The 136,580-nt window shown below is 55.2% G+C and overlaps 8 protein-coding genes and 2 long non-coding RNA genes across 24 annotated transcripts in view; 4 read left to right on the top strand and 6 right to left on the bottom strand.

The window, feature by feature from the left end:
* FAM227A (family with sequence similarity 227 member A) overlaps positions 1-9,353 on the bottom strand; it is a 32,113-nt gene extending 22,760 nt beyond the window's left edge. Inside the window, exons 1-7 of the mRNA XM_045587416.1 lie at positions 9,123-9,353; positions 8,506-8,567; positions 7,322-7,404; positions 6,315-6,384; positions 5,767-5,843; positions 3,510-3,656; positions 664-765 (exon numbers count right to left, since the gene is read on the bottom strand). Coding sequence (XP_045443372.1) covers positions 664-765; positions 3,510-3,656; positions 5,767-5,843; positions 6,315-6,384; positions 7,322-7,404; positions 8,506-8,567; positions 9,123-9,259 — 678 coding nt within the window. The 5' untranslated portion in view covers positions 9,260-9,353. The remainder of the gene's footprint in view (positions 1-663; positions 766-3,509; positions 3,657-5,766; positions 5,844-6,314; positions 6,385-7,321; positions 7,405-8,505; positions 8,568-9,122) is intronic.
* Positions 9,354-13,824: 4,471 nt separating this feature from the next.
* CBY1 (chibby family member 1, beta catenin antagonist) lies at positions 13,825-20,286 on the top strand. 10 transcript variants are annotated; one of them, XM_045587484.1, is made up of 7 exons: positions 13,825-13,915; positions 14,861-14,975; positions 16,653-16,761; positions 17,530-17,635; positions 17,731-17,849; positions 19,627-19,723; positions 20,017-20,286. In XM_045587484.1, exons 3-6 carry the CDS (start codon positions 16,684-16,686, stop codon positions 19,705-19,707), a joined length of 384 nt encoding a protein of 127 aa, XP_045443440.1. In that variant the 5' UTR covers positions 13,825-13,915; positions 14,861-14,975; positions 16,653-16,683; the 3' UTR covers positions 19,708-19,723; positions 20,017-20,286. The 10 variants fall into 10 exon arrangements, with proteins under 10 accessions (XP_045443440.1, XP_045443444.1, XP_045443443.1 ...); XM_045587487.1 differs by having other exon boundaries at positions 13,851-13,915; positions 14,858-14,963; XM_036457404.2 differs by having other exon boundaries at positions 13,851-13,915; positions 14,858-14,975; positions 16,600-16,761.
* Positions 20,287-23,752: 3,466 nt separating this feature from the next.
* On the top strand, positions 23,753-25,673 carry TOMM22 (translocase of outer mitochondrial membrane 22). The gene is made up of 4 exons (XM_036457403.2): positions 23,753-23,913; positions 24,176-24,294; positions 24,728-24,845; positions 25,033-25,673. Exons 1-4 carry the CDS (start codon positions 23,797-23,799, stop codon positions 25,105-25,107), a joined length of 429 nt encoding a protein of 142 aa, XP_036313296.1. The 5' UTR covers positions 23,753-23,796; the 3' UTR covers positions 25,108-25,673.
* Positions 25,674-25,882: 209 nt separating this feature from the next.
* On the bottom strand, positions 25,883-39,335 carry JOSD1 (Josephin domain containing 1). 2 transcript variants are annotated; one of them, XM_045587482.1, is made up of 5 exons: positions 39,203-39,335; positions 38,055-38,887; positions 28,785-28,913; positions 28,480-28,674; positions 25,883-27,908 (listed from the first exon to the last, which is right to left on the bottom strand). In XM_045587482.1, exons 2-5 carry the CDS (start codon positions 38,237-38,239, stop codon positions 27,809-27,811), a joined length of 609 nt encoding a protein of 202 aa, XP_045443438.1. In that variant the 5' UTR covers positions 38,240-38,887; positions 39,203-39,335; the 3' UTR covers positions 25,883-27,808. The 2 variants fall into 2 exon arrangements, with proteins under 2 accessions (XP_045443438.1, XP_036313295.1); XM_036457402.2 differs by lacking the exon at positions 39,203-39,335 and having other exon boundaries at positions 38,055-39,154.
* LOC123653111 lies at positions 31,636-35,755 on the bottom strand. The gene is made up of 2 exons (XR_006742740.1): positions 34,727-35,755; positions 31,636-34,493 (listed from the first exon to the last, which is right to left on the bottom strand). It is a non-coding gene; the product is annotated as an uncharacterized LOC123653111 (long non-coding RNA).
* A 3,134-nt stretch (positions 39,336-42,469) lies between the features above and the next one.
* Positions 42,470-66,279, top strand: GTPBP1 (GTP binding protein 1). 2 transcript variants are annotated; one of them, XM_036457398.2, is made up of 12 exons: positions 42,470-43,510; positions 47,137-47,248; positions 53,199-53,379; positions 53,879-54,227; positions 57,579-57,702; positions 58,782-58,896; positions 60,483-60,627; positions 60,745-60,927; positions 61,619-61,754; positions 62,278-62,456; positions 63,014-63,214; positions 63,933-66,279. In XM_036457398.2, the coding sequence occupies exons 1-12, from the start codon at positions 43,319-43,321 to the stop codon at positions 64,023-64,025; spliced, it is 2,010 nt and encodes a 669-aa protein (XP_036313291.1). In that variant the 5' UTR covers positions 42,470-43,318; the 3' UTR covers positions 64,026-66,279. The 2 variants fall into 2 exon arrangements, with proteins under 2 accessions (XP_036313291.1, XP_036313292.1); XM_036457399.2 differs by lacking the exon at positions 42,470-43,510 and adding an exon at positions 43,585-44,145.
* A 986-nt stretch (positions 66,280-67,265) lies between these two features.
* On the bottom strand, positions 67,266-84,054 carry SUN2 (Sad1 and UNC84 domain containing 2). 4 transcript variants are annotated; one of them, XM_036457395.2, is made up of 18 exons: positions 83,845-84,054; positions 80,962-81,117; positions 79,142-79,323; positions 78,704-78,841; positions 78,081-78,176; positions 77,633-77,726; positions 76,985-77,055; positions 75,957-76,084; positions 73,456-73,710; positions 72,995-73,072; positions 72,566-72,609; positions 71,890-72,055; positions 71,395-71,616; positions 71,049-71,133; positions 70,558-70,673; positions 70,294-70,461; positions 69,880-69,972; positions 67,266-68,675 (listed from the first exon to the last, which is right to left on the bottom strand). In XM_036457395.2, exons 2-18 carry the CDS (start codon positions 81,081-81,083, stop codon positions 68,562-68,564), a joined length of 2,172 nt encoding a protein of 723 aa, XP_036313288.1. In that variant the 5' UTR covers positions 81,084-81,117; positions 83,845-84,054; the 3' UTR covers positions 67,266-68,561. The 4 variants fall into 4 exon arrangements, with proteins under 4 accessions (XP_036313288.1, XP_045443437.1, XP_036313289.1 ...); XM_045587481.1 differs by having other exon boundaries at positions 80,962-81,167; positions 83,845-83,952; XM_036457396.2 differs by lacking the exon at positions 83,845-84,054 and having other exon boundaries at positions 73,456-73,713; positions 75,972-76,084; positions 80,962-81,163.
* On the top strand, positions 71,109-72,094 carry LOC123653112. Its single transcript, XR_006742741.1, has 2 exons — positions 71,109-71,224; positions 71,374-72,094. It is a non-coding gene; the product is annotated as an uncharacterized LOC123653112 (long non-coding RNA).
* An 8,517-nt stretch (positions 84,055-92,571) lies between the features above and the next one.
* Positions 92,572-102,349, bottom strand: DNAL4 (dynein axonemal light chain 4). The gene is made up of 4 exons (XM_036457407.2): positions 102,230-102,349; positions 95,882-96,079; positions 94,944-95,027; positions 92,572-93,627 (listed from the first exon to the last, which is right to left on the bottom strand). Exons 2-4 carry the CDS (start codon positions 95,948-95,950, stop codon positions 93,463-93,465), a joined length of 318 nt encoding a protein of 105 aa, XP_036313300.1. The 5' UTR covers positions 95,951-96,079; positions 102,230-102,349; the 3' UTR covers positions 92,572-93,462.
* Positions 102,350-115,167: 12,818 nt separating this feature from the next.
* Positions 115,168-131,822, bottom strand: NPTXR (neuronal pentraxin receptor; the record flags this gene model as incomplete). The annotated part of the gene is made up of 5 exons (XM_045587415.1): positions 115,168-118,113; positions 118,430-118,609; positions 120,408-120,655; positions 121,711-121,936; positions 131,052-131,822. Coding segments are annotated over 5 exons (1,650 nt in total), but the record flags the coding sequence as incomplete, so codon positions are not given.
* Positions 131,823-136,580: the final 4,758 nt, after the last annotated feature.

Genomic DNA, 136,580 nt, shown 5'->3' with positions numbered 1-136,580 from the left:
GCAGTGCATGGGTGAGGAGGGGAGGGGAGGATGGGCTGCAGAGGCAGTGCATGGTTGAGGAGAGGAGGGGAGGGGAGGATGGGCTGCAGAGGCAGTGCATGGGTGAGGAGGGGAGGGGAGGGTGAGGAGGGCTGTATAGGCAGTTGCATGGGTGAGGAGGGGAGGAGAGGGAGGGGCCTGCAGAGGCCCCCAGTGCATGGGTGAGGAGGGGAGGAAAGGGGAGGGGCTGCAGACGGCAGTGCATGGGTGAGGAGGGAGGGAGGAGATGGGCTGCAGAGGCCAGTTGCATGGGTGAGGAGGGGAGGAGAGGGGAGGGGGCTGCAGAGGCAGTGCATGGGTGAGAAGGGGAGGGGAGGATGGGCTGCAGAGGCAGTGCATGGGTGAGGAGGGGAGGAGAGGGGAGGGGGCTGCAGAGGCAATGCATGGGTGAGAAGGGGAGGGGAGGGAAAGATGGGCTGCAGAGGCAGTGCATGGGTGAGGAGGGGAGGGGAAGGGAGGATGGGCTGCAGAGGCAGTGCATGGGTGAGGAGGGGAGGGGAGGGGAGGGAAGGATGGGCTGCAGAGGGCGTGGAACCAGAGGGCGTGGCCCACGCAGAAGGGGCAGGGTCGGTGCCAGGGGAAGAGGCCCAGGGCAGGGAGAGCAGCCCACCCGTTCGCACGGACCTGATACCTCTCATGAAAGATCCACCAGAAGCTGTCCAGCCAGATGGCCCGTATAGGAGGGGAAGAAAGGAACGTCTCTAAGTCTTTAAGCGAACAGAAGAACTTGAAAAGAAACAAAATTCACATTATTACTGTTGCTGCTGTTTTTAATTCACCGGGAGCCACAGCCAGATTCACAATCATCTCCACTCACAGCCTTCCTTCCTCTTGGTCCCACGCCTGTTATAATCCCAGCGTTTCCACCTGTCATTTGTGGAGTCAACTTAAAAAATAACCAACACCCACTTTGTAGTGAATGGTGACTATGTGCCTTGCCATGTGACTGTTGACTGTTTCACATGGGGGAGCGGGGGTGGGGAGAGCGGGGTGGGGGGGAGCGCGGGGTGGGGGGAGCACGGGATAGGGGGAGAGTGGGGTGGGGGGAGTACAGGGAGAGAGCAGGGTGGGGAGTGGGGGAAGAGCGGGGTGGGGGAGAGCGGGGTGGGGGGGGAGAGTGGGGTGGGGGGAGTACAGGGGGAGAGCAGGGTGGGGGAGAGTGGGGTGGGGGAGAGGGGTGGGGGGGAGAGGGAGAGTGGGGGAAGAGCGGGGTTGGGGGAGAGGGGTGGGGGGAGAGGGGGAGTGGGGGAGAGTGGGGTTGGGGGAGAGGGGTGGGGGGGAGAGGGGGAGTGGGGGAGAGCGGGGTGGGGGGAGACCGGGGTGGGGGGGAGAGCGGGGTGTGGGAGCGCCGGGTGGGGGGGAGCGTGGGTTGGGGGGGAGAGTGGGGGGGGGGGAGTACAGGGGGAGAGCAGGGTGGGGGAGAGTGGGGTGGGGGAGAGGGGTGGGGGGGAGAGGGGGAGTGGGGGAAGAGCGGAGTGGGGGGAGAGCAGGTGGGGGAGTGAGGGGTGGGGGAAGAGGGGGAGTGTGGGGAGAGCGGGGTGGGGGGAGAGCAGGGTGGGGGGGAGAGCGGGGTGGGGGGGCGCCGGGTGGGGGGGAGCGTGGGGTGGGGGGGAGAGTGGGGTGGGGGGAGTACAGGGGGAGAGCAGGGTGGGGGAGAGGGGTGGGGGGAGAGTGGGGTGGGGGGAGTACAGGGGGAGAGTGGGGTGGGGGAGAGGGGGGGGAGAGGGGGGGTGGGGGAAGAGCGGGGTGGGGGAGAGCAGGTGGGGGAGAGGGTTGAGAAGGAAGTGAAAGAGGGATGGCCCCTGAGCAGGACGGAAGAGGGTCCTTTTCCAAAGGGAAGGAACCTACTTTCCTTCAGTTCCTGGAAAGCAGCAATTGGCGTCAGTAAAAGGCTAAAGCACTCCAGGAGACGCAGCGTAAGGAAACTTTCTCACAAGACCTCACAAATGGGACACTGAGTCGCGCAGAGTCATTGCCTCGGGCCACGCATGCAGGACATAGCACGGGGGAACACGCTGGCTGTGCCTGACAAGGGTGAGCAGGCACATGGGCTGGAAAGACACAGAGGAATAGTGGATCCAGGCACCACACAATCATTTCAATCCCAGGAAGGAAAAGGAAGAAGGAAAGCACTACAGTCTCAACACTCAGCAGACACTGGATCCATGCACGGCTCCACCGGATTTCCCGTGTGCTCATGTACCAGCGCATCTGGAGAATCTCCACGCTGGCATGCTTGCCCACCAACACGGGATGGCCCGGTGAGAGACTCTTCGTAAACATCCGTTGCAATGGCTGAGGATGATATATATGCCAAAAATGGCTGTACTGTAACACTGCTGATCATTAAGCTTCCTAAGAACATTGGTGATAAAACTGCCGTTGTTTTAGAATGTGTGACTGAGAGCTTGTATACACATCCTCATTGAAACCCACACAGACGCTTTCAGCTGGGGACCGCTGCTCTCCCTGCTTCACACAGACCCTGGAGCCCAGGGAGCCTCCGAGCCGCCAGAGGTCCCGTCTCCCACTGCTGCTGCCAAAACGACAGCGTGCACCCCTTTCCCACCTTCCTGGGAGCTCAGGATGCTCCCTCCGAGGGCTGCCGCTCCACATCCCCCCCGAGGGCAGCGGGGACCGGGCGCCACACCCTGGGTGACCCCCGCCCTGGCTCAGTGACCAGCAAACACCACCTTCGCGCTGGGCAGGGACTGACCAGACAGATCAGCACTTTTAGGAAGTCTGGATGCAACCACAGAGGAAGGAGGCGGAGGTAACCAGAGACCCAGGAGGAGAGCAGACAACAGGGAGGACTCAGGACAAAGAGAAGAGAGGGAAGGACACCGGGGGAGAGGGAGAGAGGGAAAGGGGAGCAGGGTGCAGCTGAAGCACGCGTAGTGACGGATGACCAGGCAGGAGCTGCGTGGGGACTGCAGTGGTGCCGTGTGAAGGGCAATGAGGCCGTTTTCCGGGCTCCCTCCCTGCCCACACCTCCTCTAACTCTCCCCTCCTGAGGGCCAGCCCTCCGGCTCACACGTGTGGGGTTCTGGGCCGCAGCCACCCCTCCTCCCTCCCCGCTCGGAGCCCAGGGCGGCTGCTCTCCAGGTGGGAGCTCACCCCACGGTTTAACTAGTGTCCAAGAAAAGAAGAAACTGAGTTTAGGATACCCAGTGTGGCACTGACGGCAGTTTTTAAAGGTGTGTCTGAGGGTGCGGCTCAGGGTTTTGCTGATGGAATACGTGGTCACAGCGATCCGATCCGGAGACCAGCGCTCCGCAGGCAGAACGGGTTCTGGAGGGAACGCGGGCTCGGGGTCTAACCTCAGCTGTCACTTTGGACCACGTGGCCCTCGGTGACCTGCTCCATGCCCTGACTGTTCCGGGTGCGCCTGGGACAGCTGCCCGCTGCGGGTGTGTGTGTGTGTGTGTGTGGCACAGCCGGCCGAGGCTGGCGGCACAGGAGCCGCTTACCCTGCCAGTTAAGAGGCTCCTCTCGGAGCGAACCACGTTGCCCACCATTTCGCAGAAGTCCACCCCGTTCGGGAGCTCGTTCGGCATGGAGTCGTCAAACTGGGGGTACTGGTAGAGCTCGGCCAGCAGATTCTTGTCTGCCGTTCTCTGCGGCAGAAGACAGAATGTGGAAATGGGTGCATCATTTCGACGGTTTAAGACAACAGGGTGTCTTCCCCTTTCTGTCATCAAGACAATAAGACCACCTTACAGGGCGTGATCCTGGCACCTCCCACCACACACTCATGCACACCATCTCTATGTTCCCTTTTGGGCTTGGAGCACACGTAAACAAATGTGTTATGAAACTTCATTTACCCCCCCCACACACACACTTTTATGTCCTGCTCTATCCATTTAACATTAGATTGTTCACATTGCTATGCTCTTTACATTTCTCACCTATAATAATATATCCTATTAATAAGATGGGCTATAATTAAGCTAATTACTTCCAATTAATGCTACTGCATACACACACACACACACACACATATATATTTATTTATTTATTTATTTATTTATTTATTTATTTAATATATTTCTTATTGATGTCAGAGGGAAAGGTAGCGGGGGAGAGAGAGCTAGAAACATCAACGATGGGGAGAAGCATTGATTGGCTGCTTCTTGCACACCCCACACTGGGGATGGAGCCCGCAACCTGGGCCTGTGCCCTGACCGGGAATCGAATGTGATCTCCCGGTTCACAGGTTGATGCTCAACCACTGAGCCATGCTAGGCGAGAGCCATTATATCTTTTAAATTAGTAATAACTTGGAACATATAGCTTCCCCCTTCTTTGGGTTATTTATTTAGTATGACTTTCTCAAAATGGCGATATTAGGTCAAATGACTATCCTTATGGTTCTTAATATACACCATTAAACGGATTTTTAGAATAAAAATAAAACTATAAAAATGTAAAAATACAGAAAAGTTGAAAGGGTAAACTAATTACCATCACTTGGCCCTAGCCAGGTAGCTCAGTGGGTAGAGAATTGTCCTGATATGCGAAGGTTGCAGGTTCAATCCCCCGTTAGGGCACATACAAGAAGCAACCAATGAATGCATAAATAAGTGAAACAACAAATCAATGTTTCTCTCTCTCTCTCTAAATCAATCAATAAAAAAATTGTTTTAAATTACCATTGCCCAGAGGCACCTACTGGAAATATTTGGAGGGACTGAATTGCTTTCTAACTGGACTATGGCTGAACTCAGTGACTAAATGCACTGACTGTGAGCCGGACGACCTGGGCTCAGACGTCGGCTCCACCATTCAGCAGCTGTGCTACCTTGGGCCAGACATTTAATTCTGCTCGGCCACCATCGTGGTTATAGGACAGTTTCCATGCTGTCTCTCGACGCTGGACTTTATGCTATGTGGGCATTTCCTAGACCAGTGGTGGTCAAACCGCGGCTTGCGAGCTACATGTGGTTCTTTGGCCCCTTGAGTGTGGCTCTTTCACAAAATACCACGTTCAGGCGTGCACATACCATGCAATTGAAACTTCGTGGCTCATGCGCAAAAGTCTGTTTTCGGCTTGGGCGAGTCTATTTTGAAGTGGCGTTAGAACACTCAAGGGGCCAAAGAGCTGCATGTTGCTCGCGAGCCATGGTTTGCCGACCACTGTCCTAGGCTAAAAGGTGAACAGAGGATAACAATGCTGCCTTGTTCCTATTCTCCAGCATCTGAAGAGTTTGAATACCTATGACCTGAGTAGTTTAAAGCGCAAGCTTAGGAGATCTTAACTGGGGTGGCTGCTGGAGCGGGTGGCGTCTGGCCGTGGGTCCCAGGATCTGAGCAGGAAGTGGGGCTCTGCCATAAGCTCTGTGTGATGGTGGACAGGCCCTCTCACTACTGGATCCCAGCTTCTCGGGCGTCTGCAGGGACTGATGGAGCAGCCCTGCTGTGTGACCGCCCCTTGGAGCTAATGTGTGGGCTGAATCTGGACTCAGTTTCCGGGAGCAAACATCTACATTCCAAGAGTAAGCAGACAAATGCCTCTGGAACGCCCCCCATTCTGCTCTCTCCAGAGTGTTGTGAGAAATTCTAGCATCTTTAAAATACCCTGAGATCCTCAATAAAGGGATTCATTCTCCTGCACCATCACCATCCTCATGCCAATTATTCCATCCGCCCCCCGGTCCCCCTCCCAGGAATAAAATCAATTTCGTGCCTAGCAGAAACCAGTTACACACACCCAGGACCCCTTACCCTTTTCATAGAGGTGGCTCTGACATTCCTGATTGCTGAGCCACTGCAAACCTCTGGGGATTTTCTTTGACTCCTGTCTGCAGAAGAATGGAAGAGAGAAACGAGATGTGAGAAACCGCAGGGTCTGTCCCCCGCTGGCCTGTAATTATAACGGGGACTTTTTCATTCAGCCTGAACTGCCTGGTGACACTCACCAGTTTTACTATCGAGCTGCTGACTTATTAAGCCCTCCTTCCCCCCAAGCCTGTTCCTCATCTATAAAATACAGTCAGTAATGCCAACCTCACTGGTCGGGGCATTACGAAGATTTAGCAGGGAAATATTATATGTGTGCAACCGCCTGGTGCAGTGTGGCACGCAGTAAGTGGGTGGTCTCTGAGTGGTATTGTTCTTCCCTCCTTTGTTGCCCAATGCCAAGAAGCCAGATTTAAAGACTCCTTCAGAAGATTACAAAAATACCCTCATCTGAAACTCTGGATTCCTGCTGGATGCATTTCAGATACGACAAAACCAGACCCCACAAAAACACTAAGAGAAAGGAATTTTGCCTCTGTCTTCTGAGCTGCGGTGGCTTTTCTCTTTTAAAGCCTTCTTCTCCAACTCATGTCTCTCAAATGCCTTCAAAAACCAAAGAGAAATGGGGCATTAGAGAGCGGTGCAAATCTTGGCGCAGGGCGAGGGTCAGGGGCCAGGCCATTTAGCCATGGGCGTGCAAAAGGCCCGGACAAAATCTGTGACAGCCTTTGCTGTCTCCCCAGGTTGTACGGTCTTGGTGGCCACTGGCCTCCTCCTCATGTCACCACTAATGAGAGGATTCAGGTTCCTCAGTCACAGCCACGCGCCCCTGGGCGAGCGGTTGTGCACGTGAGGACAGGGATAAGCGAGAACTCCATACTTGCAGCTCAATTCTGCTGTGAACCTGAAACTGCTCTAAAAAATAGAGTTCATTAATTAAAAAATATAGCCCTAGGTGGTTTGGCTCCATGGATAGAGCGTCGGCCTACAGACTAAAGGGTCCTGGGTTTGATTCCGGTCAAGGCACGTGCCTGGGTTGCGGCTAAATCCCCAGTAGGGGGCGTGCAGGAGGCAGCCAATCAATGATTCTCTCTCATCATTGATGTTTCTATCTCTCTCTCCCTCTCCCTTCCTCTCTGCAATCAATATCTATCTATCTATCTATAAAAAGATGTAATATGCAAATTAGGTCAGGACTCCGTAATGGGTCATGACCAGACAGGAGGAGGTTGTGTGCACAGGTGAGGCCTGGAGTGGAGACAGAGACTGAGATGGGGGGGGGGGGGGGGCAGCCCCAACCGGTGCAGCAGCTTGGGCGGCCCCAGAGCCGATACAGGCAGGGGGGCCAGGGGCCTCTGCCAGTCAGGCACGGGTCCCAGCCCCCCACAGGGTGCCTCCTATCGCAATTTCAATCGCACGCTGGGCCTTGTGTATATATATCTGAGGCCCCCCTTGGGCAAACGTGCTCTCAAATAAATGGAGGGCTCTCCAGAGCCGTCCCTCCCGGAAGCCTGGCCTCAGCCCCAGGCCCATAGCTCACCAGGATGTTGTCCAGGGGTTTGGGGATCAGGTCCACTTCAGCAATCCGTTCGTTCACCTGGTGGATGGAGCCCACGAGGCACGCTGGGAGGAGGGTCCGCTAAGGAAAGGGGTGGCAGTGACACACAGACAGGATGGGCCGGCGGCCTGGACACGGGCTCACGCCCTCTCTGTGCTGTCTCTCCACTGAATTACCTTCTTTCCAAACATTCAACACGCCTTCTGTCTGGTGTTAAATTAACTGGTTTGTAAATGGTAAGTGATAATTCTATTCTAAATACCTTGGAAAGTATGGAAAGAATAATCCATGATGTTATCACCTTAACAACTCATTAGGATTTAGGGAGATCTTCCAGGATTTTTCACATGCCGCCTTCAGCACATAACTATAACCTCAGTGTATGTCTATTTGACTACTCTGACTTCTCTTCCACTCACTAACATGATAGTTTTTCCATAAAGCAAAATAAATATTTGTAATATTTTAAACAGCATTATACGAATCCACGTAGAGGATGCACCTTACTACACTTAACTGTTCCTTGGTTATTGGATAATTAAATGATCACTTTTTGCAATTATAAGTCGTTGCAAATTATACACATAGGCAGGCAAAGCTCTGTTTCCATATTTTGGATTACTCCTTTAAGGGAGATTTTAGGTTGCAGACGACTGGATCGCAGTGTATCTCAACCTTGTTTACCGCTGTTGAAATCTCTGCTCAGTTCAGTGGCCCATCTTGTTACCCTCGCACTGTCTGAATTTCTGTCTGTCTAAGCTTCAACTGGCCTCAGACACATCCTCTGTAAAAGCCCCCTAATCCTTCCACTCCTCTCGCACCTTCACAAAGAGCAAGGCCCACGCTCTCTCTCATTACCTTCAAGTGTCCTCACAGATCGGAGGGTACTTGGCAAAGGAAGGTGCCAACGAGGGGCATACCCCATTGGGCGGTTAGGCTGCGGTGAGTGTGGGATGAAGAAGAAAGAGGGGTTAGAAATAGGGTTAGAAGTGGCCCGTGGAAGCCAGACCCTGAAACAGGCCCTGCGGGCTCATGGGGGCTCCTCCTGAGGAGGCTGAGAGGCTGCAGAGAAGGGGCGCAGCCGGGTGAGTGCAGCGGGGCCGGCAGCAGCAGGACTTGAAGGGGAATGAGCTCCGTGTGAGAGGAAGGGACCTGCAGTCACTTACAGCCTGAGAGGGCCATGTGCTGGACGAACTCCAGCTCCCCCAGAGACGGTTTCTGTGGGTCCCTGGGGTACAGTTCAGGGGGAAGTGAGATGAGGATCAACGAAGGCGGGACCGGAGAAGGGAGATGCCAGTGGGGCCTGCACAGTGCCAGCAGGGCCACCTCTGAGCCCAGGGAAAAGGGCTGGCAGGTGAGCAGAGGGGAGGCCAGGGGAGGCCAACGGGAGTAAAATAATGTTTTAACTTGTCTGAGGCTAGAGGGCTAGACAATGACTTTTTAGTTGCTCCCTATAACTGTCGTGTTTTGGAAGATAAAAGGGAAAGGAGGAAGCAATAGGGCTGTGGGGGGAGCTTTTTTCTCTTCTTCCTGATTCTTTCAACAAATATTTCTAGGATTCTTCCTTTTGGGCTCTTTCTGATTATCTCAGTAAAACAAATTCAAGTCAAATAATCCTTACCAGTCTCAAACTGTTTTAGAGGATTGGAAGAGTGTAAGTACTGGAAAAAGGAATGACTTTATAAGGAACGAGCTGACAAGTAACAGGTGCTGTAAACTCGGCTCAGGTGGCACCCGGGGGGCAGGTGTACCAGTATTAGGTCTCGACTGTAAACAGCACCACCGAAGGATACAGGGCACATAGTCTGCCAGATTCCTCCTCGCGGCACACTGCTTCGCACCGTATGCCGGGCCTTCGTCCACGGGCACCATTGGCAAGGCGGTGGCGTTGACGACATTCATATTCTTGAAATAAGCCATTGTCCAGTTTTTTGCACACTGACAAATGGTGAGTTCCCACTGCTAACAGCCTCTTGTTCCTCACTCTGATCTTTTCCTCTGTTCAGCCAGCCTCCTGGAATCACAAGCAGCACAGAAATGTCTTAGAAAACAAGGGTGCTCATCGGGCAGGCAGGGCTGATGGGATAAAGGCTTTTGTCTGAGAAGCCCATTGACAAGTGAGGATTTCAAGGCATGCCCACCCCCCAGCCCCACTGAAAATTGTTGTTGGCCCTTGAACAATATGGGGATGAGGTAAGGGTACCCCCATGAAGTCAAAAATCAACACGTATCTTTAGACTCCTGAAGTTGACTATTGGACAGCCTACTGTTGACTGGAAGCCTTAACACTAGCATACACAGTCAGTTATATTTTTATATACTGTACTCTCACAACCAGTAAGCTGGAGAAAACATTATTTAAAAAATCATTAGGAAAAGAAGGCAATCGCGTTTCCGAATTAGAAATAAAATCAAATCTTTCTTGCCTCTCCGAGCCTCCGTGGAGTCTGAGCTGCGGGTGAGGTTCCTATGGCCCCTTTCAGCTCTCCGATGCTGAGTCTATGATTCCAGTGCATCTCCTCAGTCTGAGGCCCTCCTCCACCCAAGGCTCTGCTCCTTCTCAAAAACTGGCCCCATCACTACCCCTCCTCCTGGATATAAAACGCTGGGGCCCAGTTGCCCTCCTGGGTCCTTGCTTTTTGTTCATCACTACAATCTGTGGGTGCTCCACGGCCAGAGCCTGGTGGTAGAAGCCTGGTTTGCATACTAATAAAGATGTAGTATGCAAATGGTTCTTACTCCGTGAAGCGTAACAACTGACCACGTAAGGACCAGGTCACAGATCAGCAGGAGGGTGGGGCAGTGAGCTACAAGCAGGTTGGGGAGAGCTACAGGAGGGGGCAGGGCAGCAAGCTATGGGGTGGGGGTTGGAGGCCGGCAGGGAGCTACTGGTGCATGCATTCGTGTGCAGGGCCACTAGTAATGAAATAAAAGATCTGCCCTCAAGAAGCTCATACATAATGGGAGGAGAGAGAAAGGTAGAGTTTGGTGGAAAACTCAACCAAGGTGCCCTTCCACCACAGTCTCCTCTCCTCTCCTTCCGTTCATGCCCTCCGCTCAGCACGCTTCTCCCCAGCGCTGTGTCCTATGTGCCTGCCCCACTGAACCACTTCCTGGTCCCACAATGCTATGCTTTGTGCCTTTACGCCTTTACACGTGCTGTTCCCTCTATTCAAAGCTCAGCCCAGGTGATACATCTTTTGGAAAACCATCTCTCCTTTTAACCTTTGCTATTGAGGTATTACATATGACCCCCTTCTCCCCCTTGACCCTATCCAGCTTGTGTCCCCACCCCCAGCCCCAGGCCTTCATCGCTCTGTTGGAAAGCCTTCTTCAATTACTCCAGGCAATTAGTACCACCTGCCTCCCTGAAGCCCAGTACTCTTACAGCACTTAATATACTGAATGGGAATCATTTGCTTCTACAGCTTTCTCCATTAGGCAAATTGCTCCGTAGAGATTATGTTCACTAGATATTTGTTTCCATTTTATTCTCACTCACCATACTTCTTTCTAGGCCAAAGAGGCGCTGCATTTTGGGCTATCCCAAGCCAATTGGATTCTAGGAAGCGCTGACGCAGGCCCTCCCTCCTGCTCCTAGCCTTCAGTGAAGCAGGCCAGGGGAGGGCAGGGAGGCAGCAGGTGCACTGCAGGGCTTCTCACTTTCCTCCTGCCCACGCCCCAGCATGGCTAGCAAACTACAACGTGTTCTCTGGCAAGCAGGCGTGGGGTGACCTTGTCACAAAGCCTCTTGCTTCAGTTTAACATTATTCCTCCTCCTGCCTATGGGAAAGCTGAATATTATGCTTTCTGATAGAAATGTTTAAAATACATACTCTGTTCCCTTCTGAATTTTCATCAGACCATTTTAGGATAAGTATTCTCTGAAACATGGTACGTTTTTATTGTCAGTGCTAAAGGAGGGGAAAAGGACGGGGAGGGAACTAACGGAATTGAATAACTACCCTGTGCCCAGCACCATGCTCTGTCCTGGGGGTAGATGAGCAGAAGAGTGAGAAACAGCCTGCCCTCGTGGAGCATGTGATCTGGCAGCCGAGACTGGACTGAGACTGCTTCAAGTCAACATGCTTTGCCCTGGCCGAGTGGCTCAGTTGGTTGGAGTGTCGTCCCGTGCACCGAAATGTTGTGGGATCAATTCCCAGTCAGAACTTGTGCATCCATGTTTCACTCTCACATCGATGCTTCTCTCTCTCCCTCTCCCTTCCTCTCTCTAAAACTCAATAAAAGCATGTCCTCAGGTGAGGATTAAATAATAACAATAATAAAGTTAACATATTCTAACTTAAGCAGGCTGGCTTTTGTTCATTCAGTGACTAGTTACTGAGAGCCAGCAGTACATTCCTACTGGGGACAGGATGGTGAGCTAGTCAGACCTGATCTCTGCCCTAATGGAGCTTATGTCTAATCAAACAATTATCCTATATAATAAAAGGGTAAGATGCGCCGAAGCCGGTTTGGCTCAGTGGTAGAGTGTCGGTCTGCGGACTGAAAGGTCCCAGGTTCGATTCTGGTCAAGGGCATGTACCTTGGTTGCGGGCACATCCCCAGTAGGGGGTGTGCAAGAGGCAGCTGGTCAATGTTTCTCTCTCATCGACGTTTCTGGCTCTCTATCTCTCTCCCTTCCTCTCTGTGAAAAATCAATAAAATATATTAAAAAAAAAAAAAATAAAAGGGTAAGATGCAAATTGACCCTAACTATGGAACAACGGGGAATGATTGGTCACTATGACATGCACTGACCACCAGGGGGCAGACGCTCAATGCAGGAGCTGACACCTGGTGACCAGTGCGCTTCCACAGGGGGAGTGCAGCTCAGACAGAAGTTGGCTCATGGCTGGCCAGCACAGAGGACCAGGCCTAAACCGTCACTCAGGCATCCCCTGAGGGCTCCTGGACTGCGAGAGGGTGCAGGCCAGGCTGAAGGGACGCCCCTTCCTCCGAGTGCACACATTTTCATGCACCGGGCCTCTAGTATTAAGTAGCTGAGAATGATAACTCTGACCACTTCTTTGAAGGGAGGTTCACAGAGCTATGAGATGACATAATAGTGGACACTGACCTAGTCAATACGGCCAAGTGGGAAACTCCCTCTAAGGCGACTCTGCTAGGGGTTCTCAACCTGCTGTAGAGCCTAAGACCATCGGAAAACACAGATATTTACATTACGACTCATTAACAGTAGCAAAATTACAGTTATGAAGTAGCATCGAAAATAATTTTATGTTTGGGGGTCACCACAACATGAGGAGCTGCACTAAAGGATCACAGCATTAGGAATGTTGAGAACCACTAAACAGAGGGGAGCGAGAGGAGAAATGTAGGAAAAGGCCAGACCTGGGTGTCACGGTAGCCACTAACCACATGTGACAAGTCATCCCTTGGAATGGGGTTAATGGGGGTGAAGAACTAAACTTTTTATTTTAACTTTAAAATGAAGCAGCATAAATCTGAATATGTTCATTCTATGTAAAAATGAGAATATTTGAGGCATTTGGAGTTAAATATCATTCAAATTGACATCACCTGATTTTGTTGTTGTTGTTGTTATTTACTTTTTAAAATATGGCTACCAGAGCATTCTAAATGACAGATGTGGCCCACGTTATGTTTCCGGGCAGTGTGGGGCTAGACGGTGCAGACTGTTCTAGGACAATGGGTGAGGGGTAGTTGGAAGGAAATTAATTGGAGCCGGAGACCCATGGTCCTGCCGGTGCACCTGCTAGGCACCCAGTAAACATCCCCTGAGTGTCTTTATTTACCTAATCTCACACTGTTAGGACTTGGGGGGTCCAGAGTTGGTTCTCGAGTAGCTCTCTGCCCCTTGCTCACAGGGAGACCCTGAAGCGCCCCGGAGCCTCAGTCTCCCCGCTCGCAGACACCGATGAGACTGGGTGTGGGGAGACGGCGGGGGTTACCTCTTCCGTCCGTCCGTCCGTCCGTCTCACCGGAAGACCCTGGCGGAATCCCACGGCCCCGGGGCAGGTTTGGTCCCGGGTCCCTCCAGGGACCCTGCGAGGCTCTGGGGGAGACAGGCGACCCGCGTGGCCCCCACATCGACCAGGAAGAGTGCCCTTTGCTTGGTGGTCTTGCGGGGAGGAGGGCAAACAGACGGAGGCCCATTTTGCTACTGTGAGTCCGGGGGTTCTCCGGGCAACGCCGGGCGCAGCCACCGCGTCCCCCTCCCCACACAATGGAACTCTCGCGAGCGGCCGCCTGACGCGGTTGCCATGGGGACGGCCCCGCGGCCTGAGGAGACCCGACCAACGGAACCGGGGGGAGGCGAGCGCAGTGCCCGTCCTGTCCTCTGTCGGGGGAACCTGTAAGTGACTCCAGGAGACCGACCCTTTGGGAATCCCTATGTCACGGCGATGGCAGCGCTCTTGCGCTTCTGGTCCTTCTCGAAGGTTCGTGTAGTGGGCCGCGCCGCGCCGCGCACCCCCCTATGCTCTCGGTGGTAGCGCCCGGGGCGGGGCCGCGCACGCGCAGACCGGCGGTGGCCGCGGGGCGGCGGGTGGTGCGGGCGCTGGTTTGGAACTCGCGCCGGCGACGGGTCAGGTACGTCTCCGGCCCGGGGTCTCCCGGGGCCTGGGGCCGGGCGTTCCCCGGGGGACCGGGGGTGCGGCCAGCTGGAGCCGGCGGCGGGCAACGGACGGATTCACCCCGGGTGGTCACCGCTCCTCCAAGTGCGGTTCCTTGATTGTAAATTGGAATCGTGATTATTCTTTATATATATGTAAAGAATATGTGTATGTGTGTATTTACGTTTAAATATATAATATATTTAAATTTATTTTTATATATAATTTTAAATATGTAATCTATATTTAAATTTATTTCAGAGAGAGGAAGGGAGAGGGAGGGCAACAGAGGTAGAAGTATTCCCGCAGCCCGGGCCTGAGCCCTGACCGGGAATCGAAGGGTGACGTCCTGGTTCACGGGTCAACGCTCAACCACTGAGCCACCCCGGCCGCGTGTGACCACTCCCTTTAGGGGGCCGTAAGGGGTGAAGGGCGAGCAAGGGACGTTGTTCTCTGCCTTCAGTTGGATCCACCAGCCCCGGGGGCCTTGTCCCTGTGGGGCTTGTACCTACCGGGGAGACCGGATCCCTTGGAGGATCGATGGAAGCCAGAGACCCGCCTTCCCGTTAGACTAAAATAAGGTAACGGCCTTTGTGGCCCATTGCGAACGGTGCCGCACTGCACGGCCATGGTGGTGATGTCACCAGCGCAGAGGCACAGGCCGCCTTTGGAAGCCCAGTTCCTCACCTCCCCACCGTGTGATGGGCAAGCTCCTTAGCGGCTTCTGTGCATCAGGTCCAGCATCGGGCCCAGCCGCAGTGGAGCCGCAGGAAGTAATAGTAGTTAGTTTTTGTTACGGTGCCCTTTTCTTTTTTGAGTTAAAATCTTTCTGGATATTCCAGTTTCATTCTTGCTTTGCCCTCTACAGACATAAAATTGCCTTCCCTCTTTCACCCGTTTTTTTTTTCTTTTCCTGGAGCAGAAGCCATGCCAGGGCCTTCCGCGGTGTTTTGGGTGACGTGGAAGCACAGCTGAAAACGCCCTCAGCATCTTGGCCCCCACTGCTGTCCGTCCATCACCAAGCTGTTAGCGTTCTGGTTTGTCCAAGTCCTTACGCGCTGTGCCCAGGCCCAAGGGCCTTCATTCCATAGCTTGTGTGTCTACTGCTTTTGTTTCTCATCACAAACACACACCTACCAGTAAAACTCGCATGAGCACACACCCTGAAATACCTTTATTTTTATTTATTTATAAAACATATATACATATACTCTGTTTTGTATATTGTAAAATGTCCAAAGAAACTTTTACCATTAATTTTAATGATATTAATTTATCCATCGCTGAAAATAGCAGTTTTTCTACATGTTTTCATAACATGTCTTGCTAACTGTGATGGATTTATATTGTGCCCTATTTATTTATGTATTTATTTATTTATTTGGTTAATCCTCACCCGTGGATATTTTTACATTGATTTTTAGAGAGAGTGGAAGGGAGGAGGAGAGACAGAGAGAAGCATCAATATGAGAGAGGCACATGGATTGGTTGCCTTCCGCACATTCCCCAACCAGGTACCTTTGACCGGAATCGAACCCGGGACCCTTCAGTCTGTGGGCTGATGCTCTATCCACTGCTCTATCCACTCAGCTAGGGCTGAGTTATTTTTTAATGATAATTGACATAAAACTTTGTTTCAAATAGTCTTGAAGTTCCCTTCTTTTTAGGTCAGCTTCTTGTCAGCTGGGATTCTCTCATGATGTGGTGAAGGCCTCAGACCTAGGACTCGGGCAGGGAAGCTCTGCATCTTTCTTTTGCTCCCTTGTGCTTTCACTGTCGTTATCACCTGCCTGCAGTTTCTGGAATATTTTTAAGCTAGTTATGTGTTAGGAGTTAAGACTGGGTAATGTATGAGGAGTAATGAACCTTGGCCCTGTCTCATACAGTATACAAAATTAATTCCGGATGACCACAGTCCTAAGTGGGGAAGTTAAACAATAAAAATTAACCTATGAAAATGTCATTTTTGGAATAGGCAGGTTTTCTTAAATAGAACACCAACACTAATCATTTTTAAAAATATATATTTTATTTATTTTTACAGAGAGGAAGGGAGAGGGCTAGAGAGAGAAACATCAATCAGATGCCTCCTGCACAATCCCTACTGGGGATGTGCCTGCAACCAAGGTACATGGCCTTGACTGGAATCAAACCCGGGACCCTTCAGTCCACAGGCCAACGCTCTATCCACTGAGCCAAACCGGTTAGGGCTGTGGTGGACAAACTCATTAATCAACAAATCCAAATATCAATAGTACAACGATTGAAATTTCTTTTGAGAGTCAAATTTTTTAAACTTAAAAACGCCACTTCTTCCAAATAGACTCGCCCAGGCCATGGTATTTTGTGGAAGAGCCACACTCAAGGCGCCAAAGAGCCACATGTGGCTCGCGAGCTGCAGTTTGCCGAACACAGACATAACCTATAGAGCCACACACAGCTGTGTTCAGGATCTAGCTCCAGCTGAGGACCTTAGTCTTCCTAAACCTGATCTGTCAAATGGGGATAATGGGGGAGCCAAGCAATGGATTGTGAGACTTGAGATACTGCACACAAAGGGGTTAGCATACTGGCTGCCTGGCACAGAGCGAGCAGGCCACCGTGGGAGCCGTTGCCAGGATTGTGAAGAGCCACATCAGATGTGTGTTTTCCTGGTTTTAGGACAGGGACATAGTCACTGGCCCAACCGTCTGTCCCCCTGACTGTCCCGACAGGGAGCAGTGACCCCTCCTCCTCAGCCCGAGGATGCCTCTCTTCGGGAGCACGTTCAGTCCGAAGAAGACACCCCCCCGGAAGTCAGCCTCGCTCTCCAATCTGCACAACGTGAGCGTCCGCCGGGGCCCACCCCGCCTGGGGCCGCGACAGGGGGGTCAGGTCTCTTCTCTGGAGGCACGCGAGCAGGAGAGCGTCCTTTTCATTCATATGCTAACGCCTGCTTGCTCTGGGACCTAGCAAGCAGTCAACCTCACTATGACTTCTGGCTCGAAATACTGTCCTGTTTGACTTCACTTTAGTCTAAGGTGACCAGGCGTCCTGCTTTTGGCGGGACAGTCCCGATTTTTAACAATTTGTCCCGCGTCCCTCGACGTTTTAAAAAAGTCCCGATTTTTGGAAAGACCAAAAGCGGGACGTCCAGTCACCTGACTTTAGTCCCAAGACGTGGCCAGAATCGAGATCCTTCTCAAAGGACGGTGTTTGCCCCATTAATGGCGTTCTGAAGGATATGGCACAGCCCCAGAGGCAGTTTCTCAGCTCCTCAGGGCAGAGCTGGGCACATTCCTCTCTGAATGCCCAGGACTGGCTCTGATGCGGGGCGGGTGCCCAGTGAGTTGTAGAAACATCAGAAAAATCCATGAAAAATACATAAATAGCTTTTTTTTTTTTTTTTGAAAACATCTGGTGTATAAAGTAGTATGTTTCTTAGAATTAGAATTGTTTGCACCTTCCTTGGTTTTCTGATTTTAAAAGTATTAAATGTGCTGGGTAACGACTAGAGGAAAGTAGCGAGTTATTGGGGTCCTGCGGTTAGGAGAGGGCCGGGCCTGGAGCCAGTGCCAGGCCTCCTGGCGCCAGCATGCAGTCTCCCCACAGCTGGACCGGTCCACCCGCGAAGTGGAGCTGGGCCTTGACTACGGAACCCCCACGATGAACCTGGCGGGGCAGAGCCTGAAGTTTGAGAACGGCCACTGGGTAGCAGGTGGGCCGATTTCTGCCGTTTTTCCAACAAGATGATGGAAGGACCCCCGTCCCTCCCTCCCCCGCCCCTGTAACTGCCGGTTCTGTCTCCCCCAGAGGCCGGGCTGAGTGGCGGGGTGGACCAGAGGGAGGCCCAGCGCCTCCGCAGGCGGAACCAGCAGCTGGAGGAGGAGAACAACCTCCTGCAGGTGAAGGTGGAGGTCCTGCTGGACATGGTGAGGACGGCGACAGGGGGCGGGCCCTGCCGAGCTTTCCTGTGGGGGAGGCTCCGCCCGCGTCAGCGCATCCAGCTCGTGCCTCTGAGTGCCCGTCCGCCAGGAACGTGGCGTTGAATCCAAAGATACAAAGCAGATCAGGCACAGCCCCCCCTTCACGCACTCACAGGCCGGGGACAATGGCACAAAGCCAGTGCCGGGTGGTGAGGCCACAGTGAGAGTCTGAACGGGCTGTGTCAGCCGTGACGGGGAGACTGTCCGCACAGAAGGGACATAGAGCTGAATGTGGAGCAGGAAGGAGGGCTGCGCTGGGCGAAGGCAGGCCGGAAGGCCGTCTGCTCTGGGACGGGATGTCCTGTGCCACAGGCGTTCCTCAGTGCCTGGCGTTTCCTGTGGCTGTTAGAACCCAGCCCCAGGGGCCGAGAGGCGCCTGTGAAGGTTGAGAGGCAGGAGAGTGTACTCTGCAATGGTTAGAGCATGCGCTCTGGAGCTCCACTCCCCAGCTCCTCGCCCAGCTCCACGCTGCTCCACGCAGCTCGTGTGTCTCCCTGATGTGCGGGAAGAGCTTCGTGACTTTGGCAGTAAAATGGACTGAGGGCGGGCTGCACCTTGTGAAGTTAATAAACAAGTAAAGCCCTGGGGGCCTCAGTGGATGCTCAGGGAGGCAGCTCCTCCATAGCAAGCTGACCTTCAGAGGCTGTATCTCTGTTCCTGTCGGGAACATAAATTACTGAAAGATCCTGATGAGGACAGTGGCATTCTTCTTCTTTTCTTTTTTTTTAAAATATATTTTATTGATTTTAGAGAGGAAGGGAGAGGGAGAGGGAGAGACAGAAACATCAATATTGAGAGAGGATCATTGATCGGCTGGCTCCTGCATGCCTCCCATATGCCTGGGTTGAGGGATCAAGCCCTCAACCCAGGCATATGCCCTTGGCCGGAATCGAACCTGGGACCCTTCAGTCTACAGGTAGACGCTCTATCCATTGAGCCAAACCAGCCAGGGTGGGAAGTGGCATTCTTTTTTAAGCACCCCCACCCCCCATCATTATGGGAGCTGCAGCTCAGAAGCAGTCAATCCTTTAGCTTAGAACACATGTGTCAAGCACAAGGCCCGCGGGCCAAATCCGTCCCGCCAGGCTTTGCAATGTGGCCCACACCGTGCTGTCATCACTGCACTCCGCTGCGTTTCCATCACAATGACAGTTTATGACTGTTCAGTAAACCATTCGGCCCGCGATTTAGGCTGGATTTTAGATTTTGGCCCCTTCTCTGATTGAGTTCGACACCCCTAGCTTAGAACTACCAGTATTGGCCTTCTTCTCCTCTTTTTATTTTTTTCAAATTATAAGAGCAGGTTTCTTTAGAAATTTACGGAGGTAGAAACGAGCGGGCTGGGCTGTGGAGGCCCAGGAAACAAGTGCCAGGAGCAAAGGAAGGGCCCGGGAGCCTGGAGGAGAGCCGGGCCGAGGCAGCGCTCCGGAGGCGGGAGGGCTGCGGGAGGGCCGTGCTCCCAGCCTTCCGTTTCCCGGAGGCCTGCTGTCCTTCCCAAGGTCAATGCCATGCAATCCCAGCGACCAAATGCGCTGAGTGGATTGTGAAAGCTCTTCAGTGCCTGAGGTGGTTACATTCTGCCCAGTTACAAAGGGCTCCTTCCCGGATGCTGGCAGGCGTGGCAGAGAAATGCCAGGAGCCTTGACCGGTGCGCCGGGCTGGCCTTGCAAACCGGAAGGGGGCGCAGAATGCCCTCCTTTATAACAGCCCGCTTCCCTTCCAGTTCTCCGAGACCACGGCCGAGTTCCAGATAATGAAGAAGGAACTGGAAGAGCTGAAGAGTGTCAACCGGAGAAGGAAATGAAGACCTCACGACGCTGGTTAGCAGAAGAGGGAGAACTGGACTGATCAGAGGAGTGGCATACAGCTGAGGGTTTTTTAAGCTAACATAGTAGGTTAGGCCCTGGGAGAGTTCCACAAATGGGGCCCAGGGCCCTGGCACCCTTGAGTTGGCAATAGAAGGGGGATGGCATCCTGGAGGAACCAGGATTCCAGGCCAGGGCAGTAAATAGCAATGTCCTCTGGCGGCTCAGCACCGGGGGCCAGGCTGCGAGCAGAGCCTCTGCAGTCTGGTGCTCGCCAGTCACTTAACGTGTAAATGCGCTTGTCCCAGGTTCGCTCTCATTGGACGGACTCTTGGAGAAGCAGCTGGAATTCATCTGAGCCGAGCCTCCCCTCCCGTTGGTGTTCGGGCCTGGCCCCAGTTCTGAAGAGCCCTGCCTTCTGCCCTCAGGCCGCTCTCTCTGTGCGTTAGAGTGTTTCTCCCCAGATCCACACCCTCTGGCTTCAGTCTCAGCAGCAATCACCAGTCTTCTATGCAACACTATATTTTTGTGCGACTTTCTTGTTTATACTACTCCCCCTTGTTTTTCAATAAAGATTTGAAAAATAAAAACAGTGTACTTCGTAAAAATATATTTTATTGTCCAGACAGTATGGCTTAGTGATTGAGCGTTGATCCAGAAACCAAGAGGGACGAGTTTCGATTCCTGGTCAGGGCACAAGCCCGGGTTTCAGGCTCGATCCCCAGGGGGGGCGTGCAGGGGGCAGCGATTGATGATGTTTCTCTCATCAGTGTTTCTATCTCTCTCTCCCTCTCCCTTTCTCTAATCAGCAATAGAAAAAGCAAAATATATTTTTATTGATTTCACAGAGAGAAGGGAGAGAGAAACATCATTGAGAGAATCATTAGTTGACTGCCTCTTGTATGCCTACTACTGGAGACTGATCTTGAAACTCGGACATGGGAATTGAACTCTGACCTCCTGGTTCATGGCTCAATGATCAACACTGTTTCTTTTCTTTTTTCTTTTTTAAAAAAAATATTGATTTTTTAAAATATATTTTATTGATTTTTTACTGTGAGGAAGAGAGGGGGATAGAGTTAAAAACATCGATGAGAGAGAATCATCGATCAACTGCCTTTTGCACACCCCCCACTGGGGATGTGCCCGCAACCAAGGTACATGCCCCCGACCGGAATCGAACCCGGGACCTTTCAGTCCGCAGGCCGACGCTCTATGTATTGAGCCAAACCGGTCCTGGCTCAACACTGTTTCTTTCAATTAAATGTTCTTACATGATCTCCGTGACCAGAGTGAAAAAAGCATCAATTCCTGAAGAAGTGGAACCTGGAGTCTGAGCTGTTGTTCCATCCAGAGAGAGTGTCCAGGTGGTGGGAAGCATCCAGCTGCTGGGGCACTGGCAGAGGCTGACCTGGGACAAACTCCCTGCCCCACCTCCCTGCTCTCCCCTGGGGAGTTGCGACTATCCTGGTTCTGGCCGGGACCAAGGAGCTGGGTGGGGCTGGATTCTTAGAGGGGGAGTTTTGTGCCCGAGGCTGAGCTGAGCTGAGCTGCTCTGGCTGGAGAAAGGGGCCAGCCAGCCAAAGGGATTCAGCTCCCAACGAGGGAGGGCACTGAGGGTGGGGACGGCACCCAGGGATGACCACTGTGGGCAGCAGGTACATGCATGGCGGGGGCTTGGGCCCTTGGGCACTCTCTCTTTTCCTCCTCACTTAGTCCTGTGGTGCACAGACTAGCAGCATGCCTGTTCGCAGACAAGGAACCAAACCCCAGGAGTTTCAGAAACTTAGGTTCTTAGACTCCCAGCCACAGCGGAAGAGGGGCGAGGTGGGGGTGCCCAGTCCATGGGGAATGGGTGGAAGCCCAGCCCATAGGATACAAACCTCCAGGTGCCGGCAATGGGGCGACTGAGTGTGCTGATTCCTGGGCCACTCTGGTTAGCAAACATTGGAAGAGCACCCTGGATGCCAGGTACCTGTTTACTATTCTCACAAGAATTCATCAATCGTATCATCCCCTGCTTTTAGCTGAAGACAGCGTTCCAGAGGGTGACAGCTGGAAGGGATAGAGCCGGGACCAGAGCAGGTTTGGGTGTCACAATGGTGTGGGTCCCCAGCTCACCACCACGGCACCTGACCAGTGGGAGCCAGAATGTGGGACAATTCTACAGGGAAGAAGGACTTGTGAGTGACAGAAGAAGCAAGCCGTGAGTGAGTTTGAACAGAGGAATGCTGTGTTCAACTGGGTTTTATTTTATTTCTTAAAATATATTGATTTTTTACAGAGAGGAAGGGAGAGGGAAAGAGAGTTGGCAACATCAATGAGAGAGAAACATCAATCAGCTGCCTCCTGCATACCTCCTACTGGGGATGTGCCTGCAACCAAGGTACATGCCCTTGACTGGAATCGAATCCGGGACCCTTCAGTCCGCAGGCCGATGCTCTATCCACTGAGCCAAACCCGTCTCAGCTCCCCTCCTTTCACACCTTTAAAAAAAGTATTTTTAGGTATGACTAGGATTTTAGTTAAAAATTTTATTATGGCCTTAGCCAGTTTGGCTCAGTGGATAGAGCGTAGGCCTTCGGACTCAAGGGTCCCAGGTTCGATTCTGGTCAAGGGCATGTATCTTGGTTGCGGGCACATTCCTGGTAGAGTGTGTGCAGGATGCAGCTGATTGGTGTTTCTCTCTCATCGATGTTTCTGACTCTATTCTTCTCCCTTCCTCTCTGTAAAAAATGAATAAAATATATATATTTTTAAAAGAGCCCGTTAAAGAATCAGAAGCCATCATCACTGGGTTCCTAGGCTGCCCTTGCATCGATGTAGATCAAACATGTCAAACTCGAGGCCAGGCAGGGCCAAACGTTTGACATGCTTGATGTACAATAGATACTTAAAAACATAAAAAGGTTAACATGCAAAAAATGTAATTCACAGGTGTATACAGCCTGATGAATTATCCCAAATGAACACACCCATGTAACACCACCCAGGGCAAGGACTTCACTAGCAGCTCCCCAAAAGTTACTCTCCCGCCCCTCCCAACCCTCCTCCTCAGAGGGATCACTATCCTTCTCACCACTGATAGGGTTTGCCTGTTTTTGAACTTTACGTAACAGAATCATACAGTAGGCACCCTTCGTGACATGAAAACTTCTTGTACTCGGAGCTGCCCAGACCATAGATGAGTGAAACTGAGGGCCGGCTCTGGAGGAAGTGCAAGCTCTCCTGCTCCGGAATGGCTCAGTGCAGATAAGGATTTGGATGGTGCAGTTCTGAGATTCTCCCATTCCACAGTCAGTTGGCTGATAATGTAGATCAAATTATCCTTGTATGTAATAACTGTGGGGCACATTATAAAAACGCATTTTTCATCTATCATATAGGCAAAATATTAAAATACGGTTAATACCTAATTCTGGGGAGCATGTGGGGAAAAGGACACTTCATTCACTATGTGGAAGTATATACTTTGAAGGGCAATGAGCTAATACCTAGCAGAATTTTAAATGCCATACTTTGTTGTAACAAATCCACTTCCAGAAATCTATCTTCCAAAGATACAGTAACCCGGTACTGTGCCTCACTTTCTTTAATTCAAAGATAGGGAAAACGGTACCTCAACACACACACAGTGCCCGCTCCTTAAGCGTTAGCTCTTGCCTGTGTTTTAGTATACTGGGTCTGTTTATTTGATATTTTCCCAAAAGACCAATTAACCTTCAAATCTCTAACTTATTCCTACCAAACAGCACACCGCTCAGATAAATGAAACTAGATTGGTGTTTCTCTAAGGGCGATCCCTACGCAGCTTGTCAAAGTGCAGGTTTCTGGGCCCACGCGGAACCCTCTGCACAGAATTCCCGCGGAAGAAGCCAGACTGGAGCAAACTCCCCTGTTTATTTCCCTGGACTCGCAGCCGCGTCCGTCTTGGCTGAAGGCGGATAACGACCGCCAGCCAGAAGGTGTCGCTGTCCCCCGCCCTTCTGATCCCAGCTCCCGGAAGGGCAGCTCTATGCACTGCGCTACTCTCGCCTCCTCCCTTCCGGTTCCGGTGTCCCTCTCTTCTTCCCTCCCCGCCTACAGCCATGGCCGCCGTGGTCGCCGCCCCCGGTCCAGGTGCTCCCCTGCCCCCGGACGAATTGCTTCCGAAAGGTGAAGCGGAGAAGACGGAGGAGGAGCTGGAGGAGGATGACGACGACGAGGTACCGGGGCCCAGCGGGGCGAGGCGGGGAGCGGGGGTCCGAACGGGAGCGTCCCGCCCGGGGGTGTGGGCTCCGCGTGCTGCGGGATCAGGGCATTGGCGCGCCGTGGAGCCTGGAGAGGTCGGAGCGGAGGTGTGTTCTCGGAGGCGGAGTTAGGGGTCCCGCCGGCCCCGAGTGCCCTAGCTCCTTGGGTGGTGAGCGTGCCCCGGCGCGCGGGGACCTGCCGCTGCTGCATCCAAGACCCCGGCCTCCTCCACCACAGCCAGATGAGACCCTGTCGGAGAGACTCTGGGGTCTGACGGAGATGTTTCCCGAGAGGATCCGGTCCGCGGCCGGAGCCACTTTTGATCTCTCCCTCTTTGTGGCTCAAAAAATGTACAGGTAAGGGACAAGGGCAAAGACACGGGGGTGTGCCTGGGGTGCCGTGAATGCACGCGGGCCTTGGGAGGGTCCTACCTGGTTTGGAAGTTAGCCTGTCACCTAGATCGTTGAATGACCTTGAACTTCTGGTACCTTAGCCTTAGTCTCAATTTCCTTGTCTATAAATGGGGATTCTTGTTGGGTAGGATCCTTGTTAGACTCATTTCAGATTGTGTGAGATAATTAAGGTATCCGTATCTTTGTAAGAACTCAGTAGAAAGTTAAAATTGCTGCCACTAGATACACAGCTACCAGAACTGTTCCTCCTGCTTCTGGAAGAAGAGTTGGGTAGTGTGTTTCTAAAAAACATGGCATCGGTGGCATGAGGAATTTGGTTCCTCCTTGGTGCAGCTGTCTGGTTTTGCCTCCCATCATGCTCACAATCCTTTTGTAGGTTTTCCAGGGCAGCCTTGTGGATTGGGACAACTTCCTTCATGATCCTGGTTCTTCCTGTTGTCTTTGAGACTGAGAAGTTGCAAATGGAGCAACAGCAGCAACTGCAGCAGCGGCAGGTGAGCTGACACCTGCGTAGACCAGCAGTTAATGTGTGGGTAGCGCTTGGGATCTGGCCCAGGCCTTTTAGGCACTTGACTGCATTCAGCATTGTTTTTGTTGACCTTGTCTCCCCCCTATTAGACAGGATGAAAAATGAGATGCCCAGCTCTGTGTGGTGACTTACATCTTTCCTTTCTGTTCCAGATACTCCTAGGGCCTAACACGGGGCTGTCAGGAGGAATGCCAGGGGCTCTCCCTTCACTACCTGGAAAGATCTAGGTTGTTACCAGAAGTTTGAAAATTCAATACTGTTTGAACTGCTGATTTTTTTTTTTTATTTTTTTTTTGCACCAAAACAATTTGGTTGGGAAAATTTCCCCGTCACTGTCTCATGGAGACTCCCAACTTGCAACTGTGCCCTCCAAGCTTTCCTGACTTCGCTCCTCACTCTGCCACCAGAGTGCACTGAAGCAGATGGTCACTCCCAACTCCGGCCACCCGCCTCTCACTGAATTACTCCTCACCAGGTCTCAGTGTGATTGTGGAATATGAACTGATGCCACTGGGAAGGATGTATCGCTGACCATTGACGACGGTTTGGTTTTGTCATGCACACTATATGAAATACAGATGCATTACTGCTGCGGTGTAAAAGCAGCCACTGTGAAGTTCTGTGTATGTTGGAAAAGAGGGAGGATTTTTAACCACAGGATGGGTGCTGTGGAGGGCAGAGCAGCAGCTCACTCCTCTGCACATTTTGGCCATTAGACCTGTGTCTAAAAGAGAGAAAAAAAGTCAGTGCTCACTTTTGTAATTAAATATTTAAAATGATTCCATGATTCCAACCAAGTGTCAAGCCTGTGTTAGTGGATATGCACCTCAAACTCAGACCATGTTAGGACAATGACATGAACTGCCCCAAACCATAACATCTCTGTAAAAGATGAATTGTGATTTTAGTGAATTCCTTCTAAAGCAGCATCATACTCCTTTACCTTTTCCCCTCCTTTATGTACATAATTACAGAATTTAGGCAGACATGAGATTTATGTACGGAGTTTTCCATTTTTAATATTTGGTTAAACAAAATACATCTTTTGTAAACAAACCCAGCACAAGGCCAACAAAATTGGGGGGAAGGGAGGGTAAAAGCAAGAAAAACAAAATGCCTAGGGTCACCCCTTACGGGCATCAGGGTCAGGCCCGCTCCCTTCCTTAAAGGAAATAGGGCTTTTGCCCTTAGGCATCAGCGTGGGCCCCTGTTCCTAAGCACCAGAATTGGATATGAACAGAGACCAGCCCTGAAATGTTTAAGCGTCTTTGCATATCCCATTGGCTCATGGACTAGTGCATGGGGACTCCTTTGAAGTGCCATTTGCACAGGCCCCAGCCCACTGGAGAGGTTTCCTCTTCTCAGGAAATGGCTTACTATCACTGACAGTGCCAATGGATCCAAGCTCCTGCTTGTGACAATCGGCAAGGCTGGCTGTAACTTCTGGCTGGTGGTGGTTGGAATGTCATTGTGCAGGGATACAGAGCTGTCTGTGGAGCCAAGCAAGTCTGATGTAGAAAATGGTGCAAGAGTTTGCAGTCAGTTGCTCAGACAGTAATGCATTAGCCACTTGGTGGCCTGTTACTCAGCATAAAAAACGGCCTTGTTGGATTGAAGATAAATGCAGAAAAAGTGCTGGTGTAAACATGCACTCCAGTCACAGTGGGGAGAAAGCCTCGGCTTCATCCTGTTTAACTTGCTCAGGTTTGACATGCAAGCCCCAGGCTGGCTGCTGCTGGAGAGAAGTCTGGCTAGTGGAGCAGCTCTGGGCCTGCCAAGACCACTGATCTGGAAGGCCTCGATGGCATCCCTGCCTGCCCACCTGCCTTGAGGCAATTACAGCCACTTTGGAGACCAGCAGCGCTTCCCCTCCTCCTTTGTTTCCCAAAGTTAGAAAAGTGGCCTACAGCTATTTAAAGAGGTAGGGGCGGATCAATCCTTAGTTGATTTGTAAAGGAAGCTAGAGAAAGATGAGAGGCCCAAGTCCTCTAACATAATACACATAACCACTAATCCGAGGCCTCTGCTCACTAGTGACTCCCAGCCCAGGACTTCCATCCCAGCTGTTCTCTTCACAATACTTGCCTCACCCGGCTGTCTTCAACTGTGGAATTGGATGTCGAAGGCAGGCTCATTTTTTCCTGAGTTGGTCAGAGTGGGCCAACAGGGAAAACTGCCCTTTTGCTTATCCTGTGCCCAGAGCCTCCAAACTTAACAAAATGGCAGGGACTGCTGGAGTGAGGCGGGCAGGTTGCCCAGGCAGCCTGGTTGGCCATATCCTCTTAGGTATCTAGCTCACCCTGTCATGCTAGAATGTTGCAGGATTCAGCCACTCGGTGTGAAATATTAGAGAACTTTTCTATAAAACTGTAAGGATAGCCACAAACCATCCTTAAAAAGAGGGCAAGGGATGGCCTTGAGGGTTGCAGATGGCATGATGTAGTGCTGCTGGGGTTTTCGAGATGGTTTCCTGAGAGGCCTTTTGCTCTGGGTCCTTCAAACCAGTCACACCAGCTCTGCGTGTCCTGTGTCTTCAGACCCACTAGTTGCCAGGAAAAGGGAAATGGAGGCAGCATCTCCAGGTAAGTCAGAGCAGCAGTGAACTCCAGCAGAGCCTCTGTCAAGTCCTCAGAGGAAAGGGGAAAAAATAGCTACGAACTGCCCCCCACCCCCCTTTTTCCTTGTCTCTTCAAATAAAACAAGGTCTCTATTGCTTGTCCTAAGCACAGAGTTCCTACCTTCCTTTCCCAGGAATGAGTAACGCTGGTTGGTTCTTGTAACATTTCACACCTCTGGCCTATTGCACAGTCAGATCTGAGGGGAAAAACCCGATGAGATGTTTGGGAAGTGGCAAGGGCGGACCCACTGTATAGGCCTCAGCACATGGAGGATTCAGGGGGCCGAGGTGAGGGAAGGCTGGCAGAACTGTCACATATCAGCCCTCCAACTCTGACGGGCCTCCACCTCTTCTGGTACTACCAGCAGGAGTTCACAGTTCTTTCCTCGCAAATGATGTTTTAGAAATTTCCTATGGGGGAAAATATAAGAGAATGAGATGCTGTTAAAATGGCAAAGTCTTGGGGCCATATATTCACCAGTAACGTCATTAATTTATACCCTTGGCAATCCTAAAAAAAAACAACTGTAATGATCTGCTCTTGGAGGGTTCCACTTTTGGTTACCCCTCAATGTGTCTAGTTAAGATTTCCAATTTGAATTTCTGCTGATATTGCCTAAATAGCTAGTTCTGTGACAAACAGAGCCAGCCAAAAGAACTCTAAAGCAAAAGACTTACAATTGTGAAAAGAAAAAAAAAACTATTCTTTGAGAAGTTTAGACCTCTCTGCCCTGAACTGGCAGCCACACTGCCAAGTTGTCTAAGTGTAGTTGAAGTTACAAGGCCAGTCCTCCAGACCAGAAGGTCAGCATCCCAGGAGCTGGAGCTCCTGGACTATCAAAGACTCGGGTCTTTCAGATCTGAGACCTTATGATTCTAAGTGAGGCAGGAAGTCCAAGAAGCTAGGAATTTAATTTCCTTTGTCAAAGAGCCAAAGGTGAGCTTGTGGGAGCCCACCCAGCACATCAGCCATCACAGGCACCTGAGCTCGCTCTCGCCTCCAATCCACTCGGGCATCTTCAGTTTGGAGTCAAGGTTGTAGTAGGCACCGCCCACCTCTCGAACACAGATCCAGTGCTGCCTTTTGAGAGGCAACTTCAGTGGACCCCAGCTCAGGCTGGAGGGCAGATTCATGATGAAGCCCATGACGTTAGTGAGAGCAATGGCACTGACATCCCTGCAGAAGAGAAACGGTGTCAGGTTCCCTGGCTATCACACAACTGGTCACCTACCTCCCCACTCACTCCCTGTTGCCAGTTCTCATCAGTCAAGCCTGGTTCAGATTACCTGCGTTTGTCCCACCAAACAGCTTCATAGCCTTTGGTCTGAAGTGCTGCCATAATGACGTTCACATCATAGTTCCCATTTCCCAGCATGCTCTTCTTGTGGGGGGTGACCATGGTGTTTGGAGACAACCTACAGATGTGAAAGAAGGACTGAGACTTGTTGATCTGCCTAATGCCTCCTGAGCCTGCACTCCCAGAGAGCACTTTTGGCCACTGCCCTCAAAAGTTTGTTTACCCCATTCAAGTAAACCAAGCTTTCAACCAGGTATTCTATAGTCTGGGCTCTTACTGTCCAGGGGTTATTTCTTTTTTAATGCAAAACAATAATTCAGGACTGGCTGGTGTGGCTCAGTGGTTGAATGTCAATCTATGAACCATTGGATTTCTGATCAGGACACATACCCGGGTTGCGGGTTCCTAGTGGAGGGCATGCAGGAGGCAGCCAAGCAATGATTCTCTATCATCACTGATGTTTCTCTTCCCTCAACCCCTACATTCAACAAAAATATATAGAAAATTAAATAATAATAATTCAGTAGTGATGGAGCCTATTTGCCCATCATTTAAAAAGTGTGTCTACAATGAAGTCAATGGACACAAAGAATGTTCCATGAAGAAGTCTCATTTATCCCCAGCCTACCCATTTCTGCCAGCTTTTTTTCTTGCTGACTTCTCTGCCCTGATACAAACCTTTTTTTTAAAACAATGGAAAATAGTATATGATATTTTCATTTCCATGGGCAGTATTTGTTATTCTTGTTTTTTTACATTTAAATGCTTTCCATTTAAAGCTTACACACTTGGTAATCATTAATCATTTAACACTCAAAGGCCTACAGGAGCCCAGACAGGTAACACAAATGTATGAATTGAGGCCAGGTATAAAGCAATAAAATGTAGTAAGGCCTAAATGAAACTGCAATGTATGACCCACGTAAAGCATTCCAAATATACACATGCATGTGTAAAATACTTAAGAATTTTTAAAAATTAAAAACATATGCCAAGACCAGTTTGGCTCAATGGATAGAGTGTTGGCTTGGGGACTGAAAGGTCCCGGGTTCGATTCCGGTCAAGGGCATGTATCTTGGTTGCGGGCATATCCCCAGTAAGGGGGTATGCAAGAGGCAGCTGATCAATGACTCTCTCTCATCGATGTTTCTAACTATCTCTCTCCCTTCCTCTCTGTACAAAATCAATAAAATATATTTAAAAAAAAAATTAAAGACATAGCCGAAACCGGTTTGGCTCAATAGCTACAGCGTCGGTCTGCAGACTGATATCGATAGATCCCAGGTTTGATTCCAGTCAAGGGCATGTACATTGGTTGCGGGCACATCCCCAGTAGGAGGCGTGCAGGAGGAGCTGGTTGATGTCTCTCTCTCATCATCGATGTTTCTAGCTCTCTATCCCTCTCCCTTCCTCTCTGTAAAAAATCAATAAAATATATATTTTTTTAAAAAATTAAAACAAAGACTCAATTGAAAGGAATTTTTGTGCAAAAACAAAACTGCAGTCTGGTTTGCTCACCAGCTGAAAGGCATTTCTGGCCAGGCAGGCCCTTAGCCCTCCTTCGCCTCAAGGCAAGGTCAGTTCTGAGGGCATTTCCAGTCCTATTACTTGGCTTCACAGGCCTGTCAGGCCAGGGCCAAGGAAAGGCCATCTAGAAGGAAAGGGCAGCACGTGTGGAGGAAGGGGGCTGTCACCCTGGCCAGTGGTGCTCAGTGCTTAAGAGCGCCAGCCCAAATAGTCTTGGGTTCGATTCCTGGTCAAGGGCACATACGTGGGTTGCAGGTTCGATTCCCGGGCTATCAGGATGAGTGCTGGAGGCAAACAAACAATATGTCTCTCTCACACTGATGTTTCTCCTCTTTCTTTCTCTCTCTTCCCCATTCCCCTCCCTTCCTCCCACTCTCTCTATAAATCAAGGGGAAAAATTTCCTCAGGTAAGGATTAACAACAACAACAAAAAAGTAAAAAAGCAGAGATGTCTAGGCGCCACTAAATACCATCTCCAAAAGAGAATGGAGACTTTTAAGTCAATTTTAAAAAGTTAAGAATAACCTTATAAAAAGTAAAAAACTTGATGAACAAAAATAGATTCAGAGACATAGAAGCATGGAACAGATCATCTAACCTCAGAGAGAAGCAGAGGAGGGAAAGAGATCAGTCAAAGGGCTTGTATGCATGCATATGAGCATAACCCATGGATACAGACAGTAGGAGGGTGAGGGCATGGGCTGGGGTGGGAATGGTCGGGAAGAGGTCAATGGGGGGGAAAGGAGACATATGTAATACTTTAAACAATAAAGAATTTAATTTTTTTTTTTTTTAAAAGTAAAACACTTCTCTATACACAGCCAACATACCAGGTCATTTTTTCAATATAAAACATTCCTACCACTGCTTACATCCCCTAATGGCTCCCCAAACACAATTGACACTACCTCCTCTGGCCTGCAAGGCCCTGGGGTCCTGCTGACCTCATCGCCCCTCTTAGCACACAGACCTTCTCTGCTACTTGAACACACAAGCTTTCTCGCTGAGGGCCTTTGCACTCAATGGCTGCCACTGTCTGGAATACTCTTCCCCTAGACCGTCACTTGATCTGCCCATTATTTGGGTCTTAAAGGCCTTTTCTGACAGTCCATCCTTCGGTTTTTCCCAGTCACTTCCTCTTATATACACCTGCTTTAATTACAGCCCTTGTTATTACTGGACATGCCTTCTGATTTGTCTGTTTTCCCACACTAAAATGACGGCAGGGGGGCAGTGGCCTTCTCCATCCTGTGAATACATCACCAGGGCCCAAAGGGTGCCTAGCACCTGACTGGTGCTTAAGGAGTGTTGTCGAAAAGCTCTCTGTATTTATTGGTATCTCTTTCCCTGAAAATAGCAGTGGATCCTTAAAATGAAAAGAGCTTATGTGCTTGTCTCCAGAACTGTTAAGAGTACCTGAAGATATTAAATTCCACTCTGTAACCAAAATTTGTTTTCTCTGTAATAACTACCATTTATTGGAAACTTCTGTGCCAAGCCCATGACATGCTTTCATATGTATCTAATTTAATCCTCACAATAAGCCCATGAGGCTATGAATTATTTACATTTTATAGGCTTAGAAAACTAAGGTTTGAATGACTAATCCCTGATCTTTCAAGTATGAACGAGGATTCAAACTCAGATTTGTTGGAATCCAGTGTTGTTGTTGTTTTTTTTTAATGTCTTTATTAATTTCAGAGAGAGGAAGGGCAAGGAGAGATAGAAACATCAATTATGACAATCTTCAATTGGCTGCCTCCTACATGCCTCACACTGGGGACTGAGCCCGCAACCTGGACATGTGCCCCAACTAGTAATTGAACCATGACCTCCTGGTTCAAAGGTCGGTGCTTACCCCTGAGCCACACTAGCTGGGCAGTTGTGCCTGTCTTACAGCAAGAACCCAAGACAGAATGGTGGTGGCGGCAGGCTGATAAGAGGAAAGGCCAGCTGAGCCCCTGGGCCTGGGCTTGAAATGCAGCTTAATAGGACAAAGGCTCTCAGTGGGCTCTTGGGCACTTGGATTAAATGCAAAAGCAAATGAAAAAAGCCTCGCTCAAGACAGACCCAGTTCCTTCCCCTTCACCAGTTTTTCAACAGCATCTCATTCTTTCAGTGAACTCTCTAGCCAGTGGATGCAGGAAGATTTTGACAAAGAAACTGGTGAGTCTTCCTCCTCTCTCACCACCTAAGTCCCTACCTACCAGGCTCAAACCTCAGAGCTGAGCTTTCCCAAGTGTATTCCCAGAGGATCACAGAAAACATTCAATACAATGGCTGCATGAAACAAGAAAACAGGTTTCCTGCAGGTCTTCTTGGAAACCCTAAAATGCTAGTATTCACCTTGAGCCTTGAGGAGACAGGGTTTATCTTTCATTTCCCAAATATGTCTGAGCACTCAAGCGTTATTTCTGGCCTCTCCTCTTTCATCCTGCTTTCTGTGCCAAGTCAAATCCTAAAGCTTCTTCAGGCTCATCCTCACATCCTCTCTCCTCCACGGAATCCTTCCTGGCTCCTTTGTAATAGAAAAAGAAGGGAGATTGGGAGGAACTTCCAGGCAGCATGCATGCTTATTGTGAGATTTAATCTCCATGCCTCTTAGCTTGTCTGTGAAAATGGGAATGAATCCTATCTTAAAGGACTATTGAAGAAGGCCATTTTATTCCTACATGTCCAAACAAATAGTAAATTCCTGAAGGAAAGGAAATTGCTCTTTTACTCTTATCCCTCACAGGTAGGCACTGGCAATTTGAGTAAACATGTGTTGATCAAACGGGTCAATACAGGAAATGCTGAGGATGGCTTCCACCTCATTCCCAGAGTGGTTATTTGAACAAGTGGGGTCTACCCAGTGTATCTAGGACACTAGCACTTGCTTTTATGTTAATAATAGTGCCCATTGTGTTAGCTACCTTTATAAGCTTTATCGCTTAATCCTTCCAACAATCTTGAGATAGAGATTAATCCCATTGTGTAAATAAGGAAACTACATACATACAAAGAGGTTACAGTGATTTTCCCAGTCATCTATAGCTAGTGAGGGGCAGAGCTAGGATTCAACTTCCTAACTCTGAACAGAACTAAGACTTCACTAAACAGCCTCCTCGATATTTCCATACACTGGCCCCACTGAATTCCGTAAGATCCTGTTCTGTTTCAATGGACTGTTTTCTTAGGACTCCCTGGCAAATTCTTGTTCAGGACTGACTCTTAATTTCATTAAAATTTCTGAACCACAAAGCAGGTTTCTCACTGTTGTCACAGACAAAAGGTTGTGGATTTGAAGTGATCTACACGTGAGAAGACAGGCTCTAATCCAGGTCTCACACCTCAGAGAAATTCCAGATCCTCTCATGGTTGCCACTGTGTCTGGCATGCTGATGAGTTCAGATTTTAAAGAAAAGTAGATGTGGAGACATTCATCCATATCCTTTTTCTCCCATAATTGTTATTTTCCTTTTTATCAGGTCTGAAGAGATGTGACATTAGAAAATAGGGCTTCCTGATGTCTTTAAATTATTAAGTGTAAAATATAAATCACAGAAGTACTTTGTATGTAGTAGAATTTGGCTATGATGAAGACGGTGATGATGTCTGGCCCTTGGATGAGATAATTCAAATCTCTAGAGGTTAACACTTAACATCTTTTCTCAATTTACAACCACCATATCTTTACTTTTTTTTTTTTCTTTTTTTTTTTACCTCCCACATGCACCCCAACTTTGGTGTATGAGACAAAGCTCCAACCAACTGAGCCACAGCGGTCAGGGCACAACCACAAAACCTTTAAATGTGGCTCCTTCCTATTAAATGGCTCAGGGACCATTTAATAGGAGGGCAGCAGGTCTTCCCCTCTATAGTAGAGATCTTTGCTCACCAATATCCACAATCTTTGTCCCTTCCAAGTGCATTAGATTTTTTCCCTAGTACCAAGCTAATTTTCATCTGTTTAGATTTTAGCATCTATTTTGAGAGGAAACACTTAGCTTCAAGAACATTTGATCACTGAAAAATTGAGATGAATTTAGTGAAAATGTTTGAGACCTGAGGATTTTTAAAATAACCTTTCAAAGCTGCTGCCGCATCATTTCACTCCCAAGTCCTTTCTTTTCAAAGCATAGATGTGCATGATAAACTGTGAGATCAAATGTCCACATGAACACTATTTCTTTTTTCTTTTTTTAATATATTTTTTATTGATTTTTTACAGAGAGGAAGAGAGAGAGATAGAGAGCTAGAAACGTCGATGAGAGAGAAACATCGACCAGCTGCCTCCAGCACACCCCCTACAGGGGATGTGCCCGCAACCAAGGTACATGCCCCTTACCGGAATCGAACCCGGGACCTTTCAGTCCGCAGGCCGACGCTCCACCACTGAGCCAAACCGGTTTCGGCATGAACACTATTTCTATCTTTTCTCTAATTTCACATGTTGAAAACCTTTTCGTGTCTTTTTACTATCACTACAGACATTACCACTATCTCCAAATCATGGACCCGGCCTGCCACAACTCTGACTCCTCTCTTCCTCATCCCCATTTGGCTACCAAGTCATTAGCTTAGTTCTTTCTAAGTTCCGACTCATTTTTATTCCAAACATGAGTCATCTCACAGGCACAACTGTACTGAAACTCCACCCTGCTTTTGTATTTCTCCTTTAGCGGCTAAACTCAACTGCTAGGATGAACTTCCTTCTCAACAAATGGCATTCACATTAATATTTTTTTCTCATTTCTACTATTCATTAGTCACATCTTCAAAAAAGCAAAGAACTTTAGATCTGGGAATTTAAAATTATTTAGTTAAATCTGTCAACTTTACTGTTTTTTTCTGTTAGGTCCCAAATAGATCATCTTTTCCTTTTACATTGTTCTAAATTCCATGCTTCTAAGTTTACTTGAGTCTGTTCTCAAGACTGGCCAAGGTGTATCACCGAGATGTACTCTCAGTGGCTGAGTCCTTTTCAGCTTGTTTTCTCTATAGTGTCCGGTAGTGCCTGGCACTGCACACAGCCAGTAAATGTTTGTTTAAAAAATTCCATTTTTTCTCTTTCACCTCTTCTCCTTTGCTATTTCCTCGGGTCCTTTTCATGCTTTTTGTTTGTTTCTATTCACCCACACAGAATCTTTCCACACAAAATAGTCTATACTATACTAAAGAATTCTTGGAGTGGGGACAAAGTATTCTCTTTGTGTACTGATTTAAGGTGGATCTTTACACTATGCTGCTAGGGAATTGGGGAGTGTAGTACAACTTGCTGAAGCTTTAAAGCCAGGAATAGAACTCTGGTTCCATGTTAATGTTTAGCAAGTATTTAACATTCTTTCGCTCAGGGAAAACACAGCTAAAAGAGCCTCACTATTATTTAGTTTACAATCATAGTCCAGATCTTCAGACTGAGACCCAACTTACTAGCAGAGTGAACAGATACTGATGTCTTTGTATGTAGTAGAATTTGGCTATGATGAAGACATAATTATGATGACATAATTGTTATGACGTGCCTTTCCAATACTTAGGGAGCAACAGAGCAGTTAGGAGGCCCTGGAGTTACAAAGCTTGGGTCCACATCCTGCCATTAATAGCTCTGGGCCACGATTTTACATGAAAAAATGGGAAATAACAGAATCTATTTTTTAAAATCAATGTGAGGAATGACTTAACATGAGGAAACAGTGTGAGTGCTCAGCTGTGTTAGAGATTGTCATCATTTCAGATTGGGGCCAAACTTATAGAGGTGGAAAACTTCTGAATGAATCTTGACTGTTGAAATTTACTAGTGAGTGGAACTGGGCAAATTTAACTGAATCCTTGGATCACTATAAGAAGGTTGCTGCAAGATTGCTACATATTGACCTAGCTGGTTTGGCTCAGTTGATAGGGGGGGGACTGGAGGGGCCCAGGTTCTATTGCAGTCAAGGCTATGTACCTTGGTTGCATGCCGGATCACCGGCCCTGATTGGGGTGCATGTGGGAGGCAGTTAATCCATGTATCTTTCTCACATTGATGGTTCTCCTCTCTCCCTCCCTTCCATTCTAAAATAAATCATGATGAGGATTAACAAACAAAACAGATTGCCACATATTTCCAGGTATTGTACAAAGCACACTCAACTACTCACTGTGAGTCCTTTCCTTCTCCCTAGACTTAGGTTAGGTCTAGAAAATAATTCACAAACATCCAATTTTAAAAAATATGAATGGCTGGTGAAAAGGAAACAGCGTAATGGACTGGCCTCCTTTCTACTCCTTTCAGTTATATGACTTGATGATCTGAGACAGATTATCTATCTGCCAGCGCCCAATTCCTGAAGAGAATTAATTCTGCTTGCCAGGTAATGGCCTTAATGCAAATGACGCATGTGCACAGCTAAGGCATAACTACAGTTATTACTGGCAGAGAAAAACAATTACTCTCATTATAATTTTGTTAACACCCTGGGATTAACATTCCTTTAAGAGAGCTCTATGGTTCTTTCGGGGGAAAAAGTCTACACCTATGAACTTTCACCCCAAAATACATTGCTTCCACCTGCAATACAGGCCCTCATGGCGCAATAATTTTATCTGAGTAAAGGGAGAAGAGTCTTCTGAAACTGCCAATATGCACTGCTTCAAGAATTCCTCAGCTTGATCTGACTGAGAACTGAGTAGGCCTTAACACTTTGTAGCTGGAGGAATCAGACGGGCTCACTGCTTGACCTGGTGACCTGAGACATGTTATTTCACCTGACAGGGCCCCATTTCCTGAAAAACCCTTTGATAAAAGAATTTTAGAACATCAAAGCAGAGAGAGAGAAACTGAACTTCTATCAACCTGTCAGGCAGCATCTGGCAAAGTGGATAAGAAAGGATATCTAGAATGAAGTAAAAAAGGGAGGGGATCAAGAGTTGCTACTTAGAAGCTATTTGGAGGATTTACCTGACCTTTCTGCCTTTCTCCATCAGTAAAACAGAAACAGTAGTCCACTATTGGGAGGGCAGCACAAAATATATGGAAAGCACAAAGGCTAGCACAAGGTCTCAAAGAAAGGCTGAGCATGGTGTAAACACCTTTAAAAATATATATTTTTTATTTATTTACAAGAGGGAGACAGAGGCATCAATGAGAGAAAATCATTCATGGGTTGCCTCCTGCATGTCCCCCCCTGGGGATCGAGCCTGCAACCCAGGCGTGTGCCCTGACCAGGAATCGAACGGACCTCCTAGTTCATAGTTCTGTGCTCAGCCACTGAGCCACGCCAGTGGGACTGTGTAGACTCCTCTCTATAGAACCCACAGCATACCATCTCTGATGGCAGGTGGCCGAGTAGTACTTATCCTGTCCCCTTCTAGACCGTCAAGTCCTTAGGGGCAGGGCTGGAGAGGCGTTACAGCACAATGCCAACAGCACAGGCACAAACCTGAATTCAAACTTGGCTCCATCTCTTGTTGCGTTTGTTAGCTGGGCGAATCACTGAACTTCTCTGAGCCCTGTCTTTATCTATAACGTGGAAATAACAACATGCTTCCCATGATATTGCTGATGCTCTCAGCACTGTGCCTAGCCCCTAAGTGTCCAATAAAAAGGAGGGATTATCTTTGCAATTCTGTGTCCCTTATTCCTGGTAACAGTATCCAGCTGACAATACTTGTGGGTTTGAAGGTGAATGGAAAAGAGACATCGCTCCCCCCAGAAATTCAGACATAGCAAGAAGCACCCAGAAACTAAGAAGCACGGGTCCCCTACCTCTGGAAAATCTCCTGCAGCGTTTCCCGGGTGAAGGCGCCGCTGTCCTGGAAGACGTTGTTGAGGGCGTGCAGGGCACAGAGCTCCCTGCGCTGCTTCTCGTGGTAGATCTGGGGGGGTGCCGCCTGGGGCAGCTCCAAGGATTCCGACTTGGCCTTGTCTCCTCTCCATGGCACGCAACTCATGTTTTTCGTTTTGGGTTCCGGAGAGGGCCAGGAACACCCCGCCCTCCCTTCCCGAGGAAGGAGGCGAGCTGCGGGGTCTCTGCAGGATTCCTGAGGTCCACCTTATTTCCCGGTGTCCATGATTTATGCTTTGTCACCGGGGAGAAAGATTGGAATCAAAAGGAAAAACAATCCATCTCTTCTCAATAGAAAAATAACTTTCGAATTAGTGTTTTTCACCACTAATGTCAAAGTGCAGAATTTTTTAAAAAAAGAATCATAGAAAAACCCAAGACCTTGTTCCCTTTTCCCTCCCTCTCTACCCTCCCCCCACCCCTCGGGGAAAAACAAAAACAAAAACCCACGATTTTCTTGCTGTGTTTTTCTTTGTAAAAGCCAACCAGGCCTCAATGCAGGAAGACTGAACGGAACCGGTCACATCGCTCCTTTTCCTCCATTTCTTTCGAACCGCGACGCCACTGACCCAGGAGACAAGGCCTCGGTGGTGTATCAAACGCAGAATCCGGGCGGCTAGCGAGGGCCGGCCGGCGGCGGGCGGCGGGCGGCGCTGGGGCCTCGGCGGCGCCTCTCCATCCCCTCGGGCGCGGTGGGTCCCCGCGGGGCGCGGCTCCCTGGGAAAGCGCGGACTCCCCCCTTCTCGCCGCGGCCCTGCGGGGGAGACAGCCCGGTCAGAGCCGGCGGCCAGGCGGGCCCCGCAGGGCGAGGACCGGGCTGGCCAGGAAGCGGCGCGGCGGGTCCGGCCCCGGCCCCAGCCCGAGGGAAGGTCCGGAGCTGGGACGGGCCGAGCCGCGAGGGGCGGAGCCGAACAATTCTCCTCACCCTCGGGGGCCCACCCGTCTCGCCGCCGCCCCCACCCAAACCTCCCCGCCGGTCACGTGAGTGCAAGTCGAGGGGCCCTCCCCGCACCCCCCTAACCCCGGCCCTCGCCGCCCACTCGCGTCCGCGCCGCGAGGCACCCCTCACCGTGGCAGGCCGCCCCCGGGAACTGCGGGCCGCCACCTGGGCCCCGCTCCGAGAGCGCGCGCACCTGAGCCCGACGTCAGCGGCCACGCCCAGCGCGTGCCCCGGAAACGCCCTCCAGGGCCGCCCGGCCCCGCCCCGAGGCTGCGTCACGTCTGACGTCAGTCTGACGTCAGCGGTGCCGGCGGTGGGGTCCGCGGCAGCCGCGCGCTGGCCGACCCGGCTCCAGTGGCTTTGGGAGACCTGGTCCCTGAGCGGAGCTGGTGCGGCGTTTCTCCGCTCCGGTCCCCGCCGGGCGGGGCGGTTGCGGGAGTCCCGCCTCGGCCCCCGCCGCTGCCAGGCCCGTCCCTCACCCGGGCGTCGGCGCCGTCCCCGGGCGGTGACCCGGCCTGTGGGCGCACTTGGCGGTCCTCCCCGCCCGCCCCTCTGGCCGGGCCCGGTTGGCTGAGGCGGAGCGCTTCCGCCCGCCGGGCCCAGCGAGTCCCGCGGTGACCGTTTTGTGTTAGTGCAGCGAGCTGCTCACTGGTGATTTCCAAGCACCTAACGGCACGGTCGGGCCAGATTCTCCCCGCTCCCCGGAGTGAGGAATCCGATCTCAGGTCCTGGGTGTCCTGTGGGGTTCCCTGCACACAGCCCACTGTCTCTCGTCCTCCCGGCCGCTGCCTCGGAGCTTTCCTCGGGGTTTTCTTAAGGTCTGTCTAAGGCTAAGCACATTGTGTGCCGGAAGGGTAAACTCAGTCCCGCGCGGATTTCCCCCCCTTTGGCTGCCTCGAGGGCGTGTGGAAGGCATCACCAAATATTCACTATCCACCTTAGCTGCCCTCCTTTTGGATTTTTGTTCAGAAAAGTGGGAAAACAATAAGGCTGACGCTCGATCCCCGGTTTGGCTCAGGGGATCGAGCGTCAACCTGCGGACTGAAGGGTCCCAGGTTCGATCCCCGTCACCTTCCTTGTATCTTGGTTGCGGGCACATCCCTAGTGTGTGTGTGTGTGTGTGTGTGTGTGTGTGTGTGTGTGAGGGGGGGGGAAAGGGAGAGGGTAAGGGTGCGGGAGGCAGCTGATCGATGTTTCTCTTTCATGGGTATTTCTAACTCTTTCCCTTCCTCTCTGAAAAACCAATAAAATATATTTTTTGGGGGGGAAAAGATCACGCTTACAATTCCGTCACTTCTTCAACCCTGTTTCAACAGCACTCAACACTATTACACTCAACGGAGTTATCACTTAACACGTTTGAGGACCCACTATGCGGTTGGAGTCCTCCAGATAACTTTTGGATTACCTAAGTTTTTGTAATTTGTAAGCCTGCTAAGAGTTACAGATACATTTACATAAGATTAGTTATTGAGGCTTGCATGCATTGTTCTAGGTACTTCACAAATATAAATTTACTTACTGGTAACTTCTGTGAGGTATTTTTTTAGATGAGAGAACCAACGCTCAGGTTAATTAACTTGCTCTAGGTCACATAGCTAGTAAGGAGCCCAGGCTCTAACCTGTTTTTAGAAAAAGGATGTAAGATGGGTAGGGAATTCCCTGTATAAAATGTGACTTAAGATTTCTCTATTCAAGAAGCGCCTACTCGCCGAGACCGGTTTGGCTCAATGGATAGAGTGTTGGCTTGGGGACTGAAAGGTCCCGGGTTCGATTCCGGTCAAGGGCATGTACCTTGGTTGCGGGCATATCCCCAGTAGGGGGTGTGCAAGAGGCGGCTGATGGATGACTCTCTCTCATCAATGTTTCTAGCTCTCTAACTCTCCCTTCCTCTCTGTACAAAATCAATAAAATATATTTTAAAAAATTAAAAAAAGAAGCGCCTACTCTGCGAATAGGACAGAGCCCTATGATGAGAAGAGCATGCTTTAAAAAAAAAGTTTCCATTGATTTCAGAAAGAGGAAGGGAGAAGGGGAGAGAGGTAGGAAACATCAATGATGAGAATCATTGATTTTGATCGGCTGCCTCCTGTTCGCCCCCTACTGAGGATCAGCTACTGGGGATCAACCCGAAACTCATGCCTGTATCCTGACCGGGAACCCAAGGGTGACCTCTTGGTTCATGGGTTGGCGCCCAACCATTGAGCCACACCTGCTGGGTAAGAGCATGATTTTTAGTATCCCATCCTGTGTCAGCACATTCTGAACTTGAACTCCTTCTGGACAAGCCAGTTTATTAGTAAAATATTAAATATCAACTATTCTAAAGTACAGTGCCTTGATAGTTTGCTTTTCTGACAAATCAAGGTTTTATTTGTAACTATCTCATAGAGAAATACATGGGACAGTGGTGAGCAGCTTAGCCAACCACAAAGGAAAAACACATTCGAAGAACTAGTACCAAGACATTTGGAGTTGGTGACTTCTTGCCCAGGGTTCCCAGCTGTGTTTGTACACTGAAGACTTGAAAACAGGAACAAAACGAGGTTGCCGCTTTCCTTACCAAAACGGAAAGCCAGCCTTTGGTTCACTAAATCCTGTGTTCCAAACCCCGAAGCTTGGACGGCTGCTTTCTTGCTTGCTCCCTGGGACCATGGGCCTAATCCCTAATTTCCTCAAACTTTTCAGACTTTTGAAACAGGAATTCAATATACTAAAACTTGGTTGATGGTGTTTTGGATTGGGACTTTCCACAAGTGGTGATACTGAAAAAAATAATCCATAGGAAACTACCTTAAACAGACCCTAGCTAGATCTCAGGTCCACAGTTCATAAATGTGGTGACGCCGAAACGGGTTTGGCTCAGTGGACAGAGCGTCAGCCAGCGGACTGAAGGGTCCCGGTTTGATTCCATTCCGGTCAAGGGAATGTACCTTGGTTGCAGGCACATCCCCAGTAGGGGGCGTGCAAGAGGCAGCTGATCATTGACTCTCATAGATGTTTCTATCTCCCTTCCTCTCTGTAAAAAAAGTCAATAAAATATATAAAAAATAAAAATAAATAAATGTCGTGGGATGTGTTTAAGAACAAAAGTTCAACCGAGTAAATTTGAAAGTCTAATTGGCTTTATTAAATGATTCAGGAACTGGCAGTAGCAGCTCATCTAGCAAATAGAAGGAAGCCCCACGTAGTTGTACAAAACAGAAGGTTCTTATAGGCAGGAGGGTGGGCCAAGGAAGTTGAAAGAATGGGTTGTTTCAGACTAGGTCACCTTGCTTTGGGGGAAGGCAGAGGGATCTTTTCAGGCAGCTTACCTCACAAGTGATCAGGAAATTGCAGACTGATTGATTTAAAATTTCACTCCTCGGGAGAGAATAAAACTGCATACTGCGTCTTGGTGCAGCTTACCACAGTGGCTCCGTTTTGGGTCTATTTCTTTTTAACAGGAGCTTCTGGCTTCTGTTAAGCTTGCTGCCTCTTTTTTGGTCGTGTAATTGCTCTCTCCGCAGAGACAGTGAATGGAGAATTCTCCCTAAGGTCAGCGTTTCATTAAATGTCTTGCCTTGCTCTGGCTGCTATAGTATTCCAGGCATCGATCCAATCCTACCATCAAAATTGCCTGGAGATTGCCACCAGATGGGACCGAGCTCTCCCAGGGACTGCCCTGAGCCACTGAGTTGAGTGGGACGCGCCTTGTGCAGTTTACAATCTCCGTGGGCGGTGGCCCAAGGCGCGGGACCTATCCGGTGACCGGATTGGGCCTTGCCCCTGTCCATCATCCGAAGGCTCTGGCGCCGACTGTTTGAGCACCGCCTCTGGAAACGAGGGGCGGGAAGATAGGTGAAGGTAAACGGTGTGTGTGTGTATTTTTCTCCTCATTGGATGGCTTCTGTGTCAGTCATTACTCTCCCCTGCTCCCATTGGCGGGAAGGCTCCAGGCTGGTAGCGTGGACACAGTGCTGCCCCGCCCAAGTGGCGATCCGAGCGCGTGACGTCTCAGATATTTGTTGTTGGGGCTAGGGCCTCATTAATTATTCACGAGGTACTTGAAAGCGCGGCAGCGATTGGTGGCTAAGAAGCCTGGCCGATTGTTTCTGAGCTAGCGATAGGTGTCGCCCTCCACGCGGCCGAAAGAGCTGCGCATAAATTACCCCGAAGAGGCGTGGGGCGGGGCCGCGCATAGATTAGGCAAATGACAGGGGGAGGGCCGGGAGGCCGGGTACGAATTAGCCTAAGTTATTAAAGATGGCGGCGGAGCGGAGTCGCTCCCCGATGGACTCGCCGGTCCCGGCCTCTATGTTCGCCCCGGAGCCCAGCTCCCCGGGGGCGGCCAGGGCCGCGGCGGCGGCCGCCCGGCTCCACGACGGCTACGACTCGGACTGCAGCGAGGACGGCGAGGCGCTCAACGGCGAGCCGGAGCTGGACCTCACCAACAAGGTAGGCCCGGGCGCCGGCAGCCGCGCTAAATGGGACCAGGTGCCCGGGGACCCGGAGGTGGGCCGAGCCGTTTCCCGGGCGACTGCGGGGGCGGGAGCGGGAGGGGCCGAGCCCGCCCACCTGCCGGTGCGGACGGCGCCGGGGGTTCCCGGGCGATGGGCGGCCCCGGGCGGCCCCCCGCCGCCGTCCGTCTCCCGGCGGCTCCGACCCGGCCTCCCGCCGTCCGCCTCCCGGGGAGATCGCAGCCCCTCGGCTGCGCCACGTGGAACTTGGGTGCCCGACACCGGCTGCGCCCCGCACGGTGCCACCTCCTCCGATGCCGAGAGGGGCCCTCTGGGCTGTCCGCGGCAGCCGGGCGCCGGCGGGGCTTGGGCAGGTTGAGTGGAGGCGCGGGAGGACCAGGTCCGAAGCGGGGCGGGGAGGCGTCTCTTCCTGGCGTCGGGAAAGGAAACAGAAAGTAGTCGCTCGTCCGGGGAGAAGGATGGCTGAGCTATGTCTGCTTTGCAAATCCACCCCAAACCAAATTGAAAGCTGGACCTGACCTGTAATCTCGCCATCCTGGGAGTGGAACCACAACTTGTATGAATGCAACAATGAAGGACGTTTCAAATCGTGTCCTCTGAGCTCTTGAGAAGGTGGACAGGAGGGAAGGTCTGACCTTCTGCTTGGCATCGTGGGGGGTGAAAATGAAGTATAAGATGTGACTGTGTTTTGAAGACGCTGAAGAGGAAGAATGCTAACTTGGGAGCCAGACAGGATTGGGTTCTGGTAAAAAAAAAAAAAAAAAAAAAAAAAAAAAAAAAAAAAAAAAAAAGGAAAAGAAAAGAAAAGAAACAGGCCCACGGTGGGATCACTTGCTCCCTAGACAGTAAAACAAAACTTAATTGCGGTTTCAGCCCCTCCTAGGTGTGGAATATGGGGCTGGAGATTGCTAGATTTCCTCCTGGACACTAGACAGGTAACCTGCATAGGAGCCCCCTGCCACCCTTCTCCACCAGCATTAGTCAGCTGGCCTGAAACAGTCTTTTCTTTAAAGTTATTTTTCTAATAACTTTATATATACATATAATTGTATGTGCCCAGGCATGAATAGCTCTGGCCACCAACACAGGCACCAAGCTAGGATGAACTAACTTTGTCCCTGACAGATATAAGAGCAACACCCGTGTCTCCTTGCCCATTGCCAGGGGGTCTAACAACTCTCTATCTGGCTCAGTTTCCTGTAAGAATTTCCCACTTTTACTACTCAGAGCGGGTCTCTCTCTCTCTTTTTTTTTTTTTTTTTTTTTTTTTTTAATATATTTTATTGATTTTTTACAGAGAGGAAGGGAGAGAGCTAGAGAGCTAGAACCGTAGATGAGAGAGAAACATTGACCAGCTGCCTCTTGTACACCCCCTACTGGGGATGTGCCGCAACCAAGGTACATGCCCTTGACCAGAAATCGAACCTGGGACCTTTCAGTCTGCAGACGGATGCTCTCCCGCTGAGCCAAACCAGTTTCGGCTCAGAGTGGGTCTCTTTATTTGCCAAGTGGGATGCTGCACAATTCATGCATCACTAACAAAGCCAATTAGATCTTTAAGTTTATTTGGTTGAATTTTGTTTTTAACAGATTCTTTTCCTGCCTTGCCACTTCCAAAGGCTCTGTGACCTTAGGAAAGTTTCGCTTCTCAGTTCTTTGGCTACATGATCTTTTACATACAGATGGTTGCAAAAATGAGAGATGCATATAAGACACCTAGTACAGTGCCTAATACACAACTGTTCAGTAAATGAAGTGAACTGAAGAGCTGATCATCCCCTATGCAGTTTAACAGCAGCGGATGGAAGATAGAACACCAACACCAATAAGTTCTGCACTTGCTATAATCCTACCTGTTGCTGGAAAATTGCAATAAAGATTTTTGTGACCTTACACAGCCTTTGGGGGCAAAATTGCATGAAACTTGGCCCATACTGGAGAAAACTTGCCCCTGCAACCTCAGCAACCAAGTTTCAATTGCTCTTTCTCTTTTTTTTTTTTTAAATATATATATTTTATTGATTTTGTACAGAGAGGAAGGGAGAGAGAGAGAGAGTTAGAAACATCGATGAGAGTCATCGATCAGCTGCCTCTTGCACACCCCCTACTGGGGATATGCCCTCAACCAAGGTACGTGCCCTTGACCGGAATCGAACCTGGGTCCCTTCAGTCCCCAAGCCGAAGCTCTATCCATTGAGCCAAACCGGTTTCGGCTGCTCTTTCTCTGTTGAGTGACAGCTGAGTTCTTAGAAGCTAGGGGTCGTATCTGGTGCCTCTAATGCCATAGGAGGATGGCCATGCTGGGAGAGAGGGAAGGTCTGGGATATGGGGGAGGCAATGAGACAAGATGCAAAAGACCCAGGCAGCACTCAGGCCACAGGTACAAGCTCGGATGAGTCAACTGGAGAGTTGTGAGAGAGGTGCTTGACTCAGGCAGACCAGCTGGATGTCAGTTCACGGTCAAGTTGCTGAAGAAACCTGAAAACAGTGGGAAATTGCAGGGCAGTGTTGCAAAGAGAGTAATACCTTCGTTTCCTGACCAACTTCTTTAATGTTCCAGAATAGCGAAGTGGTTCTTCATCAATAGCGGGGGAAGGCCACCTCATTATCTTAAAGTTGAGAAACTGTACGTATATAAGTATTGGTGATATTGAAAAGAAAAATGACCATGTAGAGAGAGAAAAGGAATGGGTTGATAGATTGAGTCTTGAGGAAAAGATTAGAAGCTGTAAGTTCTGCACTTGCTATAATTATATGTGGAGATCTAAGGCTTTGAAAGTTTCCCAAGTGAGAAATAATTAGTGGCTAGTTTCATCCAAGAAGGTTTTTGTTTTTTTTGTTTTTTTGAATGATTGTGAAGAAAACTATACTTACCATTCACTGAGCTTTGGACTGATGCTTACATGTTACATGTGGTGTGGCCTAAAGGTGCAGGTGGTATTATCTACATTTTGTAAATTGAAAAAAAATGAGACTGAGAGAGATTAAGCTCTTTGTCCAAGGTCACCCAAGAATGCTAGAGAATGGCTATTGTTAAATGACCTCTCCAAATAAGTGGTTGATACTTTTAATGTTATTGTCACAGATTTAGAAAATGATCGTGCTAATGCCCATCTTAGTGGTAATGGTGTTTTGTTGAAGAAATAAAAAACAAGATAGCCAAGGAAAAATGGAACAGAATTCTTTTGTTATTATGGCAACCACTGGTCTAGGGTGGAGGGCATGGAGGTATAGAGAGCTTTGTCCTTTGAGCTGCAAGCTGTAGCTGGAAGACCTGGGCACGTGGGTGTGCAGCATTGCTCATCAATTTCTACCCACAGAGTCAGATTCTCAGTCACTGTTAGTCCCTCCCCTCCTGGTAAGCAGCTGGAGGCAGGCTGCTCACACCCTCCTCTCTGTGGTGTGTTTCAGAGTAGTCATTTTAGTACATTATAAAACTCAACACATATGAGGCCTTAGGCTCAAAGGCCATGTACGGATGGCAGAGGGCGCGAGGGGGCTGGGTAGCTATTTTAGATTAGGGCGTCGTGGGGTCCAGTCAGGGCTTTGGCTGTGGTGCTCTTCTAGGAAGTGTGGTCCTAAGGCTGTTGGTTTCTTTTCTAGCTGGTTCTAGTGAGCCCTACATCAGAGCAGTATGACAGCCTACTTCGGCAGATGTGGGAGAGGATGGACGAGGGATGCGGAGAGACCATATATGTCATTGGGCAGGGATCAGGTGAGCATAGTTTTCCTTTCACTTTACTTTTTAAACATTATTTAGAGCACATTTCCCATCCTTTACCCATTTTCTTGATCAGTGTCTGCAGAACTGTTTGGGAGGATAGAAAAGTATGTGATAATGTTAATTCCCACTTTTTTGGTCATAATATGCTTGACTTGAAAGATTCACTTTCCAAGCGGTTTTACAGATGCTTCTTTTCTGCCTCCATTTGCATAAAGGGGAACGAAGCACAAAGCAAGGGAACTCCTGCCCCAGGTATAGAGCAAGCCACGGGCCTAGAACTCAGTCTTCCCGGCAGCCCACTTTACAGAGCCCACTGCTACTTACTGTCTGCTTAGCAGGGAACTTAGGGGATCCTTCTTGATATCAGCAAGGAGGAGACAATGGAATTCTTCTCTTTAGCAAGGCTGTCTTGCCCCACACCACACTGATCACTCAGTCCTGCACGCTGACCACGCGGTGTGGATAGTTGTGCTAACAGAAGCCCCCTCTTCTCCCTGGGAGTTCCCATCAGACGTGTAGACTCTGTAGCATTCTGGAAGGAACTGGTCATTGTACTCCAGCCTGCTTATTTCACTGTTATGGGGCTGTTGCAGAGGAGGGCAGCTTCCATAACAGAATCCCACTTATGTCTTGGGTATTCCGTCCCCGTCCCCAGTCATTTCTCCTTTATCCTTTCAACAACAAGGCCTACTGCCTTCATCTTCATTATGACACCATGCTGGAATGACAGCTGGGCTTCTGATGAGTATGAACTTAGCCTGTACCAGAACTTGTCTGTCATCTTTGCCGGCAGCCTCAGTGGGGCTGGGTGCATCATTAAAGGAACAGCTCTCTTTGTGAATGTAGGCTTTGTAAAGGCAGATAATAATTCTTTTGTTGACTGAGTTTAAGATGGAGAAGATCTCAATATCCTTCTTTATTTGGCAAATACCTATTAAGTATCTTCTGAAGGCTTGATACTGTTGCAAAGTAGTTTTGGATACTGAAATCTGGTCCCTGTCCCAAGGAGGAAAGATAGCATACATACAAATGACCTCAGTAGAGAACAGTACTATTTGGAAATGCTCAAAAGTGACACAAAGAAGAAGGGCTTGATCTCCAGTTACTGCTGTGCCTTCCTTTGAAATGTTTTTCTTATCTGTCCTTTCCTTTCCATCTTTGCTGCCACCGCTTGGTTTTGGCCTTATCACCCTTTGCATGTCAAGAAAGGGAGGGGGTTGGTTAGCGTTGTCAAGTGCTAGAGAGATGGCCAAGGAGAGCTGGGTTCAGGAAAAGCCACTCGTTTGGTGATCATTGCTCGTTTGAAACCTTTGTGTCAGGCACACAGTAGGTCTTCTCTGATAGGATGGACCATCAGAGACCACTTCACGCTTGTAGAACTGAAGAAACCACATCCAGATCAATTTTGACAAGTGGGGGGACTGTTCTTTGAAGACCCTCCTCTGCCCCCAGTTCTTTAATGTGGACTCTTAGTGAATTTTCCCATAACCTGGCGGCTGACAACTAATTAACCCGTTCATGACAAAGCATACGATGTCAGACATTCATTAACACATCTACACACCCAGGCATTATCTTTGCATCTATCAACTGGGTGTTATTAGATCCACAGTGACTCCTTCCTGCTGGAATCATGTCGAGGTCATAACTAGTTAAACAAGCTGAACATCAAACAGAGGACGAAGCCAGATGGGAGGCCCAGGGGTCAGCTCCAGCACCTGCTCCCTGTGTGTGCCTGGCGCCTCACCTCTGTATCACATCCTTTGCCTGTAAAACGAGGACAATGACATCCTTCCGCACCCTCCTCAGAGAAATTCTGTGTGAATAACTTAGGCATGAAACTTTCTGCCCTGTAAGTATACATTCCTCCTGTAAGATTGAGCTTACACAAGGGGGCAGCCTGGCCCCGTAGTTAGTTCAGGGTCTGGAGTCTGGCAGGTCTGAATTTGCCTACTGGCTCCAACTTATCTTAAAAAGGGGAGAGAGTAGTGTCATGGTGAAGGTTACCACTTGGCACATAGTAAGCATTATATAAATGTTAGCTACTATTAATAGTTGCAGTAATAATTTTTTAAGGGTTCTAGGTCTTAGTTGATTTACCATGAGATTGCTTTCAAAAAGAATCTTGTTATTTTTTAATATATTTTGTTGATTTTTTACAGAGAGGAAGGGAGAGGGATAGAGAGAAACATCGATGAGAAACATCCATCAGCTGCCTCCTGCACACCCCCTACTGGGGATTGAGCATACAACCAAAGTACATGCCCTTTGTACTGGAATCGAACCCGGGACCCTTTAGTCCGCAGGCTGAGGCTCTATTTATTAGAGCCAGACTAGTTAGGGCAGAATCTTGTTAATTTGTCAGATATGAAGTTACAACTTCCTAAGAGCCAGGAACTGTATTAAAAGTCCAGGGAACAAAGGAAGCGTATTTTAAGTCTTGGTGGAGAGTCAGGAAAAGCTTCAGAGAGGCTGTGACCCTTGAACTGGTTGTAAAGGATGGTAGGGGTTTTCTGGGTAAAGGAAGGCAGAGTGAGTGAGCGGAGGACGCCACGGGCACAGAGGCAGAGGCTGTGGCCATTGTGGAGGATATGGTGGGCCAGTGGGGATCCAGAACGTAGGAGCGTAGCCTGTGAGGTTGGGAGTGCCAGTTAGGAGGATCCTTGAATGCCATACCAAAGGGTTTAGGCTTTTACCCTGAAAGTTCGGAGAACCTTCGCATCACGTTGAGCAGGAGAGCGCATGTAGAAAAGGTAAGTCAGGTGGCAGGACTGAGGCCTCATTGAGGGTCAGGTGTGGGAGGACAGTGCCCTTTGGTAATTGGACCGCTGCGGCTTTTCTCCTTGGCCTTTGTCTCCACTTCTACCGAGTGAGGAGAAGGGGGATAGGACGGGGACCCTCTCTGAGCTCGGGATGGACACGGCGGTATTGGTCATCGCCGCCAGGTGTGGAGCAGCACTTACTTGAAAGCATTGCTTTTTGTTGTGTCAGAATCAATGGCCAGAATTTGGGGATCTGGCAAGAATGGCAGGATTAGCAGGCCTTGTCCAAGGAACACTTCCAGCAAGTTCTCTGGCCCAGATGCCCAGAGCTCAGTTGGCCGTACATTTGGAAACTCCTCAGCATTATAACATTTTTATAATGCTTACTATGTGCCAACTCCTCAGTTCATCTGGTTTGCGTTTACAAACTCTGAGAACTTTACGTAGGAAAGGTGTCCCACATGGGGGGTCAGGGGATGTCTGAGTTTGACTTCTTCCCTGGAGTCGCTTATGGAGTGAGGGAAGACGTGCATCCAGAGCACCATTCCACAGGCTGGGTGTGTGGGAAAGGCCATAGAGAGCAGACAGGTAGGAGATGTGCTGGGTTTTGTAGGATGGGAAACACATGAGCGAAGGTGCGGAGCTGGAGAAGTGCAGGGACGTGGGGAGGGGATGGGACAGGACTGAGGAGGGGGTGGAGGCTTCTAAGGAACTGAAGCTGAACCTGCGGGGCCTGGGAAGCCGTTCCCAGCTTCGACTAGGGCGTGACAACATGAGAGCTTCTTTGTCTAGAGCCGTGGTCTGCAAACTGCGGCTCGCGAAACCCATGTCGCTCTTTGGCCCCTTGAGTGTGGCTCTTCCACAAAATAGCACGACCTGGCTGAGTCTATTCTGAAGAAGTGGCGTTAGAAGAAGTTTAAGTTTAAAAAATTAAGCTCAAAAGAAATTCCAATCGTTGTCCTGTTGATATTTGGCTCTGTGGACTAATTAGTTTGCCGACCACTGGCCTGGGAGCATGGACTTGTGTCTCTGCAGGATGGGTTGGAGGAACAGAGACTGGATTTGCTAAGACCAGTGAGGGGTCTGTTGTGGTGACTGAGGTAGAATCAGGGCCTGAACCAGACTGTGGTGTTGGGTTGGCCAAAGAGAGGAGCAGGGACAAAGACAGAAGCGCAGGCATAAAGCTAGAATCAGTGGACGGGAGCGGAGCATTCAGCTTGGGCGGCTGGGAGGAGGTGCTGTCTTCAGGAATAGGGATGGCGAAGGCAAGAGGAGGGACTGGCCTGGCATTAGAGGATCCCTCGCCAGCGGAAAAGGCTCGAGGTCTGGAGCAGAAGCCTTGAACTCACCCAGCCCTCCAGCTCTGCCAGCTGAGTCTGCTCTGGCTGACCCCGCTGTTACAGGGGGGAGGAGTGCCCTCCATGGCTGCAGTGAGGGCCAGAGTGGTTCATTAATGGTGTTCGTTTTTTGCTGTTGTTTAAAGGGGAAGGGCTGGCGTTGTTGAGATTAGACATCAGGCTTCCAAGAGTCATCCTACAATTGGGAATTCATTCTAGAGTCCTGGGAAGAGGACAGTGCTAGAAATGAAAGTGTTTAGTACTTGTTTTTATTTTTTGTAGGTTTTTAAATGACAGTTGAAGCCATAGTGTGAGATAGTCAAGGGGAATGCCCAGAGGATAGAGAGGAGGACCACCGCCTGACTACTGGAAAGCCTGGCATTTGAGGACAGGAGCCGGAAGAGCCACAGAGTAGACAGAGAAAGGAGCCAGAGAGGGGAGTGGGGTCAGGAGAGTTCATGCGACCGGCAAGCAGGGTGGAGGGAGGCGAGCAGTGCCAAATCCTGTTGTGGTTGAGAAAGGGGCATCGGATGTGGGTTAGACAGGCATCAAGGACTTGAAAACTAGTTTCTTCCAGAGTTATAAGCTTCAGGGTAGGATGGTGATAGTCAGCAAGTCTCAATTACTCTTTTGAGATGCTCAGTGTAAAAGGAGGAATAGAGGAGATGGTTGCTTAAGAGATAAGCAGGGGAAGTGAGGATGGGTTTCCTTTTCCTAATTTAGGAAAGACTGAGCTTGTCCATAGGGGAGAAGTAGGAGGAAGAGGAAGAGAGGGTGAGAGAGGTGCGTCAAGGTGCTGGGAGGCAGTAAAAGAGATTAGGCCCATGCTGGTGGATTAGAGAGGCTGGAGGAGTGATTGTGGAGATGATGACATCAAGTGGAAGCACTGATGGGAGTTGTCATAAATAAACTCTCAATAAATGATTGGTTAATTGGTTCCTCCCTTCCTCATCCTGAGCTCAGACTCATCTTTCCATCCGCTTGCTGGACATTTCACTGGAGCTACCTCAGTCAAATTCTATTTCCAAAGTCATTCTCAAGTTCTCCCCCATTTCCGTTTGTCTCTGTCCTCATTATCGCTTGCGGGATTATGAGAATGGCTTCCTAACGGGGCTCCCCGCTCCGGTCTCACTTGTCGGTGTGCACTTTTTACCGCTGCCCGAGATCTTTCTAACGGCCGTGGTCAGGTCATGTCGCTCCCCGGCCCGGACACCCGGGGCTTCCCATTGCCCGGTGCACAGTGTGTTTGCTGCTAACGTCCGTCTGCGTCACCGCTTCCACCTCTTCCGTGGTCTCCTGCCACTTGACATCCCGCTCCCAGCACACCGAGCTGCTGCTGGCCCCCAGTGTGCTGACCTGCCATGCTCCATGCTTAGCCCTGCCGGGCCGCCTCTCCTCCTCTCTCTGCAAGCCCATTCTCACACTCGGAGGCCCAGCAGCCTGCACCGCTGCCTCCGCTTCCCAGGCAGTGCTAGTTCTCAAACTTCCCATTCTCTTTGTACAGTCCTCTAGTATAACATTCACGTTGTATTGCCATTCATTAATTTCCTGTCTCTCCCACTGGGCTGTGAGCTCGCTAAGGGCACCTGTATTCCCAGGACTCGGCATGAGGCTTCGCATCAAACCCAGGCAGAGTCTCAGTGATTAGTGTGGAATGAATCAATAAGTGTCCTGCTTAATGGGCAGGCTGTGGCACTATTATCGATTAACTCTGCGTGTGCCCACGTTTTTTAAAAGTGTCAGCTGGAGAGAGCCATGTCCTCTGGTGCCCAGGGTGGGGCCGTGGTTAGGGCTGGACTGTGTGGCTTGTGGGAACTCTGATGCCTGGGCTCTTGTCACCAGATGGGACTGAGTACGGGCTGAGTGAAGCCGACATGGAGGCCTCCTACGCCACCGTGAAAAGCATGGCCGAACAGATAGAGGCCGACGTCATCCTCCTGCGGGAGCGGCAGGAAGCCGGGGGCCGTGTGCGGGATTACCTGGTCCGGAAGCGAGTGGGAGACAATGACTTCCTGGAGGTCAGGTGAGGAGGCCGAGGGCCCTCAGCACGAGCTGATTGAGCCTCTGACTCCTAGCTGTCCGCTTCACCCCTCCCCTCTGCTCGGGGGCAGAGTGTCCAGAGACACCATAGACCTTTCGCTCTTTCTGCACCTCCCATCCCTAATACTTCCACTCGGGAAGGGTGAGAGAGAGGCCAGCCATTCCTTCTGTGGGCTGTGAGTCTAGAAACCGGGGAATGGAGGGGGCATTTTGTGCCTCTCTCGGCTCTGGGCCCCTCTCCGGCCGCTTTGGGGAAGATAGGGGTTGTTAGGGGAGAAAGCCACTGTGGTGAGCGCCCAGCTCCTCCTGGAGAACCCTTCCAGCCCCTGGAGAATGCCTCCAGCACACTCCCCTGGCTCACCCAGGAGGAGGAGGAGCAGTGAGCGAGAGGCTCCGGGGCAAGCCTGTCTGCAGACTCCGTTGGGGTTTCTCTTCACTCACCCAGCACCTCTCACGTGGATGTATGGTTCCTGTCCTCGCAGGGTAGCCGTGGTGGGCAACGTGGACGCTGGCAAAAGCACGCTTCTGGGGGTCCTGACACACGGGGAGCTGGACAATGGCCGCGGCTTTGCCCGCCAGAAACTCTTCCGCCACAAACACGAGATCGAATCCGGCCGCACCAGCAGTGTGGGCAACGACATCCTGGGCTTCGACAGCGAAGGCAACGTGGTGAACAAGCCTGACAGCCACGGTGGCAGCCTGGAGTGGACGAAGATTTGTGAGAAATCCACCAAGGTGATCACCTTCATTGACTTGGCCGGCCACGAGAAATACCTGAAGACCACAGTGTTCGGCATGACGGGCCACTTGCCCGACTTCTGCATGCTCATGGTGAGTGCGGCCTCGGCAGGCCTCCGCGGCCGTGGAGGACGGGCTCTGTGCACAGGTTTGAAATTGTCCTGAGGCTGAAGCCCGTGGGTTTGGGGCTTTGACACTGGGGAAGGGTGATAGTTTTGCCAAGGTCCTCTGAGCTCTACGGTCATCTCCAAGGGTGTAACTTGGTTTTCCAGGTGAGGCTCAGAAGGGATCCCCTAAGGAAAAACCAGGGTATTTGCAGAGCCCTCATTTTTTGGAGAGACACAAGCTCCTAGGAGCTTACTTACTACCTTCAGAAATGGTTTCTTCTGGGGACTTCGAGGAGTGGTGCCAGGTGGAACCCTCGGGGAGGGGAGCCCAAACAGCAGTCCTGAGGCCCCTGAGAGGCGGCCCCCTCCGGAGCCTGGGATGAGCGCACTGGTTGAGAGGTGCTGCGTGCCTGGCCCCATGCCGCCTGCAGGTGCAGCAGTGAACGGGCCGGCCGGGCTCCGGAGAGCTCACAGCCCGGCAGGAGTAGATTTGTGAGCAGCTCGTTTGAACTGGAAAGGAAAGGGAGAGAGGCCGGTGTTGGATCATGTGCTAAACTTGTATTTGATCTTCCTGGCTGGACAGTGGGATTCTGTGAGGCCCACCACTTTGGTGGCAGCTTCCCAGCTTTCACAGACAGAACAGTGAGCACGTTTTCCTCCGGCAAGTCCTCGAAGCCCTTCCCCACATCCCGGTCCCCCCGGCTGCTCACATTAATAAGTGCGGAAACACAGGCATCTGTTCAGAGTGAACGCACCAAGTTGTCCCGCAAACACAGGGTCCCAGGCGGAGCCTCCCCAGGCTGGAGAGCAGAGAGAGGCGGAGCGTCTGGGTGAACACTGTGGGCTCTGCCCCGGCTTCCTGGGATTGCAGTGGGACCTCACTTCCGGTACCTGTGATCGTCGCAGGGGGCATTATCAGCCTGGACTGGGCTACGGAAACATGCTCTCTAAGGGGGTCAATGGAGGGTCCTTAGGGCATATGGGGGTGGTATTAAGAAAGGCATAGCCCTGGCCGGTGTGGCTCAGTGGAGAGAACGTCAGCCTGTGGACTGAAGGGCCTCGGGTTCGATCCCGGTCAGGGGCACATGCCCAGGTTTCGGGCTTGATCCCCAGTGTGGGACATGCATGAGGTAGCCGTTCAATGGTTCTCTCTTATCACTGATGTTTCCATCTCTCCCTCTCTCTTCCTCTCTGAAATCAATAAAAATGTATTTTTTAAATAAAGAAAGGTATATGCCGGAACTGGTTTGGCTCAGTGGATAGAGCATCGGCCTGTGGACTGAAAGGCCCCGGGTTGGATTCGGTCAAGGGCATGTACCTTGGTTGTGGGCATATCCCCAGTGGGGCGTGCACAGGAGGAAGCTGATGGATGTTTCTCTCTCATCGATGTTTCTAACTCTCTATTTCTCTATCCCTCTCCCTTCCTCTCTGTAAAAAATCAATAAAATATATTGAAAAAAGAAAGAAAGGTATAGACATAAGTGAGTTTAAAATGAGCACTTTTCTAAATAAACTACAGTGAGAAAGGCCAATTTTTGGAAACATCTTCACCCATATGAAATGTTAAATATTATCTGACTTTTGGGCCAGATATAAATATTAAAATTTTCTGTAGAGAATAATGAAATATTTTATTATTATTCTATGGCAGTCTGTTTCCAGAAGAGTAGGGGGATCGTCAAAGCAACAGAGCTCTCTCTTTCCCAGGTTGGGCAGGACTAAAGCAGGTCTGGGTTGAACGGGAAAGGTTGGAGGGAATAGGAAAAATTGGGAGGGAAAATGGCAGTGTCTTGTAGGTGAGAGCACAGGTATGGGACATCTGTGTCATTGGGCTCATCTGTGAACTGGCATGATCAAATCTCATGACAGCCGGGATCGGTTTGGCTCAGTGGATAGAGCGTCGGCCTGCAGACTGAAAGGTCCCGGGTTCGATTCCGGTCAAGAGCATGTACCTTGGTTGTGGGCACATCTCCAGTAGGGGGTGTGCAAGAGGCAGCTGGTCGGTGTTTCTCATCGATGTTTCTAACTCTCTATTTCTCTATCCCTCTCTCTTCCTCTCTGTCAAAAATCAATAAAATATATTAAAAAAACAACAACAACATATCTTAGAGATTATCCCACATTGGTAGGTAAGTTTCCTCTTTTTTGGTACGGCCGGCCCACTTGTGCCTGTGCCCTAATTCATTTAACCAGCCTCTGTGGTGATGTTTAAACACCTTTATTATGGAAAGGAGTAGTGACAGTAATAATAGCAGCCATTGCTTGAGCACCTGACTCATGCTAGTTGTGTGCTGGACCTCTGACATGTTAGGACATTTAAACTTGAAGTGACCCCCTACAGTGGATGTTATCCCCCCAATTTATAGATGGGGACACTGAGAGCCAGGGCTGTTAAACGCAGTTCACTTTGATGACCCTAGACCAGGGGTCTGCAACCTTTAAGACATAAAGAGCCACTTGGACCCGTTTCCGAAGGAAAAAAAAAACCCGGGAGCCGCAAAACCATTGCGACATTTAAAACAAATATTACACTGCATATATTGTTTCTTACCTTAATGCTGTATACCGGATCGTGCAGTTAGCTGTCAATCTGAAGAAAAAAAGGACTTTTTCACTTAACAATGTAAAATATATTTTTGCAAATTAATAGCTAATTAAAATATTTAATTTACCTGGTTAATGGGATTTTTGCTCCTGAACCTCAGTGCACAGTGTCAGCACGTCAGGGCTGTAAGACGTTACCTTCATTTTCACACGGGCTTGCCAGTTGTTGGAGCCGCGGTAAAGCTTCAAAGAGCCGCATGTGGCTCTGGAGCCGGAGGTTGCCGACACCTGCCCTAGACTGTTGTTTTCCCAGATTGTCTGGGCTTGTCTTTTTTTTTTTTTTTTTTTTAATAAAGCTTTATTGTTGAAAGTATTACATATGTCCCCCTTTCTCCTCCTGTTGACTTCCTCCAGCCTGCCCTTGACCCCAGGCTTCACCACCCTATTATCTGTGTCCATGGGTTATGCCTATATGCATACCAGGTCTTTGATTATTTCCCACCCTCCCTCACCTTCACTCAGATTCCGCACTCTGTGAACTTGTCTTTTATTGTTCCCAGGTCTCCTCAGGTTTTGATAGCCCACAATGTTGAATCGGGTTAAAGCAATCTGTGCCGAGCCCAGCTTTCATCTGTAGCCGTTTAGTTCCTGGCCTGAGACTTGTGCCCTGTGTCCAATTCTGATGCCGCCTCAGAGATGGGAGCGTTCTCCCGTCAGCGGTCGTTAAGTCTCTGTGCCACCAGCAGCAACCTCTGTCTCCCTTGCCCTGATAGTTCTTTCTGTGTTGGGGCAGGTGGGCAGCAATGCTGGCATCGTGGGGATGACCAAGGAGCACCTGGGCTTGGCATTGGCACTCAATGTGCCTGTGTTTGTGGTGGTCACCAAGATTGATATGTGTCCTGCCAACATCTTGCAAGGTAAGTGAAGCCTCCAGCGAGCAGCAGTCCCTGTGTTTGGGGCTGCCACCCCTGTGGCTCCGTGGTGCCTGCTCCCAGGGCTCCCGCCCTGAGCCTTCAGCTTCCTTACTTTGTGCTCAGACCTCGCCCGAGCTTCCCATCAGCCCAGAACCTTCTGCCTTCTCCCTGCTCAGCTCTTGGTCTGAGCATAGCCTGGATTATCCCCTGCACTTTCTTCTTTCTGGTTCCAAATGCAGGATTCTTGAGGCTTCTAATCTGGCACCTCCTTTCAGATGGCCTCAGACAGAAGGGGTTGGGTTTTACCATGTAAGCTGGAGGTATGTGGCAACATTGCGGCAGAGGGTTTGGTAATGTTGTTGTTTGCTTTTTTAATATGTTTTCATTGATTTCTTTTACAAAGAGAGGAAGGGAGAGGGGTAGAGAGATAGAAACATCAATGAGAGAGAAACATCATAGATCGGCTGTCTCCTGCACGCCCACTACTGAGGATTGAGCCTGAAGCCCGGGCATGTGCCTTGACCAAAAATCAAACTGGTAACCTTTGGTTCAGGGTTGACGCTACACCACTGAGCCACGCCGGCCAGGCTGATAATGTTTTAGCACCAAAGGCTTCAAAACAGGTGCAGGATGAGGCCTTGGTGCATTTCTCCCTTCTTGCTGCAGGTGGGAGGAGAGAACGAGAGCGGTCCTTTGGGAGGGCCCACAGGGACCTCTGCAGGTGTCTGAATGGCCTAGAGATCTCTTCCCCAGGAAGCAGAGCATTCTGAGAACGTTGTCCCTATGGACGCCCCACCACCCTCGCCTTCCCCCATCACTGACAGGATGCGGGTCTTCTAGAGATGAAGGAAAGCCAGTGGGCTTCAGACTCGTAACCTCCGCGGACAGGCCCATCATGTTCTGTTTCTACTCTAGCAGGACGCATCCACCCAAAGTTTGGGTCCTCCCTTTTGCTTCTCCAGGCATTGTGGCGTTTAACGTTCTGTCTCCTGCTGGCAGTATGATGAGTGGACCTGTCTTGCCCTAAAAGCCTGGCCAAAGGAAGCCTGTGTCCCCTAATTCTGTTCCTTCCACCCTTTAAGAAACCCTGAAGCTGCTACAGCGCCTGCTGAAGTCGCCAGGCTGCCGGAAGATCCCTGTGCTGGTGCAGAGCAAGGATGATGTGATCGTCACCGCCTCCAACTTCAGCTCTGAGAGGTAATGGGCGGAGAGCACTCCCTCGGGGCGGCACAGGCGGGTGAAGTGGACTCCCGTGGTCTCAGCACAAGGTCTCCCAGGCTGGCAGGCGCCTCAGAGTCTGAGGAGCTAGCCTCGCTGAGGTGGGAATCCCAGCTGAGTCCTCAGAGTCCTTGTCTGTGAGATGGAATGATGTTCCCTCTCCATAGGGCTCTCGTAACTGTTGGAAATGGCTTTTGGAAAGCACTTAGCACTGTGCCTGGCCCGTGTGTAATAGAAAACTGCCGTTTTTATAACTTATTCTATGTTTTTATACTGTTGTTTCTCAAAAACTCTCCAATCACAAGTCATTTTAGGCCTTTGCTCATTAACAGATCCTGTGATTCTATAAATACATTTGGATGTGTGTTGTGTGCCAGGTTCACACCTTAGCATTGAGGTTTCAGGGTTGACTCGGGCACTAGCCTTGTCTTCAAGGTGGTCAGCTCCTTGGTCAGAGATACTCCTTGAACTTTGTCAGCTCTGTTCCTTCTCCCAGAGTCTTGGGGCTGCTTAGAGCCATCTGCCTTCTGGCTTGGCTCTGCCCTGACAGTGTCTTCAGTACCACCGTTTGACCAGCAGAGGGAGTTCATTTCAGTTGCCTCCATTTTATAATATCTTATTTAAATTGTGTGTGTGTGTGTGTGTGTGTGTGTGTGTGTGTTTAGAAAGAGGTAGGAAGGGAGAGGGAAAGAGAGAAACATCGATGTGAGAGTGAAACATTGACTGCCTCCTGCACATTCCCTATCCGGTATCGAGCCCGCAACTTGGGTATGTGCCCTGACTGGAAATCAAACCTACAACCTTTGGTGCACAGGACGATGCCCAACCAACTGAGCCACACCAGCCAGGGCAGCTGCCCCCATTTTACAATAATTCACTGAGTTTTTCTGGTGCCTGTTCTGTGCAGGCACTAGTCTAGGAGCTATGGGGATATATAATTCCTGATCTCCAGGAGTTTGAGGCCACTGAGATAAATGACCGCAAGTCAGACATAGTTACATGTAACAGGAACACAAAAGTTCAAGCGCTGAGAGGAGTGGAGTGCCCATCTGGGAAGGTTCCTGGAAGAAGCAGGGCTGAGGCGTGCCCTGAAGGATGAAAGGATTTGGTAGTTGGATCAGAGGGAAGCAATTGAGGCAGGAGGATCAGAGTGGAAAAATATAAGGGAGCATAAAAGAATCAGGCTTTTTGAAGAAAGTAAGTCCTCCGGTCTGGCAGGAATATAGGAATTTAAGAGAAATAAACCTGCAGAATGCTGCGAGGAGGGATGCCGGCTGTTTTCTCTGTAATGGGAAGAGGATTGAGGGTTTTAAGCAAGCATGCGTGCACTTTAGGAAGAAGCAGTGTGAGTGCCTGCAGTAGGGCAGTGGTAGAGGGACGGAGAGGAGGGGCCAGATTTTAGAGACAAAACTGATCAGAGGAGAAGGCCTTAGAGTCGGGCCAGAGGGGAAGAACTGGGGGAGGTGGATGAGGGGTAGTGGGCCTCCAGGAGCCCTCCCGCTGCAAAATCCTGTCAGGCAGGCTGGCCTCCTAAGCGCCTGTCTTTCTATTCACCCTCCACGTAGGATGTGCCCAATATTCCAGATTTCCAACGTTACGGGCGAGAACCTGGATCTGCTGAAGATGTTCCTCAACCTCCTCTCCCCCCGCACCAGCTACCGGGAGGAGGAGCCGGCCGAGTTTCAGATCGATGACACGTACTCCGTGCCGGTGCGTGCTCTGGAGGAGCAGGGGCAGGCTGGCGGGCACCCCCCGGGGCGTTGGGTTGGGTGGGTGGTGGAAGGGGCTGAGTGGGGATAGACTCACTGGGCCAGGTCTTCTCTGCAGGGTGTGGGGACAGTGGTGTCAGGGACAACACTCAGGGGCCTGATCAAGCTGAACGACACGCTGCTGCTGGGCCCGGATCCTCTGGGTAACTTCCTGTCCATCGCTGTGAAATCCATCCATCGCAAGCGCATGCCCGTCAAGGAGGTGCGCGGGGGCCAGACGGCCTCCTTCGCGCTGAAGAAGGTGAGTGTCGGTAACGCTCTGACTCCCCTCAGAGCCCGTGTTTTACGAGGCCCGGAGCTGTCTCCGGTCCTCATGGCTGCTCTGCCAGCCAGGCTTACTGACCTCCCCTCCAGAGGAGGCACGGGGCTCAGCCAGCCTGAGCGCCATGCCCAGGAGTGCGCAGGCGTACGTGCTGGAGCTGGGACCTGAGCCAGGCTGCTGCCTCCTGAGCTCGTTTCTCCCTCCAGCGCCTGAGCAGGGTGTCCTGAGCTCAGTGGTGAGGTCAGGCAGGCATCTCCCTGCTGTGTTGAGGGCCATTGGGGTCCATGCCAGCTCCTCTTCCCATTCCGCCTCCTGTCCCCAGGAATGGGGTGAGTGCGAGCTCTAGGTCACCGACCTCCGCCAACCAAATGAGCCAGCGACATGGGCTGTCTCTACCCCCACAGTCATGGCATACTCGCCCTGTTCCTCCACCCATTGCTTACCTGCCTTTTCTCTCATCACCCACTTCACTCTTACCCGTCCTTGACAGCCCACTGAGATGCCGCTTCCTGCATGACCCTGAGTAGCTAAAACCTCCTGGAAGGCCATGGCCCAGGCAGTGAGGGCCAGGCCGAGTGGGCGGCCTCATTCCCGGAAGGCCAGCTAGTCCTTGGGGCCAGGGCTGCAGCCGAAGGCACAGGTGCCTGAGCTCTGGGCTCCTCTCTTGCAGATTAAGCGCTCATCCATCCGGAAGGGCATGGTGATGGTTTCCCCGCGTTTGAATCCCCAAGCATCCTGGGAGTTTGAGGCCGAGATCCTCGTCCTCCACCACCCCACCACCATCAGCCCGCGCTACCAGGCCATGGGTAGGTGTCTAAAGGGGTGCCAGCCCAGGAGCCCCCCACTCTAGCTCTCTTTACAAAGTGCTCCAGTGACCCAAACACAAAAGTTTCAACTCCATCCAAGGTCTCCTTCCTGCTTAGTGTCGCTCCCTTTTCCGCCACGGCTGCAGCGTTAATTCAGTCCTGCAGACAAACTGAGTGCCGGCTGTGTGCCGCTCGGTGTCCGCCGAATACTTCTGTGTCAGGTGTTGCCAGGTGCTGGGGACAAAGGCCAGATAGGCAAGGGCCCTGCCCTCAGGAAGCCAGCAGGTTAGGGGCACATGCAAACATGGTGCCCTGTGTTCAGGAGCCAGGACCGTGGGCCCGGAGGCTGGTGGGGTCTAACTGGAGGAAAAGGCAGGTGAGTTCGAGGCGATCAGATCTCAGTGCAGCCTCCGCTCACTCGGCTCCCCTAGGCCTGCCCAGGCTTAGCCGGCCGCTGCTCAAGCACATCTCATGCTTTCACTCTGCTCCCCTGCCCCGAGGCTAACGGTGGCTCCCTTGACAGTGCACTGTGGGAGCATCAGGCAGACGGCCACCATTCTGAGCATGGACAAGGACTGCCTGCGCACTGGGGACAAGGCCACGGTGCACTTCCGCTTCATCAAGACCCCCGAGTACCTGCACATAGACCAGCGGCTGGTGTTCCGGGAAGGCCGCACCAAGGCTGTGGGCACCATCACCAAGGTATGGCTGGCCATCTCAGCTGCCCCGCAGACGCCAGGGTCACTGGCCCGCCAGCACAGCAGGTGCTTCTGGAGAGGCCTGGCGGGGTTTCCTGACCGGCTGGGGCCTGGGCCCTTCCTGCCTCGGGAGAGCCGGACCAGGGCATTCCCGGGGACAGCCACGCTGCAGAGGCTTCCGGCTGCTGGGACAGTCACTGCTGGGCCTGAGGTTAAAACCTGCCCAGACTCTGGTTCCAGGGACCACAAGGTCCTAGGGCTGCAGATGCAGTTGATGTTCTGAGGAGTCTTAGCCTGAATGGGAGCCCGGAGTCCAGCTTACCGGCTCTGGCAGACAGGGCCTGTCTGGGAGCTGGGCTGAGTGGGCGGGCTGAGGATCCCTGGCTGCAGGAAGAGCAGCCAGAGCAGGGGATCAGATGGAGCTCTGGACGGGAGAGAACACCTGGGCGCCCAGGACCAGCCAGGCTGGGAGTGAGCAGTCCCTGAGGGCAGGGGAGCCGGCCACTGAGCTGTTGGCACCGCCTGCAGCTCTAGCCTCACCCTCACCCCTGGCTCCTGCAGCTCCTGCAGACCACCAACAACTCCCCGATGAACTCCAAGCCTCAGCAGATTAAGATGCAGTCAACGAAAAAAGGCCCCCTGACCAAACGAGAAGACGGGGCCCCCCCTGGAGGGCTGCCCGCAGGGGTGCCTCCCCCGGGAGACGAAGCGGGCTCTCTGGGGGCCGCGCAGTCCGCCGCGTCCAGCAGTCTCCAGCCAACGGTGAGCATGCCTCCCCGCCGTCCGGGCCCTGACCACCCGGGGGTGCAGGCAGGGCGATGGGTGCGGCTGTCAGAGGGTGACGTGTGAGCCCGCAGCCTCTGCCTGCTGCCACGTCTGTGCAGCCCCAGGCGCGGGTGCTTTCTGAGCATGCGCTGTCTGCCTCTGAAGGCGCCGTTTTTTCAAACTTGGAGCTGGGGCCTACATAGAAGCAATTTATGGTCCTGATGGGCACTTGAGAGTTTCCCACATTTCCGAGTCCCCTTTCCTAGTAAGGATAGTACTTATGTGTGAAGGTGAGGGTGCCGTGTCCAGACGGTTTGAAAATCTCTGCCTTATAGACTCTCCTGTCCCCTCCCCCAATATGACACCTCCTGAGGGGCCGGTGGCTTGGCCGTGTGTCATTGTGGCTGTCACTCAGCATCCCCTGCCAGCTCTCTCCTGGTTCTTCCCTTTCAGAGTCTCTCCAGCCGCCCGCCTCTGGGAAGGAAGCTTTGCTGCACCTGTTCTTCCTGTTCTCCCCTAGCTTTCCTCTGCTCTGTCATTCCTTTCTCTTCCCACCTATCAGTGGGGGCAGGTGTGGTTCCTGCTTTCTGTGTGCTTCTCTGAGCGCTCATACCCTTGCCACATGACCCACCTGCCTGTCACCTGCTGCCCCTGCTCCTGTGCTGCCCTCCCCGCTCCCAGGGGCCGCTGCTCCTCACGCTCCTCTCTCTTCCAGCTCAAGCCCAGCAGCGGGGGCCGGCGGCGCGGGGGCCAGCGTCACAAGGTGAAGACCCAGGGGGCCTGCATGACTCCTGCCAGTGGCTGCTGAATTTCTCCTCCCGCCAAGGATTCTCATGCTCCGGCCACCTCCATCCGACGGGCCAGACCGCCCACCCTCCCAGGCCGCAGCCGGAGCTCAGCATTCCCCGCCCTGATTCCTGGGGCTCTAACTTATAGGCCGAGGACGACGGCAGCTTCCGGAGCACTACCATCTCCTGCCACCCGCCCGCCTTCTTCCTCACTCAGTTTTTGTACATCGGGGCCCTCAGTTTGTATTCTTTTTATTCTCTCTCGTACTTGTGTGCGTGTGCGTGTGCGTGTGTGTGTGTGTGTGTGCGCAGGAATATGGCCACTCGGGGCCCTGGCAGTCTGTCTTCTCTTCCTTTCCTCCTCCATGGCTGGCCCGGCCTCCAGGAGCTGTCCGTCTGCGTGTGCGTCTCTGTGAGAACTTAGGGGCTGCAGGAGCTGCGGGCCCCTCCCAGCGCTGCTGTGCACCCGGAGCCTCCTGGGGCGGGCCTCGGCGGGGCTGCAGGTGTAGTGCTGCTGCTCCGGCTCGGGGGCCCCCTCCTGGGCCTCGGGGCTTTTGGCAGGATCAACAGCACTGGCTTCCTCTTTTCCCTCCCTCTTTCTCCTTAAGCCCCGAACAGGAATGCCAAAAGCTCTTACATTGTGACCTGTACATGGTGGAGGGGAGAGGCGATTGGATTGTGGGGCCCTCCCTGCCCTTCACTCCAGCCCATGCCACTGGCCCAGAGAAGCTGGTGGCTTTCCTTCCCGGCGACAGTCCTGTTTGCCTGGCTGCTCAGGGCAACTCCTGCTCTGCGGCTCTGCCGAGCCTCCGGCCGCCTCCTGCGTGGACCGTGAATGTTACTGGGTCTTGGGGCACTGCTGGCCTGGACGGGTGTCACCGGCTCAGTGTCATGCTCATAGCACTTCTTTTTGGTGGGGGTGAGGGGTTCCTCTGAGCCAGGCTGGGGTGGAACCCCTCCTTCCCGCCGTAACTCCGCCACGTCACCCCAGCATGGCTGCTGCGGCACAACAGGGAATGGCCCGAACCCAGGTCTGGAGGCCCGCACAGAGCAGGAGGCCCTCAAGGATCACTGCCTGGAGCGGGGTGGGTGTCAGGCCCCAGAGGCAGCGTGGGCCCTGACCCAGCCTCCCCAGCTGTGGCCTGGAGCCCTCCGTTAGGGTGGGCTATTGGGCAGAGGTGTGCTTTCTCTGGCCGGGGCAGACACCCAGCTGGCTGGGTCCTCCTTCAGCCTGCCTCCCTCTTGTCCCCAACCCTCCTGTCCTGCTCCCAGACTGCTGGTCCCCTCACTCTCCTCCCAGCTGATTCTAGTTACCACCAGCCCACGGCCACCCAGTGACCAGACCAGCACACACACAAAAGCTTGTCCATGATGACGGAGGAGCTGCCACCGGGAGCACTGGCGCTCTGCCTGCCCAGCCCGGTCCTAGAGAACGGGGCAGGGTGGGGGACGCTTCCGGGGGGCAGGCGTGGCCTCCCCACCCTCGCTCACCCCCCAGCTCTGACACGGGACACGTTCAGCTTCTCTGAACAGGGTGCCTCCACGGCGAGAGGCGAACGCCTCCGGGTGTCAGAATTGTGCCCAGCGCGCTGCTTAGATCCAGGCTGGGGCACAGGCTCGAGAGAGGTGGCATCGACGTGGCTGTGGTGTGGCTGGGGCTGTGCCAGATGTGTCCTCGCTCTGTGGACAGGGAGGTGGCATTCGTGCCGTTTTGGTTGGGGCCACTGAAGCTCAGCAGGGCAGTGCCAACGACAGGCGGGATGTTCCCACCCTGGCCCTCGGCCCAGCCGTTTCAGCTGCGCCCGCCGGCCCCGCCTGCTCCTTTGTCTCCTGGCTGTGTCCCTCTTGCTTTTTGGCTCATTCTGCTGACGGGCTGCCGCCCACGGAACCCTTCGTAATCAGAGGGCTCCAGTGCTGAGCGCCCTGCTCTGTGCCCACGGCGGGTGCTGTGGAGCTGGTATTCCCGGGCCTGGCCATGGTAGCCCTCCGAGCAGGGGGTGCCTCGTTTGTTTGAACTCTTGGGCCCTGTGAGCATAACCACTGGATGTTCGGAAGCTGTGGCCGCCGCCTGGCCTCTGTCCTCTGTCCTCGGATGCTCAGGAGGCTGTGTGATCTGTGGCCCGCCTGCTAGCAGGGCCGACCGACCGAGCGCAGCGTTTCACTGTCCTCCACGGGGACCACCCGAGTTCCCTGTGGCTCAGCCTACCAACTCCGTTTGGAACAAACACCAGCCCTTTTGTAGTTGACGAATAAAGTTGTTAATCTGGTCATCTCTGTGTGCAGTAGGGTTGGTGGCGTCTTAATTCTGTCACAGGACTGTGACGTGGGCGGGGAGCGCACGTTTGTTGGGGCTAAGGGATGTACCGCAGGGGAGCTGGTGAGTTTGCCGGGAGGGGCCAGTGCAGACTGGCAGAGGGTATGTGCCTGGCCCAAGGGCAAGAGCAGAAGCCCCAAGCCCTGTGACTGGTAAGTTCAGGAACTCATGGCTATTGCTCAGGGACGTCTCCTCTTGGAAAATGGTGCTAGTTGCAGAGCAAGTGCTGAGTGGAATGGGGGACAAGCCTTGTGTAGGACTAGCCCTTTCCTGGGACCCGAAGCTGAGGGTTCTGATCTGGCCCAGGATCTCGGGGCTGGATTTGCACTCCACCAGGCACCTCTGTTGCACTTCCCCCCCGGCCCCTCCCTACTGGCCTGTTCCTGCCTTCATTTTCTCAGCTGTGTGGGGACTGGCCCTGCCCAGGTGTCATGGTCAACAAGGCCTGTGCTGGAGGGTCCAGTGGGGGACCCCCCGGGGCCCTCTGAGCAGCTCATTGGAGACGCTGGCTCGGGAAGTGTTTAGGAGAAGGGCCAGGACCTGAGCTGGCAGCTTCTGGCTCTTCAGGATGCCCACTTCCGTGGCCCAGCCCAGCCCAGGGTCAAGGGGCAGATGCCTAACTCTGTGGAGGAGGGTCGCAGTCTGCAGGCAGCCGTGGCCATTAGTTAGGTAACTAATACGGCCCTAGGAGGTGCTTCCTAATATGGTGTCAGGGCGGTTCATAAAGCCGCCCTACTTTCTCCTGCCAATCTGAGTCCAGAGCCATCGGGGCAGGGCCTGCTCAGCCCCACCTCCCACCTCAGCTGGGTTTTAGCCGAGAGGCCTGGCTTTGAGGCATTGTTTAGGCCAATAATTCACACTCGTTTTCCCCAAAAGAGATCCCCTGTGCGATGGCCAGTTAAAACCATGTATTCTCCCTTTCCCCCAAAACACAAAAGAGCAAGTATTCCGTTAGTCCTGGGCATAATTTATTTTTGCATAGGTATAAATTAGAATCCGGAGATAAAAAAGTAAGAACCCAACAGTGCAGCATTTGTGACAGAAGAGCTGGGCAGAGGAGTGCAGGGCCAGGGCTGGAGCACAGGACACCTGGGCCCCCCAGAGGGCGCCTGCCTGCATGGCAGCCCCTCTCCGCATCCGGGTTATTCCACGGCCCACCGAACGGGGCCAGGAATCAGGCCCTTAGCTTTTCAGTTAAAAAAAAAAGACCTTGAAAAGTTCACGTAGTAACAGCAGGGCCAGCCTAGTCCAAAACCCTGCCTCCCGCCCCTGCCCTCCCCCAGCCCCACCCCCATAGAAAAAGCCGGAAAGGAAGCGACTGAGCAAGAGCTGGAAGAGCCCTGAGAGGGTGCTGGGGGGGGGGGGGGGCGTGCCCAGGGGCCTGATTGAGATGGGGCACAGGTCAGACGGTCCTCCCACCATGAAACCTGAATATCACCACCATCACTGGGCCACCAGGGGGCCTGGGAGTCCTCTGCCTGCACCTTCTAGCCAACCCAGACGCACAGCCTGCACCCTGGAGGACAGGCAGGCCCCATCCCAGCATCGGACGAGCAGAAACAACTAGTGTCCCCAGCAGAGGGGGCCCTACAGGGCTGGCCTGGGCCCTCTGAAGCTCACAGGAGCAGGCCTGGGGTACAGAAGCCCCACGGCCCACCTCACGCCAGGACAGACAGTGCATAGCAGCCCTTGGAGGATGTGGGCCAAGCTCCCCTGGGCCGATGGAACTGGCTTCTGAGAGCCCAGCCGCCCACTCCCAGGAGCTCCCTGCCCACAGCCCGTCCCAACCTGAACCTCGAGCACCCTCCGCCCCTGGGGCCGCAGTCCCCTGCCCCAGCCCTCGCTGTGCCCCGTGGCTCCGGCATTGCATCGTCACACACCACTACCTCCCAACGGAGCTTCCTGGGTGCCAGCCCCTCCGCCGTGGGCAAGGGGCGGTCAGTCAGGTCTTGCCCACGGCTGCTGGACATGTCCACTCGTCACCGCTCCTGCCTCTGAGTCCCACATGCTACGTATATACACCTTCCCAGGAGGGGACCAGACCCCAGTGCCTGGCGTGAGAACGAAAGGTGGAAAGACGCTGGAGCCAGCTGAGCCTCCAGAGCTGCCCGCTGCTGGAGGGGCCAGGGGCTCCGCTCCTGGGAGTCAGTGCGCTGGTCAAGCATGTGGGAAGTGCAGGGCGCTGCTCCCCGATCGCAGAGGGGGGCGCGGCTGGCCTCCCCGCTGGCGCAGTGCAGGGAGCCTAGTGGGCGGGCTCCCCGTGCACCCTGAAGCGGTAGATGCAGGTGTACTCCGGGTGGCCCCAGTTAGTCAGGATCCGCAGCTCCACCACCTGGTACGTGGCCATTTTGGGGTCCTGGGTGGAGAAGGAGGAGGTTCAGAGTGTGAGAGAGCCCTCAGCCCTCACTGGCAGCAGGCGGGCGAGGAGGTGCCCCTCTCGGGCCAGGCCCCTGCCTGGGGCCTCTGAGCGACCTGGACTCCACAGCCCCTGCCTGTCCCAGACCCTGCAGGAGTGTCCAGCGGGGGGGCCTAGGGGTTCAGGGCTCCAGAGTCCTCCCGGGACCACCCACCGGGGCCTCAGAATGGCCTTGTGGCTGAGCACCGGCCAGTTCACCCCGCACTGACAGCCACAGGGGCCTGGTCACGGCAGCACGGCCTGCACGGAGTCTGCTGCTCTGTGCTGATGTTGGAAAAGAATCTCTTTTCTTTGAATTAAGCAGAATTCCTTTTCTTCCTCCAGCTGCCATCAGGCCTCTGTCCTCTGTGCTCAAAGAGCCAGTTTATGAGGAGCTTCTGATGCTTCAGCAGTGTCCCTGCTCTTCCTCATCCCTCTGGCTCCTGTCCTCCGCCCGCTCCTAAGGCCCACTCTGCACACACCCTGAGAACCCGGCCCTCCCATGGCTTCGTGATGGCCTGGAGCTCACAGCTCCATCTGTGTCAGGCCCACGGACAGCCCCAAGGACTGGGAGAGGTGCCTCAAACTCGGTGGCCAGCCTGCCCCGTCTGCATTAGCCTCCCGCTGCCCTCTCCACCTCCCCCTTCCCTGTGTGTCCGCACCTCTGCGTCCTCCGGGTGAGCACCCATCGCCAATTCTGGCATGCTCTCCTACCGCCACTTCGGCCGCCTCCCTGTCTCCAGGCTGGTCCCCCTGGACGCCCCACGCTCACGGCCATGGCGAGATGATGCTGCACATCATACTGCCACCTCTCTGCCTAACACAGCACCGCCCGCCCCCTCCACCCCACTCTGAGGGCTGGAATTCTCCGGCCTCTTCCTGCCACTGGCCCTTCACCTCACACCCGCCCTCACATTACTGGACTCCAATCCTCACCCCTGGGGGAGGCTGCAGGGTTCTGGGCCCCAACAGCCCCAAGGAATCAACCTCCTGGGGAGCCTGGGGCTCTGCATTCTGGGAAGTCACTGAGACAGCGGTCCTGTTCCCTGCCTTGGGCTGTGGGAGGCGGGCGCTGTGGTTCCCTGTCTGAACCCCGGGCCCTGGCACAGGGTGGTGGGCAGGGAAGGGAGTATGCCCCCTCCACGGGCACCACAGAACCCTGTACCTGAAAGTAAAATGTCTGGATGGGCTCCCCATCCTGGTTGTAGGTGAACTGGCCAAGCAGCGTCCCCTCCTGCTGCAGGTCTTCTTCAAACCCCTGCAGAGAGCACAGCATGAGGGAGGAGCCTGCTCTTGGACACGCGCCCTGGCAGCCGAGAGCAGTGCCCCTCTCTGTGCCCCCGTCCCCTCCCGCAGGGGGTCTGAGCAGTGGGAACAGGGCTGCGGAGGGGTCTGGGTCAGACAAGCCGCTTTGCCCCTGGGGCCTCTCTTTTCCTCCGTAGCCTAGACAACTGGGATCCAAGTCCCATTCCCACCCTGGCACCATCTCTTCCAGATCTGCGCCCGCCCCCCAACTCTATCCTCAGCAGAGACCCCAGGCCCCCCCGCAGCTCTCCTCGGGCCGCACGGGGACACTCACGAAGACAGCGAAGTCCTTGGGGGCACTGGAGATGGTGCTGTTGGGTGACAAGGACTTGGGCACGTGCTCTAGGGTGACAGCCGTGGGGCGGATGCGGGCAGACAGGCGGATCACGGCAAAGCCCTGGGGCCCCTGGAAGGCCCAGCAGTTGCCTGGGTGCACATCTGGCTGGAAGGGAAGAGCCGGGTCAGGGCAGGGCTGGCTGACCTGGGGTGGGCAGTTGCCCAGCTGCACAGGACCCTGCTGTCCCCGCCTGGTGCCCACCTGGAGGATGACGCGGGGCGACTGGGAGTGGTACCACAGGGGGATGCCGAAGAGGCTGAGGAGGGCCGTCTTGGTCTCGTAGGTCTCGGAACACCGGGTGCTGATCACACTGGCCCCTGGCCCAGGAGAGAGAGAGGTGTGGGCGCTGGGGGCCTGCCTGGGAGCAGGGGAGGGAGACCAGACGACAGCTCAGCAGCCAGGACCCCGGCTGAGAGGGCTGAGGCAGCCCGAGGGGCACCACCACTGCCCACGTCCTCTCTGAGGATGGAGGGCAGAGGCCCGGGCCCAGGGACAGTCCGTAACCCAACCCAGACCACAGGGCAGTGTCCACAGCCTCGTCCCAGCCCAGGAGCGCCCGGCCTTTGGGGAGTTCTGGTTGATCTGGTTGGGCGACTTTGAGAAGCCCTGCTGGCCTAGCACAGGGCGGCTCCCGCAGGTGCCAGAGGCCGGCGCGGCGCGGGGCCAGGCTGGGCTGCGGGCGGAGCGCGCACCTCCGGACTCCAGCGCGTAGTCCACCATCCCGATGCGGTCCTCGCTGTAGCGCTTCAGGGCCTGCTCCACGATGCCGTGCACCTCCTGCAACAGGCGCCAGAGCGGGGGTGGCGGGGGCCGCCTCGGCCGCCCTCGGACCCCCCTGCCGGCCCTTCTGTGCTTGCCCCGCCCTGGCGTCCGGCCACCCAGGCATAGTCCACCCTCCGGGACCCGCCCCACAGCAGCCACCGCGCCCCCTGCAGGGTCCGCTCCAGGGGCTGGCAGTGGGGGCCATGCAGGTCTGTGGCTCCGGGGAGGAAAGCCGTGTGTCTGTGCCAGTGGGAGTCCCGGGGCGTAATCTCTCACCTCCTCTGTCACCCCGATCACGCCTTCCTTCTGCAGCCTCAGCCCCAGGCTGGCCACCGCCTCCTTCGCCGACTTGCCCTGCATCTCGGCCACGTGATTGAGGATCTTGCCCTCCAGCTCCTGCAGCCGAGCCTGCATCTCCTCTCGCTGAAGGATGCCCGTGCGGGCCGCCCCACCTTGGAGCAGGAACTGACTGATCCAGGCAGGGAACTGGGACTCCACCTGGGGACCGAGAAGAGGTCTCACTCTGGGCTGCCGGCAGGCAGAGCTGGCTGGGGAGGGAAGCAGGGAAGGGGTGCGGGCCTGTGAGGGAGGGCCAGCATGTGCCTGCTCGGGCCACACAGATGAGAGAGCTAGTAATGGCCCATCCCCGTCCCCCAGTACAGGAAGACAGCATCTGGGTCAGGGCCAGGGCCAGGGATGTGGGACTGAGGCTGCAGGCACAGGACAGATGGCCTCAGCGGCGGTGTTCCGGGGCCCGGGCGTCGGACTCACGTCGTCCCGCACGGCCTGGAGCTGCTGCGGCAGGAGGCCCACTTGGTCGGCCACTGCGTTCTGCTTCCGGGCCAGGGCTGCCAGCTCCTGGCGCAGGCCCGCCAGCTGGCCCTCCAGCCGGCCCAGCTCCTTCACGGAGTTCTCCCGAAAGGACTCCTGGGTCATCCTGGGCCCAGAGAGAGGAGAGAGAGCCTGGGATGCTGGGGAGCAAGAGGACCCCTCACCGGCTCCTGATGTGTGCGTGCCCACGCACCAGGCGACGCAGGGCCTGCCCGTGGGGCTCCTGGCTGAGAGCTCAGCGCCCGGTTTGCCTGACCAGGGAGCTCACTCCTTCCCCGCTCCCTCTCTCAGCTCAGATCGTTCTCTCGGCCTCTGCCGCTCGCTCCCCGTGAGCAGATGCCCGGGGCAGGGGAGGCAGCGCGGGAGGGTGTGCAGAGATGATGTGTCTACGTGAACCCGGCAATCCCACCTCCTGCAGGGCCCACCCCAGCCTGCACTGCCCCTCAGGCACAGGCCTAAAAGCACGTGGTCTGAGCTGGCCGTCAGCCTTCCCGCTCTGTTTACAACACAGTCAGAACTCAGCTCTGAGGCACTGCTCCCCAGTCCTGCCTGGGGGGAGGGGGGCAGGCAGAGGGCAGGGGGAGGGGCAGGCCCAGGCCAGAAGCAGGCCCATTACCTGTGCCACTCGGCCTTCAGCTGCTGGAGCCGGTCCTCAGACTCCTGTGCAGGCACAAGGGAGAAACGCGAGCCGTGTCAGATGGTAGCAATTGTCTCTCCCTAACCGCTCCCTCCCGGAGTCTCCCAGCTGCTCCAGCAAATGTCACTCTGCCTCCGGGTCAAGGTCCCGTGCGAGTCTCCCCGTATCTGGAGGCTCATACACCTCGCATTCGTTCAGCATGTGGACCCAGCCCCACGGCCAGCTGACTGTGCCCCTTCCTGTCCCCGCGGCTCCCAGTGTCCCGGCGAGCATTCCAGCCAGAAGTCAGGAGTCTCCTCCCGTCCCCTCTCCGCCCCCCCCCCCCCCCATGTCTCAGCAGGCCCTCCGGGCGGCCTGGGTGCCCCCCTCGCCCTAGTCAGGGGTGGAGTTGGATGAGGCCAGGCCCACCTGGGAGGCGCGGACCACCTTCCGGAAGAGGTCCTCGGCGTCCTGCTGGTGCTCCGCTCGCAGGGAGGCCAGCTCCTCCTGTGGGCACGGGGCGGGGGGGTCTCAGGGGGCTGCGCTCAGAGGGCCCCCAGCCCCCAGCCCCCAGGGAGTGGGGTGACCACAATCCAATCCTGGCCTCTGTGCTGGCACCTCAGCTCCCCGCCTCTGCCACAGGGCCTCCCTGGAGCGGGACGCCGCCCTTGATCTTCACCGCACACCCACCCCCGGGTGCCAGGCCCTGTAATCTATGGGCTGCCGGGGAGCAGGGGCGTGGGAGAAGAGGGGAGAGCGTCCATGTGAAAGAGGAGAAAACTCAGCTTGCCTCTCCACGTCAGGGTGTGCAGGGTCGCCCCCCACCCGCACGCCCACGGTGTCACGCCCATGTGGCCCCAGCTCCAGCCGAGACCGCAGCTCCTCCGCACCTGGATCCGGGCGGCAGTGTCCCTGCGGAAGTCCTCCTTCAGGGCGGCCTCCCGGCGGCTCACCAGCCCCTCCAGGAGCACCAGCGTGTCCTCCTGGCTCAGGCCGCGGCCGCCGCCCTCGCCCGCCGCCCCTTGCCGCAGCTCCAGGCGCTCCAGGCGCACGGCCTCCTTCTGCCACGCCGAGGAGAACTCGGCGGCCAGGGCCTCCAGGCGCCGCTCCAGGGAGTGCACCCGGGACAGGATGCGCTGCTCCGCCTGCCAGAGGGAAGGGCAGAGGTGAGAGGCCACAGCTGTGGCCCTGGAGGAGCGGGAGGAGTCTCAGTCCGCCCAGACGTGAACACCTGCTGGGCCCCAGGCTCTCAGGCCCCACAGGTGGCGGTTCCTGCAGCTGCCAAATGGGTTTGCTGGGTGCGGTGACTCCGAAGCACAGGGTACGGGACACACAGCGGCTGGAGGGGTCTGATCCCCAAGGAGGGGTGCATGTGGGACAGGAGATGGGGACACAGTGCCCTCCCCAGAGGGTCCGAATGGATGGCCACTGGGGCTGGGTGAACCCCCCACTCCTCTCGGGGTGCACGTGTGCCAGAGAGCGTGGGGCTCAGAGGCTCAGCTGACTGTCAGTAGCTCCCACTTCTCCCATCAGTAACTGCGGCTAAGAGACCACGCCTTCTGAAAAGGCTCTCTCTTTCCTCTTGAACTGGATGCCCCACAGAGAAGGCAGAACACAGGTCATCTGGACGCGGGGGTGGCATTTGATAGCGTGCCATGAAATTTGAGAGCCTTGTTCGCTTCACCACGAAAATCTTTGCCAAGAGAAAGCGTAACACACAGCCTGTTGACTACCAAACGGCAAGGCCGCTGGGTACAGAGGTCAAGTCTGATTTTCAAAAATTCCGTTTCTTGGCATGACTCAAAAAGCAAGCAAACAGTAAGAAGTCATGCTCGTAACCTCTGCCCCTCCACTGTGCCCGCACCACCCCTTCCCAAACGAGGCAGCTATTTTTATTAGTGTCTTTATGCAAATGTAACTTTTTCTTTTCTTTCTTTTTTTTTTTTTTTAATAAAAAAAGGTGGTCCTGAAATTGAATCGTATTTAATGTGTTTACTAATGATTAAAAAAGGAAGTCTTATAAGTGCCAGAATGTCATCAAATTAAATTCAGCAAGATACAAGCAAAGTTAAATAACTATAATAGTTTTAATTTTTCTTTGTGGCCCTCAGGACCTGTGCACACACAGTCTGGTTACTTGTGCACTTCACTCACACACACACACACACACACACACACACACACACACACACGTGTGCGTGCGCGCGTGGACTGCAGGCTCTTTGAGGTACAGCCTGGGCCTGTCTCCTCTGCGCCTGGCAGGTGCACCTGTGGGCGTGGCCTGGCAGGCGTCCCCATGGGGAGGCGGAGCCTGGCTCCTGCTTGAAGCTAGGCTGGCTCTGCGGTTTGTTGAGGCCATGGAACGTGGAGGGTGCCAGTTCCAGCCACGCCTCAGAGGGCCTGGCCTGATTCTGCTCCTGGGAACCTTGCGTGGCTGCTGTGAGAACAACTGGGCCGGCCTGTTGGACAACAAAGTGGGGAGCCCAGCCCGCCCGCTGACCGCGGCCGGCTGCAGGCACACGGGAGCCCAGCCCAGGCAGCCTGGCCTTGCTTGGACCGGAAGGGCCAGCTAGCGGACCCTCAGGCTCATACCAGTCTTACCCGTGCCCTTTAAGGCTCTAATTTCACAGGTGGTTTGTCTGTGCTGACTGATAGCTGACCGTGATATTACCTTATTCATAGACGTGCTCAGTGAATACAGGATGGGGCAAAAGTAGGTTTACAGTGGTGAGTACACGAAACACAGAATTTATTTTTGTATTACTTATTAATTACTGTATTATTATTATTATTATTATTATTAAAACATATTTTATCGATTTCTTAAGAGAGGAAGGGAGAGCCATAGAGAATTAGAAACATCGATGAGAGAGAAACATCGATCAGCTGCCTCCTGCACACCCCCTACTAGGGATGTGCCCCCAACCAAGGTACATGCCCTTGACAGGAATCGAACCTGGGACCCTTCAGTCCGCACGCCGATGCTCTATCCACTGAGCCAAACCCGTTAGGGCTATTGTACTATTTTCATAGGAACAACTGTGAACCTACTTTTGCCCCCCCCTGTACTTGTGAAACGGCGGGGAAAGGAATATGGCGATAAGACGGCTTGTCTGATTCCGCTTCCTGTGCTTAGGATGGTGGGGACGGGGGGGCAGTTCTGAGTCAGAGCAGACTGCCCCCCAGCAGGTCCACTCCGAATGGTAGAGAAAGTGCCCGGGGGATGGGCACTGTCCCAGCGAGGGTGGCACCCCTCTCAGGCACAGGCGGGCCAGTCTAAGCGCAGGGAAACCTGCGGCAAACAGCGCAGGACCTTACTGAGTAGGAACATTCTAGTTTCTCTCTTAAAGACTCCACTCCAGAGCGGGAGCCTGTGCGCTCGGACACTCACCTGGAAATGCGGGGAGGAGTCTCTGGGCTCCCACACCTCATGCTGCTGGCCGCTGCCCCTCGCTGCCCACCAGGAAACCAGGGTGGGGTGGACTGTGTGCAGGCCGTAGGGGTAGAAGTTCCAGGCACCTGGACACAGGGCAGAGACTGGTTACCTGGCGGGGCCGTGAGCACGAAGGCGCACACGCTGAGGGCTCCCGCCTACTGGGTATCGGCTACCCGGCCCTCCTGTGCGTAGCTGGTCTTATCCTCGCGAGCCATACTGGCTGCGGAGTCTCCATCCAGCAGATGCCACACTTGTCACTCATCGGCCAGAGCAGATGGACCGGGAAGCAGGTGACCACGGGGCTTTGAGTCGGGCCCTCTGCACACGCCCCTACGCTCTGCACCGCCAGCAGGCTCCCGGGCCCGCCCCCGCCCTTCGGCCTGGCACCGCGCATCTCCTGGGGCCGGGCCAGGAAGACGTCACCAGCTCCGCAGGCGAGGGAGAAGCGCGGAGTACGCGGAGCTACTCCTGGGAGAGGGCCCTGAACGGACGCTGCGCAGCTACACCGGGTGCCGGTATTTTAAGGCGATGCCGTTCCAGGGGGAGAGGAACCGGAAATGAAAAGGAAATGCAGTGCCGGGAAAGGGTTCTGCCTTGGTGCTGGAAAAAGAAGTACAAGGCGGACAGATGCTCCACCTATAAAACCAGCCCTTTAAAAGCACTAAGCATGATCCTTGATTACAGATTGGCACAGTCATTAAAATTGAGTCCGGGGGCCATGGAGGCAACTGGTGGAATTGTGGAACCCATGTGAAACTGTCCATTGAAAAGTTGACACGAGTGTGTGTGTCCATGACAGACTGGGACAACCCCAGGATCACAGGCACCTGGGCTGTCCGGCCCACTCGTCCTGCCTCCTTTTCTGGTCGGTGGTCACCGTCCCTCTGGTTTCAGTTCCGCTCAGCGTGCCCCGCCCACGCAGCCCTGCGCTGCCCCCTGGCAGCTCCCTTCCCCCCGTATCCTGTGGCCGCGGCTCAGCTCACCGTAGGTCAGGCCGGTCAGCAGCAGCAGCAGCAGGAGGAACCACAGGAACGGCTTCAGGGATGAGAAGCGCCTGGACCGGGGGCGGGGGTGGGTGGGCAGGGAAGGCGGGCACGTCAGAGGCGCAGGCCCCTCGGTCCCCCGGGCGTCCGGGGAGATCGGTTTCTGAGTGCTAACGTAACGGGGACAATGACGGCCTTGAACTTTACTGACGCTATTAAAAACAAGTAGTGGAGTCTTAAAAAACCCCCACTAGAATGTTCATATACAGAGGTCCTCTCTGCAAGCAAACAGAAAAAAGTAGGGCATTTTCTTTTTAGAAAAATGGGAGCAACATTTTCTTTTTAGAAAAATGGGAGCACTTCTCTCAGTGCCATGAGTCCATCCTCGGCCCCCCTTCTCCGCATAGCTGGCCCCACTCCGACCAGGATACGGCCAGAGCCACCCTGCCCTCCGGCCTCTGCCTCTTCCTCTGCCGAAAGGCTCGCAGGAGCCCGCAGCTCAGGCAGCCCCGAGGCCGGGGCGTGGGGTCCGGGCCGCCCGGAGGAGGGAATGCACTGCGGGCTGGAGCCCAGGCCCCGCCTGCAGGCAGGCCCGGGGCCTGAGACTCGGCCGGATGGTCTGGCTCGCCCTCCGGGGAGTCCGCTCACCTGGTTAGAACGAAGACGTCGAGGAGGGAGGCGGCCGTCGTCAGGCGGTACCAGGTGGTGCCCACCCACCAGTACAGGAGCCCGAAGAGCCGGCCTGGAAGAGGGACCCGCAGGCCTCAGTGCCGCCCGGAGGGGCGGGGCCTGCAGAGCACCCCTCCCGCCCCCTGTGGTTATCCCAGCCTCCTCGCCGCACCCGGCCAGGCACTCTCTCCTACCCTCTGGCCACCAGCCCCTCTCACCACCCCTCCCCCACCGCCCCACCAGTGCCCTGCCACAGCCGCTCCCGCCCTTCCCCCGCCAGGATGCTCCCATGGCTCTTGGCCCTGGGATCGTTCTAGAATGAGCTTCCCGATGGTCCCACAGCCCCTCTGTGCGGGCTGGACCCCAGCGGAGAGAGGGGGCTGCTGCAGGGAACGGAGACCAGCGTGCACAGACCTCCGGCACCCACCTGGGAAGGTGACCACCGTCCAGAAGAAGGAGCCTGCCCGGGAGGCCGCGCCCCGCAGCCGCAAGCCCGCGCCCTGCTGGGCCGCCTCCGAGTACCCTGCAGGAGGGAGCGGCTCAGTCTCCTCTCTCAGGAGAGCCTGGCACGGGCACTGCCCGCCCGGTCTTCTCCTGGGACGGTGCCCTGGGACCCGCACCATTCCCCACACTCCCCGTGCCACACCGGCTGGCACCGCGGCCGGGACGCGCCTGCTGGCAGAGCTTTCCACGGGTTTCTGACTCTTTACTTCCCCTGAGCTCCCTGCCTGCACCCCTCCCCTCCCCCTCTGCTCAGAACCAGACTCAGGCGTCAGGCACCCCCTCAGCCTGAAGCCTGTGTGAAACGCTTGCTGGAAGTGAGCAAACAATGGCGTTGACCTTGACCGTAGGCCTAGTGGGGCAGGGACGGACGGCCCATGGTGCCGAGGGACGCCCCAGGCTGGGGTTCAGGGTGCCACAGGCGCAGGAGGGACGCCATTGGATCTGCGGAGGCGCCTGTCCAACACCAGGCTCCCCAAGCTGTCAGGGAGCCCGGCGGGCGGTGCCAGAACCCGCTGGAGCGTCTGTCCGGGGCTGAGGGGCACCTACCTACGTAGTCATCCTCGGAGGAGTAGCCGGAGGAGGACCCCGGGAAGTCCTCGGAGAGCTTGGCCCCCACCAGCCCGTTGATCTTGCTGCTCTCGGTGTCCCCTGTGCCTCTCCTCCTCCGCGCCCGCAGGTCCTCGCCTGAGGAGGGACGAAGGCGGGTTCTCCCGGGCTCAGAGATGCCAAGGAGGAGGGAACTGGGGGGTGGGGGGAGCCCCTGGTGGACTCTGTCGTGGCCCCTCCCGGAGGGTGAGCTGGGCCAGCCCCCCTGTCTCCAGAGGGGGCTCGGAGTGGCCACATGGCCACTTCACCATCTGCAGGGACCTGGGAGGTGACACCTGGGAGCCCCCCTGGCCCCGCAGGCTCAGGAGCCCGGGTGAGGGAGCCGCACCGGGGGCCGGGTTTGCAGAGGAGGCAGAGCCCAGGAGAAGGTCCACTCACTCCAATAGGGGTCAGCGTGCAGCTGGTCCTCGAGGACGGAGCTCCTGGCCAGCGAGGTGGCCCGCGGGCTGTAGTAGGACTCCCTGACCACGGACTCGCTGTAGTAGCTGTGAGTGTCCGAGGGGCCCAGCTGGGGCCCCGGGGAGAGGCGCTTCGTGCTGCTGGACTTCCTCTTCGCCGTCCTGCGGGGCCGGCGGGAGGGAGGGGAGGTGAGCGGGTCGGGAAGCACAGGAAGCCAGGCTCTGCACTCCCGCTGAGTGGGTGGCCTTGTTGCTAGGCAACTAACAGCCCGGGGCACAGGTAGCTCCTCTGCTCCCATTATCTCCCCGTCTCAGCGGGCAGATGGTCAGGGGGATGAGTGGAGATTCCAATCTGGGTCTCTAACTTCAAAGCCAGGCTTCTCTCCCGCTTCCTAATGGCCAGTAATTTGTACAGCCCACTGAAGCCCACGGCCCAGGAGCCTGTCTGCGAGGGGCAGGGGAGGGGCACCGCCTCGCTCATCTCGGAGGCGGGGCTGGCGCTCCCGGCCGCCGGGAGACACACAGTGCGGCCCGGGGCCGTGACGGAGGCCTGCCCCCCGCGGCAGACGGGGTGCCTGTGGGCCCAGCCAGCGGTGCGGGTTTCCGGCCTGGCTTCTCGAAGCTGCCTCTCCCCACTTCCTGTTCCCTGAGCACAAGGCACAGCCTGGCTCCCAGCAGAGGGAAGTGGTACTCACCCTGGCTCCTCAGAGGAGGGGGTGTGCCCTGCACTTATCTCCACCCGTGAAGGCAGGACAGAGAGAGGCCGGGCCGGGATGCCCAGCCCGCTGCTCTGGCCGCAGCACGATCCCCGGGGCGGGGTGGGGTGAGGGTGGGGGCGGGGTGGGGTGGGGGTGGGGGTGAGGGTAAGGGTGGGGGTGGGGGTGGGGGTGGGGTGGGGGTGGGGTGGGGGTGGGGGTGGGGGTGGGGGTGAGGGTGAGGGTGAGGGTGAGGGTAAGGGTGAGGGTGAGGGTGAGGGTGAGGGTGAGGGTGAGGGTGGGGGTGAGGGTGAGGGTGGGGGTGGGGGTGGGGTGGGGGTGAGGGTGGGGTGAGGTTGGGGGTGGGGGTGGGGGTGGGGTGAGGGTGGGGGTGGGGGTGGGGGTGGGGTGAGGGTGGGGGTGAGGGTGAGGGTGAGGGTGAGGTGAGGGTGGGGGTGGGAGTAAGGGTGAGGGTGGGGGTGGGGGTGGGGGTGGGGTGAGGGTGGGGGTGAGGGTGAGGGTAAGGGTGGGGGTGAGGGCGGGGGTGGGAGTGAGGGTGAGGGTGGGGGTGGGGTGAGGGTGGGGGTGGGGTGAGGGTGGGGGGGGGGGTGGGGGTGAGGGTGGGGGTGGGGGTGGGGGTGGGGTGAGGGTGGGGGTGAGGGTGAGGGTGAGGGTGGGGGTGAGGGCGGGGGTGGGAGTGAGGGTGAGGGTGGGGGTGGGGGTGAGGGTTGAGGGTGGGGGTGGGGTGAGGGTGGGGCTGAGGGTAAGGGTGAGGGTGAGGGTAAGGGTGGGGGTAAGGGTGGGGTGACAGTGGCGGTGGGAGTGAGGGTGAGTTTGGGGGTGGGGTGAGGGTAAGGGTGAGGGTGAGGGTAAGGTTGGGGGTGAGGGCGGGGGTGGGAGTGAGGGAGGGGGTGGGGGTGGGGGTTGAGGGTGGGGGTGGGGTGAGGGTGGGGCTGAGGGTAAGGGTGAGGGTGAGGGTAAGGGTGGGGGTAAGGGTGGGGGTAAGGGTGGGGTGACAGTGGCGGTGGGAGTGAGGGTGAGGGTGGGGGTGGGGGTGAGGGTAAGGGTGGGGGTGGGGGTAAGGATGGGGGTGGCAATCCCCTACCGGAAAGGACTGTCCTTGAACAGGGTGCTCTGGCTCCCCGCCACTGAGCTCCCGCCACTGCTGCTGCCGCCGTCATCGTCTGCCTGGGAGTAGCGGGTGAGGCGCTGGCTTCGACGGGACATGGCGAGGCGGGATGGGGACCTTCCCCTGAAGAGTCTTGGAGAGAAAGGCTGGCAGGTGAGGCTTGGGGCCCTGGGAGACCCTACCTGGCGGGGGAGAGACCAGGCATTTTTTCGTTCAGCACAGCCTGCGATGAGGGAGACACCCCGCCCCGGCTGCAGCCCGCACCTGCCAGGCTTGTTAGTTTTCGGTTTATCTGTCACTGAGCTCCGTGAGAGGCAGGACTGGCCTTCCGCAGCCCTGCATGTGGCACGTGAGGCACACACACAGGAGATGCTGAAGGAGGCCTGGCTCACTGCCGCCCGCACAGCCCCGCCAGCCGGGCCGCTCCCCAGAGCAGGCTCCACGCTCATCCCAGCCGTTTCCCAGGGGAACACGCTCTCCTTTTCTTCCTGCAGCTCCCCTCAGAGACCAGGGCCCCGGCCAAACAGTGACACCGGGCCCCTCCCCCTGGCCCAGCCCCTGCAACTCTGTCCCCTTGGCTAGCTGCTATTCCGCCGCATCAGCACATCTCGCTGTCATGGTGATGATAACACACTTAGTAAATGCCTCCTAGGTACCTGGCTCCTACAAGCCAGGCAGGCATCGTTAGTCCAGCAGACAGCGGAGGAGCCTGGGACCCGGCTGATGGGTGACCTGCCCACAGCACCAGCCCCTCAGTGACTGAGCCGGGGTGTAGCTCGGATCTGACATGTGACAGCGCTGGCTCTTCCCACCCACCGTGAAGTGACAGGTTGTTTCAGGAGCGTGTGGCGTGGCCCCAGCTAGCGCCCCCGCGGCCTCAGATATGCTCAGAACGGGCTGCAGAGAAAGTTGTTACACAACAGACATTTGCTAACAAACTAACGAAAAGGGCAGTGGAGCAGAGTGTGGGAACACGGGGCGGAAGCCAAGGCTGGAACCGATGAGGCCGAGGAGGTGGGGGGCGGGGAGGCCTGGCAAAAGGTGCTGTGCTGTGCTGCGCCGGCCTGTCTGGCTCAGTGGAAAGAGTGTTGGCCTGCAGACTGGAGGGTCCCGGGTTCCATCCCGGTCACAGGCATGTACCTCGGATGCAGGCTCTGGCCCTGGATGGAGCATGTGTGAAGGCAGCCCTTTGATGTGCCCTCTCACAAGGATGTTTCTGTCTCTCTCCCTTGCACTCTCACTGAGAACCAATGGAAAAGTATCCTCAGGTGAGGATTAACAGCAAGACAAAAAAAGAACAAGTGTGGGCTCTTCTTTAAAAAAACAAAAACAAACAAAAAAACCCACGGGCAGTCCTGCCACGGGAGGACTAAGAAGCTCCAGAAACCCACATTCAGAATCTCCGTCCACACACCTCTGCCAGCCACGTCAGTCACGGGACCTCAGCCCACTCAGAGGTCCTGGTCCCTGACACCTGCTATCGCTTCTGAGACATTTAAATGACTAGTTCTCTCTAACACATCCCCACTCAGGCTACGGAAACCAGAAGGTCTGGTTCGTCCAGCTGGCGGGTTCTAGAAAGTTCTCTTCTGAAGAACAAGCAGCCTCACGTCTGGGTCTCACTGGCGTCTCCTGGGGCGGGACGCTCACCTGACATCTCCCTCTGGCTCCAGCCGGGCTTGGTAAAGGGCTGGTGGCAGTAGCCGAAGCCGGAAGTGGGCCTGGGTTCTGGTCTCTATTCCTCGCCTTATATGGTAACTCTCTCCCCTCCTGCCCTCCCCACCTGGGGCTCCAGCTGCCCACACCGCCCCCCCCCCACGCCCGCCCCGCTGCGTGGAGGCCTCCGCCAAGGGGCAGAAACAAAGCCATGTGTTTACACAGCACTGGGCGGCCGGGCATACATATTCATACGGCCGCGGACAGGAGGGGGCAGCTGAGAGCTGTCAGCCCTGCGGCCTCCCCAGGGCCCGGTCGCTCTGGGGCACGCTGGGAACACAAAACAGCTTGCAACGGAGTGTGGGTTTCACAAGAGGAAAAAGGTCAAGGTTTCCTCCTCCAAAACAGAACAGCAGATTAGCTTCTAGAAGCTCAGGTCTTTTGCATAGGAGAGTAGACAACGCCCCCGACACACACACACACACACACACACACACACACACAGGATCAGGCATCCCTCCCCACTTCTGAGCTGGGCCACATCCTCTTCTCAGTGCCACCTTCCCCAGTGCCCATCACAAACTTCAGGACACTGTCTACTCAGGGTCCAGCCTGGACGCAGATCCTAGGTGCTTCTGGGGCCATTCCACTCGGGGCCCAGCCCGCCAGTCTCCTCCCGGGCCTGAGCCGCTCCGGTGCCAGCTCCCCGCCCTCCCCGCCCCGGCGGCGGCGGCGACGTTCACCGACCACAGCCGCCCGCCCCCCGCTTGTTTGGGTCCTTTTAGAACTCCGGCCCGGAGTTGTGAAAGGCGGCGGCAGGGCACTGCCTGTCCCTGGACGCGGCCCGCCTGGCACGGGGACATGGGCACTCTCCTCCCCGGAGGGAGGTCCTGCCCCGGGAAGTCCCGCCTGGGGACATCCGCCGGGGGGACCGGCGGGCGGCGGCCCGGGGCGGGGGCCGGGCGTGAGTCAGGGCGCCGCCGGCCGGGCACCGCGGCCGCTCCCGGCCGGCCCAGGGGCGGGCCCGGGCGGGGCTGGAGCCGGGCCCAGCGGCCGGAGAAGCAGGCCGGCAGCCGGCCATGGCCGGAGCGGCCCAGGCATGACCGGGGCCAGGCGGGGCCCGGCGCCGCGGGAGGCGGACAGGGCCGGCCACCCCCTCCCCGCCCCTCGCGGCTGCTCGCCGGGGCCGGCGGCCGGTGTTACCTGCGGTTCCGCGGGGCCGGGGTGCGAGGCCCGCGCTGCCCCCGGCGCGCCCCTCGGCGCCGGGATCGGGAGGCTCTGGGTGCGGGCCGGGCGCAGGGGGCGGCGGCGGGCGCGGGGCGGCAGCGGGAGCGGCGGACAATGCGGCCCGCGCACAACTGCGCCGCGCGAGTGGGGCCGGGCGGCGCGCGCGTGGCCGAGTGTGTATGTGTGCGCCTGTCTGTCAGCCCTGACAGGCCGCCGCCCATTGGCCAGGCCCCGCCCCCGCCCCGCCCCCCGCCGCCCATTGGGCGGTTTGAACACAAAGGCCCCGGCCGGCTCCGCCCGCCGCGTGGGCCCCGCGGGCCGGGCGCGCCCGGGGAGGAGGCCGCGCGTGGGAGACGCGGGCCGAGGGCGACGTCTGGGCGCCGGGGACTCAGCGGCCGGCGGGGCGGGGGCGGGGGCGGTCGGCTGGGTCTCGCTGTCACTTGACTCCGGTCCAGGGGGTCACACAGCCGGGGGCGCCCTCGCGCGCCGCGCACCTCGCGTGGCCTCCGGGCCGCGGCCTCCCAGCGCCCCCGGCTGACTCGATGAGGCGGGAATGCCGGCAGATTGCAGGCCTGGGTGGTGGGCACATCTGTCCGGGAGGATGGCCGAGGGGGGCCACCCACGTAGTGAGTAGCGAGCTCCCCTTGAACTCTCCATGAACTATCCACGGCGCCTGCGTAATTGTGTCCTAGCCTTTGGACACCCATTTTACAGATAAGGAAACCGGCTCCTAGAGGCCTTAAGTGATTTGCTTCAAGTCACACATTGAGATTAGAAGGTTCTCTTCACATCCAAGCCCGCGTTTCCCATTGTAGGTGGATTTGGGGGTTCAGACATGGCAGGGGGCTCTGCCGTTGCCCAATCTGTCCCCAGGGCCCCCCCAGTCCCCCTGCGGAAGCCTCTCTCCGCTGTGAGGAGGGAGCTGGTGCTCGGAGGCAGGCTGTCCGAGAGGAGCGGGGATGGATGCCAACTAGGCAAAGGCTGCCTGCCCTCACCCGCCGGCCCGGGGGTCCTGTGCCCTGGGTCCCCACAGACCCAGCCGGGAGGAGTGGCTTCCTCTGCAAGCTCTTTAGCGGAAGGCAGAACAGGCTGTCACTATTTCACTTTGAAGTGCCAAGAGGAAGAGGCGAGAGATGACAAAATCTCAGAGACAGGACAGGAAGGAAGTACTCCATAGGGCACTGAGGACATTTGAATCTGATTGTGTACAAAAACTGACCCTCTGCCCGCCCTTGGCCTCTCACCTGTACTGAGGGCATCTTGAAGACAATGGTGCTGCCAGTGCTGTTGCTGGGTTAGATGGGGAGCTCCCTGAGGCCAAGGGCGAGCTCTGTCGGACCCAGCACAGCGCCCGGCTGGAGTCTGAGTTCCTGCGGGAAGTCAGATTCAGGGGCAGCGAACGGGGAGGGGCAGGGCTCTCCCTTGACCATCTCCTCGCCAGGGCGCTTCACTCCCCTCCTGTCCTAGCCGATCCCGGTGGAGTCTCCAGATCCACCATCTCCCTTGCAGAGCCTTCGTCCCCTCCCCCAGCGTCCTGGCACAACGACCTCCCTGCCAGGACGTGCTGGTTTGTGAAGCGGGAGGCCATGTGCCTTCCACTGGTCCAGGCCAGGCCGTGGCCACAGTCCGGGGGGAGGCAGGCCCTCGCACACTGCGGCCTCCAGGCGCCTTTAGTAGGTGAATAATGGGCCCCGAAGACGCGAAGACGTGAGGTCCCACTCCCTGGAACCTGTGAACATTGCCAACACTGGGGAAGTCTTGGCAGATTCAATTAGACCAAGAATTTTGAGCGCACACACTATCCTGGATTACCAGGGCGGGCCCTCCGTGCAATCAGTGTCCTTTTAGAAGAGAGGCAGAGGAGGAGAGGGCAGTGGGGCCACGACAGAGAGATGGAGAATGTGGTCACAGACCAGGAATGCTGGCAGCCACCAGGGGCTGGGAGAGAGCGATGGATGCTCCCCTGGAGCCTCCAGAGGGAGCGCGGCCCTGCGACAGCTTGGTTTCCGCCCAGATCTCTGCCCAGTGGCTTTGATGTTGGACGCCCGGCCGTCTGGACGGGGAGAAAGTTTCTGCCCCTGTACGTCACCAAGCATGTGGAAGTTCGCCACAGCAGCTATTGGGAAGGAAAAGGAGCTGGGAGATGCTTGTGTAAGGCTCCCATGATACACAGGCCCCTCCCTCGGTCCTGGCTGTCCTCACCGACACCCGTCTCCCACCTCTCTTCTCTCCACCCCCCTGCCCCCCCCCCTCCCACATCTCCCTGCCATCTGCTCGCTCAGCCTCTCTGCCCTCCCCGTTCCCCTCTGCCTGGCTGCCATTCCTTTGGCTGGTCCTCCCCCAGCCCCGATCTACTCCTCCTTCCATCACGGTCCTCCCCTGAACAGTGGCCGGTGGGGTGGGGCTTTGCCCGCCAGAGCAGGGTCGTGGTGCTGACAGAGCAGCCACTGCAGGGGGCCACGTGATGATCTCCTTCATGGCCAGACACGTTTGCCTTAGTGGCCCCTTCCTTCACAAACATGTTTTCATGACCACGTTGGTAGGAGGTGGCTGGAGTCTAGGCTTCATCCATGGTAATTACTCATTATCAGGGTATTTAATGTTCCTTCTGAGTTTAAAAGAAAAGCAGATGAAAACATTTCGGTGTGCCCCAAAGCACCCCGGCCCCAGGCGCCATGTCTGCTCTGTTCGCAGGGCGGGTGGCCGGCCCTCCCTCTGCTCCCAGTCCCGGTCAGTGTGGCTGTGTGGCCACGAGGAGGACGGGCATCTGCTGCCCTGGCTCCAGGCTGGGCAGCACCTGCTCTGAGCCGGGCTGGCACCCACCTCTGAGCCTTTCCTCCTTTGGACGGTGAGAGTGCCCCCAGCCGTCCTGTCATCCGCAGGGATGGCCGCATGGCCCTGGGCCTGTCAGAGGGCATGGGGGGGGGGGGATGGTCTGTCCTGGGCTCCTAGTCAAGCCAGGTGTCTCCTCTGTGCTTCTAGAGACCGGGGCGTCCCCCTGGCACCCCCACATGGTGGTCTGTGTACCTGCCTGCCTCCCCCATGGGCCCGGATATGTGGGCCAGGGACTGGTCCGAGGGGGTCCTCAGTGCCTGTGTCAAGTGCCCACACCAGTGGGGACACCGCCAGCTCCTGCAGCCAAGGCCACCGCCACGCCTTCCTCCCGGCCACCGGGCGTCTGCGTCTGTCATTAGACCATCACAGCTGAGAATCCTCATTGGGGGCCGGGGGCAGGGACTTAATGCCAAGCTTCCTGGCTGAGGAGCAGGTTTGGCAGCTGTGGAGAGGCAGTAATCTCGGGGATCCCCCCCCCCCAACCTCGGGCTGTTTCTCTGCCTCTGTGCGATGTGCTGTGGGCCCCGCCCAGCTGGCAAAGCTCTTTCATCTTCAGCTCTCACTCAGCATCTCTGCCCTTCCCAGTTCTTGGAGGAAGTCCAGTCCCCGGAGCGGCAGGCGCTGGTCCAGGGACAGACGGTGCACACCCTTAGGCAGGCTCTCAGGTGCCTGTGCCTCCGTCATCTCTGCCCCACACACCCACCTCAGGGCCGCGCCACAGGCATCAGCGAACGGCCTGACCAGCTGGGTCTTCAACGGCCCATCCTCGTGGCCTGGAACCCGTCCCCGTTTCTCTCTCGGCTGCTGACAGGCTAAGAAGGTTCCAGGATGAGCTCCAATGTCCAAGGCAGAAGGAATGGCTCCCGCATTGTGTCCCCATGTCCTGAGCGCCCTCTATCCACACACACTCTACCCCTGCCCAGCCTCAACTTCCCCGCCTGTGCAATGGGACAGCAATACAGCCCTCCCTGGCTGCCGGGGCTGTAGACAGATGAGGTGGGCTGGGAGCTCTCCGGGGCCTGGGGAAGGTGCGGCACAGGACGGGTCAGTGTTGGTGTGGCCGCATGCTTTTCCCATGCAGGGCAAAGGCGAGGGGCCTCCTCACTCAGCACCAGCTCTCAGCACTGCAGCCTCACGGGAAGAGTGTTCCAGCGTGAGTCACTCAGCGCCATCCCAGCGAAGGTGCAGGAGTGTAGGGGGGAGTCCGGGAGACAGGCCTCGGTGGCACACCCCTGGGGCGGGCAGGACTTCCTTGGCTAAATGTGCTCATTGGCTCAGCTCCGCCCCACCAGCCAGGGAGCCCTCCCTGAGCGCCTCTGAGGGCATCGGCTCCAGCAGGGCCTGCCTCTGGCCAGGGCCTCCCGGGCTCGGAGACCCCCACCGGCCGTCGCTCGGGCTGAAGGGCCTGGTGTCAGGAACTGAGGGCTCCAGAGGGTTGCCTTCTCGATGCTGAAAAGTGGGAAGGTGGGAGGCATCAGCCAGGGGAGGCCTGGGGCTGCCCCTTTATCACCCTGGCCCAAGAGAGGACTCCTGCCGAAACCGGTTTGGCTCAGTGGATAGAGCATTGGCCTGCAGACTGAAAGGTCCCGGGTTCGATTCCAGTCAACGGCATATTGCTTGGTAGCAGGCACATCCCCAGTAGGGGGTGTGCAGGAGGCAGCTAGTCAATGTTCTAACTTTCTATCCCTCTCCCTTCCTTGCTGTAAAAAATCAATAAAATACATTTGAGAGAGAGAGAGAGAGAGAGAGAAACTCCCCTCTTGCAGCTGGGGTGTGTGTGCGCGCGCACATGTGTGTGTGCATGTATGTACATGCCTGTGTGTGTACAACACAGTAGATTGGGGCTGCCAGTGGGAGTGACAGGACCTTGGGCAAGCTGCAGAGCGCTCCTCACCACAGCAGGGGCTGAGCGAGCTGCCTCACGGTCCCTCCCAAAGCCAGGCGCAGCCCTCTCACTGGCCTGATCCTCCCTGACGCCACCAGCCCCCAGGACACGCCCTGCCTCCACACCCAGCAGTGGCTGCCGCAGGTGCAGGGCAGCTGTGTGTGTGTGTGTGTGTGTGTGTGATGCCTGCTCTAACCGTCCCTCCTCCTCTCCTGCTGGCTGCCTGCCCCTCTCCTGCCACACAGGCTCTGAGGGGCCTCAGGTCGCCAGCCTTCCCCCCCCACCCCATCCCGGCCTGCCCTGCACTGCTCTGCTCGGTTACCCCCTCCTCCTCCCGGGTTTGACTCTCAACAGCTTTGCTCTTGGGGCCAAGGGGCTGTGGTTATTCATAACTGAGGCAATTTCTCAGTCTTCCTCTTCCGGCCTCGGCCCAGCCCACAGCTCCCACCTCAGATCCTCCACCGCACGCCCCACCGCACCCCAACCCGCCAGCTCCCTCCCAGCCCTCAGAGCCGGTGCCCCTTCTGCCTCCCTTCTCGGAGGCTGTGAGCTTCGGGTCCATCTCCTCCTGTCGTCCTCCTCGGCAAGCCCTGGTTCCACAACTGGACTCGAGCTTTTCTGGGTGCTCGGGAGGGGGAGGGGAGAGGGGAGAGGGGGAAGGGCACAGGGGAGGAGAAGCGGATGTGACCTGCTGAGGAGCCTGGTCCTGAGCCCCTGGGCCTCCATCATCTCTGCAGCCCTGTGAGGCGGGGCCTGCTGAGCAGGCAGTCACTGGAGGCGCTCAGTGCAAAGTGGAGGGGTAGGACCATAACTTCAGTGAGGGTGGGGACCTGCTGCCCCAGTACCCACACAGGCAGAGCACACAGTAGGTGCTCCATGTTTGCTAACGAAGAACAGAAGGAAGTTAGGCCTGACAGGCTCAAAGCCACCACACCTTTTCCCACGTGGGCCCGATGAACCTGAGAGGCGGCCTCTGGTCTCTGAGCCTGAGAGGAGCAGGTGTAGGCAGAGCTCACCCAGCACCCTCGGCGCCCTCCACCCGGCCCTGGCCAAAGCAGCTGCTGGAGAGCCGTGTTGTGCCCACATATGGCCACAAGAGGTCGCCCCACGCCACCGTGTAGACGGGCCTCCTAGTGGTAGAACAGATCTATAGCAGGATACAGCGGGATTGGAGGAGTGTACCATGTGGAGGGGGGGCTGAAAGGTGCACCACAAGGAGGCCCTTGGGTCAGCGGAGATGTGCCCCGAGAGGGGCTCCGAGCGCACACAGCCAGCCGGGGGCAGAGCTGACATGTTGGAGGGAGGTCCTGTCATTTTGGGGGCATGATTAACTTTGCCTGGGTTCCCCAGACTTCTGGATGCAAGGCACACATGGGGCCGGGAGAGCAGGGCTGGGGGATGGGATTCGCGGTGAGTTGGCCAGACCCAAGGCCACGATCCTCCTCCATCAGGGTGGGCCCAGGGGTCACGCTGGTGTACAGCGCATGCCCACACGGGAGTGTTCTTGTGGAGTAGGTGTCCAGGGTCTGGCTTGGCGGGTCTGCCCATTTGCTTGGCCCTCAAGGGTCAGGGCTGGCCCTGGATGCCCAGGCAGCGGGCCTTGCTGAGAGGCAGAGAGGCCAGGCTGGGTCTGGCAGGTGGATGAGAAACTGGGCTTTATCCTGGGGCAGTGGGAAGGCTATGTGGTAGGGGTTACCTCGTGGTAGAGGCAGTGTGGTCCTCCTGGTTACTTTTGAGTGGGGCCCAGCCGGCATGGCTTAGTGGTTGGGTGTTGACCTATGAACCAAGAGGTCATGGTTCGATTCCCTCTCAGGGCACATGCCTGGGTTGTGAGCTCAATTCCCAGCTGGGGACGTGCAGGAAGCAGCCGATCAATGATTCTCTCTTATAATTAATGTTTCTTTCTCTCTCCCTCTCCTTTCCTCTCTGAAATATCTATCTATCTATCTATCTATCTATCTATCTATGGATGTGGGTGGGGAGATGGGTTAGGAGGCAGCTCCCTGGTGCCTGCACCCCAGCTCACAGTCCGGCTCATGGCCCTTGGCCATCTCCCGTCAGCCCTCCGTGCCGGGAAAGGAGTCTAGTGCTCCTCGTTCTATGGCATCGAATTCTGCCAGGAGCCTCCAGGACTCCCTGCCTCTGGTTGGCAGCATGAGTATGCCCCACCCAGCCCCACCCAGCCCCAGCCCTGCCCACTCCCCGCCCACAGCTCCTCTGGCTGCTATGCCCTGACCCCTCCCTACTTCCCTGGGGCCTAAGAAAACCCCTTTCAGGCCCAGCTCAAAGGTCACTTCTTTTGAGATGCCCTCTGGGCAATCCGGGCATCGAGGCCTCTCCCTGGCACCCCCAGCCTATGGGAGCTCAGCGCTCACCGCATTAGCTGGGTTTGTGGCCAAGGTCACAGTGGGTAGGGAACACTGCGGAATGGCAGGGACTGGCCGTCTCCAGCCATTCCAGCGCCCAATGGTGTATGCAACATTCAGCAAGATGGGAGAAAAGAGGAGTGCCCACTTCATGTACCCTGATGCTCAAAGCTTCCTAGAAAAGACTTCCACCCATCCTTCCATCCATCCATCCATCCATTCATCAGCCATCTGTCCATCCATCATCTATCCATCCATCTGTCCGTCCATCATCTATCCATCCATCTGTCCGTCCATCATTTACCCATTCATCAATCCATCATCCATCCATCCATCATCCATCTACCCATCCATCTATCCTTTCATTATCTATCCATCCATCCATCCATCCATCCATCCATCTGATCATCCCCAAGGCTGAGGGATGGCTCCTCAGACTGACCCTGACCCAAATCCTTCCACATTGGTGGCCACCACTTCCCCAGTGCCCTACAGTAACCTTGGGAAGGAGACCAGGCAGGAGCTTTGAACCTTGTTTTGCAGCTGAAGAAACTGAGATGATGGAGGAGCAAGTGGCTTGTCCAGCTGGAGGCTGAGCCTGGAGAGGGCGTAAGCTGGGCTCCAGGCCACAGGCTGGCCTACGGTGAACCCTGGCTCTGCCACTCAGCTGCTGTGTGGCCTGGAGCTTAGCCTCTGTGGGCTGCAGCCCTCGTCTGAACAAAGGGGGGTACTGGCCTCCTCACAGTGATGGGAGCACTCTGTGAGGAGACCAGGACATGGACAGAGGGTGCAAAGGCTTGGTGAAGTGCCCGGCACACGGAGGCACCCGATAGTCTGAGAATATTAATACCGATTCAGATCATCTGCCCGGGTTCACGCCCACCCCCACCCGCCCGCACCCGCCTTTCTGAGGAGGAAAGGAGCAGCTGGCAGTGGAGGAGGCTGCTTTAAATACCAGAGGAGGAGAACAAAAGGAAAACAGGGCATTGGCTCGTGCTGCACTTTTTTTCTTTTTTTTTCTTTCTAATTGTCACCTGAGCATACCTCCCCCTCTTCTTCTTCTTTTTTTTTTTTTTGGGGGGGGTGGGGGGAGCGGAAGGAAGAGAAGGAGGTGGCTTTCAGGCTTCACCTGCCAGGGGCCCTCCCTACTCCCTGGGTGTGCAGCCCGTCCTCCCAGATGCCCTGTCCTAACTTTCATCACATCAGTTTCCATTCGGTTGAGACTGGGTTTAGTTTTCCTTCCTGACCGGCTGTGAGCTCAGAGGGAGAGCTCTGTGGCTTTCCCATCCTGGCATCCGCACTCCTGGGGCCTGGCACTCGATGGCTGTGGGACAAACATCTTTGATCTGAATTAAATCATGTGACACTGAACCATCTTGATAGGAGCTCAGACTGGCCACCAAGGCGACCCAGTCAGTGTCCCCATGGCCCCATCCAACTGCACTCGGCCCGAACACAAGAGGGATGGGGCAGGGCCGGCCCGGGGCCAGGGGCTGTGCCTGGGCTCAGGGCTCCACGACCTTCTGTCTGGCCAGACGCCCCTCGGTGTCTGGGACACACCACACTGAGGATCCTGACCACGTCTCCCCCAACCTCGAGAGGCTGCAGATGGCGTCCGTTTCTGGCCATTTTAATTGTAAAAACCAAGACATTTGTATAAATAAGACCGCTATGTAAAATAGGATTCATCCTTCTACCAAAACACTCTCCCCACACTCAAAAAGAATCTAGAAAACCCAGCAGAGAGAAGTACAAATCAGCATGCGGTCCCTGATGAGAGTAACTGGCAGGCCAGGTTCCCTGCTGAGACGGCCTCGGGGAGGGCACTCCTGGCCCAGGGCCCGGAGGCTCAGTGACACTCAGAAACCCACACCCTCGCCACGGGCTCCCAGCTGCGGCCGGGGGAGTGGAAAGGGTTGACGAAGCTTGGTGGCTGGGGGGAGGCTGGGGGTGGGGGTGGGGGTGGGGAAGGCTGCTTGGTCAGCAGGCCGTAACTGGGGCTGCATGAGATGCAGTGGTCACTCATCCGGGGGTCAGCTCGGGGGAGGGGGGAAGGGGTTTCTGGGGAGTCCCACTTCCCTGGAGGATGGAGGACGAGGAGAGAAGCTGCCGGTGGCCCTGGAAGGGAGGCTCCTTCCTGGGGCCATTTGCATACGTAACGACAAGAGCAGGGGTCATGTGCCAGCAGCCATGGGTGGAAGACACGAGGCTCGGAATGCCAGGGGGTAGCCCGGGAGATGTGAGGCTGGCATGTCCCCGAGGGAGAAGCCTACCTCCCCCCCCACCCCCCACCTGTCACATGGCCGGGCCTCCTGCACGGAGACCACGGCTGCTGCCCTCACACCCCGGGCCTCAGAGGGAGGGCTGGGAGCCTGGGGACAGTTCACACACGGGGCCTGGCTCAGGACACGGGGACACGGACAACGGACAGAGCCGGGTTCGCCCTCAGAAAGCTGGGCCCTGCCTGGGGCTGCGCCCTGTCCGGAGGCGGGGTGGGGAGGGGCAGGGTCAGGAGCACTTCCAGACGCATACGGCCAGCGTCCCCCCGAAGTACAGGTACAGGAGGTTCTTCACCTCGTGCGTGATCTCGAACCCGAAGCCCTCGCCGATCACCACGTGCCAGGAGGAGCCAAACTTCTTGTCCATCGTCTCTTTGATCATCTTGGCGGCACTCTGCAACAAGGGGCGCTCGTTGGGGGGTGCAAGGGAAGCGGAGGGAGGAGAAGGCCTGCCTCCTGGTCCTGCTGTCCTGCCCGGGAACCAGCATGGTGCCAGGAGGCCCCTCCCGCCAGGTCACCCTCCCCGTCAGGAAGGTGGCCGAGGGGGCAGAGCAGGCCTCAGGCTGGACACAGAGTCCTGGCAGCTGTTTCTGGGTCAGCACCAGGCTGTTCTCAGCGCTGTGAGTCACAGCCCGGAGCGCCCTGAGGGCTGTCGTCGCTGCCAGGCGTTGGGTTACCCCTCGGGACAAAGACTGTTCCCTGAAGGGTACATGGCTCCCGGAAGAGGAGCTGGACTGCATCCCTCAGCCATGCATGGCCCTCCTCTGTGCTCACTCTCAGGAAGGGGCCTAGGGAGGGCGAGGCCCAGGCTCTGGGGGACAAGGCCCAGGCGCAGGCATCTGCTGGCACCAGTAGCACCCACTGCGGTGCCAGGTGCCATGTGAGCACTCAGGGCACAGGTCCTCCCCACTGCCCAAGTTTAGACTCGAAACGGCTCAGAGATGAGGAATGGCTCCTCCTAGGTGAAGGTGAAAGAGCTAGAAGGGCTGGATGTGAGCTTTCAGCGTGGGGCTGGCTGGCCAGAGCCTGGCCCTCATTGGCCAGGGTCCGCCTCCCCGCCGGCTGCCATGACACCGACTTCTCTCTCAGCACCAGTAGCGACTGATAACAACAATCGTGTGGATGCCCTAGACCTGTGGTCGGCAAACTGCGGCTCGCGAGCCACATGTGGCTCTTTGGCCCCTTGAGTGTGGCTCTTCTACAAAATACCACGGCGAGCCTATTTCGAAGAAGTGGCATTAGAAGAAGTTTAAGTTTAAAAAATTTGGACCTCAAAAGAAATTTCAATCGTGTACTACTGATATTTGGCTCTGTTAACTAATGAGTTTGCCGACCACTGGCCTAGACAGTGCCTGGCACGGAGATGGGTCTAACATCTCCGAATGGATGAATGGAAATGCGAATGAATGCCTGGGCGGCCTGTTCTCCCCTGGCAGGGAGCCAAGGGAAGGTGCCCTATCCAGCAGCCCCCCTGAGACAGGGCAGGGGGCAGGGGCGTCACCGGGACCCCTCTGGCTTTCCTCCCTCGAGGGCTGACGTGACTGCCAGAACAGTGCCCACAGACAGCACCGGCCTCGCCCTCACCACCTTCCCCAGGCTACGCAAGCTCTAGCCTGTCCCTCAGGACCCTCTGGGCTGGCTGTGCCGACAGGGTACTTGATGCACCACGGGGCCACCAGAGGCAGGAGGGCGCCTGCACCACAGCAATACCTCGTTGTTGTTGGAGAATTTCTCACAGGCCGTGACACACAGCTCCATGGTCTCCACTCGCATCTCCTCTGGCATGTCCGAGTGCTAGAGACAGGGCGGGGGACAGACAGAGAGGCTCAGCCGGGGCCTGGGGGCTGGCCTCTGTCCCAGACTTAGGCACGGACACTGGGCGAGTGCCCTGGCAGCTCCTGATGGGCGCACAGCTGGGACCTGGGGGCTCCAAGGCCCAGGCCCTCTGCCTTCTGGAAGCCTTGTCGCACCACCTGCAGCCAACAGATTGGGAGGTGGCCGCCAGCAGGAGTGAATGCGGCTCAGAAAATGGTTCACGGGCTGCCTCCCTCGGACACCGCTGCCCTCACTGGAGACAGCGAGGCCTCGCGGCTCCTGGTTTCTCACTGCCTCTCGGCTGCGCTTCTCAGCCCACTTGGCGGATCCCCTCCCAGTCCCGGTGCTGGGGCCCCCCCGGGCTTGGTTCTACCCTTTCCTCCTCTCCACTCTCTTCTTTCCAGGGCCCCGGCCTATTTCGAGGATTTACTCATCTTATATCAGGGGAGGGGTCCCACAACTTATTCCCTAGTTTTAATCTCTCTTTGTGCTCCAGACTCCTACATCCAACTGCTTACTTGACAACCTCACCCCAGTGTCAAAAATACAGCCCGCCTTTCCCCATAATCCTCCTCTACCCTCACTCAGGAACGGACACTGTTGTTGAAACCTTTCCTGTCTGTGGGCCAGCCTTCGTCTGTCTCGCTCACAACTACATCCACAGCCTAGAACAGCCCAGGATGTGCAGGGTGGCCCAAATAGATACTTGTTGAATGAATGAATGAATGAATGAATGAGTGAACGAATGACGGCTGACTTCTAAACCTCTGGTTCTGAGCCAGTAAAGCCCTCTCACCTTCCCCACTGCCTCTCGCCTCCCTCCTTGGGCTTACCCTGACCAGAGGGAAGGTCTGCAGGCGTTTATAATCAGCCTCATCTTTCTTCCCTTCTGCTTCTCCCATGATCCTTCACCGGGACCACCGGAGGCGAGGGGGGCTCAGGTGCCGGGACGGGCAGTGAGGACACAGCCAGGAGGCTCAGGACGCGGCCCTGCCAGCTTGCTGGGAGCAGAAGACGTCCTCCCGGGGGTGCTGGGGAAACAGGGAAACGGGGGAGAGTTGGCTTCAAAACCACACATCGCCAATTAGCAATGTCTCAGTGACAACCCGACACCTCCCGTCCTCACTCCTCCGCATCCGTTGCCAAATGGCCAGCAAGTCTGCCGACGGGCGATGAGTCAACACGAGACGCCGGGCGCTGGCGAGGAGCGCATGTACGGCGCACAGCCCACGCCGCCGTTATCAAGACAAACACTGAGCGCGGGCCAGGCCGCGGTGGCGCGGGAGCCGCAGTGAACGCACGGAGCCTGCAAGCCCACGGCGCACGCGGTCCCGCTTCTCAGCAGACGTGACGGAACAGCATCAGTCACGACCGGCAACCCGGGGCTTCTGGGAAAGCGAGGCCTCCTCCGGGGGCCCCCGGTGCATGTCCTCTTGGCATGCCAGGCTCTCGCCTCGCTCACCCACTGTGTCCGGGCTGGCAGGCCCAGGGGTGGGAGGCCTGGGCGTCAGTGCTGCTTCTGCTGCACACCCCGTCTGGCCGGGGCCTCAGACACCTCCTCAGCTACATGAGGGCGGTCAGCGTCCCCCTCGTGAGAACCAAATGAGACGGCGTCCGTAAGCAACGAGCACAGTGCCAGGCACACGTGGGCATCGTGCACTGTCCTGCCTCCCCCTGGCTCCCGGGGAACCAGAGAGTGCCCGTGGCCGTGACAGGGAAGCTATAAAGCCGAAGACACAGGCGTAGGTTTTTTCCTTTACGCATCCAGTTATCTAATCACAGATGGGCTTTTCCTAAAGAGACGGGCCTGGGTCCTAAATGGCAGGGGCATTGCTGGACATCCGGTGTTTCTCTTAATATTTATCCGATAATTCAAAGACTTTAAAAAAAAATTTTTTTTAACTCAGAAGAAGTGCTACTATAAATCAGTGCCCTTTTCTGGCTGTGCTCATGTTGTTAAACCCTTTTTAACATGCACTTCAAACAGACAGAGCACAGACACGTTACTCCAGCTTTTCAGACATTTCCGAGCGAAGTTATGTCCACAGGTGCCTAGCGTGGTAGCGAACAGGTAAGGACGGTGCCATTTAAGGTTTCCAGGTTCAAAGTGCTGCGACTCCCCATGAGTCCGGTCCTGCACCAGCAGAGGCCAGGGCCACTGCACAGCTGAGCGGAGGGCACGAGGGCACAGCCAGCGAGTCTGGGCCGCTCTGGTGTGGGCACTCCTGACCCTCCGTCAGACGGACCTCCAGGACGTGGCTCCCGGGTTCCAGTGGGAGGTAAACGCTGGATCTTCCCTCTCCGTGTCTGCTGTTTGGACGCTAACTTGCCCTGGTTTGGCCGAGCGCTGAGCTTAACGTGCGCCTTTCTACTGAGCTCCCCCCACGCCCCGACCCCCACCCCATGCTTCAGACGCCCTCAGCGCCATTCCACTTGCTCAGCTTCCCCCGCCTGGCACCAGTTCCAGCATCCCACCACACTGGCATTTTCTGATTCCTCGGTGGACAGATGGCTCCTCTTACCAATCGTGGGCACTAGTACCATTCAGATATTCGTAGTTTTGTTTGGCTCTACAGAAAGGTTGGCAAGTTAGCAAGCAAAACTCATTGTACTTTCGGCTCGTGCTTCTTCTGTCACAAAATCCAGTGAATCCCGGTCTTCGCTCATTCACCTTCGGCCCATCGCCAATTCCATCCGGCCCCTCTCCTTTATTACCGGCCACTTCGTTGCTTCCTCCTCCAGCTACCAAGGGGTGACGCAGGTGGCGGCGACACTGATGATCAGAGGATAAGGACTTTAAGGCTAGTTTACCTCCTGAGATTTCTCAAAATGCTGAAGCAGCCGAAACCGGTTTGGCTCAGCGGTAGAGCGTCGGTCTGCGGACTGAAAGGTCCCGGGTTCGATTCCGGTCAAGGGCATGTACGTTGGTTGCGAGCACATCCCCAGTGGGGTGTGTGCAGGAGGCAGCTGGTCAATGTTTCTCTCTCATCAACGTTTCTAGCTATCTCTTTCCCTTCCTCTCTGTAAAATATCAATAAAATATATTTTAAAAAAATGCTGAAGCAGCTGCTAACGTATCTTCCACCTAAATATTTCGGTTTGATTCAATTCATCCTTGGGCTAGAGTGCCAGCATGGTGGGCCGGGAAGGGGATTGGAGGCCACTGTGCACACGCCTGTCCTGCGGGCGGGCAGGGTGACAACTTGGACCCTTTGGCATCCGATTCCAATGAGACAGACTTGGGAAGGGTCACAAAGCCCGTTCTTCAAGAACAATGGGGACAAGCCATTGGGAGTTGGGGGTCGGGGAGGAGGGAGGTGCCATCATCCTGCAGAGCAGAGAAGGTGCGGGACCAGGAGGCGGAGTCTGGGCTGGAACGGCATTTCTGTAACTGCAATAACTTCCTCCCTCTGCCCCGCTTTGCGGCCTTGGGCAGTGATTTCACCGGAGCCAGTCTGCTCCTCTGTGAAACGGCACAATCCCAGCGGCGCTTCGGAAGGCTGTGCAGGCGCCCAGGACATGCATGCGCACTCAGAAAATGCTAAAGCTCTGAACGGTACCCTCCACGGCTCTTCCTACCGGCGTGACCGCAGCCAGGACTTTGCCAACGTGATTCAACCACGTTTACTAAAGAACATGATGGCAAACAGCTTTCATAACTACCACAGGTACAAAAGGGATGAGAGTTCAAGAAGGAAAAGCAAGTTACAGATGGTGCTTCCAAGGAGAGAAAGGCAGGAGAATTTTCTGTGATGCTGCACCATCCGAGTACAGCTACCGTCATTCAGACACGATTCAAAGCCCTGTGAAAGGACGCCCCCAAAAATAGAACTGGAGGTTTTAATAACCTCATCCATCGTCCATGCCAACGCGTGTGTACCTGTCAGCTGCAGGCCAGACAGTCCCATCAGACCTAAGAGCCCTTTAATAATGTAAGTGCGCCCATGGCCGGCGCACTTGAACCTGCTGGGGACCAAAGCTGGCCCCCTCCCAGGGCCCGCACCAGGCCGGAGGCAGCCTTGCTCTTTCCTGCCCTTTCCGCTCCTCCTCAGCCAACGGCCCCTCTGCGTGCTCGATCAAGACACATTCTTGCCGAAACTGGTTTGGCTCAGTGGATAGAGCGTCGGTCTGCGGACTGAAGGTTCCCCGGTTCGAGTCCGGTCAAGAGCATGTACCTTGGTTGCGGGCACATCCCCAGTGAGGGGGTGTGCAAGAGGCAGCTGATCGATGACTCTCTCTCATTGATGTTTCTAACTCTCTATCCCTCTCTCTTCCTCTGTAAAAAATCAATAAAATATATTTAAAAAAAGACACGTTCTTTATGTGTAACATGACATAATAAATAACACGGACTCACGAGGTTCAGATTGGGATGAAATCACTAACATTCTGGTCAAGATGCAGGGTACAGCCCAAAGTCATAACCACCGCAGCGATGGGCTCTGGCCGAGAACAGCGGCCTACTCACCAGAGATAGTAGGTTACCCAGCCCCCACCTCCCCTTCCCCACCCAAGAGAACAGAGTTGAACATAAAAGACTAAGAATGACATTATCATGAAAAGAAGCAGAAGTGAGCACTTTAAGAAAATATATTGTCCTCGGAGAGAGGACATATCAGACGATGAACTGGTGAGAGCAGGTACCTATGCTTCATCTTAGCCAAAAGGATTAACCACTTATTTAAAATAATTTTTTAAAAACATTTTTTTATTAACTTCAGAGAGGAAGGGAGAGGGAGAGAGAGAGACAGAAACATCAATGATGAGAATCACTGATCAGCTGCCTTGACCGGAAATCGAACCGGGACCTCCTGGTTCGTAGGTCAATGCTCAACCACAGAGCTACCCCGGCTGGGCTAAAATGCCGTTCACAGTAGCTCATTACTGGTGACATCTCTCAGCCAGTCATGACTTACTTAGCAGTGCCTCGGGACTCCAGACCGTCACCAAGGGCTGAAGGACTTTATTCTAGATGCCCCAGAGCACCAAGTCCAGGGTCTAGCACACGGCACAACAACAAAAAATATCTAAATTGTAATTAAATCGTATTTCATTTGCCCCCTGGGAAGGGAGAGGACATATCAAATTCAATCCGTAACACTTACTGAGTACTGGCCCTAAGCAAGGCAACAGGATGGGTGCTCTGCGTACAGGGGTTCTTCCCCACCCCACCCCGTCAGACAGGCGCTGTTATCCCTACTTCTGGTGACCGTGCAGGCTGAGAAGAGGAAAGTGACATTCCACTTGGCTAACTCATAGAGGAGCTAAGATTCCATCAAGTATATATGACCTCAGGCTTATGCTTTTCCAACGACTCCACTTTAAGCAAGAGACAGTCCCTGTTTTCAAGCTTACAACCGGAGGGACCAACACACAAACACAAGGAACTAACTGTGGCTCAGGACAGAGAGCGTAAGTGCCACAAGACAGAAGCCGAGAGAGAGGAAAGAGGAGAATTCCGGATGGCCAGGGAGAGGACGGCAAGAAAAACTTGAGAGCAGGGGCGGCCATTGAGTCAGAGCCTAAAAAAAACAGGTGGACAAGAGCTTCCGGAAAGAGAGGGGAACAAACACGGTGATGTCAGAGCAGAAAGCTCCAGACGTTTTCTGTGAGAGTCCAACAGGCCAGTGTGGCTGGAGGTCAGAAGCTGCGAAGAGAAGGGAGAAAGAAGGCTGGGGAAAGGGGGGTGAGGTTGTGGAAGTGCAGAGGGGCCCCAAAACCCGGGCTTACCAAGGGGGCATGTCTTTGGTGCAGAACGAGAAGCCCTTTGGAGGTCTCTTGGGGGTTGGCTGTGGTTTGGGGCAACTATTCTCGTTCACACAATGGAGTTAACGGGAAGAAGGACCAGAAGAAGGGAGGGTTAGGAAGCTACAGCCATGGCCCAGGTGACAGACATCAAAATGTGAACCAGGATGGCGACTTCAGAAGGGAAGGGATGTGAGATCCTGCTGAGGCAGAATCAAGGCCACAGGACAACTGCCAGAGTGGGATGGGCATGGCCCAATGATGGGTGATGCCCCAGGAGGATGGTGATGCCCTGAGACACACAGGGAAGTCAGGTATGACCGGTGGATAGGGAGCTGCCAGTCTGATTTTAAAGCGACTGAGCTTAAGTCGCCGGTGAGATGGGCAAATGAGGTGTCTCCACAAGAGTAGGTAATCACCGAGTCATGGATCATCAGGGGCAGAAGAGAAGCCATTGAATCCAACCATCACATCAATCAACACATCCATCTCTAACACACACACACACACACACACCTCGCCACCCCAAAGTGTGGCTAACCATGGAAACCCAGGAGAAGAACAGAGCTGGAGATCTGGATTTGGGGGTCAAATGGAGAAAAGACAGCTCACACTAAGGGAGCTGGTGGCACTTCCGAGGGGGAAAATGTGGGGAAGAGACAAAGGAAGGAAAGTAACAAATACAGAGACTGGACTGGACTCCTTATACTTCATATTACCCTGACAATTCCCAAAGGAGATGCTCTGTGTATCCTGATGTTCTACGAGGGAGCCCTGGGAGATTACGTAACTTGCTGGGAATCCACACCAGGTTTGTGAGTTCTTGGAACTACACCCGATTCCTCCAACGGAAGCACGTCCTCAGGGAAGCCTGCTGTGGGTCCAAGAATCACATCCTAGAACGTCAGAGTCCAAGAGGCCTTAGAGATCATTCGGCCCAACTTCTCCTTTACAGATGGGGAAACTGAGGCCCAAAGAGGGGAATAACCAGCCAGGAGTCCCAGCACATTGCCTACTGTCCAAGTCAAGAGGAACAGGCCAAGACTCTGGCGACCACAGGCCCAGCCGCCAGAGGGGGGAATCACACCTTGTGTGGGGGCCGGAGGGGGTGTCCAAAGTTGTGGGAGCGGGTTCGGTCAGGGAGTCTGGAGGAGCGCGAAGGGTGACGGGGCCTTGATGGAGGAGTTGGGGTGCGGGGGTGGGGGTGGGGGTAAGCGGTCTGCAGAATCGCGGCAGCGCATCTGTCACCACCACGCTCGCAAGTCTGCTAAGTGGGAGGATGGGGGTTGGGAGGTCCTGAGGCTGAGGACCAGCAGGGAGGAGACTGAGGTGGGGCCTCCGCGGTGGGCGAGGCCCCGCCCGCCCCGCGGTGCTTCCCGGCTCCCCTTCGGGCCGGCCGTCCCCACCCGGCTGCCCGCCCGGCCCCCGGGCCTCACCTGCTCCCGCGGGGGCTGCAGCCCGGCCGCAGCTAGCGCGCCCCCGCCAGGGTTGTCAGGGAGCAAAACAAGTGTGTCTTAGCAACAGCAAGGAAGTCCCGCCCCTCACCGGACGTGGACACCACATTTACTTCTTATTGGTGGATAAAAGTGTCCCTCAATGTTGAAGGACCCTTCACGCGGAGGCTTGAACGAAAGGGGCGTGGCTTATCGCCCAGGGAGGCGGGGCTTAGCGTATAGTCGTCTTCAGCGGGCCTGAGGCGGCAGGGACGTTCAGGAGTTCCCATTTTAGAGAAACAAACTTTTAAGAGCAGTATTGCCTGGGGAGTTTCTTCTAGTCATTTGAAATAACGAATGCGATTTGTTGGCGTCGTGACACTGAGGTGTTACTTTAGTTGAAGTTTAGTAGGATCTCCAAAGCCCAATAATTGCTACCATTTGCAATGATCTCTCTCCCGATATTCACCACAATTCTTTCAGATTATAGGATTCATAACCCCACCTGAACTAAGGTGCAGAGAGGCTAATAACTTGTTAGAGGAAAGAATGAAGGAAAGCCCTAACCTGTTTGGCTCAGTGGATAGAGCGTCAGCCTGTGGACTGAAAGGTTCAATTCCGGTCAAGGGCATGAACCTGGGTTGTGGGCACATCCCCAGTGGGAGGTGTGCAGGAGGCAGCTGGTTGATGTTTCTCTCTCATCGATGTTTCTGACTCTCTGTCCCTCTCCCTTCCTCTCTGTAAAAAAATAAATAAAATATATATTTTTAAAAAGAATCAAGGAAAGAATGAACCCAAGGGCTCTTTCCACTGGAGCACACCCTCCTAGAGCTGCCAGTCCTCCTCCACAGGGCACATGCTACAACTAATTAAAGACACAGCTGCCCAGACCATGCCTTTTTCCCCCTTAGGAGGGAAAGTTAATCTGAAAATATTAATTCAACTATGAAAGGAACAAGAACCTGGATCAAAGGTTCAAGGGGATATGCGATCATGTAAACATTGACCTCCTTGTGGTGGGCACTGCACATTCATTGGCACCTACTGGGAACTCAGCCCTGGCCAGGTTCTGGTGATGTAAAGAGGAATAAGATGAGGACCTTGGTTCCAGAGAAGGCACAGTCCAGCGAGGGGACAGCTGTGCCAACAAAACGGGCACAGAATCATTCCTTCTGCCTGTGCTCTGGCAGAGGTGTGGGCAGGGTGCTGGTTCTCTCCCAGGAGGGAGTTAACTAGCTCTCAGAAGAGGTGGTGCTTGAGTTGACTGAGTCTGTACATGGCCAGTGGGCTAAGGAGGGTGGAGAACACACACCAGGGAACTGGGTGGGCCTGCGTGAAGGGTGAATGTGGTACAAGTGGGAGGTGAGGGTGAAGAGGGTGGAGGTGAAGATGCAGAGTGAAGCAAGGGACCACAAAAGTCGGAGGGTTTTGAGTGCCAGGGGTGTAGGTGTTCCCCGGGGTGAGGTGAGAGGTGGGGAAAGTACTGTTGGAGGGTTTCAAGGCCAGCAGCCATGTTGTCAGAGTCGGGTTGTGGAAAGATCACTCTGTGGTGAAGATAGTGGGCTGGACTTGGAGCGGTAGGCAGGAGACAGGCACTGTGGGTTTAGCTTGGAGACGTGGTAGCCTGAGGTGTGCAAGGCCCTTGCCGATTCCCACCTGGCCTCCCTGGTGCCTTCTGCGGGTCCTGAAATGTCTGGCTCAGCCTCCACATTTCCCAAAGTCTCTTTGCCAACTTGCTCCAGGAGATGGGAGGTGGCCCTTGAGGGGGATGAAGCTCATGCCTCCGCCTCTCACCCAAATTTCTCTAAAAGGGGTCCACGTTTGCTGTCTTCTTTTTCTCACCTCCCATTCACTTCTCAGCCCACGGCAATCTGGCTTCCACTCCCACGATGCCACCAAAACTCTCTCTTCCATGGTTACCCGTGACCTCCTGAAGAGCAGGAGCTGATAGAACCATCTAGTCTGTATCTTCCTGGACCCTCCTTTCTGCTGGCACAGCCTGTTCACCAGACCCATCTTCTTGTTGTTGTTTTTTTAAAAATATATTTTATTGATTTTTTTTACAGAGAGGAAGAGAGAGGAATAGAGAGCTAGAAACATTGATGAGAGAAAAACATCGATCAGCTGCCTCCTGCACTCCCCCCACCAAGGTACATGCCCTTGACCGGAATGGAACCTGGGACCTTTCAGTCCGCAAGCTGATGCTCTATCCACTGAACCAAACCGGTTTCAGCCACACCCATCTTGTTGAAATTCTGCGCCTTCAATGCCAATCCCAGGGCTTCACGGCTTTAGGATGGTGAGGGGCAGGAATGTGTTTCACATTGGGCAGGAATTTTTCACCCTGTGCCTAATCACAATGGAGAATCACTGCTCTATCCCAACGTTGGGGGCACCTCTAACTCTCCTGGATTTCCTTGAGCCTCTTCCTTACCCACTTTCTTGTGCTTTTCTTCCTCTGCATTCTGTGCCCACCTTGGCCCTCTTTGTTTCTCATCTGTGTTCTCAGATTTCTTTCCATCTAAGCCACCTCCTCAGTGAGAATTTCCCTTGGTCACACTTGCTGGGTATTTACTGGAATTGAGAGTTAGATATGGACTTCGGAAAAGCCTCTCTGGTGATTACAAATGCTCTCTCCGGGAGTTATGCCACCCTGTGCATATCTTGTTGAGAATTGCTGCCTTACGTATAGTCCCCTTGAGGATCACATCCATGGTTCTACTGTCCATGTCCTAGACTGATAATTCCTGTACTTCTCTTTCCGTATGAGGCTTCTCACTGGAGCTCCAGACCTAAATAGTCAACTGCCCCCTGGTCACCTGCACCAGAATATCCCACAGATCCTTCTAACTCCATCCGTCTCCACCAGAATAGATCATCTCCCTCCAATCTGCTCTCCCTGCATTTCCCACCTCAGTAAATGGCTCCACCACCCACCCGGTTGCCTCCACCAGAAACCAGGGACTCTCATTCTTCACACTTTCCCCATCATCACCCACCTCCAGCCAATCACCAGCCTGCCCACTCTGGCTCTTAATTCTGACTTTGTCCTGATTACAGCTCCTCTGGTCACGTCCATGGCACTCTGCACGTGCTCAGAGCCTGCATTCCATCCACATTATCGCAATAACCGCCTATCGGGACTCCAGGATTGCAGACTTGCCCATCTTCTGTGCCACAGACCATGTGATCCTTCTAAAACCCAAATTTCGCCACTGCCTTCCTCTCAGACTACTCTTTCCCTTCCTCCACAGTTCTCATTGCCTCTCAGGGGACATCTGATGCTGTTGCCCATGTGCAGCCTGTGGGTGGCTTTGTCTCCTTGCTGCTTCTTCCGGTTTTTGTTTGTTTGGTTGGTTTCTTTATGCCAACTCTCATGGCTCTCCACAGGCCCCAGGCTGTTTTTCAGCGCCTGCCTTTGCTCACGCATCCTCTCTGCCCATATCCTCCCTCTGCCGTTCTGTCCTTTGGGCTATATGAGCCCATGCACTTTTGGTCAAAGCTTGTGCACTTTGAGATTCTTTGCAACCAGAAGAGTCTCTGTGCTCCAGCTCATCTGGTGCGTGCCTCTGTCCTTCTCCAGTGTTTTGTTCTTGAGTTTAATTTCCTCTCTTCCCCCTGTGAACTCCTTGAGAGCGAGGACCTTGTCTTATTTATCCCTACATTCCTGAGTGCCATGCAAGATCCAGCAGAGAACAGGTACTTGGTTAATGTTTCATGAAGGAATGTATGAGTGGATGAATGAGATGCATAGGGTCTTACCCTAAGTCAGACTCCACTCTTGTCAGTCCCCAAGACAGGCTACATTCCTGCTACACCCCTTCGTGTGCTTCTCCTACTGGGGATGGAGCCGGCAACCTGGGTATGTGTGACCAAGAATCTCCTGGTTCATAGGTCGACGCTCAACCACGAAGCCACAATTGCCAGGCTGCTCCTGATGTTTAAAATTGCCTATAGTGGACTCTCTGGAATCACAAGCCGCAGTTTGCTGACCACTGATGTAGGGGACAATGTTTCCTTCCCTTTCCAGCATCTAAAGACTTCCTGAACCCCTGACACTGACTCTTCCCCTGTCTTCCATATCTAAGGACACATGACTACTTTGGATTCATCCAGATTACCCAGATTAATCCTTTTATCTCATGGTTATCTGATTAGCAATCTTTTTTTCATACTTAATTTTTAGAAAATGTTCAATTACAGTTGTCATTCAATGTTGTACTAGTTTCAGTACAGCACAGTGGTTAGACATTTATATCACTTGTTAAGTGATCCCCTGATATTTCCATTACCCACCTGGCACCATGCACAGCTATTTCAATACTATTGACTCTATTCCCCATGCTGTGCTTGACATCCTGAGACTATTTTATAGCTACCAATTTGTACTTCCGAATTCCTCCTGTAACCTTATTTCCCTTGGCCATGTGACAAAACATAGTGACAGGTTCTGAGGATCAAGATGTAGACCTCTTTGAGGGGCCATTATTCAACCTACCATGGTGAGTTTGGGTGAAATTTTTCACTTAGTTGAAAAGAATGTCTATTCTGTAATTGCTTTGTTAGGTCAAGTTTGTGAATCATTATTTTCAAATTTTCTATATTCATACTGAATTTTTCACCTTCTATTTCTTGTGGATGAAAGGGGCCACATGCTAACCTGACAAGCTCAGGGGAGGCCTGCATGGCGGTCCTGCAAACTCAGAGACCTCAGTCACCACAAAGGATGGTCTGAAATGAAACTTTAACTAAAAGCAGTGATGGTGGCAGTCTTGTCCTAGGCCAGTACCTTCACTGACAAGGTCAACCTTTACCTTAACTGAGCCAGTCTTTTTTTTTTTTTATCTATGATAACATATCCTTGAAATAGTAAATTGTAACATTAGGTTGTGTCTGGGCGCCAGGACAGATTCCACAAACTCCTTCATTGTTATTGTTATCATACCCACTGCGGCCTGTTGGCTATCCTGTACCCACCTGAGTAAAAGAAGTATGCGTCTATCATTTTACTCTTCATCCAATCCCAGAGGTTTCCCCGCTTTGCTTTCTCCCACCTCTCTAATCTATCACCAATGGATTTCATGTGACCCACCTATGTCCCCTCCTTTGATTGCAACGTATAAAAATAGATCCAGCCCTAGCTGGTTTGGCTCAGTGGATAGAGTGTCAGCCTGTGGACTGAAGGGTCCTGGGTTCTATTCCAGTCAAGGGCATATGTCCAGGTTGCGGGCTAGATCCCCAGTAGGGGGATGGCAGGAGGTAGCCAATCAATGATTCTCTCTCATCTTTGATGTTTCTATCTCTCTCCCTCACCCTTCCTCTCTGAAATCAATTTAAAAAATGTTTAAAAAAATAGATGAAAAAAACCACCATTCTCTGGAGCATTATCACAATCCGTTGAGATTCTGATTGCCGGCAGTTGTTGACAGTTTGCTTCAAATAAACTCACAACAATTCTTCACAGGTTTGGATGTTTTTATGTTAACACCCTATAAGTTACTGAGAAAGACGTGTTAAAAAAGATGTTCCACTGCAGCCTGGCCAGTATAGCTCAGAGGTTGAGAGTGGACTTACGAACCTGGAGAACACATTTCCATTCCCAAGGTCAGGACACATTCCCGGGCTGCAGGCTGGATCTCCAGTAGGAGGCATGCACGGGCAGCCAAATATATTATTTTCTTCATTAATATTTCTAGCTCTCCCTCTCCCACTCTCTCTGGGGTGAAACACACACACACACACACACACACACACACACACAAACACACACCTTATATAATAAAAAGGTAATATGCAAATTGATTATCACTCCAACACACAAGATGGCTACCAGGGGAGGACAGTTGTGGGCAAGCAGGCCTGCAGGGAAGGGCAATTAGGGGTGACCAGGCCTGCAGGGGAGGGCAGTTGGGGGTGACTGAGCTGGCAGCGGAGGACAGTTAGGGGCAACCAGGCCTGCAGGGGAGAGCAGTTGGGGGCAACCAGGCCTGCAGGGAAGGACAATTAGGAGTGACCAGGCCAGTAGGGGAGGGCAGTTAGGGGCAATCAGGCAGGCAGGGGAGCAGTTAGGTATTGATCAGGTTAGCAAGGCATCGGACATCCCTCGAGGGGCCCCAGATTGGAGAGGGTGCAGGCTGGGCTGAGAGAGACACACACACTCCTCCCATGCACAAATTTCGTGCACCGGGCCTCTAGTAATACAATAAAAGCCTAATATGCAAATTGTCCCCTTGACTAGTAGTTTGACTAGTGGGCAATGCCAGCTGGACAACTGTGGGAAGGGAGGCCACAGCTGGCAGCTGGCAGCAGGCAGCCACTAGGCACCCTACCTGTGCACGAATTCCATGCACTGGGCTCTAATATATATATAAAAGCCCACCTTGAAAAAAAATACACCGCTGCAATTGTGGGTTTGTCAATTTTTCCTTTTGGTTCTGGCAGTTTTTACTTTACATATTATGAAGCTGTGTTAATACATGTACACACATTTATAATTGTTATAGCCTAAGAAATTGACTTTTATCACCCTATCCCTAACCCTGATGTCCTTTTAACTCTGACAATGCTTCTTGTCTTAAAGTCTACTTAAACTAAATATAGCTACATCAGCTTCTTTTGAGTTAGTGCTTGCATAGTACATATTTTTGTATCCTTTTAATTTCACCTTTCTATATAGTTATTTTATTTTTTATAAATGGAAGGGAAGTGTTGTTTTTCATTTTAAAAAAAATATATTTTTATTGATTTCAGAGAGGAAAGGAGGAGAGAGAGATAGAAATATCAATGATGAGAGGGAATCATTGATTGGCTGCCTCCAGGCATATGCCCTTGACTGGAATCCAACCTACGACCCTTTAGTCAACAGGCCGATGCTCTATCCACTGAGCCAAACCAGCTTGGCTCTATACTGTATAATCACTTTAAAATCCTGTTGACAACATTAGTATTTTCATTAGAATGTCTATTTATAGGGAGTGGCTATAGTCAAGCCTCAGGCTGACATGTGGCAGGGCCACAAAGAGTCTCAGCCTATAGGGCAGAGCTCTCCTAGCATAATTAAGTCTGACCTTGTAGTTAATGGGCTGTGGGAGGTGCAGCAAGTGTTGCCAAAACAAGAACATTTGTATACAGTTAATCTACCCTTGTTTTAATCAGACTATACAATAAAGCATGGTTTGCAGTCTGGATCTTTTGTGTCCTCGTCCAGACATGGGAGATCCACCGAGCCCCAGCTGTATTCTCTTGTCTGTCTTTTCTTCAATCCTTCACCGCCCCTCCTCAGGCTCACCCTTGGCTGTGCTGGTGCGGCACATCTATCTTACTATATTTAATGTAAATATCCACTTACATTAAATTTAGGTTTAAGTCAATTAACTTACTTTTTAAAATTTTTTATCCCACCCTTCCTGTGTTCCTTTTTATTTCTTTTTTTGGGCCTTCTTTTGAATTATTTTTATTCTTCTTCTTCATCTATTTTTTTTTATGGCACTGGTGGGATGCGAATATTATTCTATATTTTTTCCTGTAGTAGCTTTTAATAACATATTCTTTTATAATCCTTTCAGTGATTACTTTAGGAAAACATAATATTGATCCCAAACTTATTAAAGTCTAATATAATATTAATAATACAATTACTACTACCGAGAACATTCTGGGACATTAAAGCATTTTAATTGCATATACCACTTGCAACCTTTTATTCTGCTGCCGTCATGAACTTTAAACCCCACAGGACATAATTGTTATTAGTTTTTTCAATCAATATTAACTTAGACTTATCCACATATTTACTTTCCACTGTTCTTCACTGGAATTCCCATACTTCATTTCAGGGCCATTTCCTCTCTCCTTTTGAGAAGCTCTATTGGTAACAAAAACCATGGGTGATGAATATTCTGGTTTTGCTTTGTCTGAATTTCATCTTCATTTAAAAAGAATTTTCAGAATTTTAAAATGTAGAATTCTAGAGTGGCCATTGCTTCCTTTCAGCACTTTGAAGATGTCATTTTTCTTTTCTTTTTATGATTTTAAATTACAGTTGACAAGCTATATTATATTCGTTTCAGGTATCTACCCTAATTATTAGACATTATATAACTTAAAAGTGGTCATCCCGATAAATCTCATACCAATCTGACAACATTCATGGTTATTAGAATATTACTGACTATATTCCCTATGCTATACTTTACATCTCCATGACTACTCTGTAACTCCCAATTTGTACTTCTTAATCCCTTAACCTTTTTACCCATCTGGAAACCTTCTAAATGTTTCTTATATCTATGAGTCTGTTTCTGTTTTGCTTGTTTGTTCACTTTGTTTTTTAGATTCAGTTGTTGATAGATATGTGTTTATTGCAGTTTCATTCATATTTCTCCTCCTTCTCCTCCTCTTCCTCATTTTTCTTTTCTTCCTCCTCCTCTTCTTCCTTTTCCTCCTCCTTCTTGTTCTAGAAGACCCTTTAACATTTCATGTAATACTGGTTTGGTGAAGCTACACTCTAGCTTTTTCTTGTCTATTCTTCCATTCTAAACGATAGCTTTGCTGGGTAGAGTAATCTTGATTGTAGGTCTTTGCTTTTCATCCCTACTAGTATATATATTTCAGAGAGGAAGAGAGATGGAGATAAATAGAAACATCAATGATGAGAAAGAACCAGCACCTCCTGCATTCCCCATACTGGGGACTGAGCCTGCAACCTGGACATATGCCCTGAGCAGGAACTGAACCGAGACCTCCTGGTTCATAGGTCGATGCTCAACCACTGAGCCATGTCATCAGGGCTTCATCATGTTTAATATTTCTTGCCAATCCTTTCTGATTGTCTTCCTTCTTCTGTTCCGAGAAGTCAACGATAGGTCTTGTCATTGCTCTTTGGAAAGTAATGCATCCCTATTCTTTGAGACCCTTTGAGATTTTTTCTGTGTCTTTGATTTATAGCTGTTTCGCTATCAAAATCCTAGTTGTGGGTTTTGTTTTGTTTTTCATTTCTCTTGTTTGGAGTTCCCAGAAATTCTTGAACCTGTGACTTAATGTCTTTTAATGGTTTTTAGAAAATTCTCAGTTTCTATTCAAATATTATTTATGTCCAACTTGCTCTCTCCACTTCTTTGGGGGCTTCTTACATGTTAACCCTTCCCACTATGTCCATATTAATCTTACATTCCCCCCTGTACTTTCTGCTCTATTCCCTAATTCTTATTCTGAATCATTTCTTTTGAGCTCTTTGATAGAATTTATAAGTTCCTTCTTCAGCTGTGTCTAATCTGCTGTTAAACCTACTTATTGAGTCCACATGTTCAGTTCTAGAAGTTTCATTTGATTATATTTCATAGTTTACATTTCTGTTGAAATTCTGTCATTTAAAATTTTAAATATATTAACCATCGTTATTTTTAAGTCTGTGTCTCACTCCACACATATGGATTTCCTATAGAGATCTTTTTTAAAATTAGGCTCTTAGTTTTGAGAGAATTACAGATTCACATTCAGTTGTAAGAAATAATGCAGAACTATCTCATGTGCCCTTCCTCCAGTTACTCCCATGGTAACATCCTGCAAAACTATAGTGTGACATCACAACCAGGACTTTGACACTGACACCTTATTATTCAGATTTCTACAGTTTTCCTTGAGCTCGTGTGTATGTTTATTTAGCTCCATGCAATTTTAACATATGTGTAGGCCTATTATTTTTTTTTTCTCTCTCTTCACTGTCATTCAGTTTTGTCCCCAGATATGCCACATCTTTTGTACCAAATACATAATGTGAAGGTTTGAATGATGTTATCTTCCTCCAGAGAGAATTTATTTTTGCTTTTGGCAGGATGTTAGTGAAGAGGCAGACACCTTAACTCAATCAATGACTGAAAGGTTTGGACGCTGAGATTCAGTTTCTGGAGGGCTGGAATATTTCCAGTTTACCCTACTCCAGAGTATAACCCTTTGAGGCCCCACTGCAAGACTGGGTCATTTACTGAGAGGCTCTCATCTAGAATCTCAAATTTCAGCTGGACTCTGTACATCTCTTCATCATAGAATTTCTTGAACATGCAAACCAGCTGCTCAGCTCTTGCCCTCTTCTCAGCTCTGGCGTTTGTAAGTGGACAGGGGCCTCGAGGAAAGCGGAGTCCTAAAGGCAGGCTCACCGCTCTGAGCTTCTCTAAGCGGACTTTGAATCAGTTCTCGCCTATCTTGCTACCTTCACGGGATGTTTGAAATATGGTGTTTGGTTTTTTTCTAGGTTTTCTCAGTGGGAGAGTTGGTCAGCAACAGAAATCGCCTACATCACCTTTGTTTCTCAAACCAGTGTTTTATGTTTGTTAAGCTTCACCTGAGGGTATTTTTTTCCCCATTTTTTAAAAATTCTTTATTGTTTAAAGTATTACATATGTCTCTTTTTCCCCCCATTAGCCTCTCCCCAGCCATTCCTACCCCCAGCACATGCCCTCACCCTCTTACTGTCTGTGTCCATGATTTATGCTTATATGCATGCAATCAGGTCCTTTGATTGATCTCTTACCATTACCCCCTTTCCATTGCTTTTTAAAAAACGTTTGTATTGATTTTTAGAGATAGAAGAAGAGAATGGGAGGGAGATATAGAAACATTCGTGAGAGAGAAACATCAATCAGCTGCCTCCTGTTCGCCCCATATTGGGGATGGAGCCCGCAATCTGGCCAGGTTCCATGACTGGGAATTGAACCCATGACCTTCAGATTGTGGGCTGACACTCTAATCACTGAGCCACGCTGGCCAGGGCTCAAACCAGAGTTTTGACTTCCCTGAAGGGCTAAGGGGAATTTGAAACCCCACATGACATAGTGCAGCATGTGAGTGCTTGCTACGGAGTCGAACTGGGTTAAAATCCAGTGCTGCCTCTTCCTGGCCACAGGGCCGTGGTTAAGGAGCCACCTCTCCATGCCTGTTTTCTCACAGGGCTCCCCTCACAGGAGTAAATTAACTAAGATATGCCAGGGATCAGAGCCGAGCGTGCCTGGCACGGAGTAAGTACCCAGTGTACACTGCATTAGCATTCAGCCAAGACACACCATGCCCTGCTCTGTGCCAGGGGCTGGGGAACACGGTGGTGAGGTGGCAAATATGGGCTCTCTGGTCCTGGAGCTGACGCTCCGAATGCCTTACAATTAGAAGTAAGCGGAGCCCTGGCCGGAGGGCTCAGTTGGTTGGGCGTCGTCCCACACACCAGAAGGTTATGGGTTTGATTCCAGGCCAGGGCACCTATCCAGGCTGCAGGGTTGATTCCTGGTCTTGTCACATACAGGGCCAACAGATCAACTCTCTCGCACTGATGTTTCTCTCCCTTCCAAGTAAGTAATAACAACAATAGAGACAGTAAGCGAGTTCATTACCAAAGAGAGGGGTGTGCCGTGGAGAGAATGAAAAAGGAGGATCGAGCGGATGCCCCTGATTCTGGAGTAGAACGAAGAAAGCACACGAGTTCTCAGCGAAGTCAGTAATCTTCAAACATGATTTCCTGTTTGAGGTGCTGCCTCCAGCGACACCGCTGGTCCTCAGGGGATGATTCCACTCTGGCTGGAAGGTGGGAAGCTTTGGAAGAGTCGGGGAAGGCTTGCTTCGCTGGTGTGACCTTTGACCCCTGACTGGTGCCCTGGCAGTTTACAAGGGGCCGGCATAGGACAAATCCATGACGCTATAGATGGAATAGGAGGGTGCAGGCTGTGTTCCTAAGATGGTGTGGACAGGGAGGCTGGGGACCGGGTCAAGGCCCCCCAGGGATGGGTGGGTGCTGGAGGGGTGGGTGGGGGGCTGTCAGAGTCCAGCTTAGTGGCTGAGCAGGTCAGAGGTGTCCAGGTAGACCATGGGGAGAGGAGGGGCTGAAACACAACAGGGCCACCTTCCTTCCCCTCCCTGACCTCCCAGGACTCCAAAGCAGGCACCACCGGGGGGTCCAGGCACGAGACTCAGGCAGACTGGGTCTCAGGACACAAGTCAGGGACTTGGTTCCCAGAACTGGGGCACAGGACGGGGATGGGGGTTGGGAGTGAGCTGAGGCCAGCTATCAGAACTGGGACACGTTCCCTGTGGGACTTGTGTTCTGTACGTTCTCCTCCGTCCGTCCTGGGAAGTGAGGTACACCTGCCCCTGGGCCTGCAGAACCCGTCAGGTTGGGGGGGGGGGTTGGGTGTTTTGGGTGAGGCTTTGGGCACCAAGGTGGCACCTCCTGTCTTTGCCTGCTGCTCCCTCTCCCCCCCACCCCGCCAGGAGCCCCAGTCTTGCAAGCAGAGTCTCAGAGTAAACATCATGTTTATTTTGAACATTCGAATTTACAAAAACAAGAAAGTGACAAAATCCATGGCATATCACACACCCACACACACACATACACACACACGTTGCACCTCACGTCACTATATACAAAACGGGGCCGGGAGGACGGGAGGGGGCGGGTCACCAGGAGGATGCACTGATTTCCGTGTCCAACAGCCTGACAGGCTCTCCCACTGCTCATCCAGGGCCCACGTGAGCCTCTTCTCCACCCAGCAGGGTCAGGGGTCAGGGGTCAGGGGCCAGGGGGACTTGGGGTGGCAGGCAGCTGGGACAAAGGGTTAAAGAAAATGGTCCCACCTCTGGGGGGGGCCCCTTCCCCAGTTTGCTCAGGGCACAGGTGCAGGGAAACAGAAAAGGGGAACCAGTTCCGGGGAGAGGGGTCCCCATTGTGGAGAGAGCAGCGTCAGAAAGCGGGGCTCAGGTCTCCCGCTGTCCCAGCTGGGTGGCCTCGGGCCCCTCGCCCATTGTGGGGGGGGGGGCAGTGTCCTCATCTGTAAAATGAGGGCTTCCATCTCTGTCTGAGTCTGCTGGCGGAGGACATGTGTGATTGTGGCAGGTGACCTGGCCCCCAGGGAGGCGGGCCGGGCCCAGCATGCCGCAGAGGCGGGGGGGGGGGGGGGGGGGAGTCTGGCAGGTGAGAGCTGAGAGCACCTGGAGCGGGGCTGGGCCCGAAGCGGGAGGGGGGCTGTTCCCGCCCCGCCCCGCCCCTGCCTGGGACTCTGGGGGGCAGTGTGCCTTCCAGGCCTCCTGGAGTCTCCAGCCAGCGGAGGAGGGGGCACAGCCTCACCAGGGGGACCTGGGCCTGGGGGTGGCCAGGGCCTGCCTCCGTCCCTCCACCTCACACTGTGGGGTGGGAGGGAGGGAGGGAGAGGAGAGGGCCAGACACGGCCCTTCAGGCGGAAACCCACTGGGAGCACTGGTGCCCAAACCCCACCCGCAGTGTGGGTGACTGTCCCCTGGGGCGGAGGGGGGCCTCCGAGGACACCTGCCTGGTGTGAACTCGGCTCCGTCATCCGCTGGCTGATGGACCCTGGGCAGTTACTTCGTCTCTCTGTGCTCGTGTACGAGGAGAGTCCTAGCTGTGAGGATAGGACTCACCAAGTATGAGGGGTGGGGGCTTGGGGCCGGCACTGATGAGTGAGGTCCAGGCCACCCACCAACGGCCCAGACGCAGAGCCTGCCCCCCCGTGTCCTGCTACCCCTGGATGGCTGTCCAGGGGGCAGCAGGTGTCTCGTCACCATGGCAAAGCGTACGGACCTGGATGTCCTCTGGGTGGGCTCGAGGGACCAGGTTCTGTCCCCTCCATCCTAAGACCCTCTCTCTCCCCCGGGGCCTCCACAGAAGCGGCTTCCTTAAAAACAAAAACAGAAGCCCAACGGATCTAAGCGTCCAGGGCCCCTGACGTCCACGCTCCCAATCCCGCCATCACCCCAGCAACAGCGCATGTCACTGGGAGATACTTGACCCAGTACTTGGGCTGATGTCATTGGCTGTTACCAGGGCAACCTAGATCCCAGCAGGTTCCGGCTGAAGCACGCCATTGCCGCTCCTTCTCCTGGGTCCCTCCAGGGGGAGCGGGGCCGGCCGAGGAAAGGTCTGCTCCTGCTCTTCAAAGGGGGACGAGGACCCGGGGACTGGAGGCCATGGTCTCAGAGAACCCCCGCAGCCCACGGCTCTTAGTCAGGCCTCAGGCTCCGTGGCAGTGGGGGGCGAGACAAGGACAAAAAGTGGGGCAAGAGGCACCAGTGCCCACACGAGCCAGGTAGCGTGCAGCTGCCCGGACCTGGTAGGGGACTGGCAGGGAAGGACACCCGTGTCCTCAGCTCCTGTTGCTGCCACAATGCCGGGGGTGGGGGTGTCAGGCCTCCTGGGAGGCAGGGGCTGCCAAGGGGAGGTTCCCAGAGGAAGATGTCCAGGTCGTCATGTGGGAAAGCATTCCGACCTGCTGGGTGTGCACCTCTGGTGCAGGCTGGACTCAGAGGCCCTCGTGGCAGGCAGGAGGTGTGGGCTCTCGTCCTAGCCCCGCCCCCCTGTGCTGGGCGATCCCGTACAAGTCACCTGCCCTCTCTGAGTGCTCCCCTATCTGCACCATAAGGGACCCGACTGGGTGGCTTTCTCAGCTCCGACATTCTCCCACGCCCGCGGGGGAGCTGGTAAGGACTCCAGGGTGGGGACCAGGAAGCCACCAGCCCAAGGAGACACATGCAGACAGGCAGAGTGCCAGGCTGGGGGCGCCCCGAAGAGCTGGTGTTTACAGTTTGCACAGGAGGGGGGCTGCCTGGCCCCTTGCCCTCGCCTCTGACTCTCTGAGCCAGCTGCTGGCCCTGACCCGTGCCCAGCCAGATCCCAGGTGCTGCCCGTCCCAGGACCTGCCCCTGCCAGGAAAGTTCTCCAGAAGCTACAGACCATCTCAAATGCTCATAAATGAGGCAGGCTGGCCCAGAGAGGGCGGGGACTTAGAGAAGGCCACACAGCAGAGCTGGCTGGAACCAGGGGCGGCTCCGCCTCATGCGGTGCTCTGCACAGCCCTGCATGCTTCCGCTGCTCATGGGCTTCTTCCCTCCTCAGAGAGGGCGGTAATGGGGCTCTGCCAGGGGCCTCTGCCTCATGCCACTCCTAGCTCAGGCCGAGGTGGCCTGGGCCCGTCCCAGCCAGAGTGGGAGGAGTGCCCATGCAAGCAGTGGACACAGCTGTGGGTGGGCATGGGGGTGACTAGGGCCTCGTGGCCCCCTGGGGTCTTGGTCCCTGACCCTCCAGGCCAGAGCTGAGAGGGAAATGTCCTAGAGGTGGGTTGGGACAAGGCATGGAATCAGCATTCAATCCACTGCACACAAAGGAATGAGGAAAGAGGAGAAGGAGGGGTGGGGTGTGGGGTAGAGGGTCCATCGAGATCCCGCTGCCCTTGCCTGCAGCTGGTGGAGAGGGGTGGAGGGGGAGTCCGAGTCTCCTAGGTCTGTGCCCGCCCTTCTCAGCAGGGACTGCTCTGCAGCCCTGAGGGGAAGGGTCAGGTCTGTTGCCTGGGGCCATCGGTGGAGAGTGCCCGCCCCCACATCCCCACAGAATGCTGCTGACATCAGTGGATTCAGATGTGGTCAGTGGAGGAGGGTGTGGTGGGCTGTGGGCACTGCTACCCCCCTGCAGGCCCTGGACTCACCCCAGGTGGGATCAGGGACAGCCATCAGGCAGGCATCCTGGAGGTGTGGGTGTAGGGGCGGGAAATGAAAGGCATGGCCAGGCGTGAGCAGGAGGGGAGGCCAGTGTGTGGGAGGCTGAGGGGGGAGTGTGCCCCCTCCTGTAAGGTCTCCACATGGCAGGCAGGGGGGGCCCAGGACACAGTGGCCCCTCATGCCCTGGCCCTCCCCTTGCAGACGTCGAAGGCCGTCTTGGTGGCCCCCCCGAAGGCCTCCACCAGCCTGTCTTCCCAGGGGAGGACGTTGCCCGGCAGTGGCCCGGTGCAGTTGGCGATGCCCAGGACCTGGGCCGATGTCAGGGCGTGGTCCCACAGGTTAAACTGGGCAATGTCACCCACGAAGGCCTGGGTGGCATCGAATCGACCTCCCAGAGCATCCTGGGCAACGGTGCAGAGAAAAGGGAGAGGGACATGGGGTGAGGGTGCAGAAAGATATAGGCAGGCCCTGTCCCAGTGGAAGCCCCGCCTCTATGTTTGAGCCCACCCCTAAGGTTCTAGCTCCGCCCCAAGCTGCTAGCCCCGCCCCTAAGGTTCCAGCCCTTTGGGCAGGCCTCCAATGGCCGGGTCAGACCTAGCGATCACTGCTGTGCTTTCAGGGTCCCTCCGCCTCGCCCCTCCTCCTCAGGGCCCTGGGTGGGTGGTATTTCTATTTGGGCCTCGGGCGTGGCCATCACCCTATCACCCTGAGCCTTACCTGTTCTTGGCCCAGAATGAGGATCCCGTGCGGCTTGATGGGGTGCCAGGCAGCCAGGTTCTCACCGGAGCCCCGCAGCTCCCCGTCCTGGTAGGCAGACCACAGGCCGTCTCTCGTGGTCCAGGCGATGCAGATGTGGTGCCAGCTGTTGTCCTTCAGGCTCAGGGGCAGCTGGGCCACCTGGACACAGATCCCCCAGCGCCAGGTCAGAGGTCACAAGGCCCGAGGCTGAAGCAGTTGTGGGGGGACCAGGAGCACCATGCCCATCCTTCTGGGGACGGACCCGAGGCTTGGCCCTCTTCTTCCTCCCATGTTCCCTTCTAACCATGTTCCCTTCACCACCCGCTGGCTGCCATCCTTGGCTCTGTCCAAGTCAGCACTCACTTCTTAGGACTTCAGCACCCTGGACAGGGCCCAGGGCAGCCCCAGTCGGGGAACCTCCAGTGTCCTTTGAGCACAGACCTCCCCACACTCTCTCCTCTTTCCCCACCACCTAACCAGACCGCTTCACCCAGGCCCCCGGAACTAGTCAGTGCTGGTTTTCATTTGTTTCCGGGTAGTTCCTTCACTTACAGGCCTGTAAGGTCATGTGGGGTGAGAGCCCCATCTCCAATCCTACCTTCCCCTGAACACCTCACTCGGTGCCCGGCACACAGCTGGGCTCAGGAAGTGCAGGCCGTGGCAGAACACGCCTTGGACTCGGGCGGGGCACTGGCATCGCCCCTGAATCTGCCAATTATGCCCCTCTCCCCCCCGCTGGAAGCTTGTGGGGTCTGCACCTTCCTCTTGGTCTCCGATTCCTCATCTGTGAAGGGAGGAGGTCAGGCGAGGAATGGCCAACAGGCAGCCACTCCGCCTCCTTCCCCCAAGGCAGACACGGCTAATCCAGCACAAGCCGAGCTCGGCCTCAGAAGCCTCCTCCCTGCAGAGCTCTCGGAGACCACCGCTGCCTGGTTAGCGCTGGCCTGGGAGGCGAAGCACTGGCTGCCTGTGGTGTGGTGCTCCCAGAGGCTCCTTCATCCCCTCGTCCTCTGAGATCACAGTTCAGGGCAGCATGGCCGAGGCTCACCAGTGCCAGGCCTAGTGCCGGGGATGCAACGCTGGCCCCAGCGGTGAGGGAGCGGGTCTGCCCCGAGGGAAGGGCTTCGGGAACAGAATTACCTACGAGACAAAATGCGTTTGGGAGGTACCGAGCCGATAAAGGCCCAGAGGAGGAGGGGTGTGGGAACAGAGACATGGAGCTTAACACACCTGGGTGACTACGGACTCTGACCCATCCCCACGAGACAGAGCGAGGGGGGAGCACAGAGGAGCAAAGGCTTGGAGGGAGGCAGCAAAGGGGCCTGTGAGGTCTGTGCTCAAAGGCCTCGGGAGGTTCCCGGACTGGGGCTGCCCTGTGCCCTGTCCAGGGTGCTGAAGTCCTCAGCCGTGCGTGCTGACAGCCCAGGATGGCAGCCAGCGGGGGAGTGAAGGGAACATGGTTCGTTAGCAGGATCTAGATGTAGTCCATCTTCCCAGTCTTCTCAAGACCTACTGGGTCTCAGAAGAACCTCATCGCCCATCTCCTTCCTCCGCTTCCAGGACACCCATCAAAACACCTCCTGCTGAGCGGGATTCGGCTGGGGCCTGGGAGGGGCCTCTCCATTAGGGGGGTCCCGGGACCTCTCTCTTTGTCCAGGAGAATGAGCAGGACCCCGAGGCAGACACGTCCAGCCCTGCTCCTACAGCTGGCCTCCAGGGAGCCTCTCCTCCCTCCCCTGGAATTGGGAGCCCCCCACTGAGCCCCTCTCCAGCCGGCCCCAGGTCTGGCTTGTCCCCGTGCTCCGGAGCCCGGCCTGGCAGGCAGCAGGCATGGCGGGGGCGCTGCATACGCTGAGCGAGAGAATGGAAGGGGCCCCCTGTGTGGGGCCGGCCCAGTGCGGGGCTCCCGGAAGGGTGGCCCCTGCCCCCAGCCCTGTGGTCTGCCCACCCCGCTGACCTTGTCGTTGATGAGCAGCTCCATGGGCTCGGGGCCGGCCTCCAGCAGCACGATCTCGTTGGCCTGCCCCGGCACGGAGTAGGAGAAGGGGGTGCCCTGGCCGGCGCTGCCCGGCCGGGACCGCAGCCACACGCAGACGGTGAAGGCGTAGAGCTCGGGCAGCGCCTTCCGCACGCGGGCGTACATGTAGTTGTTGCGGATGGGGATGCTGATCTTGAAGGCGTCGGGAGGGCTGTAGGCTGAGGACCCTACGGGGGGCAGGATGGGGGGCAAGGTGGAAATGGTGGGAGTCAGTGGACACCACTGAGGGTGTGGTGGGCAGAGCATGCTCCAGTCCTTAGGCACCTGCTATGCTTCCCTTCAGTTGTGCCCCTGCTTTGGCCCCTTCAATCCACAATTCACTCCCCACCTCTGCTTTCTAGGACTAACAGGAGGCCCGCCTCCTCCAGGAAGCCTCCCGGATTTCTTCCCCCCAGAATTCCTGTCCTACATTTAAGCCAGTCCCGGCTAAAGGTCAGCTCATGGTTTTCCCTGGGATCCCCAACTTGTCCATAATCCCCTGGGGGTGGTCCTCACAAGGACCAAAGATGAAAGATGAAAGATCCATGAGAGCTTATGAGCCTGAAATCTCTACTTTTCAGATGAGGAAAATAAGGCCTGGGTAAAGGAAGCAAACTTCCAACGTCACCGAGCAAGCCTGTGACAGGTGGGGAGCCAGGAAGCAGGTCTCCGGATGCTCATTCCTATATGTGGTCCATCACGCCGTTTCTCTGTCACCCTGGCATGCCAGGCCCCGGTGTTAAACAGACAAAACCCTGGTTCACTGAAGGCGATATTCTGTGGGGGGCTTAAATGCATGAGCTTTGGGAACGGATTTAGTTTGAAGCCTAGATCCACGACGCACTAGCTGTGTGGCCCTGGGTAAGTCACTTGACCTCTCTGAGCTTCAGTTTCCCCATCTGTGGAATGGGGGTAACAATAGCACCATTCCCCCCGTGGTGCGTGAAGATGAAACCGCAAGGACTTGACAGCTGATGTGTCAAGGTCTTAGCGCACTCCCAATATAGAATAGGTGCCAGAAAATACAAACTTAATACTAATGAGAAAAAAATCATGTAATGATAAAAAAAATAATAATGGGAATTGCAGCCAGCAATCCTCTCCCTCTGCGTTTCCCAGCTCCTCCCGCTGTTCTCTCTTCAGCTTCTGGAGAGCATGAGGATGTTTTCCCAGTGACTCTCCCCCTTTCCCTCCCTCCCCCCAGCCCAAGGCCCCCTCCCCCCAATCGCAGGCCCGGACCCACCGTGCTCCAGGCCGGCTATGCGGCCTTGCAGGGCGTCCAGCTCCTTCTCCACCTCCTGCCGCTGCTGGTGGCTGCTGTGGCTGAGGGCCGCGCGCTCCTTCTCCAGCGCCAGCACCTTGGCCAGCAGCTGCCCCTCCAGCTTGTCCATCTTGGAGTGCAGGGCGGTGGGCACCGCGGGCGCAGGGGCAGGCGCGGCTGAGAAGTTCACGCGGGCTGGGAGCTCCTGCTGCTCTCAGGGCAGAGAAAGGAAATGTGAGGTCACTCCAAGGGGGGAAGGGAAGGGACCCGGGGCTCAGAGACCCCCTCCCCGCTGCGGAGTGACCCCAGGTGAGCTCCAGCTTCCGGAAGGCAGAGTGGAGTCAGCAATGCCAGCTTCCAGTCGCAAACTGAGTGTCTGGCAAAGCATGTTAAGGCTATAGACTCAGCCCACCTGGCTTGGCTCAGGGGCTGGCGTCCACCTGTGAACCAGGAGGTCACGGTTCAAACCCCAGTCAGGGCATATGCCCCGGGGTTACAGGCTCCATCCCCAGCAGGGGGCGTGCAAGAGGCAGCCAATCAATGATTCTCATCATTGATGTTTCTGTCTCTCTCCCCCTCTCCTTTTCTCTCTAAAATCAATGAAAATATACAATAAAGATCATACAGCCAGACAGCTCAGGATCCAAATCCAGCTCGACTGTGGTCAGACTGGTGTGTGCTGGCAGCTGAGAGCAGGCTGGCTCCAGCCCTCAAAGACCTCCCAGCCAATGAGGGGTGTGAGCATAGGGGTGGGGGGGGGAGGGAGAGGGAGACAGAGAGGGCTGGCAGGAGAAGCTCCCTGGGCGGTTCTAATGTGCAGTCGGGGGTGATGGCCACAGCACACTCCTTCATGCCTGGAGCTGCCCCTGATGGGTCCTTGAGGTCTTCACCTGCTCACTCGCCAAGCTTTGGGCACTAGGCAGACCCAGGGGCTTCTGGCACAGGGCTCCAGGGCGGAAGCCATCTGGGTGGAATGTGGTTAAGATAACAGATTCCTGAGTCAGGCAGCCCAGAGTTCAAATCCAGCTCGAGAGCCAACCTGCTGTTCTGGAAGGGCCAATTTCAGTGCTGGAAGGGCCACGGCCGGCAATGCTCGGTCCCAGCCCTGCTCTGTCCTCAGTTTCCCCCCTTCCACTGTGCCAAGCTTGGCAGGAGGGGCACACATCCGAATGAGCATGCCCCAGGCCCATCCTTGGCACTTCACATGTATTTACTCATGAATTTTTAAAATATATATATATATATTTTATTGATTTTTTACAGAGAGGAAAGGAGAGGGATAGAGAGTTAGAAACATCGATGAGAGAGAAACATCGATCAGCTGCCTCCTGCACACCCCTACTGGGGATGTGCCCACAACCAAGGCACATGCCCTTGACTGGAATCGAACCTGGGAACTTTCAGTCCGCAGGCCGACGCTCTATCCACTGAGCCAAACTGGTTCTGGCTACGCATGAATCCTTACAGCTCATTTTTGTTGTTGGTACTGTGAGTGTCCCCATTTCACAGCCAGGGAAACCGAGGCAGGAGTCCTTTGGAGTTTTCTACGACGGGCGGGGCAAAGCTGCCACCTCTGGAGCCACAGCCTTCTCTCTCCAGTAAAGCGTCCTGCTCCCTCGGAGTGAGAGGGGCCGGCAGGCAGGAGCAGGACGCCCAGCGCTCGCCACTCACTCACGCAGACACGGTCTCCAGGGAGCCGTGCGGGCGGAGGGGGGGTGTGTGTGAGGGGGGCTCGCAAGCTGTTCTTTTGTGGGAGCACCGGCTCTGCCGCCAATGGGAAGGCCGGGAGGAGGTGGGCGCGCAGGGCTGCCCGTGGACCCCTCCCCGCCGCGTCTGAATCAGGAGAACACGACGGCGCCCCCCACTTCCCCATCTGCCGCGGTGCGGGCTGTGCCGCGTGGGCTTCCAGCCGGGTGCCAGCGGGCCCCGAGCCCGAGATGGTGGGGGAGAGGAGGGTGCCATCACCCCACTCAGGTCCCGATGAGGCAGGAAAACGGGGGCTCGGACCCGCCGCCAGTGGTGCTGGGACTCGGGTGGGTTCGCGGTAACGGCACGAAGCCTGGCGGCCAGCCCAGGGTTCCGGTCCCGCTCGGCCGTGTGCTGGGCTCATTGGCGCTCCTAACAACGCTCATGGCGGCTGTCCCCGCGCCAGGCCCGCACCGAGGAGGCACTGTGAACACTCAGCCCCTCTCCACGGAGAGACCGGGAGGCCCACGTCACAGAGGAGGGAGCTGAGGCTCAGAGAGGCAAAGCCACCTGCCCAGGGCACAGAGCTGCCAAGTGACCAAGCCAAACACCAGCCCAGGCCCTCCTGACTGCAGACCCGGTTCCGCTTCCCGGTTCTCCCCGGCCAGGCGGGGTCTCCGCATGTAGGTCTGCCAACGGGGCCCCGTGCCCGCCGCCCTGCCTGCCTGGAGGGCCAGCGGGAGGTCCCCGTGGCCCTGAGGAGCCCGGGGGGCCTGGCAGGCTGTCGCCGTGGTTTGGGGCAGCTTCAGGAGGGACCCGCCCGTGCGGGTGGCTGGGAGGCTGGGTGCATGGGGGGAGGACCCACCCACTCTCCTTCTGGGAGCGGAGGGAAGGTGCTGGCTGCAGGGCCAGAGTCCCACCCTCTGCACAGCCCGCCCCTGCCCAGGACAGCACGGGGCCCGGCTCCCAGGCAGCAGCGGAGTCTGCCTGGGCCCACAGCCTGACTCCTCAGCCCAGTGACTGTGATGTAAAGCTGTGTGCCTCGGTTTCCCTGTCAGCAAGAAGGGCAAGGAAATGACATCTCACGGCATGGCAGTGAGAGTTCAGTGAGTTAACATACTGAGAGAGGAGAGGCGGCACACGAAGTGCATGTACGTGTCAGTATTATCATCATCACTAATATAATTAAATATCTCCTGAAGGCACCAACTGTTCTCCCTCTCCAGCCATAAATCTCACCCGAGGATATTCCCCCCCTCCCCACTGATTTTCAGAGAGAGTGGATGGGAGAGTAAGAATCAGAGAGAAACACTGATATGAGAGAGACATCAGTTGGTTGTCTCTCCAGCACATGTCCCGACTGGGAGGACCAGGATCAAGCCTCCAACCTAGATGCATGCCCTTGACCCCAACCTGTGACCCTTCAGTCCACAGGCCAACACTCTAACCCCTGAGCCAAGCCAGCCGGGCTCTACATCTTTTTGCTTAATCATTACACTGAGAAAAGGGCAAGTTACAGAGGAACAGGGTGGGAGATGCCGTTTAAATAAAGTTGCAAAGGTTCAAAACTAGATCGTGTATTTGTAAAAGCATGGAAATGCATGGAGAGAGAAATGCAAACGCAGGACATGGTGGCACTCCCTTGGGGGTGGGCATCCGGGGCTGGGAGTGAGGGGGCTGAGGGGCAGCAGCGGGTAGCGCATGGTCTGCTCCGTGAGCCTAGGGAGGGACCGGGAGGGTATTCTTTTTTAAAAAAATATATATTTTTAATAAAAAAAATATTTTTTTATTAATTTTTTTACAGAGAAGAAGGGAGAGGGCTAGAGAGTTAGAAACATCGATGAGAAACATCAGCTGCCTCTTGCACACCCCCTACCGGGGATGTGTCCACAACCAAGGTACATGCCCTTGCCCAGAATCGAACCTGGGACCTTTCAGTCCGCAGACCAACGCTCTACCCACTGAGCCACACCGGTTGTGGCCGGGTCCCAGACCTTTACGGCGAGGACCAGAAGGCCATTCAGGGGACCCTGGCAAGAACCACTGCCTATCCCTTTAGTGGAGTCTAAATATCCAGGCTAGTCCAGACCACCATCTCACCATCCCCAGGCCCTGCCCTTGACCCAGACCTCTCACGGGGGGCTGGGGGCTGCAATCCGTGCCCCCAGTGTCCAGTTCGTCCTGGGGAAACCCCACCACACCCTCAGTCACTCTCACTCCGCCTCTCACAGGCGAGGACTTCACCAAATGACAGGAAAGGCGCGCCGCTCCGAGTCAGGAGAGAAACACAAATTAACACCGGCGAGTGCGCTCACGCCCAGGGGGACAGGAGCGTCTTCCAGATGAAGCCCAGGTTGGCGAGACTCGCACGCAGGTGGGCGTGTGGACGCTCGCTGCCACTTTGGAAAAGCATTGGGCCTACATACCTCCTGACGCTAACTCTATGCCTTCCCAGGCCCGGGCATCCCACTGCTGGGGATGGAGCCAGGAGACACTTCCAGCCACCACAGCACACCGCAGGCTGCTTTATTTGTCACAACCCAAACCGGAAACAAGCGAACGTCCCTCCATGAGAGGGACAGGTACGTCAGTGCAGGCACAGCCACAGAGACACTGCACAGCACCGAGACGTGACAAACAGCCCCCGGACCCACACACCCGGGCCCAGCGAACCTCAGGCTTAGTGAAACCGAGAAGACCAGACCTGGGGATGCAGCCGCACTCATCGGAAGGGTGTTCGGACGCGTGTTAGAGGGACGGGTGGTGGCAGAAGCAGAAGTGAGGTGCCTCTGGGAAATACAGATTTGGGGGGAGGGGGGGTCACAGAGGAGCCTGCTGGGGCACTGGTCATGTTCTGATTCTTCATCTGGGCGGTGCTCTCATGGTATTTCCACACGGAAAACGTTCACTGAGCTGTGCATTTAAGATTTGTGTCTTTCGTAAGTAAGCTGTGTGAGCTCTCAGATACCGTGAGTGTAAGATATACCTAAAAAAATAAACCAAGTCCCACAAGGAAACCCTGCCTGGCACAGCAGCCTCCTCTCCTGCGGGAAGGCCTGCCAGGGACGAGAGGCCTCAGGGGCACAGAATGACAGAGCGAGAGGGGTCCTGCCCACCCCTCCCATTTGACAGGTGGGGAAACTGAGGACCAGGGCACCACCCAGCGAGGGCCGCTGCCCCTGCCTGCCCTTCTCACTCTCCGGAAGGCACTGAGGCCTGACCCCTCCAGACGGATCTGGAGTTAATGATGACCAACAAGGGCTCTGGAGTCCAATCCAGGTGCCACTGCTGTGTGACACTGGGCCAGTTCCTTAGCCTCTCTGAACCTTGGTTTCCTCATTTTAAAAAGGGATCCGACAGCATCGCCCCTCCTAGAGGTTGGAGGAGGATAAAGGGAGAAGCACAGTGCCCTGGGACCTGGGACGTCTCGGTGTGAGCTGTACTTAAGTCCAGGGCCCTCTGTGGCCGTCAGTGTGTCCCTCACCCCGGCTCCCGTTCCCAGGTGGAGGGAGGCGGCCAGCTTGCGAGGCTGGCGGAGGATGTGGTGTGTGTCGAAGAATGACTGCTGCGATGGATCCTGAGGTTTCCGTTATAGATAAATCAGCGCAGACGCGGAACACGGAGCACGTGGCCTGGCCGGTGGCCACATCAGCGGTCCAGCCCTTCTGGAAAGTGGTTCTTGGCCGCAGCCACAGAAGCTAATATCCTCTGACCCAGCAGCCCCACTCCTGGGAACGCAGCCTGCGGGAACCATTCAGCAGACTTTAAAGAAGAAAAAACACGGCTCTCTGCTCCACGTGGATCCCGCATGGAGCGTAGAAGGAGGAGAATTAGAAACCGCCTACATCCCCCAGCAACAAAAGATGCCCGAGGGACCGATGGCTGGCAGAGCCGCGCCGGACCCCGGGTATGATGGCGCCACGAAGGGGCAATGACCAGCAGGGCAGGCCTTGGGGTAAAGGACTGGAAGGAAGCTGCAACCCAAATGCAGTGGTGGGATTAGAGCTGATTCCCCCCCAAAATACCTTTGACACTTTTCCATTAACAGCATCAGCCACAACAACAAAAGCAAAAACATGAAGACCAACCATTTCTCCCAAGCCCTCCGCCCACCCAGGGCCTGGAGAGAGAGGCGGGGCCGGCGGGACCCTCCCCCACTTGGGTAGTTGGCCTTTGGGGTGGGGAAGGGTGATAGGGGCAGAGTGTGATCAAGGAGAGCCTCTGGAAGAGGTGTCTCAAACACTCTGAAAGGATACGGATGGACATGCTGGTGTACAGAGGGGGCGGGCACCTCGACAGAGGCAAGAGGGGACGGGGAGACGAGCCAGGTCCCCAATGGCAGCCTGGACGCAGGCTGAGGAGTTTGCAATACAGGGAGCCCCCGTGGCCTGAGGAGGACCCCTGGGGCTGTCTGAGGGGGGAGGGGGGAAGGATGTGCCTGGGGGAGGGAGAGTGACAGGCTGCTGAGAGTGGCCACAGAGAGAGAGGCCAAGCGGAAGGAGGAGGGAGGGGAGGACCCCGGCACGCCTTTCCAGAGCACACCTGAGAAGCAGGGGACCGAGTTCAGGGGGGACACGAGGGCCGGGGGCTGGTTGGTGGGACATCCAGAGGGAGGAGCTCAGGGACCTGGAGCTCAGGGGAGAATCCTGGGCTGGAGCGGAAGCTGGGGCGTCACAGCGGAGTGGATGCTGGAAGCTGAGGGCGTGGCTGGGCTCCCCCGGGGAGAGGGAGGTGGGAGCCAGGAGGGGCCGATGTTAAAGGGGGAGAACCCGGAAAGGGGCAGAACAGCGGAGGGGAGAAGAGGCGGTGGGAGGTGCCTAGGAGACAAGGACACGGAAGCCTGCGGGAGGAATGATCAGGGGGGTCAGAAGTCGGAGAGGGGTCCAGCGAGGTAAGGACTGAAACGTTTTATTCAGTTTATCGACGTCAGCGGTGCCGCCAGGTGCCTCGGGGGAAGCCACGTGCGGCGAGAAAGCAGACCCTGACCCTCTGGAGCAGGGTCTTCAAACTACGGCCCGCGGGCCACATGCGGCCCGCAGAGGAGTCTGATCCAGCCCGCCAGGTTTTTTGGGCAGTGAGCGCAGCCGAGGTGTTACAGTAGGAATTAGTAGTTCATATAGTCCGGCCCTCCAGCTCTCTGAGGGACCGTGATCTGGCCCCCACTTTAAAAAGTTTCAGGACCCCTGCGAGGATCCATCCTTGTGCGGATGTCGGAGGGAAAGAGAAGAGAGAAGCGAAACGGCGTCTGACTGGGGGATGGAGTCCAGCTGAGACCAATGGTCCGACTCCACATCGGGGCCCTGGGAAGGCGGGGTGGAGGGGCCCTGCCTCTCTCCCCTCGTGTCCACCGCACCCTGAGAGCGGGCGGTGTGCGATGGGAAGCCAGAGCTCCCCCACCTGAGAGGCGGGCCGAGTGCCAAACCCCAGCGGCCAGGATGGCCCCAGCCTCAGGGCTACGCTGGAGCCCGCCCTGCCAAACGCGCAGGTGACAGGCCAGCCTGCCAGCCCCAGACGGGGGCGGAGCCACGCTGCCATCTGGGTTTGGGGGCAGGGGCTGGGGCAGGCAAGAGGAAATTATTTGAAAACCAAAAATTGTTTTACATTAATAAAATCTATTCCTAAAAGGAGGGTTTGTTCCCGTTTTTATTTTTGGCTATTTAAAAAGTCAGTAAAGCCGAAACCGGTTTGGCTCAGTGGTAGAGTGTCAGCCTGCGGACTGAAAGATCCCAGGTTCGATTCCAGTCAGGGGCATGTACGTTGGTTGCAGGCACATCCCCGGTAAGGGGTGTGTAAGAGGCAGCTGGTTGGTGTTTCTTTCTCATTGATGTTTCTAGCTCTCTATCTCTCTCCCTTCCTCTCTGTAAAAAATCAATAAAAAATATATATATATAAAATCTGAATTTTGAAAAAAAAATGAATTAAAAAATAAAAAGTTAATAAAGAGCTGTAACCAGTTTGGCTCAGCAGATAGAGTGTCGGCCTGCGGACTAAGGGGTCCCAGGTTCGATTCCCGTCAAGGGCGTGTACCTTGGTGGCCAGCACATCCCCGATGGGTGTGCAGGAAGCAGCTGATCGATATTTCTGTCTCATTGATGTTTCTAACTCTCTATCCCTCTCCTTTCCTCTCTGTAAAAACTTAATAAAACATATTTTCAAAAAAATAATAAATAAATAAAAAGTTAGTAAAGGGATAGCTTAGGGTTAAAAATAGCCGTCACTCAAACTGACTGAGCACGCCTCCGCCCAACATAGTTCTGGGCCCTTCATGGAGATTGTCTCACTTATTCCTCCTGACACCCCAGTGAGGCAGGTGCTGTTACTGTCCCATTATGCAGGTGGGAAAACTGAGGCTCCCCTTCACTGCTGACTTTCAGCGTTTCATTATTATTATTGTTGTTGTTGTTATTTCTTGCACTTGTCTCTCAGGCTAGAAACCCCCCAGAGCTGGAGTGGGAAAAGGGGTGCTGGCCTGGCAGACAAGCACCCCTCCTGACTTTCCTCCTGCCTCTGTCGCTCGCCGTAGGAGGTCTCTGAGGCCCACGTTTCTCCCTGTAAGGTGAGAGGTTGTCTGTGATGGCGCCCTGGCTGCACTCTGACACCCTGAGGGCTGGGAGGGGGCACCAGCACAGACTTTCTGAGGGTCCCTCACGGGGGTGGGCATGGCCAGCCTTCCAGGTGCTGGGGCCTGGGCTGCTGAGCAGAGATTTAACCGAGAGAGAGCTGCGGGGAGCGGGGGTCCCTGCGTTTCTCCCTTCGGCCTCTCTCCTCTCCGCCTCTGCCGGGGGGACTGGGTTCGGAGGGAGGAATAGAGGGGCAGCCGAGGCTTCGGCCTCCTTGTCTCCCTTCCTTTCACAGCTCGTTTTGTTGCCAACGCCCTTCCCTGCGCCTGACCCGTTGGGGTGGTCAGTGTCTCCCGGATGCCTGTCCATCCATCCATCCAGCTCCCCTCCCACAGAGTCTCACAGGGAGCTGGGGGCTGGCAATTTCAGAGGAGAAATGACTGGCCCAGGATCGCCTGACTGCCAGGCGGGTCAGAGCTCTTGGGGCCGGCTCCCAGCCTGAGCAGGGGTGTCTGAGAAAGGCGAGTGGGAGAGGAGGAGCCCTGTTCTCAGTTCTCCACCCAGAGCTGCCAGCTGCCAGGCATCCTGCTGGGGCTCGTGCCCTTAGGTCGGGTCCCAGGCACCGCCCCGGGGGTTACAGCTATGGGCTCTGTTTCTCTGTCGTGGGTAGGAGAGGGGGGTTCCGAGTTCTGTCTCCTGACCCCTAGGAGTGAGTGTGGGTGGGCTGCTCTGGGGAAGTCTCCAAGAAGAAAATGAAATGGACATTTCATGCATTTTTACACCCCCTACGTGTCAACCAGTCCTCGCTGCAAGAGGACACCGTTATACCCACTTTGCAGAAACGTAAGCTGAGGCTGACAGCCTCAGGCACAGGGTCAGCCTCCGAGCCACGTGCCCTAGGGGAGTCCTCCTCCTGGCCTGCGGGGCAGGAACCGCCATCCCCTGGGAGATGGGAGACCTGAGGGTCCAACACCAGCCCGCGGCCTCCCCAGGGTCCCCCGCTCAGCGCGGCCAGAGCCCGGCCGCCCTCCGGCCCCTCCCACCCGCTGCTCCCCGACGGCGGGGCGCGGCGCTCACCTCGATGCGGTCGATGCGGTCGCGGAGCGCGCGCACCGCGTCCTCCAGCTCCAGGAAGAGCCCGGGCGGGTCGGCGGGGCCGTCGGCCATGGTGTCGCGGCGCGGCCCGGCGCCCTGCAGGCCGCCCTCGCAGCGGCCCAGCTTGCCCGTGAGCTCGCGGATGAGGTCGCGGTCGGCGCGGATGCGCTCCTCCTGCTCCAGCGCCGTCCGGCGCAGCTGCTCGGCCGCGCTCTGCAGCAGCAGCAGCTCCTCGCGCTCGCCCGGCGCCGGCGCCGCGTCGCCCTGCGCGGCCCCCGACGGGCAGGCGGCGGCCAGCGGGGTGCACAGGAAGCGGCCGAACAGCGGCAGCGGCGGCAGCGGGGGCGCGCTGGCCGCCGGCGCCCCGGGCCGCTCGGGGGGCCCCGCCGAGCCGCCCGCGCCGTGCAGGGCGCTCAGGCCGCGCTGCGGGCCCGGGGGCGCGGCCGAGGCGTTGTCGGCGGCGGGCAGCGCCCGCGCGCGGCTGGCCGCCAGGGGCACGCTGGCGATGATGCAGATGACGGCAGCGAGGAAGGCCAGCATGCCCGCGGCCAGCAGCACGGCCAGGAACTTCAGCGTGAGGCGGCGGGGGGCCGGGGCCCGGCAGGCGCGGCGGCGGGGTCGGGGCGCGGGGCCCGGGGCGCGGGGCCGAGGGGGCCGGGGCGGAGCGGGAGCCGGAGCCGGAGCGGGAGCGGAGGCGCCGGAGATGTGGCCGCGGCCGCTGCTGCCGCTGCTCTGAGCCCGGCGCTGCGCGGAGGGAGAGGAGGGGAGGGGAGCGAGCGGCGGAGAAGGGAGGGGAGAGACGGCGGGGAGGGGAGCGGGCGTGGGGAGGGGAGCGGCGGCGGCCCCGCCCCCGGCCCCCCGGGACCGCCTGGCACGGCCCCGCACCCCTTCCGCGCCGAGCGGGCGGGGGCGCCGCCGGGTGCGGGAGAGGCAGGCGGCGGCGCGGAGAGCTTTCTCCCGCCTTGGTCGCAGGGGGAGGCGGCTCGATGGCCGCACCGGGGACCCCTGGGCGCCCCCCACCCCACCCTTCCAGGGCGCTGCTCCCCCTTACCCCCCAGCCGGTGCCAACAGCCTCCTTGCGGGCAGCCCTCCCCTGGCACCCCGGTGCCCAGCTCCGTCCACAGCCAGCCCCAGCCTCAGCCCCGGTGAAGCCTCGCCGAGGACAGGCTCATAACGGAAACGGGGAAACTGAGGCCCGCGGAGGCCAGGCCGCTGTCCAGGGTGCCGCAGGCGGTCCTCGGAGCAGCACGGGGCCCAGGCTCCTCTGACCCGCTCACTGTGGGGTGGTCCTGGGTGCGTGTGCGAGAGGGAGAATAGAGACCGGTGTTGGGGGCAGGGGACCCTAGATTTTGACCCAACCTCCTGAGGGAGCAGAGTTCACTCCCCTCCATCTGCACTGAAAAATAAAAAATAAAAAAAATCTTCCTGCCCCTGGCTTGGCTCAGTGGACAGAGCATTGGCCTGCTGACTGAAGGGTCCTGGGTTCGGTTCCAGTCAAGGGAACTTGCCCGGGGTTTCGGTGGATCTCTGGTGGGGGGCGTGCAGGAGGCAGCCAGTTGGTGGTTCCCTCTCATCATTGATGTCTCTCTCTCTCCCCCCCTTCTTCTCTGAAATAATAATAATAATAATAATAATAATAATAAATATTATATATAATCTTCCTGTGATCTCAAAGGGAGCAGAGCTCCTCCCTGCCTCTATGGGGACACAGACGCGGAGAGAGAAGACTCCGCGCCCCCAGCCGTTGTTAGGACGCGGCCCCTGGTGGGCGAAGGAACAGCAGGAATGGGAGTGGGACGTGGTGTGGGGGTGGTGGAGGAGCCTTTTACTTTCTCCTGTCAAAAACGTCTATATATATTTTTTGCAAATTAGCTTTGCAATGAAAAACCTAAAACAAAAAAAAGCCTACCCTCCTTCGCAACCCCACTCCCTCCAGTGGCAGTTTTCCAGGAGGCGTTCCCTGACCGAAGTGGGTGCCCGGGGCTGGAGGGGCGGCTGGAGGGGCCCCCGGAGGCTGTGGACGCTCCCCGCCACCTGGGGGAGAGGGGAGGGGCTTCGGCTCATGGCAGTCACTGGCCAACACCCCCTCCCCGCCTCAGGCCGACCTCATCTATGAAATGGGATCGGGAGCACTGGAGAGCTTGGTCCCAAGCCTATGCTGTCAGTTTGGCTCCAATAAACTCACAAAAAAGGTATAAAATGGGGTCACAGTCCCTCCCTCACAGGGTTGAAGTGAGACTTAGGTAAGACCAAGGAGACGCCCTTGGTAAGGCCCTCAGGCACTCCAGGGCAGAGACCATTTCTGCCCAGGCTGCTCTGTACTCCCAGGGCCTGGCACCGTGTCTAGCACTTAGTAGGTGCTCAATGCGTGCTGCTCCTTCCTTATTATACTGGCTGACGGGCTAGTTAACACACCAATGTTCGCACATCAGGGGCTCGGTACATGTTCATTTCCTTCTCCTTTTTTTACATCTTTGCTTTTATTCTGCAGGTGCCTCTAGTACCTGCCTTCGGTGAAAGACAGCTCTGCCCTTTCTCTGTCTCCTCCTCCCATCCCATTTCTGTTTTTTTGTTTGTTTGTTTGTTTTAATATATTTTTATTGATTTCAGAGAGGAAGGGAGAGGGAGAGAGAGATAAAAACATTAACGATGAGAGAGAATCATTGATCGGCTGCCTTCTGCATGCCCGCTACTGGGGATCGAGTCTGCACCCCGGGCATGTGCCCTTGACCGGAATCGAACCCCGGACCCTTGAGTGTGTAGGGGGACGCGCTGTTCACTGAGCCACACCAGCCAGGGCTCCCATCCCATTTCTGGGCAGAGCTGGGCATCATGGAGACCAAGGCTCCCATGGGCGTTCAGCCGGCCGGACCCAGCCTGGGCCTCGGAGGGGAGGCAGGGCTCCGGCCGGGCCAGAGGCCGGGGCAGACGCCAGGGCAGGGGGCTTTCCTCGGGGGAAGCCCGGAGGTTTCCATCCAGGGTTCCTGCTCCCCTGCAGCAGCAGCAGGAGCCAGCCCAGCCTGGGCTCCGGCAGGAAGCGGGACATCTGTTCGCGGCTCCGAGGGCTGGGAGCCGAGGAGGAAGCCGTGTCCTCCCTGCAGGGGGCCTGGGACTTGGCTGCGATGTGCGGGCCTGAGTCCAGGCCGAGCCGAGGAGCCTGAAGGAGGGGCTGCCGAGGAGGACGGCCTCTTCCCGCACTGCCAGGGCGGGCCGTGTGCCTGCTGTCCCCCCACCATCAGGTCTCCCCTCCCCACCCCGTGGCCAGGCCGCATTCCTCCCGGAACTTTCCTGTCCGGGACCCGGACCACCCTTCTCCAGGCCCTGCCCTGGCCCCAGGACCCTCCCACACCCACTGGCCACCGCGGTCCCCCCCGTACCTGCCCTCACCCAGCGCCCAGGGCACTCACCCCACTTCCCCGCAAGGCTGAGGGCTCCCTGAGGCATGGCCCTGCGCCTGCGCCCCGTCTGGGTCACGGACACCCGTGTGTGTTCGGGGGGCGTTTCCTTTGTGCACGACGGAACCGGGCTCTCGGAAGAGGGGGTTTCCGATGACCCCCAGGATCTGCAGACACTGCCCTCGGGGGCGGGAAGCTGGGTTTAGGGCCCTGGGAACCTGCCTGCCTCGGTCTGTGACGTGGGTGTGGGCACGCCTGTGCTGCTGCCGAGCAATGGAAGGCCTGTGAGGGGAGGAGAGCGGGGAGGTGGACAGAGCCGGGCAGAGGTTTGCGATGAGGCGAGAGCCGTAGTCGGCAAACTGCGGCTCGCGAGCCACATGCGGCTCTTTGGCCCCTTGAGTGTGGCTCTTCCACAACACACCACGGCCCGAGCGAGTCTATGTTGAAGTGGCATTAGAAGTTTATATTTTAAAAATGTGGCTCTCCAAAGAAATTTCAGTTGTTGTGCTGTTGGTATTTGGCTCTCTTGACTGATGAGTTTACCGACCACTGAGTTAGAGCATGGGAGGACTGGGGTTCCGTGGACAGCCATTCATGTGTGTCCGTCAGACACCAAGGGCGCCGGAAGGTCCCCCTCAAATCCCAGGGGTTCCCCCGTCTGGCTCACATACCCCAGGTGACCTCTCGGGGAGGTGAGGGGCAAGTTGGGGAGACTCCCAGAGGCTGGCAGGAGAGACGAGCAGGAGACAGGTGGAGGGGCAGCGCGGATGGTGGGACCCTCCCCACTCCCGCCCTCGGAGCCCGCCAGCCCTAAGCTTGGGCCCCCTTGTCGGGGGTCTGGGCCTCAGTGACCTTCGCCTGCCCCCAGCCTCCGCAGCAGCGCTCCGCAATGACCCCCACGCGGAATGACCTCTTTCTCCGATGCAGACACCGAGAAGCAGGGGGGGAAAAGGACTTGCCCCAGGCCAGGTAGCAAGGAAGTGAACACTCCCACGGAGAGGGCCTTCGGGTGTTCCGGAATGTTCCACGGGTAACCACCGGAAGCCTCCAGGCCCCTCTCCCCGTCGCGACGCTGCAGACAGCGACACTGAGGCCCAGAGAGGGGAGCGACTCGCTTCCGGTCACGCAGCCGCCACGCCGAGGAGCTGGGACCCCGGCCAGACATCCACGCTGGCGGCCAGGAGGACGTGCTGCCTCTGGAGGGAGCCATTGCCCGGGAAGGCTGGTCTGGGGGCCTGCGCCCCACGGATTGAGACGGGGCTGGACGGGAGGGGAGGCAGGCCCGGCGGCAGGGAGCACAGGATGCCCGTGAGGAGGCGGAGGCCGTGAGGACACGGGACACGCAGAGCCTGGCAGCCGTGGGCAGGAGTCACTTCACTCTTCCCAGCGGCCCTCGTTCTGTGGGCCCGATCCTTCCTGCCTCTGGCCGAGCCTCCGGCCGAGCCCGTAGCTTCCTCGGTCTCTCTGGAGTTCTCCTTATTTCTTAGATCCTGAACTAGCCCGGTCTGAGAGCCAAGCTTTACGCTCCATTCAGAGCCTCTCCTCTCCCCCAGCCGAGTCTTCCTGAAATGCAAACACCTGGTTGCGAGGAAGGCAGCCGTGGGCTCCTCTCACCCCCATCGGGCCCACTGCCCGCCCCCCGCCCCCACAGATGCCTCTGGTCCCCGCAGGGCTGCAGCGTGGGGCGGGGAGGACAGAGGTGGCGGTGACCTGGCCGGGTCAGGTGCACTCAGGAGGGTCAGGTGCCTGGAAGCTGGCTCTTCCTCATTAGGGACATGTTCCTGGGTTCTTAGACCCCTCCTGCCTCCCCACGAGAGGTCTGCCCCCTGCAGGTCCTGCCTGGGCACAGCATCCCGACAGGCAGGTGCTTGCAGCCCAGCTGAGCGTCTGTCTTCCGGTCCGTCCAGCACAGGTGCTTCCTGTAAGGTCACGTCCCCCCCCCCCCCCCCCCCCCCCAGGTCTCCAGGGGCAGGATCCAAGTTCAAAATGACCTCAAACCAGTCTCATTCAGCAAGTTCCTGCTGGGCCCCGGATGCTGGAGGGCGGCTGTTCCCAAAGCTGCCTGGTCCTGGGCTGGTGGGAGCGCCCCTCACTTTTGCCCCTGGTCCCCCCCCTC

Source organism: Pipistrellus kuhlii, unplaced genomic scaffold (assembly GCF_014108245.1).
Source record: "Pipistrellus kuhlii isolate mPipKuh1 unplaced genomic scaffold, mPipKuh1.p scaffold_m20_p_3, whole genome shotgun sequence".
NCBI lineage: Eukaryota > Metazoa > Chordata > Mammalia > Chiroptera > Vespertilionidae > Pipistrellus > Pipistrellus kuhlii.
The sequence above is the reverse complement of the archived record's forward strand: the minus strand, read 5'-3'. Positions and strand labels throughout refer to the sequence as shown.

Coding starts and splice junctions, on each gene's coding strand:
- TOMM22 (XM_036457403.2), top strand. CDS start 23,797: ATGGCCGCCGTGGTCGCCGCCCCCGGTCCAGGTGCTCCCCTGCCCCCG. Junction 23,914..24,175: donor AGGAGGATGACGACGACGAG/GTACCGGGGCCC, acceptor CCTCCACCACAG/CCAGATGAGACCCTGTCGGA. Junction 24,295..24,727: donor GTGGCTCAAAAAATGTACAG/GTAAGGGACAAG, acceptor ATCCTTTTGTAG/GTTTTCCAGGGCAGCCTTGT.
- GTPBP1 (XM_036457398.2), top strand. CDS start 43,319: ATGGCGGCGGAGCGGAGTCGCTCCCCGATGGACTCGCCGGTCCCGGCC. Junction 61,755..62,277: donor CCCGCGCTACCAGGCCATGG/GTAGGTGTCTAA, acceptor CTCCCTTGACAG/TGCACTGTGGGAGCATCAGG. Junction 63,215..63,932: donor CCAGCAGTCTCCAGCCAACG/GTGAGCATGCCT, acceptor TCTCTCTTCCAG/CTCAAGCCCAGCAGCGGGGG.
- CBY1 (XM_045587484.1), top strand. CDS start 16,684: ATGCCTCTCTTCGGGAGCACGTTCAGTCCGAAGAAGACACCCCCCCGG. Junction 16,762..17,529: donor CGCTCTCCAATCTGCACAAC/GTGAGCGTCCGC, acceptor GTCTCCCCACAG/CTGGACCGGTCCACCCGCGA. Junction 17,636..17,730: donor GAACGGCCACTGGGTAGCAG/GTGGGCCGATTT, acceptor TGTCTCCCCCAG/AGGCCGGGCTGAGTGGCGGG.
- SUN2 (XM_036457395.2), bottom strand. CDS start 81,083: ATGTCCCGTCGAAGCCAGCGCCTCACCCGCTACTCCCAGGCAGACGAT. Junction 78,177..78,703: donor CTCCGAGGATGACTACGTAG/GTAGGTGCCCCT, acceptor TCCCTCCTGCAG/GGTACTCGGAGGCGGCCCAG. Junction 72,056..72,565: donor CTGAAGGCCGAGTGGCACAG/GTAATGGGCCTG, acceptor CTCTGGGCCCAG/GATGACCCAGGAGTCCTTTC.
- JOSD1 (XM_045587482.1), bottom strand. CDS start 38,239: ATGAGTTGCGTGCCATGGAGAGGAGACAAGGCCAAGTCGGAATCCTTG. Junction 28,675..28,784: donor GTTTGGTGGGACAAACGCAG/GTAATCTGAACC, acceptor TCTCTTCTGCAG/GGATGTCAGTGCCATTGCTC. Junction 27,909..28,479: donor GGAGGCGAGAGCGAGCTCAG/GTGCCTGTGATG, acceptor TTTCCCCCATAG/GAAATTTCTAAAACATCATT.
- DNAL4 (XM_036457407.2), bottom strand. CDS start 95,950: ATGGGAGAAGCAGAAGGGAAGAAAGATGAGGCTGATTATAAACGCCTG. Junction 95,028..95,881: donor AGACCTTCCCTCTGGTCAGG/GTAAGCCCAAGG, acceptor CCCTGTCTCTAG/CACTCGGACATGCCAGAGGA. Junction 93,628..94,943: donor AATTCTCCAACAACAACGAG/GTATTGCTGTGG, acceptor CCCTTGTTGCAG/AGTGCCGCCAAGATGATCAA.